Source organism: Podarcis erhardii, assembly GCF_964252035.2.
Source record: "Podarcis erhardii genome assembly, chromosome: 14".
Classification (NCBI taxonomy): domain Eukaryota; kingdom Metazoa; phylum Chordata; class Lepidosauria; order Squamata; family Lacertidae; genus Podarcis; species Podarcis erhardii.
This window is the reverse complement of record NC_138503.1, coordinates 28091477-28234990: the sequence shown is the minus strand read 5'-3', so window position 1 is coordinate 28234990 and position 143514 is coordinate 28091477. Positions and strand designations below refer to the sequence as shown.

Genomic DNA, 143514 nt, shown 5'->3' with positions numbered 1-143514 from the left:
AAGCTAAACAAGCTATAGCTTAGGACCCCACTCTCTTGGGGCCCCCAAAAAAACTTAAAGGAAAAAAACCTGGATGTACATTTCCAAAATATAAGATAAAAAACAAATAAAAATAAAACCTACATACAGAAACAGTGTTTTGTGTTGTGTAGGCTCCTATGATGTAATTAATGGGCCCTGCCTGCTAGCCTGCTCCCTAAAATATCACTGGTTTGCTCATTTCTATATATAGGGTGCCTACATTCCACATGGACTTTGCATTCTGCATGAACTTTTCAACAATTACTTTGATAAAATACATATTTTGTTATGTGCAAATGGCTTTAGATAAGTATTAGGTCCATAAATTACCATATAGCATATATTCAACACAAAAAACAGCAACCATTTGTTGTTGACAAACGACAGCTGGACATATAAAGGGCCCCATTACCTTCAGTAGCTTAGGGCCTCATCAAACCTAAATCCGGCCCTTACCAGGCTGACTGCTTAATCCCAATTTCCCTTGCCACATAGGAGCCTAAGGCAAGCCTGCTGGATCAAGCCAATGGCTCATCTGGTCCAGCATCCCATTCTCACAATGGCCAGCCAGATGTCTATTATGGGAAACCCACAAGCAGAACAGCACTCTTCCCACTTGTGAATCCCAGCAACTGGTATTCAGAGGCCTTTGCTGCCTCTGACAATGGAGGTTGAATATTCTCATCATGGCTAGTTGTCATTGATAGCCCTCTCCTCCGTGAATATGCCTGGTCCTCTTCTTTAGCCATCTAGGTTGGTGGTCGGGACATGGGTGGCGCTGTGGGTTAAACCACAGAGCCTAGGACTTGCCGATCAGAAGGTCAGCGGTTCGAATCCCCGCAACGGGGTGAGCTCCCGTTGCTTGGTCCCTGCTCCTGCCCACCTAGCAGTTCGAAAGCACATCAAGTGCAAGTAGATAAATAGGTACCACTCTGGCGGGGAAGGTAAACGGCGTTTCCATGTGCTGCTCTGGTTCGCCAGAAGCGGCTTAGTCATGCTGGCCACATGACCCGGAAGCTGTACGCCGGCTCCCTCGGCCAATAAAACGAGATGAGCGCCGCAACCCCAGAGTCGGCCACGACTGGACCTAATGGTCAGGGGTCCCTTTACCCTTAGGTTGGTGGTCATCCATGTGGGAGTGAGTTCCATGGTTTAACTATGCACCTCTTCTGCATCTCCCCATTGTTTCAATAAGGATTTGATGCAGTACAAGTTTGCACTAAGTTTGCTTAGTGTTCCATCTTCAGGAAATTTCCATGTTGCCTGCCAGGCAGTTCTTAAACTTAGCAATTTCAGAACGATGTTATTTTTGCCCATTTTCCCCCTCCTAAACAAATGCACTGAAATCTGCCAAACAAAATTGCTTTTTTTCTAATCTCTGTGCTGAGCACTGAATATAGCACTCCATCATGTCCTTGTTGCTAAAATATGATTCTTGGAGCGGCGCGGAGTCCATCGTACATCGGCAGCTGATACGAACAACACTTTGGAAGGAACTGTGTGTTGGGAGCTATTTGTGCCTTGCTAGAGAAGAGACACACCGGTTGGTGATGTGCAGATTTTGAACAGGAAGCAACTGCCTGGTGAAAATTTTTGCAAAATGGTGCTAAATATTTCGGGGGATGACGATGTGTTTGAGAACATCACACTCTTGAGCTGCTAAAACTTGTTTGGGAAACCAAGACCAAATGTTCTCAAAATCAAGTGTCAAAAAGACTGAATTTGGCTTGGAAAATCGCTAACTTTTCTGCGTTTTTAAATTTTTATTTTAATGTACTGCTGTCATACATTCAAGCAACATTTTATTTCTGACTGCAATCAAAAAGTCTAGAATATGCCTATAAATGGAGGCAGATCAAGCCAGGATTTGCTATGTGAGGAATAATATGAAAGTAAAGTCTGAAGAAGTTGGGGTTCTATTTCACTTGAGGAATATTGGTCTGGGACTTGATATCATTTTCATTAGTAAAGCCACTAATCAGTATTCAGTCTTATTTTTTGCATTCACAAATGATACATAACTGATGGCATCTCCTCCATCCCAATTTGCACCGTATTTCCTTTACATTGAAACAAAATGTGTAGAGTAACATAGTAATAACATAAAGAATTATGCAAAATTCAACCGCAGCAGACAATGAGATGAATAACATAGTTTACGTTGGAAAATGAATCGCAGCAGAACAGCAACAGCTCTGCATGTGACAGATACAGGTCAGGATGAGAACTGATGCCTCTCCACATCCCAAGGGGTGCTTCAATTAATTTCATTTTTTATGTGCACTTTCCCCATTTCCATGCACATTTTGGGGCTGGATAGCTGCCTTGTAAAATTCAGAGAAGTGTAGATTTCAAAGAAGAGCTGTGTTTTATTTTGTGTATTGTTTTGGGGCCTGTGAATCAGGGAGATTTTCGTTAAACTGCAAAGCAGACCCAATTTCTCCCCCCTCATGTTCATATAAGAAAAGCCCTCTCCACGATGTGAAGGCTGCTTCTGCACAGATGTGGGGGAAAGGGGTTGTGGGCTGGGGTGCTTTGGGGAACATTTCCTCCTCTCTGGTTATATTAATGTTGCCACCTCCCACACTCCCCGCAAAATCCTCCATCCTCCTGTGCAAATAGTTAGTTGTCGTTTTGGAGCATTGCGAAAATTGCAGCCTTATTCTAATGGAAAAGCTCCCCTCCTTGACAGACACCTTCAATTTAGGAGGAGGCCAGCTGCAGGGTGTAATTTATACCTGAGGCTCAAGTGCAAAAGTCAAAGAACGGATCACCAACTCCAAACCTTGAAATAAAGTGGTGAGCTTAGAAGGAAGGGCTGCAAGACACTCCGGATTATACTTCTGAAATAATCCAGGATCTTGGGTGCATTTTTGGACTTCAGGCCTGGCTATTTCCCCCTACGTTGTTTTGCCAAAAAACAAACATACAAACACCCACCCCAGAATGGGGTTTTGCATGGTGATTTGATCAAAAGGTGAACGTGCAAAAACCCTCGCATAAAAATAGACTGTCGAGGCCCCTGGTCGCTGGTGACGAATGTGCTGTGGTGCGAGATCTCGCCACAGAGGAAAATCTCGATGCCTTGCTTGAAAGCCATTCTCAGCACGGAAACAAGGCAGCTGTCATGTGAAGCTCTAACCTTTCTAGGAGGATGAGCACAGGAGGCCCAGCTAAGCGAAACCACACCCCGCTCCCCCCCCCCCGCCCCAGTTCACCACCTTATGACTCAGTCACGTCAAACTGAGCACATTTTGGGGTTTTCTCGCACTCTCCTTCCTTCCCGCAAGAACCACACCGACTTTCAGACGGAGGCAAAAGGGAAGAGGGGGATGGTCAGAGCTCCATCTGTCGCTTTGCGGAGTCTCACCACAAAAGAACCTAAGTGGAGCCTTCTGGATCAGGCCAGTGACCCATCTAAGCCCAGCATCCTGTTCTCACAGTGGCCAACCAAAATGCCTGTGGGAAACCCATAAGCAGGATCCGAGCACAAGAGACCTCTCCTCTTCTGTGGCTTTCAGCAACTGGTATTCAGAAGCTTTGCTACCTCCAACTGTGGAGGCAGAGAACACAGCAGCCATCCTGGCTAGCAGCCTTCGATAGCCCTCTCCTCCATGAACTTGTACACTCCTTTTTAGAAGACATATAGATTGGTGGCAATCACTGGCTCCGGCAGGAGCTAGTTCCACAGGTTAAGTATGTGCTGATTATGTGGGGATCAAATGAGGAGGGCGAGAATCACACATGCCACCCTGGGCACCTTGGAGGAAAAGGTGGGATATCGATACAATAAATAAATTCAAAAATGGTTGTCCGTGGTGTGGCAGGTCACCTGGGAGAGCCTAATAATAATAATAATAATAATAAATTTTATTTATATCCCACCCTCCCTAGCCGAAGCCGGGCTCAGGGCGGCTAACAACAATAAAATAATACAACATTCTAAAATCATTTCATTATAAAATTAATTCAACTCAAATTGATGGCAACCATTAGGCTAAAGTTCTGTGAAGATTGCCAAAGGAGGGAGTCAGGCTGTGCCCTGACCAAAGGCCTGGTGGAACAGCTCTGTCTTGCAGGCCCTGCGGAAAGATGTCAAGTCCCGCAGGGCCCTAGTCTCTTGTGACAGAGCGTTCCACCAGATTGGAGCCACAGCCGAAAAAGCCCTGGCTCTGGTTGAGGCCAGCCTAACCTCTCTGTGGCCTGGGACCTTCAGGATGTTTTCGTTTGAAGACCATAAGTTCCTCTGTGGGACATACCAGGAGAGGCGGTCCCGTAGGTACGAGGGTCCTAGGCCGTATAGGGCTTTAAAGGTTAAAACCAGCACCTTAAACCTGATCCTGTACCCCACCAGGAGCTAGTGCAGCTGGTATAGCACCGGGTAATAAGGAGCTAAGAGCTCCTAGGACCAAGTATTTCTTGCAGGGGTGACCCCGTTTCCAAAGGCGGGTTGCAAAAGGATGTCACAGCTGTGAGAGAGCAGGAAACGAAACCCCAGAGGGTCTTCTGTGTGCTGCCTGCGTGATCAGCACTAACACACAGGAAGCAGAAGGCCGGCTGTGGTGAGTTTCCACTCCGCTGTTTGTCTGTGGGTGTTTCTCAGGCTGGCGCACTGGGGGGTGGGGGTGGTTTGCTTTTGCTTTGTGTTTTGTTTCCCCCTCTTCGCGTTCTTTATCTCTGGCTAACCTCACTCAGCTTCCCATGGTTATCTCTGTGCTTCACAGTACCTGATGAAAGCAATAAGAGCTCTGCTGAGCATCCCTCCCCACTGATATCTCTCTCCTCTCCTGGTATTAGGAAGCTGCCTCAGAAGAGGAGATGGACAGGCTTTTCTTTTGTAGAAGAGGAGACTGACAGGTGATAGGATGGCTGTTTTCAAATATCTGCAGAGTCCCGCGGAAGATGGACCAAGCTTGTTCTTCTGCTCTGGAGGGTAGGACCCAAACCAATGGATTCAAATTGTGAGAAAGGAGATTCCGACTAAACATCAGGAAGAACTTTCTGACAGTAAGAGCTGTTTGACAGTGGAATGGACTACTCAGAAAGTGGCGGCCTCTCCTTCACTGGAGGGTTTTAAACAGAGGTTGTGTAGCCACCAGTCAGGGATTCTTTAGTTGTGATTCCTGCATTGCAGGGAGTTGGACTAGGTGACCCTTGGGGATATTCTGCAAGTCTACGATTCTCTGATCAGAGAGAAGCACTGGAATGAGAAAGTGCCTGTAGCAGCTGTCTTGCTCAATGGCTCTTGTTTAAGATCCCAGAAGCCCAAGGGCAGTCATGACTCACAGGGTCCTCCCACTCAGCGGTACGGTGTGAGCGGGTGCACTAGGCACAGTTGTGTAGTGGGACATCCTGCCCATCCTTTTCCCCAATGACTTGGACACTTGCCATTTTTTGCTGCTCAAGTGTGATGACTACCCGTGACTGGGTTTTCTGCCTGGGCCACACAGCCCTTTCCTGCAGGCCCTGATGTTGCCTCAACTGCCCCAGAGTTCTTCCACCCCTAACCCTCCTTTGCACTTCCAGTGACCTGCTCTCATCCTGCAGAATAAGGAAGTCCGTGTTGAAAGAGGCTTCCTCTTCCTTTTTCACAATTGCCATAACTGCTTGTCCAGCACATTTCCTGTGTGCTCAGTTGCAAAGTTGCTGAGAAATCCCCACCGGCTTTCTTTGCCTCTCACTTTCAAACTGCCTCATCATCTAGTGGTGGCGGTGGGGCCCTCTGGTCATACAATAATAGAATTGTAGAGTTGGCAGGGACCCCATGGGTCATCTAGTCTAACACTCTGCAATGAAGGAACCTCATCCAAAAGTATCCATGACAGATGGCCATTCAACAACTACTTAAAACCTCCAAGGAAGGATGGCTCTAATACCAAGCCAGCTTTGCTTTCTTAACCACCTGCCCACCTCCAGCTTTGCTGAAAACCCACCCTGATGTAGTGCTTTGCTGGAGTCGGAAGATTGCTGAGTCTTTTGTGACATTTAAGTCAGTCATCATAAAAGGACTTGGGGAAGAAGAAGAAGAAGAGTTTGGATTTGATATCCCACTTTTTCACTACCCAAAGGAGTCTCAAAGCAGCTAACAATCTCCTTTCCCTTCCTCCCCCACAACAAACACTCTGTGAGGTGAGTGGGGCTGAGAGACTTCAGAGAAGTGTGACTGGCCCAAGGTCACCCAGCAGCTGCATGTGGAGGAGTGGAGATGCGAACCCGGTTCACCAGATTACGAGTCTATCGCTCTTAACCACTACACCACAAAAGCAGCAGATTGAGCGTTTGGTCACAAATGCTTGTGTATGCTAGTTCTTCTTCTGCTTGGCCTACTTGGTGTTTTTCTCTCAGAGAAAGAGCATATTTATTTAGTGTGTGGAGGATTGGCAAATAGCACCTCTGGGGACTGTATTCTTGCCCTTGCTGTGAAATCAAGTGTCTAGGCTTGCCCCTGCTGCACTGCTGTGATAGATGCAGCTCCTTGTAGTCTGCACTGCAGGCTTAAGCTGGTTTAGCTCTTATCCATCGCCCTTGGTTAGGGAACAGGGTGTCCTAACAGAGAATTCTGAGTGTCCTCACCAAACTACAACAATAAAGGTTATTTGAGGTGTGTGTGAAAGTGGTATGAAAGTAGTATACATTTCTAGTGTAGACACAAGGGTTGGACGAATTGTAATTTTAAAAACCTTAAATTCAGATCACCCCATTGTGTCATCAGATTGCAAACTTTTTTTTTTAAGAGATCCACGAGGACATTCATCGGCATTTTCATTTCTCCAAATATATATGCATTTTTGTACCTTATATATAGTTCTTTGCAAGCAATTTTCATGACTATAAAGCATTTTTGTACCGATATATGTGTTTTTGTCTACATTTCTTCTTAAAATAGACCTTTTTTTGGCAGTTGTTTAATTAGAGAACCGCATTCAGAGAGGTGTAAATTTCAAAGGAGAGTGGAGATTTGGTGCATATCCCGGTTCAGAAACTGTGACTTGGGTGGGTTTGCAGGAAAATATAAGCCAAATGGTTTTCTTCCCCATTTCTAGTAGAAACTAGGCAGACCACCTAGAAGTGACTGCCAGAGATTCAATAACTTTTTGTTATTTGTTTGTTTCCTGAGGTGCTTTTGAACAAGAAGAACTCCCTGCACCTGTCACTTGTAACCAGACAGTTACACTGGTGCAGGATTTTAATCATTTAGGGCAAAGCTACAAGGAAGTCTCCCTCCCAGTCCATTGGAGCCATTTTGCTTGAGTGTCCCTCCCTGTAGCGGTGCTGAGCTCCAGCAGGTGGCTCCTGGAGCCATTACGAATCAGCCCACCCCCTGTTGCCTGCGGGAGGGAAAAACAAGCCATGTTCCCTCCCTATTAATTATCTCTCTTTGAAAGAAACAGCCGTAATCTCCCTGGAACCTGTCCTCTGCACATAAGGTCTTCTTGGGACTTTGGGTCCCTTGTTATTGTTACGTCAGCTGGAGAGTCAGCCGACAGGAGGCTTAATATAGCTGTTCAGGCTCCTTTGCAAATAGCAATTTACATAATAGGTTTCAGGACTGAATCCTGGGTGGGTTTCAGGCCATTTCTCACACATCCCTCTTCCTGAACAATTCATGATGCGTCCGAGGGCAGCCTCAAGTTGGGTGACTTTGTACCTTGTTTAATCCCTGACTTCCACTCAGCAGACTCCTTTTTAAAATAAAAATAAATCAATGATTCTCTCTCACACACATACACTCATGCATATACATTAACAAACTGGAAAACAAATTGCACAGATTTATGTTGTCACCATATATATATCATCCCGAAATGCATCAGCTAGGCTTCTGCCCTAATAAATCTGTTACCAGTTCTTTCCAGTGTTGCAAAAATCCCTTGGTTGGCTTTGTGACAAACGTCTAATGTGGCCACCTCTCTGGAATGCACATTTTTTGAACTTTTTGCGAAGTGCTTGGACTAGGACTTCTTCACAGAGGGCACAGTTAACCTGTGGAACTCACTCCTTCAGGAGGCAGTGATGGCCACCAATTTGGATGGCATCAAAAGAGGATTAGACAAATTTGTGGAGGAGGAGAGGGCTACTGATTGCTCCTAGCCAGGATGGCTATGCTCTGCTTCCATAGTCAGAGGCAGCAATGCTTCTGAATATCAGTTGCTGGAAACCACAGGAGGGGAAAGGGCTCTGGTGCTCAAATCCTTCTTTCTGGTTTCCCAAAGGCTGCCCACAATGAGAACAGGATGCTGGACAAGGTGGACCATTAGCCTGGTGCAGCAGCCTCTTCTTATGTTCTTATAAAATAGGTCTTTTGTGGCCTTGCCATTCTTTGCGACCAGGATAACTCCTCTAACACTGCCTTCCCCAACCGGGTGCCCTCCAGATGATTTCTACAACACCTTCCATCAGTCATGCTGGCTGGAGACCATGTAGGGATGTCAGAGAATTTGCTTGGGAACAGAAAGGGGAGTGGAAATTGCCACATTCTTCATGTTTGCCCGAGGTCAGGAACAGAAATCACGCCAGCAAATATGAGTGGCAGACTTTATAATTGGTTTTTTGTTTTTGTTTTTTGGCTACAAATGTTACATCAATAATTATGTTATTTTTCTGCCTCATTATTTTTTTTACCTCTCTCTTCTGCTGAAATGCACCTGCTGAAAGTTATTTACTTAATTAATTGCACAATTAATTTCAAGAGTTTCAGCCGGAGCAGAGAGTGAGAGGAATAATCTGAGTTTTAGCAGAAGCTGAACTGCAGCAGATAAGAAACAGTGCTGATTGCAGTAAACACAGGACAGATTAGAAATGGCTGCCTCCTTGCACCCCTAGGCTCGTGCAACTGCAATACAAAGCTTCTGTGTTCTGGTCATTTTTCATGTGGCTGATCTGAAAGCTCTTTTTCCTGTGATGTCTCGTGGTATTCATGCAGGTGGCCAGCCTGCATCCCCAAAACCATCCTGTGATGTTTTCAGCCCCAATCCTTGGCTCCTACGACCCCTCTCCCCACAGCTGGTACCCTTGAAACAGCTGGCTCAAGACAGCGTATTTCAGGGTCCAGAGGTTGGCAGAGACATGGGTCTGCCCTGACAACCATCGCTGTTGCGGGTGCTGAGAAATCTGCCACCCTTGCTGCTCCACCAATCATTCTCCAGTGGCTGGAATGGCAAAGAAGAAGGGGCATGTTAGGGGTGGACCGGGAGATCCGCTGGGTCCAAAGGCCTCCCATTCCTACAACACACCTCCACAGCTGGCCTGGAGCTGCTGTACTAATTTCGCCTCCCATTGGAATCAGCTCCCTCCCATAGATCTCAGTGCTTTTTTTCAGCTCTGGATGATTCGCCAACTATGAGGACAGAGATGACTTGGCCACTGCAAGTCATGCTCTGGTAACTTCCAGATTGGATTGTTGCAATGTGCTTATGCGGGGCTGCCAAGACAACTCAGAAACTTCAGTTTCTGCAGCAGCCAGATTACTGGCCGGGGTTTCATTTTGATCTCGTGTCACCTCTATTTTAAAACAGCAGTGCCTGTTGCCAGTTTGTTCTGGGCTTAATTCAAGGTGTTTCCATTGGTGTTTAAAGCCCTAAACAAGTCTGGCCCCAAATATCTGAAAGAGGACCCCTCTTTCTCTTGGGAGCGGAAATCTCCAGAGGGGCCCTTCTTTAGTAGTTCCTCCACCTTCCAAGGCTCGGAGGGTGATGACGACCTGGGACTGGGCCATCTCTGTGGTGGCCCCTAAGTTTTGGAACTCCCTCCCCACAGAGGTGTGCCTGGCACCTTCATTATACATCTTTCGGAGAACACTGGCATTCTTTACCCTGACTTTTGACACTTGAGGTAGAGGTTTCTCAGACCCACGTTATTTTTACGGTTGCAAGTTCTTTTGAATTGTTTTTATATTGTGTTTCATTGCTGTTTCTTATCCTGGGTCCTTAGGGTGAAGGGCTGCTAAGAAATAAATGAATAAATCATTTCCCCTCCCAGCAAGGCAAAAAACCACTGTCCCCTCCACCTCAAGGATTTAAAAGCCTGTGGCTCACCCACCCATCTTCCTCATTGCCTGCCTGAACTGGCAAGAGCTTGGAATTTAATGATTCTGCCACTGTAGATTCTCTCACCCCCCCATACAAAAAAGATAATCTTTTCTGGCATGCTATGTCAAATAATAAAGATTGGTTGAAGGAGTGGGGAATCATGACTATTTTTAATGGTTCCATTGGCCTCAGAGCATGTATGCAAACCCTTCAGGGACCCCCTGTCCCGAAACTCTCCACATTTCTGTTGCGGCTCTGCCTCTCCATTGTTTGGTGTGGTCTTCACGAGGGGTCCCTCAAGATGACTGCTCAGACCACCCGCTGAGAAGACGCCTAAACAAAACCCCAGTGCTTAATTCCCCTTTGTGGCATTTTCCGTCTGTCCTGTTAATAACCACGAGGGAGGATGTTTACAGCAAGCGTGTGAGACATGGCGGGGACAGTCTCTGTGAGCCGGCACATCAGTTTTAAATCCTGCCCTCTCCTGAAATGTTTACCCTCCTGTGACCACCCCCTCACACTCCAGTGAATTATTATTATTATTTTTAATTGAAAAACCTCTTCATAACACAGCAGAAAGATAGATGAGTTTCCTTCCGGAGAAAGAGAGTGTACCTTTGGAGCTTCTCTGCTGGGTGGATGGGTGAACAAGGCCAGGAGTAATAGAATCATAGAATTTTAGGGTTGGAAGGGAACCCCAAAGGTCATCTGGTTGAACCCCTTCAGTGCAGGAAACACAACTAAAGAATTCCTGGCAAGTGGCCATACAACCCCTGTTGAAAAACCTCCAGTGAAGCAATGTCCACTGCCTTCCAAGGGAGCCTGTTGCACCGTCAAATGGCTCTTACTATCCAAAAGTGTTTATTCCTGTTGTTCAGTCAGAATCTCCTTTCTTGTCATTTGAATCTACTGATTTGGGTCCTACCCTCTGGAGCAGCAGGAAACAAGCTTGCTCCATCTTCCATATGACAGCGCTTCTGATATTTGAAGATGGCTATCGTGTCACCTCTCAGCCTTCTCTTCTCCAGGCTAAACATACCCAACTCCTTCAACCGTTCCTCATCAGGCTTGGTTTCCAGACCCTCCGTCATCTTGGCCACCCTCTCCTGCACACATTCCAGTTTGTCAATATCCTTCTTCAAGTGGATTGGGAGGGTGGGCTGAATCCATACCTTCCCCCGCTCCCCATTAGACCAATTTGACATGTTGATGGGGATGCCCATCTGTCAATCACCCAGCATCCCAATGACATCAGGTAACTCGTTGGAGTCCATGAAGTTTGAAATCAAAGTGTCAGCCCACACTTTCTAGTGAGTTCTCTCATACACTCCAACACGCTGATGCCAGAAACCGGGACTCATGTCTTCCCAACCCCGCTCCTACACAAGTTATGTGAACCACACAATATCACGCAGCCGGGAAATGCATGTTTGGGGGCAAAATGTGCCAGATCGTGAGCTTGTGCAAGATCACAGAGCTTGAAAATTCATGGGATGTTCCGCTTAAAGTGGAACAGTTGACCGATATATTCTCTGATCGCTTCCCTTATTATAAAAAGCCTAACATTTTGGGGAAAGGGTTAGTGTGCTGATATGTGATTGACTCCTGTTCCAAAAAAGCAATGGCCTGGAAGCCTGCTGCATTGTTTTAATTAACATTCTATTATCCACTGTGCCTTACGGTAAATCACTTCCGGCTTGCCATTGGGGGTGTGAAGCAATCTGCAAATTTAATAAACTAAACTAAACCAGAGGGCTTTTATTATCTACCGGGAATTTCCCTGCATTTGGAGACTCTGTTGAAATGAACAGGAGCTGTGCAACCGTGACCACAACAGGCCGCAGGAACCAAAGAGCAGAAGCCAGCGCTACCCCTTGGTCACTTCAGTGGATGCCTTCACTTGGAGGCTAGGATGACAATTCCGTGTCACGAGCAAGGGCTCAAGCCACATCCCATTCATGGCATTTATTTCCTTTGGAAATGTTCTGTAAACAAATGGCTTTGGCTCTTAGATGCAAAATTTATTTCCTTCTCTCCTAATGCCAGAACCCAGGGACCTCCAACGAAGCTGAATGCTGGAAGATTCAGGACAGTTAAAAGCAAGTGTTTATTCATGCAGCCCTTAGTTAACCTGTGGAACTCCCTCCCACAAGAGGCAGCGATGGCCACCAACTTGGATATCTTTAAAAGAGGGTTGGACAAATTCATGGAGGGGAGGGCTATCCATGGCTACTGTGTTCTGCCTCCATGGTCAGAGCCTGAGGTAGTAATGCTTCTGAATGTCAATTGCTGGAAACCACAGGAGGGGAGAGGGCTCTTGTGCTTCTTGAAGGTTTCCAAGAGGCATCTGGTCAGCCCCTGGATGCTAGGCAGGATGGGCTGCTGGCCTGTTCTAGCAGACTCTTCTAATTGTCTTGGGAGCTGAGTTTCACTTTCCTTTATAGCTGGGAGTTTGGCCCAGGCAGCTACTAGGAGAGGCTGAGTCTGTTTGGCTGTCTGGCTGGGGAATGATTCCACCCGGCTTAAGCTTAGGAAGCCTTCAGAGAAAAACAGAAAGGGAGGAAGAAGCGATCATCACTTCCCCTCAACTTCATCATCTCACGCATCCACGCCAGCCGTTGCCTGCTCAACACACCTCTCCCCAGTGGCTTTTAAAGACCCCTGGAAGACTGGCCTCAAGCAGAACCTGCAGATGTGCTCCAGACAGCCACATCAAAACTCAGGCTCTGCAATCTGCCCCTTCCTACTGTGGGGCATGTGTGAAAACAGCAATTAATGGCAGGTGGGAGGAGCCATATTCCTGGTCTGGCCGACTCTCCGGGGCTTTTCCGTAGGCTGCAATCATCACAAAGGTAGCAGCAGCAGTGCAGATGTCAGCAACGGCCAGCTGAGACCATGCACCTGAGCTCACACTGTTGCCCAGTGGAGCCCAGGCACATTGTTTACCTGGAACATCTCTGCCACTGGTTCAGCACAAGCTCAACTGAATGGCAAAAGGATGCTTTTGGGTGCTGTTTTGCATCTACGGCTCAAATGCACCAAGGAGCCTCCCTTGCCTTCTTGCTGCTGTGTGTGGATGTGATCAGAGCTGGTTAAAAGAAGGGAAGAGAAGGAAATTCTCAGTGCCTGGTGCGTAGTAGAGAGAGCCTGTGTTGTGTAGTGGTTAGTGTGTCAGAACCCTGGGAGACCATCGTTCTGCCCAGACACTGAGGTCCAGTGCTGAGGGCCTTCTGGTGGTTCCCTCGCTGCGAGAAGCCAAGTTACAGGGAACCAGGCAGAGGGCCTTCTCGGTAGTGGCACCCGCCCTGTGGAACGCCCTCCCACCAGACGTCAAAGAGAAAAATAACTACCAAACTTTTAGAAGACATCTAAAGGCAGTCCTGTTTAGGGAAGCTTTAATGTTTAATAGATTATTGTATTTTAGTGTTTTGTTGGAAGCCGCCCAGAGTGGCTGGGGAAACCCAGCCAGATGGGCGGGGTATAAATAATAAATTATTATTATTATTATTCAAATCTCTACTCAGCCCTGAAGAAGCTCACTGCATGACCTTGTGCCAGTTACCAGTGAGCTTCATGGCTAAGCAGGGATTTGAACCCTGGTCTCTCAGGTCCAACACGCTAACAATTACACCACATGGGCCACCCCAAGCAGTCGTGGTTCCTCTTTCAACCACCTTGAACTCTCCAAAAAAGTTATTGCCTGCAGCAAAGCTGTCTGATCTCTCTTCCGACCGCCCTCCCCACCCCTCGCCAGCCATCCTAGATCAACCCCAAAAGCAGGGCCATTTGCGCTCCATCGATTTGGGGGCCATCAAGTTCAGGTGGCCTGTGTCTGTCCCTTTTTTATAATGCCTCCTGTCTCTGGCTTGGCCTTCCATCATCCTATTATATGGATGACAACAAGGACAGCCCCATAGAGAGGAAAGAAATTACCTAATAAATCAGGCACCTGAGAGATGAAGTGGACGAGTGTTATTAGATTCCTGGAGAGATGAAGATGGTAATATGGAGGCTCTGGATCCGAGCTAAATCGGAGAGCGGGAGGGAATCATCACCAAGCGATTTCTTCCACAATAATCTGAGCTGAACTGATTTTCTCCTCTTATATTTGGCAAGCTGCTGTAAACCCAGCAGTGATAATGAAGTAGGTGGGTGTTTTTATTTGGGGTAAATGGCCGAGTGAAGGAATAGGCAACATATGGGAAGAGCATCATGCTGAACAACCTAAGGTCTACTTGGAGCACATCAAAGATTGCCAAATATATCTAGGAAAAATGCAAGCCAGCCAGGCAACAAACCTCTGGCTTTTTCTTTACCTTTGTATCCCTATCAAATTTGCATTCAGTGATTGACTGTCTTTAAACATGGAAGCTCCATATCACAGTGCTCTGTGATATTGTCCCTTTTATAAAGTACTATTTGTACTTCTTGGAAAAAACTGAAGTTTTTGTTTCAATAAGCTTTTCTAGGCGGACAAAAAACATCTTGCTTTCTTTTTTTTAGGCCTCTGCTTTGGGTGTTCATTTCTCTTGTGTTTGAACTCGTCTTTAGTTGTTTTCTGCATTGTTCTAAAACCTATTCCAGTTGCTTTTATTCTATGGTTGTAAATCACATTGAGACTTATCTGAAAGGTGTTTCACAAATAAAAAAGAAAGAAAGAAATGTCAAATCAACTCCCTGAGCCAGTAGAGATCACCACTTCATGGATGCCTTCTGGAGATCTGGAGCTGGAGATCTTTTCTCCCAAATGTCCAGTGCCAGCCCAAGGTATTTTGCTGCCCAGCACAGAGTGGAAATGGCAAGCAAAGGTGCCAAGCGATCCTCCCTGTGAGGCATCTAATCATAAGCCTGCATTTTTATCAAAGCTTCTATATATTTCAGTCAAGGCTTGTATTTAAAAATGAGCTTAAAAAAAGGATTTTCAAATGTTTCATGCCAGGCAAAAGACCAGCTGCCTAAAAGAACCTTGGCAAGATGTTTTTCCTCCTAAGACAAGAAGGGCCCCATTGATTTATAGTAGAAAAACAATTCTCAAAGTCATAAAAAGGGAGAATTACATATGCTGCCCCAAGGCTGAGAAAACACCATTAGGAATGGGGAAGATAATACCAATGTGCCTCCCAGTAAAATGAGCCAGATCTTCTTTCTAAGGTTAAAAGGCCAGGAGCAAATGGAAGGAAAAACATTTAGCTAGAAAGAAAGAGAGCATTTTTGGGGAAGTCTCTTCTAAAGCTGTTTCTTAAACTAAGAGAGTTAAAAAAGGTTAAAATGTGTTAAATGTTGGAAAGGCAACTGGCTTGGCAGAAGAAGCAGCTTCTTCCTATTTTATTTTGAGGCTGGAGAGGAGGGGGAAAGGGGGAGGTGCAAACTGAAGAGGCTTCTTTTAAAAGCTGTGTTTTATTGAGTTCCTTCCTTTTCACTTTGAGAAGCTTTATTCTTTTAAGAGGCTACCTATGATAAATGTATGAAATATATTAGCTTAAATATATTGGCTTAAATGTAATTATGCAAAGGATTTAAGGAATGCTAGATTCTTATTTCATATGGTTGTAAGAGTTGTATTTATCCTGAAATTAAGTCAGCCACCAGCCTAGCCCCCCTGCCGGACAGAGGACGCCATCCGGGCAGTCTTGATATATAGTTGTCAGGCATTTTGTTTAGAAACATTAAATGAAGGAAATCTTTCAATGTTGATGTGAAACTCAAGATCCTTGACATCTGTTGAACATAAAATGTAAGATTAAACATCTGTTTTAGAAGGCAATAGGGCAAGAAGGGCAAGAGGTGAGCTGGTAATTAAGATTCCATGTAAGATATATTATTACTTATTTGTCATTTATATATAGCTCTTTGTCTCCCATATAAGGGCAAGGAAATGGGTGTATCTTTTGTGGGTGTATCTTTTGTGATTGGCTCTAGCAAACAGCCAATAGGAATTTCAACCAGGCTGATTGGACAGAGGCAGCCACAGGAGGAGCAAAGGGGGCTGGATTAAGGGAATATAAGTGCTGGCCAGAATGGCAGGAGGCCAGGCCAGAGCTTGGTAACCACGTACCACTGAGCCTCTTATTTATTTGTCTGACAAATAAATTACTATTTTAATTTCTCTATTGCTGCGTTGAATATTTCATTCCAGCTAAGCGTTAACCACAAGCAGGGTGCTACATTTTATGGTGCCCTGTGACTCGGATAAGTGGTCTGCTGGAACGCAGCCCCTTCGCCCTACTGGGCAGGGTACAAGAGAGAGGACAACTGCTTACCCAAAGCGCGCACTGGTAATTTTTTCCAGGGGGAACGCAGAAGACTCGTCTGTCTGATACCCTGCTCACTGGCGGCGACGGACCGGGGGAAACAGGGAACCAACCAAGGGTAAGTGCACAAAGGGATTTTTGGCCCTCCAATTAATTAGGAGGAAGAGAAGTCTTGATCAAACTTCTGCGTCTCAGTAAGGGGAAACTGAGTACGCTAGGTGGTTGGGTACATCAGATGGTGATCTGGTGTAGGGAAAGGGAAGGATTGGGAGGTAGAGTGTGGTGAAGTATCCAGCGCATTGTATGTGTGAGAAAGTACAGAGCAATCTGTAGCTGACCTGAGTGTGGAGTGGGCAGTACTTCGGTTCCTAGTAAGGCTGACTTCACTAGGCAAGGAAACCCACGAAGCGCGTCTGTGAGTGACTGAGTGGATACTTCACAGGGCCATACAATGGGAGTTGGGAGTTCAAAGGGGGAAAATACACCTCTTGAGTGTATGTTAAATAATTTTAAGAAAGCCTTCTCAGGGGCATATGGAGTCAAAATGACGCCAGAGCGCTTGAGAACGTTATGTGAACTAGAATGGCCAAAACAAATTACTGGATGGCCATCCCAGGGAACCTTTGATATAAATTTAGTAAGCAAACTTTGGACTGATATCGCCAAAGAAACTGGAGGGTGCCCAGAACAATTTCCATATATAGATTCCTGGCTGAGCACATTAAATAAAAATCCTCCATGGATAAGGGAATGCAAAGTCAAACGATGCAAATTATTGGCTGTAAAAGCCGAAGCTAGGAAAGGAATCTTGCCAAATAAACTCAAACCCATTTTTGAGGGGCCAGAGGAAGAGGTGCTTCCACCTCCACCCTATGCTCCACATCGAAGGGAGCTTAATCCAAACACTCCACCAGTTGTAACCCCAAGGCAAGAAACTGGAATGAATAATGGGAGTGGAGTCACAGAGCTTGATTCCTTGATAGATTATGATAAATATCTTCAGGAGGCATTGGAGTCCTATAATAAAGCCCAAGCAGAAGTGGTTATTCCACCTGTGACTCCTAATAGACCTCCATCTACAGTCTCCTTTAGTGGAACAACTGATTGCCCACCCCAAACCCCTGTACATCCAAGTCCCAGAGAAATGTTACAGAAGTTACAGGGAGACCTTGCTCGGTCAGCAAGCAATACAGCCAGGTGTATAAAGCTGCTAAAAGAACGCCTTGCGACAGATACCATCCCCTATGATTTGAGGCCCCTAGAGCAAAGTGAAGAGAAAGATCACGTAGTAGCCCCTCTTAGAAGAGTATTTGATGCACTTGAGGAGCCTGCGCTGGTTAATGGGCAACCCGGACCACGGCCACCTCGAACTTCGACCCTGCAATATATTCCATTCACAACTACAGATCTGATGAATTGGAAAACACACACCCCATCTTTTGCAGAAAAACCTCAGGCTATGATGGACTTGGTGACTTCAATAGTAAATACTCATAGCCCTACTTGGACAGATTGTCGCCAGCTCCTAAATACTCTGTTCACCACTGAGGAAAGGAGAGACATAATTGAAAAGGCACAGATATATTTGCGTGAGCAGGCCAGAGCGGGAAATATTTATAATATTGACCGTCATCTCCAAGATAACTTTCCCTTGGAAGATCCTAATTGGGATCCAAATAATGCAATTCACCTGGCCAGACTTACCACCTACCGCCAGACACTTGTGCAAGGTATTCGCAGGGCATGCCAGAAGCCCACTAATATGTCTAAAGTCTCAGAAGGGTAGATGTGTTACCCATAACACTGTTTCGTGTTCGGTGTGCACCCACAAAAAGACTTAAGTTGTCACCTTTTGAGCTCCTGTATGGGAGACCGCCCTCCTTTGTTCAGGATATTCCAGCTGACCTTAAACAAATAGGAGACCATGTGACACAGGAACAAGTGCAATCTCTCTCCCGTGTTTTTGTTTCTCTTAACAGGTGGGCCCTCGAGCGCACGCCGTGCAGCATTGCCGAGCCGATTCATCAGTTCCAGGCTGGCGATAGCGTATGGGTGAAAGAGTGGAAACGCGATCCACTTGCACCTAAGTGGCGTGGACCTTACACCGTCTTGCTCTCTACTCCAACAGCGGTGAAGGTAGCTGAGGTGACCCCCTGGATTCATCACTCTCGTTTGAAGAAGTCTGAAGGCAGTTGGACGTGCAAAGGTGACCCCTCTAATCCTTTAAAACTAACTCTCTCCAAAAACCCCTGTATCTAGCCCTACCGGGAACGGGCTAGGTCACGGGCAACATTTGACGACCGGCCTGCTGCAGCCACAACCTGGAAGCTGGCTGACCTGCGCACGCCTGAAGCTTGAGGAGCGTCTGAACCAGCGACTGTGAACGGAAAGATTCTCTAATACAATTGATTGACTGCCCCCCCCTTGTGGAACAATTATCAGAGATATTACTCATTGGGGATCCTCGGGATATATGTTTTGGTCTTGGTGGTTCCCCATTTCTGTCACTGGGGGAATTATATTGGGGCTAATAATTATTTGCTATCACAATAAGGTAATCTTTTGTGGAAGGAATGCATATACTAGACATCAACATGATTTTATTAATCCTGATCCCTTGGGAAGGGGAAGGGTCCTTGAATCTGACCAAATTGGCTAAATATGGATTCAACCATGACCACAATATGTGGGTAGGTTTAGCTGAAATGGTAGCTAATGTTGCAAATAGGACCAATTGCCTTGTTTGCTCTCTTGGGCCAGATGATTCAGAGGGAGGTATGCCGTTATTACCGATACCATTAGATGCTATTGGTATGGTAAGCGAAATGCCACACCAAACTGAAATACAGAATTTCCCCGGATGGAACTCAACTAAACCATTACGAGTTATACCTGTACAAGGGGAATTCTGTGTACATAAATCATCAGATGCAGCTGATTCTCCCATGATAGGCTCTTCTCATTGTCACTATACTTGGGATTATAAGAAGAATAGTCATACCTGGGCACACGGTACTACCTATCGAACTCGGAATGCCTTGCCCTGTGCACCTCCTTTTATTCATGCATGGAAAGTGGTGTGGAACATAACTGTGACAGAAGAAGGCAATCTAACATACTGCACTGTGAACTCTCTACCCCTTTTGGTATTTCGCCTTCTGTATTCCCCGTACCAAAAACCTCAGACCCGATGGTTGTGGTGGATATGTGGAGAATGGGCATACAAGAAACTCCCTTCCAAATGGAGTGGGACTTGTTTCTTGGGTTGGGTATTACCACCAATGTGGATTATGCCCACTAGTTCGGCCAGGCGAACACGAAGGAATGCTGATATTTCTCATATAGCAGGAGGAAGTACCCAAAGTTGGAGCGGTACTGATGATTGGCCGCCAGAGCGCATTATAGCCTATTATGATCCTGCCTCCTGGAATCCTGGTGAGCTCATACAAGGGGCACGGGATCCTATTTATAATCTAAACAGAATAATTCGATTGCAAGCAGTAGTGGAACTTGTAACCAATGCAACGGCCCAGAGTTTGAGACTTATTGCACAACAGTTGGATGAAAGTAGAGCCGCCATTTTGCAGCTGAAAATGGGAATGGATTATGTACTTGCCAGGCAGGGAGGCCTATGTGGAGTCTTGAACTTGACAGGGAATGCCTGTTGCTTTAACATTTCTGATAATGGTGAGGCAATCCGTGTGTTGGCCACAAAGATGGAGAATATAGCACATGTCCCAGTACAAACATGGGAAGGATGGGATATGGGATGGCTCACCAATTGGTTACCTAATGTCACAGGACTCAAAGGGATACTATTGTCTTGCTTGTTTTTCTTGACAGTAGTAGTATTGCCCGGCTTCCGGGTTAGCGCGAACGGCTAATGGCGGATTCCCTCCGAGCTCCGGAGGGAATCGGCTCTGCTGAGGACGGGTCTTGCCGTGCCGGCGACACGGGGACCCTCAGAAACCGCAGGCGCGGAAGCCTGCGGACTTGGTGACTCGGTGGGCACCTTAAGCGCCCTCCCCGACCCACGAAGAGCCTTTTTAAAGGCTGCGGAGAGGGTACGGAGAGTGGCGTGGTGCTGAGAGTAGACCGCTACCTCAGTAGAGTGAAGCCGCAAGCCATGGCCGGAGAGCGCTGACTTTCTTCCCAAATTTGGACTGGATAACAAAGGACCCGTGAGTAGTGGAATTTGGACTTTAAAAATTTTATCCTGTGAATTCGGCACGATCGGGGGATGTGTTAAAGGGAAGTCCGCACCCCCTCTACTTATAGACGTTTCAAAGCAAGGAACGGAGAATTAAGGCGGAATGAATACTGTTTTGAGGATTTAAAAGTTTCTCACAAATTTGATAGAACAAGATTTTTGTGCTGGAGAGAAAGGGAATTTGGAACTTTGTGTGTATCCCCCCCAAAAAACCCGGGAGTGTCCTATTTGGGTCCCGGAGGAAGAAGTGAAAGGAGTTTGACAGCTGTCAAAGAAGCTGTCAAACGGGCGGACAAAGTAAAGAATTTTGCTATTTAATAACTCTTGGAATTAAAGTTGATACATTTGGACTGAGGCGATTGGAAACAAAGTATTGATAATAACAAAGTAACAGATTATTGGAAAAGGACTACTAAATAACTGAAAGCCCCCTAGGGGGAATTAGTGACATTACAATGGCTGCAGAGGGAAAATTACTGGCGGAGATAGAAAAAATGTTTTTTCTCGTGGGAATCCTGCAGGAGCAGAGTATGGCTCTGAGTAAAGTTTTTATGACCTTGAATCCTGAAACAAACAACTCTGCTGAATGCACAAAGGAGATGTACGATAAAAATTCTGCAGCTGAGCAGGAAGAGATGCCTTTGGAATTGACAGAGAAAAAAGAAGGAGTTCAGACACTACAAGTGGAAAATATCAACCAGAAATCTGCAGCGTCAGAGTATGAGCAAGAAGACCTCTGGATTACAGACCTGCGAAAGATGAGAAAGAAGAAGAGAGAAGCCCCTGGAGTACTTGGAATATTAAAACTAGAAAGAACAAAGCAATATGATTGGGACTTTTCTCTTGAGTATGGAAAACTAGATGGTCTTTCGCAGCAAACACTCTTCAACATTCTGAATGAAAGAAAATATGATCTGACTCTGACTGAACTCCTTCGGGGTCTTAGGACCATCAAAGAGGACTACCAATATAGCTGGCAGAGAGGGACTGACAGAGAATCAGACGCCTCGGACGTGAGGAATCCGGGCTAGAAATATTTTTTGTTTGTTTTCTGGACATTTGTCTAGGAAGGGACAGAAACCGGGGCAGGGGGGGGAGAGAATAGAATTATAAAATGTTATGTTTTGTTTTACTTGGACAATGTGACCTATAATTAATATAATAAAGGGAAAATTTGTGAAGGGGAAGTTAGATCGACCTTAAAAAAAAAAGAAATTAATGATTATAAGAGAATTGGATAGTTGAATACAGATAAACAAAAGATTTTAATTTTCAAAAGCAATGTGAATATCTTTAAGAGGTTAGGTAAGAACTTGCTGAATTAACTTTGGAATTGGGATGTAAGAGGAGGGGGTGGGGGGAAGTCAATGAAAGTGGGTAAAGAAACTTAGGGTATGTAATTGTATTTGTGTGTTTGTTTGTCTTTGTCTTTGTGTGTGTGTCTGTTGTTATAAAATGTAAAAACCCAATAAAAATTATTTTAAAAAAAAAGACAGTAGTAGTATTGGTTTTATGTATGATGCCATGTATCATTTCATGTTTTAGAAGTACAATTAGCAAGATGGTTTCAAATGAAACTCTACCTCATATCATGGCCCTATACAGAGCTTTACCTCAGGAATATGATGAAGGTCAAGCTATCAAGGACACTTGGGATGAAGGTCCTTGAGCTTGAAAGGGGGGAATGAGGCATCTAATCATAAGCCTGCATTTTTATCAAAGCTTCTATATATTTCAATCAAGGCTTGTATTTAAAAATGAGCTTAAAAAAAGGATTTTCAAATGTTTCATGCCAGGCAAAAGACCAGCTGCCTAAAAGAACCTTGGCAAGATGTTTTTCCTCCTAAGACAAGAAGGGCCCCATTGATTTATAGTAGAAAAACAATTCTCAAAGTCATAAAAAGGGAGAATTACATATGCTGCCCCAAGGCTGAGAAAACACCATTAGGAATGGGGAAGATAATACCAATGTGCCTCCCAGTAAAATGAGCCAGATCTTCTTTCTAAGGTTAAAAGGCCAGGAGCAAATGGAAGGAAAAACATTTAGCTAGAAAGAAAGAGAGCATTTTTGGGGAAGTCTCTTCTAAAGCTGTTTCTTAAACTAAGAGAGTTAAAAAAGGTTAAAATGTGTTAAATGTTGGAAAGGCAACTGGCTTGGCAGAAGAAGCAGCTTCTTCCTATTTTATTTTGAGGCTGGAGAGGAGGGGGAAAGGGGGAGGTGCAAACTGAAGAGGCTTCTTTTAAAAGCTGTGTTTTATTGAGTTCCTTCCTTTTCACTTTGAGAAGCTTTATTCTTTTAAGAGGCTACCTATGATAAATGTATGAAATATATTAGCTTAAATATATTGGCTTAAATGTAATTATGCAAAGGATTTAAGGAATGCTAGATTCTTATTTCATATGGTTGTAAGAGTTGTATTTATCCTGAAATTAAGTCAGCCACCAGCCTAGCCCCCCTGCCGGACAGAGGACGCCATCCGGGCAGTCTTGATATATAGTTGTCAGGCATTTTGTTTAGAAACATTAAATGAAGGAAATCTTTCAATGTTGATGTGAAACTCAAGATCCTTGACATCTGTTGAACATAAAATGTAAGATTAAACATCTGTTTTAGAAGGCAATAGGGCAAGAAGGGCAAGAGGTGAGCTGGTAATTAAGATTCCATGTAAGATATATTATTACTTATTTGTCATTTATATATAGCTCTTTGTCTCCCATATAAGGGCAAGGAAATGGGTGTATCTTTTGTGGGTGTATCTTTTGTGATTGGCTCTAGCAAACAGCCAATAGGAATTTCAACCAGGCTGATTGGACAGAGGCAGCCACAGGAGGAGCAAAGGGGGCTGGATTAAGGGAATATAAGTGCTGGCCAGAATGGCAGGAGGCCAGGCCAGAGCTTGGTAACCACGTACCACTGAGCCTCTTATTTATTTGTCTGACAAATAAATTACTATTTTAATTTCTCTATTGCTGCGTTGAATATTTCATTCCAGCTAAGCGTTAACCACAAGCAGGGTGCTACACCTGGAGAGGGCATTCCACAAACAAAGAGCCACTACAGAGAAGGCCTGTTCTCATGTTGTCACCCTCTGGACCTCATGTGGAGGAGGCACATGAAGAAGGACCTCAGAAGATTATCTCAGGGTCTGGGGTGGTTTATATGGGGAGAGGCTGTCCTTCTGATAGTGTGGTCCTGAGCTGTTTAAGGCTTTATAGGTCAAAACCAGCATTTTGAATTGGGCCCAGAAGCTAATTGGTAGCCAGTGCAGTCAGGCCAGGATCAGTGTGATATGCTCAAACCATCTTGTCCCAGTGAGCAACCTGGCTGCCGAATTCTGTACCAGCTGAAGCTTCTGAACTGTCTTCAGAGGCAGCCCTGTGTATAAACTTACCGGTATTTACTGAATGCCAATAACTGGAGTTGACCAGATGCATCCTTTGTAAAATGGGAGGGTGCCTCCTAGACTTGTCTGCTGCCTAGGAAGACTTCCCCTGCTTATTGCGAAAGTGTGGCAGTTGGTCTGGGTGTTAACAACAACAATTTTTTTATTTATATGCCATCCATCTGACTGGGTTGCCCCAGCCACTCTGGGCGGCTCCCAACAAAATATTAAAACACCAGTAAAACATCAAACAGGGCTGCCTTCAGATGTCTTCTAAATATTAATAATTTTATTGCTGAGCGAAAGGCCCTCTGCATGTTCTCAGAGTCACTCTCCTCTTTTTTACTTTCCCTGCTCCATGTCTGACCTCTGGAGCAAGGAACCCCAGCTCAGAGGAGAAATCCTTGTGGATTTTGGCTGGAGCTAAGCTTTTTGAGTGGCTAGGAGAGGGAGAGCTCCCTCCCTTTCATTGGCCTCCTTAAATTGGACAGCAGATGTTTTAAAAACAACCACCACCACTCGCCGGGAATTTTGTGGTGTGAAGCAAGAGGCAGCTCCAACCCTTTGGGAGCCTGTGGCTTTTGTCGCAAAGCACCCATTTGGTTGTGGGATGATAATTAGTGACTCCGGTCCCGTAATTATACACCACTTAGAACTTTCCCCCTTTCATTTCCAGGAGCCGAGCAAGAGTGCTGGGTTTGTGCTCGTGATCACGTGGGGAGCAAGTGCTGGGAGTGCTTTCCCAAAAAGCCGTCATTAGAGGACTGTTTTCAGCAAGTTCCTTCCTCCCTCAGAGAGGAAAGCGCTCTTGTTGACAAGAGAGATTCAAGTCCGCTTGAGAGATGGAGCGCCAGGGCCTCTTCCATCAGGAAAGTGATAAGGAAAGGGAGCAAAAGACGGAACTGGGAAGGTAGGCTGGCAGGACCCTGTAGCCTCCTGCTTTAACATAAAAACAAAGGAAGAGCCGTTTGGATCAGGCCAATAGGGGCTCAACTACTCCAGCATCCTCTTCTCGCAGTGGCCAATCAGATGCCTGTGGGAAACCCGCAAGCAGGATTCTAACCCAAGAGCCCTCTCCCCTCCTGCGCCTTCCAGCAACTGCTATTCAGAAGCACTACTCCCTCAAACTGTGGAGGCAGAGCAAGGCCGCTGTGGCTAGTATCCATCGATAACCCCCCCCCCCAAGGTTATCTGCAGTCAGGTGATCTATACATTTTGTGAAATATTGTACTGTAAATAAACTATAATGGTGGGGGAGGTAGGATGAAGGTATTAGCAATTATTGTCCTTCATCAAATTGGGTGCCTCCATGTCTTAACTTCTTATTTCCTCTTATTTATTTATTAAATTTGCACACTGCCCTTCATCCGCAGATCTCAGGGCGGTTCACAGCATAAAAATACAAAATAAAAACAATAAAAACAATAATAAAAACAATAATAAAACAAACGAGTTTTCCTAGAGCCAGCCTTTCCCAATCTGTGGCCCTCCAGTTGTCTCATCAGTACCCCCTGCTAACATAGCCATACGACGCTGGGGCTCAGGGGTGGCCCACCTGTGAGGCAAGGTGAGGAGACCGCCTCAGGTGGCAGGATCCATAGGGGCAGCAGTTCCCAATGTCGATTTTTATTACCCACCACCCTTGTTCCTGATGCAGATCTTGCCTGGCGGCGAGGGTGCACCATTTTGCGGTTCGCCTCAGGTGCCAAAACGCCAACTTGGACTGGCCCTGCTGGGGCTAATGGGAGTTGTGATTTGAAATATCCAGCAGGCACTAGGTTGGCACAGCCTGCCTCCGAGTCAGTGGCACTGACTTGGGCCCCAGATTGTGGGTGCCCAGTGGTGTGACGTGACACATATCACTGCACCATCTTGTGCATGTGAGTACCGTTTAGTCTCTGCCTGGCACTGCCGCCTTGCCTCCACTGGCTCTCTGGTGCCGTGGCGGCAGCTACTAGACCAGTACCTCCTCCTCCTCCTCCTCCTCAGGGCATCTGCTGAAACCCATTGCCCATGGATGAGCTGGGGCACCCACAGTGGAAATTTTGTGGGTGCCAAGGCACCCAGGGCCTCCCAGAGTTGCCGCCTATGGTCAGAGTCTTCCCTCCAGGGGCCTGGCCCGAGGCATGGGCCTGGGAAGCAAAGATTTGCCAAAGAGCACAGGACTCCCCTCCCCCCTTCTCTCTTTCCCATTGCCCTGGTCCAAGTTGCCCTTGATGCCCCTCCTTTCCTCCTCCTCCTCCTCCTCCTCCTCCTCCTCTTCTTCCTCTTCTTCTTCTTCTTCTTCTTTGTTTCCTGGTCTGAACTCTCCTAAAGACCGTATTGATCACACTGTCTGTCGTCCGATCCATGAAAATGACTAGGCACCCCGGTGCAGCTCAGTCAAGGTGGGCCGCTCAATAAATATGATTAGAGAACTGACGGATAATTATGACCTCAATTACAGGAGGCCCCTCTCCTCATCGGAGGAGCCTTTCACCTGGAGATGGAAGCACTTAGTCTTAATGGTTAGGGATGAGGCTGATTCTGGGGCAGCCCATCCATTGTATAACCAGGCACACATTTCTTAATGGGCTCTTGATGGCCTTTCCTTTGACAGGTGGGGTGAAGCCCTTGCATTGTTTGGAGGGGGTGATTAATGTACAAGTGAACAAAGAGCAAGGGGGCGGGAGATTGAGTTAGTCAATTCGGGGGTGGGGAGGGAGAAAGCAGAGATCGCTTGCTGATCATCTCAGCATCATTCCAGCCATGGCTGGAGGTTGTTTTATTTTTTTGCACACAGACACCATGATATCATTTCCAATCCGGGGAAGGAGGAAGGAAGGGAGATTTGCCTCCTTCTAAATGACATCACCTTGCCAACAAAGGTCCGTATAGTTAAAGCTATGGTTTTCCCAGTAGTGATGTATGGAAGTGAGAACTGGACCATAAAGAAGGCTGATCACCAAAGAATTGATGCTTTTGAATTCTGGTGCTGGAGGAGACTCTTGAGAGTCCCATGGACTGCAAGAAGATCAAACCTATCCATTCTGAAAGAAATCAGCCCTGAGTGCTCCCTGGAAGGACAGATCCTGAAGCTGAGGCTCCAATACTTTGGCCAACTCATGAGAAGAAAAGACCCCCTGGAAAAGACCCTGATGTTGGGAAAGATGGAGGGCACAAGGAGAAGGGGACGACAGAGGACCAGATGGTTGGATAGTGTTCTCAAAGCTACCAGCATGAGTTTGACCAAACTGCGGGAGGCAGTGGAAAACAGGAGTGCCTGGCGTGCTCTGATCCATGGGGTCATGAAGAGTCGGACACGACTAAACGACTACACAACAACAACAAATGCCTCTCCAGCTCTTTAAGTTTTGTGGCAGAATATGACCGGCACTTGCCCATCTCTTTAGTTATGCCAAGCCCATTCTTGCAACTAAAAGGCTTGCCTGCTCACCCAACTTGACCAGTCTTTTCCTTATCCCCCAAACCAATTCAGTCCAACTCCAAACAATATCCTGCTCGATTTCACAGGCTAAGGTGAAGAAGAAAAACCATTGTTGGTGTCTCACCGATTGCACTTAGTGATGTAAACAGACCTTCAAAACAACCAGTAGAGCACCTGAGGTTCGGTACAGGATTTGCTCAAGTCAGATGGTGGCCACTGCTTTTCCTCTTTCATTAGCCAGCATTTGCTTGCCCCTTCGTTGTCACTGAGATGTCAAGAGCCCCCCTTGCTGTACTCTTGCTAGTGCCTTGTGATGGTCAGGTGACCATCTGTCAGGGATGCTTTAGCTGTGATCCCTGCGTTGCAGGGGGTTGGACTAGATGACCCTTGAGATCCCTTCCACTTCTACAATCCTACGATTCTACTATTCCTCCCACCCCCTATAAATAGGCACTGCAGAAGAACATTGCTCCTGACAGCCGCCCATCTGCACATCAACACTCATACTTCCCCCACTGTGAGCTGTCGTGACACACATTTGGGGCTGGCAAAGGGAAGCTGGGCTTCTTTGGCGCTGCGTCTTTTCTCTCCCCCCTAAAGCAAGCAGCATCACCCGTGGAATTTGCGAACTTTGAAGGTGCTTCTTGCAGACTCTGTGTTCTTGAGATTCTCCCCTGACACCTGTGAAAGGAATACAGCAACAGTGCCTGACACGCATCTCTGAAGTTGGCATATACCACCGATGTAAGTGATGGCTGTCGGGCTGTCTGCGAACAAACCCTTCTGTTTTCCTGTTTGCAAATGTCTCTGAAGAGTTGAACTGTAACGGCCGGGAAATGGGAGCAGGGGGGGCGGGCGGGGTGGATGTCAGAAGCAAAACTGTCAGCAGGCTTCTCTGATTTCTCCAAGTTCATCTGACAATCTTGTTTGACAGGTGTGTCTTGGTGTGTGCAGGCAGGATATCAGCAACTCTTGCAATGTGGGGTATGAGACCCAGAGGCTGGTGCTGTCCCCCCTTTTAATTTCATTTTTTAAAAATAACTTTATCCAGGCTTGGCAGTTACCAGAGAAGCATTGGAGAAGTAGCTGCCACTGCCATCTTTATTACCCCAGAATGTCCCTGCCCCCTGCCTCATGGTAAAGGTAAAGGTAAAGGTAAAGGTAAAGGTAAAGGTAAAGGTAAAGGTAAAGGTAAAGGGACCCCTGACCATTAGGTCCAGTCGTGACCGACTCTGGGTTTGCAGCGCTCATTTCGCTTTATTGGCCGACGGAGCCGGCGTACAGCTTCCGGGTCATGTGGCCAGCATGACTAAGCCGCTTCTGGTGAACCAGAGCAGCACACGGAAACACCGTTTACCTTCCCGCCAGGCACCTATTTATCTACTTGCACTTTGACGTGCTTTTGAACTGCTATGTTGGCAGAAGCAGGGACCGAGCAATGGGAGCTCACCCCGTCGCGGGGCTTCGAACCGCTGACCTTCTGACCGGCAAGTCCTAGGCTCTGTGGTTTAACCCACAGCGCCACCCGCGTCCCATGGACTACTCTGCCCCATGGACTACTCTGCAATTTTTTGCTCCCACTTTACCCCGGAAGGGTCCCTCTTTCATTGCCTCGTGAGACAGACAGAGGTCAGCAACAACGTAGAAGCTGCATCCAGTTGACACAGTGCTTCTAAAATGAATGTTCAGCTGAGCACCACCACATGTTCCCATCACTGCCCTGGTATCCTTGGCATGTGGGCAGGGCCGGATTTAGGTTTGATGAGGCCCTAAGCTCACATTATTGAGATTTTAGAACTTTTGCAAACAGACATAAATACAAAAGCAGTGTTAATTTTAATTTTTATAGATGTGGAGAAGGCCTTTGATAATATTTCGTGGAAATTTATGAAGGGAAATTTAAAAGAAATGGGAGTGGGATGGGGTTTTGAGAACGGAATTGATGCAATATATTCAGAACAAAAGGCAAAATTGATAGTTAATAATGTAGTTACAGAAGAGTTTAAAATTGAAAAAGGAACAAGACAAGGCTGCCCGATTTCCCCTCTGTTATTTATTTCGGTTCTGGAGGTGCTCCTGAATTTGATAAGAGGGGACCGGTTGGTGCAAGGGATTCAGGTCGGAGCAAAACAATACAAACTTAAAGCTTTTGCAGATGACCTAGTTTTGACCCTGCAGGAGCCAGAACCTAGTACGAAAAGAGTATTGCAATTGATTCAAGACTTTGGTCGGGTGGCGGGATTTAAACTAAATAAACAGAAAACTAAGGTGCTGGGAAAAAATCTGACAGACACAGAGTCAGAACGGTTTCAGAGAGAAACAGAATTAGCTATGGTAAAAAAAGTAAAGTACCTAGGGCTAAACATGACAGCAAAAAATCTGAGTCTATTTAAGGATAATTATGAAAAATGTTGGTCTGAAATTAAGAGAGACTTGGACAGTTGGACCAGATTGAAGCTTTCTTTGTTAGGCCGAATTGCGGCTATTAAGATGAATGTATTGCCAAAGATGTTGTTTTTGTTTCAAACATTGCAAATTGTGGACAAGACGGAGTGCTTCCGGAAGTGGCAGAGAGATATTTCTAAATTTGTCTGGCAGGGCAAAAAGCCCAGAATTAAGTTTAAGATATTAACTGATGCGAAAGAAAGAGGGGGCTTTGCCCTGCCAGACTTAAAGTTGTACTATGAAGCCGCAGCTTTCTGCTGGCTAAAAGACTGGCTACTTCTCGAAGACACTGATGTATTGGATCTGGAAGGTTTTAACAATGCTTTCGGTTGGCACGCATACCTATGGTATGACAAAGTCAAGATCAACAAGGCCTTTAAAAACCATATTGTCAGGAAAGCAGTATTTAATGTCTGGACAAAATACAAAGACTTATTGGAAAACAAAACTCCGAGGTGGCTTTCCCCTCTGGAAGCTAAGGCCCGAAAAAGACCCAATATGGAGGCCAAATGGCCAAAATATTGGGAAATATTAGATAAAGATGGAGACAATTGGAAATTGCAGAGTTTGGAGAAAATGAAGGATAAAGTGCGAGACTGGTTACATTACGCTCAGATTAAAGAAGTTTTTAAAAATGATAAAAAGTTAGGGTTCCAGGTGGAGAAATCGAAGTTGGAAACAGAATTGTTAGAACCAAAGACTAAGGTATTATCTAGAATGTATAACTTGCTGTTAAAATGGAACACACAAGACGAAATGATTAAATCGGCTATGATAAAGTGGGCACAGGACATTGGGCATAACATTATGTTTGAGGACTGGGAAAGGTTGTGGACCAATGGGCTGAACTTCACTGCATGTAATGCTTTGAAGGAAAATGTAATGAAAATGATATACAGATGGTACATGACCCCAGTTAAACTTGCTAAAATATACCATTTGCCTGATAATAAATGTTGGAAATGTAAAGAAAATGAAGGAACATTCTTTCACCTCTGGTGGACCTGCCCTAAAGTGAAGGCCTTCTGGGAAATGATATATAATGAGCTGAAAAAGGTATTTAAGTATACCTTCACTAAGAAACCAGAAGCCTTCCTCCTGGGTATTGTCGACCAGAAGGTGTTAAAGAAGGACCGAACATTTTTTATGTATGCAACAACGGCAGCAAGGATACTCATCGCTAAGAACTGGAAAACTCAAGATCTACCCACACTGGAAGAGTGGCAGATGCAGCTGATGGACTATATGCAACTGGCGGAGATGACTGGCAGAATCCGAGACCTGGGAGAAGAAAGGATTGAAGAGGATTGGAAGAAATTTAAGATTTATCTACAAAAATATTGTAATTTGGTTGAATGTTAAGAAGGATGCTTGATCATAAAATAATTGGCCACCACTAAATTAGACCGGAATTTGACGATAATTGAGATTAAGGAAAATATAAACCTTCTGGAGAATTGTTAGACTATTTTTAAATGAGTGGAAATAAGATGGTAAATAAGATGATAATTTGCTTGAAAAAATTATTCAACGATGTAAGTGGGAGCAGGAGACGTGAGGAAGTCCAAAGAAGTTATGAGATTTTGTTATGACATAACTAATGTTGTCTATTATCTGTGCATTTCTTTTATAAAAAAAACCTTAATAAAGGGACCGAGCAACGGGAGCTCACCCCATCGCGGGGCTTCGAACCGCTGACCTTCTGACCGGCAAGTCCTAGGCTCTGTGGTTTAACCCACAGCGCCACCCGCGTCCCATGGACTACTCTGCCCCATGGACTACTCTGCAATTTTTTGCTCCCACTTTACCCCGGAAGGGTCCCTCTTTCATTGCCTCGTGAGACAGACAGAGGTCAGCAACAACGTAGAAGCTGCATCCAGTTGACACAGTGCTTCTAAAATGAATGTTCAGCTGAGCACCACCACATGTTCCCATCACTGCCCTGGTATCCTTGGCATGTGGGCAGGGCCGGATTTAGGTTTGATGAGGCCCTAAGCTACTGAAGGTAATGGGGTCCTTTATATGTCCAGCTGTCCTTTGTCAACAACAAATTGTCGCTGTTTTTTGTGTTGAATATATGCTATATGGTAATTCAAGGACCTAATAGGTATGTAAAGCCATTTGCACATAACAAAATATGTATTTTATCAAAGTAATTGTTGAACTGAAATACAATTAAGAAGAAGTATGTTAATGGTGAAATAATTATTAAGTTCTAACTTAAAATGATTTTTTTATTCAAAACAAACTTAAAAATGTAAACACAGGTTTTATTTTATTTGTTTTTTATCTCATATTTAGGAAATGTACATGCAGGTTTTCTTCCCCTTTAAATTTTTTGGGGGCCCTTAAGAGAGTGGGGCCCTAAGCTATAGCTTGTTTAGCTTATATGTAAATCCGGCACTGCGTGTGGGGGGCAAATGGCAGGCGACAACAGTGGGGATGGGTGTCAGTGTTCCCAAGAGAAATTATTCTCAGAACAGAAGGTTCTAGGGGAGCCACAGAAACAGAAAGCTTGGACCCGGAGGGGTGGTGGTGGGTCACAGATCAGAGGAGGGAGGAATCCAGGAGGTGGAAGACAGAGGAGGCTTGAGAGAAGAAGAGCCAGAGGCAGGGATTGGGTGCAGAGGGACACACTCTGAGCTCAGGATCTGAAGGAGAGGACAGGGAGGAGCCAGACACTGCAACAGCTTCGCACTTGCTGCCTGGTTCCTCTGCATTGAGCTTTACTCACCTTTTGACTCCAAGGTCATGCAGAGCTTTACATGGAGCTGAACAGAAAGCAAGAAAAGCCCAAGGTGGGCATCCTCCCCACTGGAGTTTGCATCTGCTTAGAAAGGAAGAGGAGGGTTACAAGGAGGAGGAGGTGACCAGAGCCAGTCTTGGCATCGACTTCACTGAGGTGCTGGTGCCTGTGTGTTCTCTGTTGTACACGACTTTCCTGAACAAAGCAGCTGACCTTACTTTGAGTCTCCCTTCTGACCTGTTGTGAACCTGCTCCCCTGACAGCCCCCTGACACTGGTGCACTAAGCCAGGCTTCCTCAAACTTGGCCCTCCAGATGTTTTTGGCCTACAACTCCCATGATCCCTAGCTAGCAGGACCAGTGGTCAGGGATGATGGGAATTGTAGTATCAAAACATCTGGAGTTTGAGGTAGCCTGCACTAAGCAAAGAAGTCCTTTCCTTTCTCCATCATGGAGCTTTCAGAATTCAACTTCTTCAGATGACTAGTTCTAGTGATTTGAGAGAGGGAGAACACCTTGGTTCTCTATCCACTTTCTCCCTGCCATGCATAATTTTATATCCTGTCACCTCTTACTTACCTTTCCACTAAGGTTTATAAACATGGTGAGACCACACTGTACTATTGAGAGAGAATTGCTTTCCAGCTGAGCAACAATTAAATGAAAAAAAAAAATGGAGGAAAAACTAGGAAGCTTTCTCCGCTCTTTGGCTCCTCGACTGTACGACATCTTGCCTTTCCTCCGCCTCGCTTGTTCGCTGCACGACTTGCTTTGTGTTCTTATTTTATGCTCCACAAATGAGCACAATAATTAACATCTGGTTTGCAGCGTATGAAATAAAAACACGGTATAATGAGGAGGATAATGAGCTAGTCTAGAGCCCACTTGAGTTAGGATTATGGAGCTGTTGAGCAGGGAGGTCAACGCCGCCTCCAGCGTGGATGTTTTCCCCATCGCTGTACCTTCCAAACAGCCAGCAGATCTGTATGCAACCGTATTCCCACTGGAACCGCAGCCCTGCCAAGGGGAAAAGGCAGCAACCCTAGAAAACAAGATGCAGCTTGGGACCGTGAGAGGAAACAGAGCCCCACATCCTTCCAGCTGACTTGCACGGGATGGCGGAATGGAAAAAAGGAGGAAGACCAGGGGACTTCATTAAAGGGAAGAGGCAGATCTTCCACCAATATTTCCCTAGAGAGTCTTCCCCCTGGGACACTCCATCTCAAGGCAGTTTCCACCTCTGCAATGCCACAGAATCATTATAACTTGCCCCCAAAGTCCAAGGCAGCTTCGTCAGGCTGGAGTGATGCTGTGCTTCTCCCCTGAATGTTTTGCTGGAAGCAACCCAACTCCCTTCGGGCTGCCTGTCTCCCCCAGTGACATCTTTGCAAACACACCCCTGGCATCCTTTGAACTTGGCTGATTGGAGATTTCCCCTCTAATTACAGCTAGGGGGCTGGTGCATTGGGAGGGCACCCCCATCACCCCACCCAGGAGCAGGGACCCTCCCTGGCAACTGCTGGTGGGCAGCCAGGCTGGGCATTTTTGGTGGCGTGTGTGTGTGAGCTGTGCTGCGAGATTTCTTTGGTTTTCATTTCATCTTGTTTTTGCTCCTGTGGATGTTCAGTGCAGTGCCTGGTGTGCCTTATGCAAAACAGCCCAGAAAAGACTTCCCTTGATGTTATGCAGATCTTGGATGGTTTCGAGGCCTCCCTGGAACAGTGCTGCCTTGGGAAATGATCTGTCAAACATACACATTAACATACTACTTCCACTCTTCTTTATTTTGGGGAGAAGGCAGGTCTGCTTAGCTGTGAAAGTAGCAGTCAATAATTGGGTGGGTGGTGCTGGAGTCAGGTCTGCATCTGTGCCAACCTCAACCCACCTACTCTCAGCAGCCAGAAGCATCATAGCCAGACACTGGAGAGACCTCACGGGAGTAAGCATGGACCAATGGTATCAAACAGTAGGGGAAACAGCCTTATTAGAAAACTAGCCAATAAAGGGATGCAGGTGGCGCTGTGGTCTAAACCACTGAGCCTCTTGGGCTTGCCCATCAGAAGGTCTGCGGTTCAAATCCCCGTGACGGGGTGAGCTCCCGTTGCTCAGTCCTAGCTCCTGCCAACCTAGCAGTTTGAAAGCACGTCAAAGCATGTACGCTGCAAGTAGATAAATAGGTACCACTCCGGCGGGAAGGTAAACGCTGCTCTGGTTCGCCAGAAGCAGCTTAGTCATGCTGGCCACATGACCCAGAAAAACTGTCTGTGGACAAACGCCGGCTCCCTCGGCCTGTAAAGCGAGATGAGCACTGCAACCCCAGAGTCGTCTGCGACTGGACTGAACTGTCAGGGGTCCTTTACCTTTTTTAACCAATAAACTGAAACTGACACAGGGATAAATAGAAGGAGATGCCTTCATTCTGGTATGGTTCCCCTTTATCACATACACAGCCCAACAAGACAACAAGAATCTGCCAACAACATATGAATCAATCTGGGTAACTTGATCCAAAAGCACACACCCAGCCCACTCTCACACAAAAACAAATTTCACTGCAGCCGATCAAAGACAACCAACTACACCCTAGGCCACCCCCCAACCTCTCTCACCACCAAAGAAATACAACAAGTGAATAGTAAGAGAACCCACACAAGTGATGCTGACACAAACCCCACAGATAAACTAATCAGAAGAATAGTAGCATTGCTGCCTGACCCCCCCCACCATTCCCCCGCTTTCCTCCTTTTCTTCCCAACCTAACACTGTGTGTAACGCTAATATCTCACAACAAATGAAACTGACCTGTAGAAAACGCAACTCGAATAAAGAGACAATGCACGTATTTTTGCAAACTAAGAAATCTTTAATAATTTATTTATTTTTTAAGAGACAGTTTGGGAATATGCTCAGGGTCTTTCTTGTGCTGTTTTAATATAAAAATATTAGAAGCGTCTGCTGGTTCAGGCCAGTAGCCAGTATCTTGTTCTCACAATGGCTGGTCAGCAAGCAGGATCAAGAATTTGCAATAATAGGACAACGGAACGTGAGGATTCCCTGCCCAGCTAGAGTTGAGTTTATTTATTGGTCATTTACATATGACATTTGTATCCCAACTTTTCCTCCAAGGTGCTCAAAGCAGTGTGCATGGTCCTTCTCCTCCTTTAATCCTCACAACAACCCTGTGAGGTAGGTTGGGCTGAGAGGCAGGGAATGCCCCAAGGTCACCCAGTGAGCTTCAGGGCCAAGTGTGGATTTGAACCCTTTAACGTATAGTTAAAGCTATGGTTTTCCCAGTAGTGATGTATGGAAGTGAGAGCTGGACCATAAAGAAGGCTGATTGCCAAAGAATTGATGCTTTTGAATTATGGTGCTGGAGGAGACTCTTGAGAGTCCCATGGACTGCAAGAAGATCAAACCTATCCATTCTGAAGGAAATCAGCCCTGAGTGCTCACTGGAAGGACAGATCCTGAAGCTGAAGCTCCAATACTTTGGCCACCTCATGAGAAGAGAAGACTCTCTGGAAAAGACCCTGATGTTGGGAAAGATGGAGGGCACAAGGAGAAGGGGACGACAGAGGACGAGATGGTTGGACAGTGTTCTCGAAGCTACCAGCACGAGTTTGACCAAACTGCAGGAGGCAGTGGAAGACAGGAGTGCCTGGCGTGCTCTGGTCCATGGGGTCACGAAGAGTCGGACACGACTAAACGACTAAACAACAACAACTCCCAGGTCTCCTAGTCTGACGCTCTAACCATTACGCCACTTGTCCTCTTAACAGAGGCGCAGGGAATAACCGCCCTAGCTTCTTCGCCACCTTCTTGCACGCTGACATGCACCTGAGCACTTTGGAGCCAACTGAGCGTGATACGATGCAGTTTAAAGTCATTCCAATTACTGCCTAATATTCGCAAAAGATATTTTTCACACCTTCTGAGGATAATGTAAGAGAACTAGTCTTCCTTGATGCAATACCTGCCTTTCTCATGGCAAATGGGGGGGCAGGGGATTGATCAACTGCATGGCAGCATTGCAGAGGTAAGGATGCCTGAGGGACAGAGGGCAACATGCAGCATTTAAAGAGGAGAGGAACCCACCATACAGTGGCTGTGTGGGGAGTGCTTGGGGTGGGCCTGTTGTTAGCCTATCAGGTTTGTACACAGCATCAGTAGAAGTTCTTCATGCAGCACATTCCATCACAAGGGGGAATGATGGCTGCCAACCTAGATGGCTTTAGAAGAAGCTATCCATGGCTACTAGCTATGATGGCTCTGCTCTGCCTCCGTAGTCAGATGCTTCTGAATGCCAATTGCTGGAAACCACAGAAGGGGAGAGTGCTCTCATGCTCTGGTCCCACTTGTGGGTTTCCCACAGGCTTCTGGCAGACCCTCAAAGCATCCCTATTTTCCAGGGACAGTCCCAGATTTACAGAAGCCATCCCAGTTTCTGATTTGATCTCGGAATGTCCCACTTTTCTTTTGGACGTCCCGATTTTCATTGGGCAGATATTGGAGGGTTTAGGGTAGGCAAACTAAGGCCCGAGGGCTGTATCCGGCCCAATCACCTTTTAAATCCAGCCCGTGGACGGTCCGGGAATCAGCGTGTTTTTACATGAGTAGAATGTGTGCTTTTATTTAAAATGCATCTCTGGGTTATTTGTGGGGCATAGGAATTCGTTCATTTTCCCCCCTTCAAAATATAGTCCGGCCCCCCACAAGGTCTGAGAGACAGTGGACCGGCCCCCTGCTGAAAAAGTTTGCTGACCCCTGGTTTAGAGCTAAGCAACCCCCGAGCCAAGAAGATAAGGAACTATACAACCTTTAGAAGACATCTGAAGGCAGCCCCATAGAGGGAAGTTTCATTTCATGTTTCATGTTTCATAATGATTTTATAAATGTCCGAAGCCGTCCAGAGTGTCTGGGGCAACCCAGTCAGATGGGCAGGGTATCAATAATATATTATTATTATTATTATTATTATTATTATTATTATTATTATTATTGACACCCCAATTTTTCTTGGAGAAATGTTGGAGGGTGTGATCTGGTTGACCACAGGACTAGATGGGCCATTGGACTGATCCAGCAGGTTCTTACTTTCTAACTCAACAACTTCCAAGGTTATAGTTTGGGAGATCTACAATTAGTTGTGAGACAGGACTCTCTTTCTCTCACCCTACAACACACCCGCCCATGGGAACATTCCCTCCAGGCACTGAGGGACACCCCACTCTCTTGCTTCCAAACTCCCCTCCCCCGTGATCCACCACTAGCCTTCGCCTTCCTGCCTTTGAATGGACCTGAAGCAATAATTTAGAGACCTCCTATGCAAAGCAGTCTCCATGGTTCCCAGCCTTGCCTTGAATTCCACCTAATAAACAACAACAACAACGGCGCAGAAATAAATTAAGCACAAGTTAAGACAGCTGCATTACCCAACACTGGCAGAGCTGAGCCATATAATTTCAAAACAATACTTGGCACTGAGCTGGCACTTTGCAAACATCAATTAATTAATCCTTTAATCTACACCCTTCTGAAGCAGGTGTGCAAATAGACTGTGTGCGTGTTTCGTGGGTGCCGCAAATTGAAAATGAGGGTTAAGTGCCTTGCTTAAGTGATTCCGTGGAAGATGCATAATCAAGATTTCTTATCAAGATGGATCGTCCTTTCCTGGCTGTACCTGTTGCCCTCCTGGTGCTGTTGGACTCCAACACCCATCAGCCCCAGCCAGCATGGCCAGTGGACAGAGATTATGGGAGTTGTAGGCCAGGGACAGGCTCCTCATCGCTGGGCGATACAATCAACACCACACTGGCCACGCAACAGTTAAAAGGGGGAGGCTTCTTGTACGCACAGCATACTTAATAATTATAATTTTATTATTTATACCCTACCCATCTATTTGTGTCTGGCCCATGAGCTGGTTAGCACAATCTCCTGCCCTCAATCCCCTGCTATCAATACAAGGGGCCTTTTTCCAGGGGATTTTGGGTGCTCGACTGGTTCTGTGGCTTTCTCAGTGCATAAGCAGATTTCGGCTCAGCAGGACGGCATTGTATTTAGTTTTCTTTATGTCCAAGTATTTATACAATGATCTCCACTGGAATACTCTCAATCCCAGAGTGGGGAGCAACAGACTAAAGTAATTAATAAAAAGATACAGAAACGAGACAACGATAAACAAAACTTGCGGAATCCTTTAAAACATGCTGAACAGATAACAAATTAGCAGCGCTGCCATGAAACAAGCACAGCGAAACTGCAGTGAGGCCAACAGACGTTCAAATTCTGCCAGATTCTTGGGTAAAGAAAACAGGACATCCAAGATGAATTCGGGATGTGTGTCAAATAACCCCCAAGGTTACAATCACATGCCAGGATGACAGTAAGCGTCAGCGTGAGTTGACTTTTAAATGGACGGTTGGTGGCCATCTGTCAGGGATTCTTTAGCTCCGATTCCAGCATTGTCGGGGGTTGGACTAGATGACCCTTTGGATCCCTTCCAACCCAAAATTCTATCATTCTATGACTTTGACATGTTGCATGAATCATCCTAATCCAGAATCTTCTGCAAGCAGCAGAGACTCTGAGATGCTCCAAGTGTTGTTATTTTTCAAACAGAATAAAATGTCATGCAATGTGTGGGTTGTTGTTGTTGTGTGTTTTTTAAAGATCAATCATGGTATGAGGAAGCCTTTGCCAACCATGTGCCACCCCCCCATGTGAACTATAATTCCCATCAGCCCCAGCCAGCACAGCCCTGGAGGAAATCCCAGGAGGGTGAGGGAGGCTGAAGCTGCAATTCTGTGAGTTCCTCCACTGGCAGTGGCCCCATTGACACTTGAGCAAATGGTGACTCTTAAAGCAATTTGCAAGTGTGAGTGCACAAGGAAGTGTGTTTTACCTGTTTAAAATATTAATGCAAGCACACACACACCCCCATTTATGTGAGGGTTATGTTCCAAGTCACTGCATGTTTAAGTGAAATTGCGTGTATTTGAAACACCATTGAAACATCCTGCAAACACCCCCGTTCCGACCCTGCCCCTTCTGCTCCTTTTTGTGATGTTTTTGGGTCACTTCTGGGTTTGGTGTGTTGCGTGCGCATGAGTGCGGTTGCACACATATTGAATGCATGTAAATGAGGGGTTTGCCTGTATCCCGCTTTTCTGGCTTGCTTTCAAAGTGGCTCACAATAACAGAGACAAATTAATATATCTGCAGATGGAACACACCAAAACTACCCAGGACTACGTGAAGGCAACAATCCTCTGTATACTTAGAAACATGATAACATGAGACCATGTTAGTCCATGTTAAGAAACATGATAACATGAGACATGTTAGTCTCTGTATACTTAGAAACATGATAACATGAGACCATGTTAACATTAGTCCAGCATCCTGTTCTCACAGACTGTATATACGCTGCAGCTTTAAAGCATATCTGGAGCACATGCCTTCCTTCAAAGAGTTCTGGCCACTGTAGTTTACCCCTCGCAGAGTTCCAATTCTGATCAGCACTTAACATAAGAAGGAGGCCACTGGATCAGGCCAGTGGCCCATCTAAACCAGTATCCTGTTCTCACAATGCCTTAATGGGAAACCCTCTGGCAGGATTTGAGCTCAAGAGGCCTCTCCCCTCCTGTGGTTTCCACAAACTGGTTTTCAGAAGCATTGTTGCCGCCAGCTGTGAAGGCAGAGCAGAGCCCTCATGGCTAGTAGCCATCTAGGTTGGTGGCCATCACTGCCAGTGGCAGGGGCTGGAGAGCACAAAGAGTAAAGATCACTTTCTGTGCCCCAAACCCACCAGGTAGCAGTGGGAATGGAGAGCCATCGCTGGGATGTGAGTGCTCTCCCATCTGCGGCAGGGGATGGGGAATGTAGAGGGCATGTTTGCAGGTCAGAGGCCAATCTGTTATACACCTCTCAGTATTGGGGAGGCTCAGCCCCCTGCCCACAAATATTGAGGAGGCCAAAGCCCCTTCTACTCCCTAAAATTAGCACCCCTGCCTCCTAATGTGGGGCTACCCAGAACCTGGCTGGAGGCAGCTGAGATCCAGATGTCCAATTGGGCCAATTCCACTTTGCACAACACCTTTGATTGAATGACTTCCTGCATCTGTATTGAAGCACCAGGTCCTCTGTGAGTGTCGTTCCAAAAGCCATCAGTGTCTTTGTTCTAGAGAAGCCTTCTCTACCCTGATGCCTTCTCCAAATGTTTTAGACTACAGCTCCCATCAGCCCTCCCATCATATGGCCATGTTAGCTGGGGGTAATAGGTGTGGTTGTTCATACAACCTCTGGAGGGCATAAGACTGGGGAAAGCTGTTCAAGATGTGGTGCTCGCCAAAGGTGACCAAATTCCTTGAAACTCTTAAATCCACTCCAAGGGTCTGGCATTGCTGATCTGGAGCAAATCTGCTTTCAATCACCACAAAGTGCTTTTCATGGGTTTCAGCTCCTAACATTTGAGGTGTTGGATTGATGCACCCAGCTTGGGTAAAACCTAGCAGGTTGTAATCTATTAGTTATTAAGCAAAGTAGCCTTTGAGTTTTATTAACTACTGAAATGTCCTGAAAACTATTTTAAAAGCACCATGCAAATTGCAAGGATTAACTTCACTGCTGTGTAATGCCTAGCAAGATGGGAGGAGCAGCCTGGCAGATGATTTACAGAGTAGGCAGCTTGAAACGTACTAGAAAATTCCCTCGTTCTAATTTCAGGAAGTCTTGGATTAACTAAAAACAGTCCGTCCCCCCCGTCCCCATCCCCCCCCCCCCGTCCAGGTTTTGGATCTGCACTTGGAAGCAGAGGCCAGCAAATTTCTGAGCAATGCTCTGCAGCAGATTTCTAATGATCTTTTAAGAACATGAGAGGACCCTGCTGGATCAGGCCAGAAGCCCAAGGTTCTTACAGTGGCCAACCAGATGCCTGTCTTTGATTCTTGGATAGTAACTAGATTTGTTCAAGAGGTTGGATTTGGCTAAAAGGCCTTCACAGTTTTTGGCTTTGATCTCAGAGTATGCAGTTAGTAGGCTGGCAACAGTATGTGTCAGCCTTCCCAACCTGGTGCCCTCCAGATGTTTTGGTCTACAACTCCCATCAGTGATGTGTGATCCTGGGGCTGATGGAAGTTGCGGTCCAAATGTCTGCAGGGCCCTGGAATGAACAGGTACTAAGAACCAAGTTAAGTCCCACATATATTATTGTTAAGGCTTGCAGAATTGTGCAAGGGAGATAGAACTGGCAAGTGCGGGGCTGGGGAGCCAAGGACATTTTTGGGGAGGCTGGGAAGGTCAAAGGCAAAAGACAAGATTCAGAAAAGTCCTTTGCTTCTTGGGGGGGAAATAACTGGCCTTCTGCTTTTAGGAATCCAGAGGATTTGTTTGTTTTCATTTTTGCTAGCAGGGCCAAGATTTCAGCCTCTCTCTTTTCATCTTGGCAACTGGATGTTTTCTCTGAACCTCTGGATTTGGGAGTTTGTAAGTCCCCAATGCGCTCTGGGCTCCTCCAAAGGAACTATTTATTGAGCATTCATCCTGACAGGCTTGCTGGAACCTTAAGCAATGGCGAGATTAGATCATGTATTTACTGAGTATTAACTCTTCTTTGTTGATGTACTGGTTCAAGGTAATGAGCAGCCATCCTATAGTCACCCTGATTTGCTTGTGGGTGTTTATACACCTTCCTGTTAGTCATCCATTAATCCCGCACCTTTCAATGCATTTCCCCATCACTTTCTAAACCACAAAATGCCAGGTGGTTTTTAAAAATCCACTTTAATTGCATGAACCTAAAGTTCCGGTATATGTGTTCACACACACACAAGAAAAAATGACATTCTGGGGGTGCTCTTTATCTAGGTGAATCGGAATACAGTTAATTTTCCTGTCATACGTTTGGGAAGTCCCTCATTCACCCACTGCCACATAGAAAATGTTTCTTAAAGGCTCTGCTATGCACTGTTTGCTTATACTAATTTAAGACCTGCAATATAAAATCATTCCATTGGCTTTTACTGAATATATATTTTTGGTTAAAACAAACAAACCCAAAGAAACCACAACTGGTCAGGCTGGTTTAAAGGTTTAGGATCTTCCCTCACAGGCCTGCCCCTCTTTGCTTTGAAAATTAAACACCACTTGACTTGTCATTCCTCAAGAATGGGGAGGTCCGATGATGTTTCTTAATGCTACAAAGCCTGGCTTCCTGATTGACAGCATCTTCAAGCAAGCCCTGTATTTCTCTACGTGGCAGCAGCAAAGGAACTCACCATATTATTCTGTGGCCAAGGAAGCAGCAGCCCAGACCCAATGAGTCCAGGGAGGTTGTGCAGCCCTCAGCACGGAGAGAGTGTTCTCCTTCCCTTTGTAGCTTTAATCATAAGCAAACATGTTGTGTGACCTTAAACTATTTTAACAAACTCCAGGTACATTTGTATTTACATATTTCCTCTTTGTGGAAAGGGGAGAGACTTGTTTGTCGAGAGACGTGAGAGGTCCCTCTGGACTGGAGCGACAGTTTTCAGGCCTTGTCTTTGCTCTCCGGCTTGGCACACTTTGTGGGAGTGTGAGAGCTGCGGCAGAGCATGTTTGCTCTCCTTTGAACACACACAGGTACTCAGGCAGGCAATTATCTCTGCCATCTGGGCCCTGCCTTGCCTGTTTTGAACCTGGAGGAGAATTTGCACAACCTGAAGGTGGAGACGGCGCAACCGAGTCCTTTTAATGGGCTCATCCACCGAAACTATTAAAGAGGAGAAGCTGTTTAATGATTTAATGGAGTGCCGTGGAGACAAGCTCTCTCTCAGATGTCAAAAAAGCCAATCCAATGAATTATTGGTTTGAACGACTAATTTCTTCCAAAGAAATTGAGCTTTTTTCTTGCTTCTTTTTTTTTTGCAGAGAGTAATGATACGACCAAAAGTGGGCTCACTTATGTCAGGTCATTAATCCTGCCATAATCAGAGTAGTTGAGAATAGCTCTTTGCCAGAGAATCCTTGCAAGACTGCAAGGGGGCTTTTGATCACCGTCCTGTTCCTGTTTCAGAATTCCACTTGAACTTGAGGCTAGGGGCACCTCCTCGTGAGAAGCACTCTGACAGGGAGAGGCAGGCTTTGCAACGACATCATCAATGTTCTTTTCTGTTGCTAAATCACTCCAGGAAGAGCCATCCCTCAGAATATCTCAGTGTCATTAGCTGGATGTGAAATAAGAGCCTACACAATTTGCACCTTACCAAGTCAAATCCTATGCACCCAGGGATTCATAAACTTCCTGGTTCTGCTGCCCACCTGGGACTGCAGAGTCCCCCAGGGGTTGTTGAACACCTGTCAGGTCACAAGGCATCGTTGGTTTCTGGTGTTTGGCTTGGCCGGTCAAGAGTTGTACGTGTCTGTTTGGAAGAGAAGGGAACCTCCCCAGCTGCTGAGCCAAACAGAAAATGACAGGCCGACACATGAATGGCAAAGTAGGATAAACGACTGGTGGGATGATGAATGTTTCTATTTCTTGGTTTAAGAGAGAATAATGCTGCCTGTGTTTCAGGATTATGTGTCTTAAAAATTGCCATCGCTGCTCTCAAAATAAGTAAGGATATTACACCCTGGGGGAGATGATTGCACAATCTGCAGGGGCTGTTGGCAATATCTGGAAAACAGAAGGCGAGGGAATGAGCCCCAGAAGGTAAGAGTTGCAGCTGGTACAGTCCTGCAACCCCCTTCTTTATGTTTTACTCGCCAGCAAAGTTTCCGGCACCTGCAAGATTCCACAGTAGACTTCACCTGAAAGCAACACCTGAATGACCACATTGGGTGACACATGACCCTGGGTCCTTTCTGGCCTTACCTGGAGATCCCACTGGGGATCGGACCTGGGATCTGCTACGTGCAACAGAGGTACTCTACTACCGAGTTACTATTGACCCTTCCCCCAATCGGATGATTGGCTCTTTTGACCTAAGGGGCTCATCTCACTCCCCGTTCCCTTCTGTAGACTTCCTACTCTTAAACATCCCTTGGTATAATGTTTAGCCTTCCAGGCTGTAAAGAAGTGAGCAGATTTGTACAGCATTCTTGGGAATCCTCCGTCTTGTGTAAGAGTCTGGATACTCATCTCTTTTTGACAGACCCTCCCTATTTTGTCCTTGCACGGGAGAAACAACTCCATGACCTCACCTCTCATGACGTAAGGCTAGAGGAACGGAAGGGCTAGGCACCTCCAGCAGGGCAGATGCTATGCCTGCAAAAGATCCTGGCGTCAGTAGGGCTGGTAGTGTGGTGTAGTGGTTAAATTGTCGGACTAAGACCTGCAAGAGGTTGGTGGCCATCAACCTTGCACTTAGCTATGCACTGAGGGAAGAAGGAGTTTCTTTTATCCGTCCTGAATCTTCCAACATTCAGCTTCCTTGGATGTCTATGAGTTCTAGTGTTAAGAGAGAGAGAGAGTTTTTCAGAGGGAGTGGGGTTAAGAGGAGATCCAACCAGCCTCCAGAAGGCCTCAGGGTACCTCTGCACTGCTGCTGAGACAACAGCTCTTCTTGGATGAGTCCCATGATACTGTGATCTGTCCAGGGTCCTCTTGTGATCTCGCATATAGACACTTTTGACACTGCTCTGTTGGATGTGCCCAGTGGCATAGTGTGGGGGGTGCAGGGGGGCTGGCCGCACCGGGCGCAACATTGGGGGGGCGCGCTTGCCGCCTCCGGAGTCGCTGAAGAGCCTCGGGCGCAGGCTGTAGCAGAGCCCCATGTCTCGCGGAACCGGTGAGCTGTGCGCGCGTCCGGGCTGAAGGCGTCCGGCAGGCAGCGGCTCTCAGCGCTCGCCACGGTCCCCGCGCATCAGGGCCGCGGAGGGCGCGCCAGGCAGCCCCTCCTCACGCCGCCGCCGCCGCCGCCGCTGCAGCTGCTGGGCCATGTTGCATTTTCCTCGCCTCTCTGCCCTCCTCCTCCTCCGGGCAAGCGGCGTCGTTTGGGCGGCAGCGCCAGCGGCAACTCGCCTCAGATCACCTGACACGGACCCCCCCACCGCTGCTGTGGCTACCTTACCGTAAATACCCCAGCCCAGGCAGCAAGAAGCTGGCAGCGGCGGCAGGTTAGGGGCGCAAATTACTTGCCTTGCCCCGGGTGCTGACAACCCACGCTACGCCGCTGGATGTGCCCATCCAGTAAGGGCCACTGCTTCAACACCCAGCCTCCTCTGGGAGCCTTGAGCCAAATGAGATTAATTTTTTAGGGAAAAGCTGGAAATCCTCTGAAAAATAACTGAGCGTGTGCGCACACACACAGTGCTGGGGGGGGGGGCGGCATTTACTGTGGAAGCTGATCATAGAAGTTGCTTTCCACTTTGGTCATGGCTTCAGACCCTGCTTGGCCAGCCTTTGGAGAGAAGTGGGAAGCAGCTGACCCCATAGCCAGACCCAGATGGGAAGAAAGAGGCAGTGCGGCCCATCTTGAGGAGGTGGAAGGGGGAAGGCCTTGGGAGGAGGCAGACACTGATATAGTAGTTTAGATGTTGTGGTCAGGTTTCGGGGGGGCTGTGCAGTTTCCCAAATTCAGGCGCCACTTGTAGGAACATCAGGCGCTGCCTTGTACCATTGGATTATCCATCCCAGTACTGCCTACACGGACTTGCAGCCGATCTCCAGGGTTTCAGGCAGGAAGTGTCTCCCAGCCCTATGCTGGGAACCAAATCTGGGACTTTTTAATTGCAAAGCATGGGTTCTGCTTCTGGGCTACAAGTCCTTCTGCTAAAAATGAATCAAGGTTCAAATCTTTATGGTTCTGAACAGAGGGCTGATTTCAGCAGGAAGCTGTCTTTTACCAAATCGCACCATTGCTCCATCTAGCTCAGTATCGTCCACTCAGACTGAGAGTGGCAGGCACCTTCTCACACCCCTACCTGGAGATGCCAGGGACTGAACCTGGAGCCTTCTGAGTGCATCACAGGTGTTCTGCCACTGAGCTACAGCCCTGCCCTCCACTCACTGGAAATATAAGCAATGCCCCCTGGCAGGCAAGAAGGATCTTGGCAGTGCCTTGGCTTGCCTCAGCAGCTGTCTGGGATCTGCTCAGGCCCATCCATCGCCATGCCATCGACATGTTCCTGCAGCTTTTCCCATGCAGAGATGCCCGGGAGCCGCAATGCCGTGCCCCTTTCCAGAGGGACGACGTCAACACACAGCACCACCGACGGCATTCGGAAGGAAATGCTGGCAAAGTGGCCCTCATGCTTAGTACATTTGGTCAGCAAATTAGCCCCGGGCAGGAAGGCAGGAGGACCTCCAGGAAGGTTTTGCAAGGCAGAGGCCAGCCCAAGTGACCAGTTTGCTTTGCAATAGCAGGAAGTGGTTCCCGCCGGCGAAGTCAGTAAACATGGGCGGCTGCCACTTGCAAGAACCTCTTGGATTTTAAAAACAAACCAATGAAAGAAACCCCAGAGGGAAGACCTGGAGCTTGAACTGAGAATGTCCTTGTGTGTCTGTGTTACCACGCTGCATACATTATTAGCTTGCCAATCTTGGTGCCAGTAGCACCGACTGCCACGGCACTGCCTCAAATGGTCGCTGTCACTATTTTGCTTTCAAGATAATTGTCACCGGTGTGTTCTTTTTCTTTCTTTCTTTTTTGCATTTTGGTTCTCTCTGAAATCAACCCTCTGCGATTTACATTTTGCACGCATGCACATAGAATTGTAGGACTGGAAGGGACTCTGAGGTTCATCTGGTCCACCTCCTGCAATGCAGGAATCCCAGCCAACCTTTGTGTAGAAACCTCCAAGGAAGTAGAGTGCACCAACTTGCGAGGAAATCTGTTCCACATGTTGTGCTTGCCAGTTTAGGGTTACACATCATGCACCTGATGAAAGTGGGCATATAATAAAACTGCTGAGGCCTTTGTAAGATGCCACAATATAGGAAGCTGCATTTTACCCTTTCAGACCAAGAATCCATTGAGCTCAGTGATGTTGACAGTGACCAACAGCCACCCTCCAAGGGGCATTCCTAGCCTTGTCTGGAGATTCTGGCAGTTGCACTCAGGATGCATGCATGCAAAGCTCAGAATTGTCCTCTGCAGCAGGTCCTCTGCGCTGCAGGAGGGGCCCCTCCCAACCCTTCCTGAACTTGAGACCTTCTGCATGCAAAGCAGATGCTCTACCGCTGAGCTACATTCATCCCCCACAACAATTACTTTTAAAATAATTTTATTATTTGCACCCCACCCATTTGACTGGGTTGCCCCAGCCACTCTGCTGACTCTGGAATTCCTTTGACTGCTTTTCCAGTCCGTGACCAAAAAGTTTAGGAATCCAGGAATATTGGGCAATGGTGGATGGATGACCTTCTGAATGCTACAGAAAATAGCAATTAACTCATGTTGGGCTGAATAATTCCTCTCTCTCTCATCGTAAAAACTTCCAGGGTGTGTGTGGTGCATTACATGGACTTACTTCTGAGTAATAGGGATGCAGGTGGCGCTGTGGGTTAAACCACAGAGCCTAGGACTTGCTGATCAGAAGGTCGGCGGTTCGAATCCCGGTGATGGGGTGAGCTCCTGTTGCCCTGCTCCTGCCAACCTAGCAGTTCGAAAGAATGTCAAAGTGCAAGTAGATAAATAGGTACCACTCTGGCAGGAAGGTAAATGGCGTTTCTGTGCACTGCTCTGGTTCGCCAGAAGCGGCTTAGTCATGCTGGCCACATGACCCGGAAGCTGTACGCCGGCTCTCTCGGCCAATAAAGCGAGATGAGTGCCGCAACCCCAGAGTCGGTCACGACTTGACGTAATGGTCAGGGGTCCCTTTACCTTTACCTTACTTCTGAGTAACAATGCAGGGGATTGTGCTGTACAGCTGTGAAGAAAGTACTTTTCCACGCACCCCATATTTAAAGTGTGGAACTTGCTCCCACGGGAGGCAGAGAGGGCCACTAACATCAGACAAATTAATGGAGGAGAGGGCTACCGATGACTACCAGCCATCATGGCTCTCCTCTGCCTCCATAGTCTGAAGAAGTAAATGGTTCTGGAAACCACAGGAGGGCAGAGTGCTCTTGTGCTCAGATCTTGCTTGCTGGTTTCCCACCATTGGCTTGTCCAGCAGGCTTTTCTTATGTTCTGTTCTCAGGAACCATATTTCTTCCTTTCCCCATATTTCTGCAGTTCAGACATGGAGAACCTGGAGCTAAACCCCCAACTCCCATAGTCCCCCAACACTGGAGTGCTGAAGAGCATTGCAGTCCAGCAACATTTTGTCTTTAGGAGATGGGGGTGAAAGGAGTTGAAGTGGGTGGGGCCCTGGGCAGTAGCCCTGCTGGCCCTTTGCAGAGAAACCAACAAGGAGTCTTGTGGAACCTTGAGGACTAACACCTTTATTCGACCACAGTTGTTAACTCTCAGAGCTGCTCCTGATACTGTAACTCTTTGGTGTTTCCCATTTTAGGATGTGGTTTCTCTCTCTCTCTCTCTCTCTCTCTCTCTCTCTGGCCATCACTAGATACAAATGGCATTTTTATTTATTTTTAACATTGAATACATTTTTGTTCTGGCAGGCTTTCCCACCTGGAGAAATGAGTCTTTACCACCATTATCTTCTTGTTAAAGGTAAAGGGACCCCTGACCATTAGGTCCAGTCGTGGCCGACTCTGGGATTGCGGTGCTCATCTCGCTTTATTGGCTGAGGGAGCCGGCATACAGCTTCCGGGTCATGTGGCCAGCATGACTAAGCCGCTTCTGGCGAACCAGAGCAGCGCACGGAAACACCCTTTACCTTCCCGCCGGAGTGGTACCTATTTATGTACCGTATTTTTCGCTCTATAAGACTCACCAGACCACAAGATGCACCTAGTTTTTGGAGGAGGAAAACAAGAAAAAAAATATTCTGAATCTCAGAAGCCAGAACAGCAAGAGGGATCGCTGTGCAGTGAAAGCAGCAATCCCTTTTGCTGTTCTGGCTTCTGGGATAGCTGCGCAGCCTGCATTCACTCTATAAGACGCACACACATTTCCCCTTACTTTTTAGGAGGGAAAAAGTGAGTATTATAGAGCAAAAAATACAGTACTTGCACTTTGACATGCTTTCGAACTGCTAGGTTGGCAGGAGCAGGGACCTAGCGACAGGAGCTCACCCCATCGCAGGGATTCGAACCGCCGACCTTCTGATCAGCAAGTCCTAGGCTCTGTGGTTTAACCCACAGCACCACCCGTGTCCCTGTCTTCTTGTTAGGGTTTATTTTATTTATTTGCTACACTTCACATCCCGTCTTTCCTCCAAGGAGCTCGTGACATACATCATCCTCTGTATTATATTCACAGCAACGTGTGAGGTAGGACAGGCGGAGAAAGGCAGTGACTGGTCCCCAAGGTCACCCATGAGCTTGATGGCCCTGAGTCTCTACCCACTCCACCACACTGTCCTCTTTTAAATGTATTTTATGCTTTAAAACTTTTAAAATTATCTCCTGGGAAAATCGCCCTAATCAATAAATTAATCGCAACGATAACCATGCAGAAAACGAGGCCAGCTTCAGGGACTTGACCCCACTTGATCCAGCTCCTCGTCTCCCTCCTGGATTCCATTCCGGAGTTCCCTGGCCGCCACCGCGCTCAGGGTGGAGGGCGGTTGTTGCGCGGTGCGGTGCCAGCCTCGCCTGCCTTGTGTCCCACGTGGGACCGGCTCCCCGGCGCTCCAGCAGGCCTCCAATCGCGAGGCGGCTGGCCGGCTGCTTAGGCGGGGTGGGGGAGGGGAGGCGGCCTGCGACCCTGGAGCGCCCACTCGGCTGCAACAGGAACGGATCCAATTAGAGGCGCGGAGGAGAAGGCAACGTCCCCGGGTCGGATGGAGGGGCGGGGGCCTGAAGACGCGGGCGATTAATGAGCTGCGGGGGGGAGGGGGGCTTCGGAGGCTTTTGTTTTTTTGTTTTGCCCGGGGAGGGAGAGAAAGCTTGCGGGGGCGGGGGAGTCCCTCCATACTCTCATCTCCCTTCCCCGCGATGTCCAACTTCAAAGCAAGCAGAGACCCCCCTTCCTGCAATTCTGATTTGAGTCCCCGTTTTAAAACGGGGGGTCAATTTAGCAAAGGGGGAGAGTGGACGTGGCCTATTAACTCCCCCTTTCCTCAAATTCCTTTAAATGCACACACACATTTCACTTCCTCGCGGCAAACGAGAGAAACGGCCCCTTCATTATTATTATTATTTAAATAGAAGCTTCTCCCTTTGATGCATAAAATCAAATTGATATTTAGCCCCTCCTCCTCCCCTTTTTCGTTTCTCATTCTCTCTCTCTCTCTCTTTTTTTTTAAATGCACGGCTCCCTTTTTACCACATGGTAGTGACAGATTGTTTGAGCTGGAAGGAGAAGCCATTCAGAGCTAATTAAGCGGCCCTTTCCAAGCAGGATCCGCGAGCGCCAGTCTCGGGAAGGCAACCTATTTGTCAGCGCTCGGGCTCCGGCCGCCCCACGTGCCTTTGACGGACAGGTCTCCCGGCTTGGAGTGGCAGCGGCGAGGCGCCCAGGCCAATGAGGAGCCGGCGGAGGGCTCTCTCTCCTCCCATTGGCCGGGCGCCGCTTCCCCGTCTCCCTCCCGCGCGTGTGGTTTGCTTTCCCCGCCCCCTTTCTTTACACGACCGCGCCCCACGTGGGACAAGGAAGACGAGGAGGGGCGGGGCTCGCGCCACTCACTCTCTCTCCCTCTCTCTCCTTCCTCGTGACGTCAGGCGAGGGGAGCCATTTTGTGCTTAATGGGCGCTGCCCGGGAGGGGCGGGCGGGAGCTTGGCCTGGGTTTCTCCTTCAATTAATTACTGCCTCTGTTCCTCCGCAGCTGGGAGCCGTCTGGGCCGGGCCTGGGCTTGAGGAGGGGACGGCAAAGGCAAGGCGGGCCCCCTTCAGCACCAGCAGCAATTGCCATTTGCAAATGCTCGACAAAAGCAGCAGCAATTTGCAAATGCTCCGGCAAGAGCCAGGGCCAACGGAGGCCCCGCAACCGCTTCGTTAGCATGCAAATACTCCCCTTTGTCTCGCTGTCGGAGCTCCAGCTGAACTCCGCGGCGTGGGAACGGCCCCCGGCCCCGCTTCCCGGAGGCCCGCTGGACTGTGCTCTGTGCCCTGCGTCGGCAACCCTCGGGGTCCAGGAAGAGCTGGGCTCAGCCCCCCAGAGAGCCTGGCATCCTGGCTTTGGGAAAGGCACTCTGCGCACCGCCAGAGGCACTCTTGTGTTAGGCGCTGTGCAAAGCAGGTTCGAGGTTTGGGAGGCTTAAATCAGTGCTGCCTTTGAATCGCCGTCATTGTATCAAGACACATCTAGGCGCGCAACTTTAGGATTGCAACCTGTCATTTGGCCCATACTTGCTACTGCGGAGGAAAAGTGGCTTAGAATCCCCTGAAAGGTCCACGTTTCAAGTCCTCCGCCTCATTGGTATCCCGGGGCACGTAAAGAGCATTGTGAGCCCCGGCTAGGGATGACGCGGGACGATCGTGCCAAGAGGGGTTCATCTGAAACAACTCTGTTTCTGCGCAGCTACCACCACTATCGTCTCCCCCGCTTTCTGGGGATCACGCGCAGCTGCTGCGCCGGATCCGGAAAGGGGGCGGCCCGGCGCAAGCAACAGGCCGACGCTTCTTTCTGGCCCTTCCGGGGCCTGCCTTTGCGGTGCTTTGTTGCAAATCGGTGCAGCCGAGTGTGTGACTTTAATGAAATTACTTTCCTCCCCCCCCCATTGGGGGGGGCCTCCATCAAAGCCTCTCAGACTTTCAGAAGAAAAGGGAGCGAATAACAGGTAGCGCAGTGGGGGGGGGTCGTGTTCGCATAAAGCACAAGACACCCCTCCCCCCCCCTGTCCTACTGGTGGGCACATCAAAGGCAGGGGAGGGGCGGGCCCAGCGCCCCCCAGGAATTCTCCCACCGCCTGACTGCTCCCCCTCTCCCTTTGCAGCCCTGCCAACCGTTTTATCGGCCCTAAATCTTCCGAAGTGAAAACATTAAAATGACAAAAGCGATTTTGTTTGTTTTATAGCTTCTAATTGGGGCTGCTTTGCAGATCTAATGAGATTAGGAGGGAAAAGCGCTCTCGCGTTCACACGGGCTGCGGAAACAAGCACCGCGATTGTTGTCCGGACCGCGCTTGCCTCGTGGGGGGGGGGCGCTTACCCCTCGCCTCGACGGAAGGGTCGCCTCGGGCCTGGGAGACAGCGATTGGGTGCAAGACCTTGCTCGCCCCTCTGCCTCGTGGAGGGCCGGGCCACCCAGCCTCAGTTTCCGTTCTGTCCAAACGCTTTGAATTACAGTCTACAAAAATTGTATCTGTATATTGCAGGGAGTTGGTCTGGATTACCCTTGGGAATCCCCTTCCAACTCTACAATGTTATGATTCTGTAAAATTGTATCATGAGGTCATCTTCCAGTCTTTTTTCTTCAATTTTTATTTTATTTGAAATGCCTTCAATTTCCCTAGAAAAGTGGTCACTTGACTGCACACAACCAAACAATATCGCTTAGGGGTGGAGTTATTCTGCTGAAAATGTTGAGTTGAAATATTTCTAGGCCGCCTGCCCGTCCAAGACAGTTAACAATAATAAAACAGGATAGAAAAATCAAGAAGAGGAAAGCGAAAACCTTCAAATCCTTCCCAAGTTAAAGGTGATAAAACATCCTTGGCCAGCTGCATCAAAACCCTTTCCCATCCCAACCAGGAGGGATTCCAGGCAAAGCCCGTTTGAAAAAGCTTCTGAAGCGCAGTCGGTGTTTAGATACACCCGCAGGGAGTTCCAAAGGCATTTTAGATTCTGGAGGGAAATGGGCCTACAGGCCCTCCGCCATTCAGAAGGTTAGGTTTGCTGATTCAGAGATCAAAGGGTGTTTACCAGACAGGTGGCTATTGTGGGATGAGCTGGTATCTATTCCCCTCCTCCCCCGCTATAATCCGGATTGTCCCCTTCCTAGGAAAATCTGATAAATTAAAAACAACACCCAGGTTGCCAAGGGCCTTCGGTGAGAACTGACCATCCCGCTGCAATACTTATCTGCACCCAAAACGTGGGAAGACAATTCTGCTCTCTGTACTGCTGGGGCGGGAGGAAGAACTGGACTCCTGTCCTAAAAGCATTGTTACTAAAACAGCAACAAGATCTGGCAGCACTACAAAGTCTTAACGAACGGATGAGGACGGCAGCGGCAGCGGCAGCAGCAGTTCTTGTGTTATTACTTTGTATACCCTTCCAAGGTGGCGTATGACTTTCTTTCCCCCATCCTCGTTCAATTCTCACAACAACCCTGTGAGGTAGGTTAGGCTGGAGAGCCTATGACTGGCCCAAGGGTCGCCCAGTGAGCTGCATGGCCCAGTGGAGGGGATACGAATCCTGGTCTCTCCCGGTTCGTAGTCCGATACCCTTATATCGCTATGCCATCTGACATCTGAAGGCAGCCCTGTTTAGGGAAGCTTTTAATGTTTAATAGGTTATTGAGTTTTAGTGTTTTGTTGGAAGCCGCCCAGAGTGGCTGGGGAAACCCAGCCAGATGGGCGGGGTATAAATAATAAATAAATTATTATTATTATTATTATTATTATTATTATTATTATTATTATTATTATTATTATTATTATTATTCCACCTTGGCTCTCGCATTAGATGGTCTCTCCTCCGCCTAACACGTTGTGCCCCCCACTCCAAAACCTGGATGGGCGGGCGGGGCGCTTCTCTTGTTGCTATTCCCTCCTCACCTTCCCCGCCCGCCCCCGGAAGTGTACAGACAAACATACACAACTTCCTAACTCATCAGAAGCGGCCTCCCCCCCCCCCACCGGGCGCGGTGGCATTTCACGTCGGATTATATCATCAGCCCAAACCGCAACCAAATGATCCCCGGGCAGAGAAGGAGAAGCCCCCCCCCCCCCACGCCTGGGCAGGAGCCGTGGGAAAAAAAGGAAAAGGGAGGGGGGCAGACTTGCTGGGGAGGGGGGCTGCAGCGAGGAAGGAAGGAAGGAAGCGGCCCGGCGTTGGGGGTGGGGGTAGATCGGGGGAGGGTCCGCTGCTCCGCTTCGCCTCCCTTTCCCCGGTTCGGACGCCAGGTGGCACCGAGAGGTTCCCTCCCTCCAACCCCCTCCTCCTCTCCCCGGCCCCTCCCGCACTCGACCCGGGCGCCGACCAATCACGCGGCGAGTGGCTGCGGCCCCCACGTGGGATCCCCGCGCTGTGATTGGCGCAGAGCTCGCTCAGCCCTTCAATTCATTTCTTCCTTTCTTCTCTGCTCGGCGTTTGCTGCTGCTGCTTCGCCTTTCTCGGTCCTCCCCCTATTTGGAGCGCGACGCGGAGTTCTCGTGTTGCAGCGGCGGCGGCGGCAGCAGCAGGAGCCTCGCCTTCTGTGGGTGGCATTGCAAGGCCGGATTGGAGAAGTGGGGAGGGAGGGGGGGGGTTGTGCCGAACGACGTTTGCTCGCGGCTTGTTCGGGGTGGGGGCCGTCGCTACAAGCCTTTGAGGATTTGCCTCCTTTGAAGAAGCGACCTCCCCTCCCCCCTCTCCCCCCCTCCCCGCTCTCTTCGCCTCCATGACCGCGGCGACCCCGTCTGGATCCGGCTGCGCTTTCTTGCGACGGGGAGGACCGTGGGAAGGAGAACAAGGGACGGAGCCCGCCTGACTCGGCTCCGCGTGCGCGGGGATAGGATCTCGGTGGAGTTACTGCGAAGGAGAGAGAGTCCCCCCCCCACCACCACCGAAAAACAACAACAATCCGGGCTTTGTTTTTCTTCCTCGTGTGGTTTTCTTGTCTCCCTGCGAGCGACCGAGGAGGAAATCGTTGCAGCCCCGGCGGCCAGGGAAAGAGCAGCCGGGCGGATTTGCAAGGAAGTATCGCCCCCCCCCTTCCAACACTCCGCGGCGTTTGTCTCGTCTCCTGCTCTGCCCGAGGGAGCTTTTTCTGGTGGATCTGCTAACAAAAAGGAAAGCCCAGCCGTCCGCCGGCTTCGGAGTAGCTGCGGATTGTGCATGTGAACGCGCGCGCTTGGGTGTAATACCAACGGAGGGGTGCCGTGGTTCGAGGGAGGCGATCGTCTCTTGCCTTCTTCCTCGAGCGGCGGCGGGGGAGCCTTTCCGAGCCCGGGGAGGGGGGTAGGATGCCCGGAAGGGGCGGCGGCTCCCCCTCGCCCGCCATCGCCGCTGCCCACCCGGGGGAAGCCCGGCCGTCGTCGTCGCTGCTGCTGCTGCTGCGCTCGGAGGACGAGGAGGAGGCGCGTCAGGCTCCCGGTCGTGGCGGCGGCGGCTGCTGAAGCGCCCGCGCTCGCCTCCTTTGTCCAGGCTCCGGAGGGACCGTCGCTCCGATCGCGGGGCCGGCCATGTATCCCCAAGGGAGGCACCCGGTGAGTAGGTGGCGGAGTCGAGGGGGGGAGGGAGGCGCCCTGCTCGGCCTTCCCGTGGCCTTTGATCCGGATCGCGGCCCTGGGGGCTTGAGCCGCGTGTAAACGGAGCAGCGCCCCTTGGGGCCCGCTTGGGAACTCGCCCGTTTGGGGGGGGGGGTTTGTCGTGGTGCTCTTTTCCCCCATCCCCCCATACATTTCCAGGCACTCCCCCCTCCCTCTTCACTTTTCCCTCCAGCAAGCCCGCGTGCATGTGTGGGGCTGGGGGTGGGGAAGGAACGGGGGCACCGAGCCCCCTGCTAGTGGCGTCACAGAGAACTTGCTGCTTTTAAAAAATTGTGGGGGGCCCTTGTTTATATTTTTGCTTAATTGTTCAGCACCCCCTTTTAACTGGGGGAGCTGTAGGCGGAGCCAGGTGTCATAAGACTAGATTTTTATCAACTTCTTTTTATGTAGGCTTTTTGGGGGGCAAGGATTTGGGGGAGATTAGCGTGTAACTTGCACTTCTCCCCCAGTCCTGTGGCAGGCATTTTGGGTGTCTACAGCTGGGGTGTGTGTGTTGATGATGGGCTTACTGCCCCAGAGGACTTACTGATAAACCTGGTGGGGGGCTGTCTTCTCCCCATTCCAGGCACCCCACCAGCCTGGCCAGCCAGGCTTCAAATTCACCGTTGCCGAATCCTGCGACAGGATTAAGGACGAGTTCCAGTTCCTGCAGGCTCAGTACCACAGGTAACCTTTCTCCGGCTCCTTCCTCCCACCTTGCAAAGGTGAAAGGCTTATTAATCCTGACAGACGCTGAAGGGTTAAAAGAGCAGGCGTTCCGGAGTGTCTTAGAAACCACAAAGCTGGCTGACATCCAGGCTGCTTATTGTTCTCCACTCTCTGTCAACTTGGGGCTCACTCCCCCCCTTTCACTTTCTTTAAGAACATTTGGGGGAGTTTCCAGAAAGGAGTTTTGCAGCCCTGTCTGCTAAGAACATTCATTTATTTCCTGCACGTTGTCTTTGCTAGTTAGTAGTTGTTTAGCTGAAGAAAACAACCCCCTTGCCTTCAGATGTGTTCCTCTTCCCCATTGCTTGCTAAGCTGTTTTGATTGCAAGGAACACCCCAAGTGGTTCCATCAAGCACTCTTAAGGTTCCTTACTTGCAGCCCAATCCCATCTAGGTTTTCTTAGGAGTCAGTCCCATTTATTTTAGGGGGATTTACTCTCAGATAAGAGGCAGTCCCAAGCAGGCTTCCATAGAAAGCCTGCTGGCACACAGTCAGAGGCTGTGTGTTTAACACCAAAAGTAAATTGGGCATGTTATTTCAGAGCTGAGAGTTTTAATCTGCACAGCTTCTAGGCATTTTTGGGAGGATTTGCTAAGAAGATCCCAAATTTTCGTGCTAATTCTCCCCTACATTTCCACCTCAATATCAACTCTCAGGCTTTTAATTTGCTGACATCATTAAGAGGTTCAAGACAGGTCCCTTTTCAGGTTTTGTAATTGAAGCTCTGAGGGTTAGGCATAAAAAATCAAGCCTATTTTTTCAGATGTTTTTTGCAACTCTTCTGTCAGAAAAAGGCTGCCTTTTCACTGAGGGTACCTCCAATTTAAAATACTTTATCACAATCTCCAGTAAATAAACGAACAAATGCCACTCATTGGCAGTGTATATAATTCAGGCTCTGGTGAATTTCCAGTGACACTTTGTTCATTAAAAAAAAAAAAAAAATCTAGTAAGTCTCTTGTCTCACAAGAGCTGTACTTCACTCACTTGTAGTCTTGTGACTCTGTTTTGAATCTGCTCTGTGAAGGATCAAGTGCCTTGGAGCATATACAGAGTGCATCCTTTTTCATAGTTTGCATGTCTGCAGAGTTAATGGGGAAGGAAGGGTTTCTGGGTGAAAAGGTGTGACTTTCAGGTACTCTTTCCTTGACTCTCCCCTCACCCCACCCTGCCCGTCTTGTTAACAACTTGAGTATTTCTGGGACTTCTGAGTTGTGAAGGGTACCCTCTCTCTTTTTCTTTTCTAGTCTTAAAGTAGAGTACGACAAGCTTGCGAATGAAAAGACAGAGATGCAGCGCCACTACGTGATGGTAAGAGAGACTGTTTGCCTGGGGAAAACCGGACTTCTCCCACCCAGGCTGGGTCACTTGGAGTTGTAACCCAAAACATTGGGTGGAAGGCTTCTTTCGGAACTCATGGGGTCTCATATGAGGTTCCCATCCCATTCCGCTCCACAAACCCTTTTCTACCTGTCCACCTTTGTGTGCCCTTCTGCTTTCAGGGAAGCACTTTAACACACCTGGCTAAATGGCCCATGTCCTTAGGATTTTCTTAGGCAGTCCTGAGCGCTTTTTGCTCTTCTATGGAATATGCTGCTAATATGACAGTTTTTTCCATATCTGAAAAATAATAGCTGTTGGCTCCCTGTGGACGTATGTGAACAACCGCAGTGTTTATAAGCCCTTGGTGGTGTGGTGGGTGCCCGACCTGGGCTTTTGCTTCTTTGCCGCAGAAAACTCCCTGAAAAAAACCCGCAACCCCAGGAAGTGCCTTGATTCAGCTCCACATGAGTCCCTCCGTTAACTCAGCCCAGCTGTAGCCAGTGCAGCCTCCCCAGTGGGATTTGAGTCCCCGTAGCTGTGTAAATGCCTAATCGCTGCGGTGTGTGGTCAGTTGTTGCTTTTGCTACAGGAAAGCCTTTCCCAGGAAGTGGTCCTCGCAGTTGCTAATAATCCCTGTGGTTGTGGCAGCTCTGGGAATGCCAGAGGTTAATAGCCCTGGCAGAACCAGGTATTGGGGAATGGCTGTCAGAAACTGATCGGCCGTATGCAGCTCAAAGGCATTTAAAGGGTCCTTTTTTGCGGTAAATGTGATGGATTGGCTCTTGCTGGCTATATGGCAGAATAGTTGAGTTGAGTCTGACTATTCGCCATGTTACTCCTTCCAGGCATGCTTGGGTCTGACCTCATTGGGAGCCTCATGAGCACACCAGACGCCCAAATGAGGTCTTGCCCCCCTTCTGCCCAAAAAAACCCTGGGTTTGTAATGCAAGGCTGCAGGGGACTTGGATCAAGGGCATCTCATTTTCTCAGTTGGGTTCACTGAGGTGGTGTAGCCTGCACATTTTAAAAGAGCAGCAGACATTCTTGTATGTCGGACACCCGGGCAAAGGGGTCTAGATTCAGTTTCTCTTTCACTTGCTGGTTTCATATTTGGAGGATGTTGAAGCCTGTGAGACAACCCCACCCCACCCCCCGAGGAAAGTGGTACAGTCCTGAAACAGGTTGACCACTTCTGGTGTGTCTGCGGCCTCCAAAATGCCCCCCTTTCCTCCTGTGGCCGGCGCACATCAAATGATAGATTGTGGCCACCCTGCAACAAATGCAGCTTGTAGGTGGTTATACTCAGAAATAAGACCCACAATGTTCACTGGATTTTGCTCCTGGGGAGGTGTGCCAGGTGGGCAGCAGCTCCCATCACCCTTCTCCACTGGCTGTGCGGAGGACTAACACATCTGGAGAAGTCCGAATTGGCTGTGCTCTTCTCAGTTGCACATAGCACAGAGTGCAATTGGTTCTCCCTCCTTTGTGCATATAACATGCAGATATACATGCCACCGGCTTAGCATGCATGCAGCCAGTCCCTGGAGTGTTGAAAGGGCTTGAGAGCTACTGTGGTGTAGTGGTTAGAGTGTTGGAATAGGACCTGGGAAACTGGGTTCAGCTCCTTGCTCAGCTCTGAAGTCAGTCATGGGCCTCTCAGGCTAACCTACCTTGCAGGGTTGTTTGTTGAGAGGGAGAACCTTGAGCTCTTTGGAGGAAAAGGTGTATAAATGCAAGAAACTCAATGAATTGTAAACCTCACAACAATCTGAGAAGGGAGTTGAGTGGTATTATGTCAAATTGTCTGTGTGTCAGGGTGTGGGTGAGAGGGCATGTCTAAAGCAATGCAGTGAATTCCTCGTGCGTTGCACCATCCCCAGCTGCTATGCAGCACAACCTTTAATTAACAATTAAAAACATCGTGTTCATCAATGTAGGACACTTGGATCCCGGCAGAGCCCTTTTGGATGTAGGCTTTCCTGGTCAAAGGTAGCGGGTTTTCTCAATCCCGCTTTTTGAAATCCCTTAATGACAGGTGCTGCTTATCAAATAAGCGCCTTTCTGCATGTGTGGTGTGCTACACCCTTGAGCTGTGATGTTGAGCGCAGCGCAGAAATAGCTCAAGTTGTCTCCCCAGAGCCTGTGTGGGTTGTCTTTCATCCAGGAGACAGAGAGCACGCAGTTCACGGCTAGAGCTCTCCTAAGCAGCTTTCGGAGAAGAGGCAGGCGTGTCAAAGCATTGTCATCTTGTTAAAGATATGTCAGGCAGGGCGGACACTCTGCGGCTGCAGCCGTTTCTTGGGCTCCTGCAAAGCGAGAGCAAACCTTTCTTTTCTCCTCCGCCTTCGCTTTGAGATACTGGGTACCATATTCCGGATGCTTCCAAACATTTATTGCATGATTAATGAAGATCTCTCCCCCCCTTCCCCATTTTTTTCTCTTTTTCAGTACTATGAAATGTCTTACGGCTTGAACATTGAAATGCACAAGCAGGTGAGTGTCTTTGCTTACTGTGTCCCTGTTCAGTGGTCGGTTGCCTCTTCCCTCCCTCTCTTCGGCTACTTCAGGAACAAGGCTTGGGGGAGAGAGAGCATTAAGCTGTTGCCAGGGAGATTTGTGCGAAAATCAGGGCAGTGCAAATGTTGCCCCCTTGGATTCAGAATGACTTGTGGGAGGTGAAGAGGTGTGCACGACGGTGGTGTTTATTTGGCGTTTCAAATTCCTTTGTTTTCCTTGGGCTTTGGAGTTGTGGAACTCTGACCCTTTCGCAACTGTGGTTTTGAGCAAATACTTGTGTTTTTGCGGTTGCTGTGTTGCACCAGAGCAGTCTTGCTCCCTCCACCCCCATCTCTCAGCACCTCCACATCCTGCCCCTTCTCCAGCCAAGTTGCACTTTCCTCTTTTGCAACGCCCGTTTCTGTCACATGACGTGTTGCAATGCATTGCTGACCTCACTGTTGTGGAGACCCCAGGATCGCAGAGGTAGTTTGTCTGCTGGCACCTTGGAATGCACCACGGCAGTGGGGTGCCGTTCACATGGGATCCTGGCATAAGGAGATCTGTGGGGTTGGAGAGCACATCAAGTCCATCAGCTGACTGACAGTGTCTGGGCTGTGGTCAAAAGTTGGAAGCATTGGTCTGTTTAACACAACTGGCTTTTATAGCTACTGTAGTTTTGATTTATTTCTTTTTTAAAAATTCATTTAAAATAAATAAAAACTGTAGCCTGGCTATAGGTGTACCCGGATGGGTAGAAACCAAAGAGTTCAATAACCTACTTACTCATCTCTTTTTTTGGAAACCTCACTGCGCGTTGCTCAAATTTTATTCCAGGATAGCAGAGTTTTTTTTAAAAAAAGCAGCAAAGTAATTAGCAGAAACCTGGAGCATTTTGTGTTTAAAGTCACTTTTGTTGTTTTAATGAAGTTGATGCTTAATGAAGTTGTCAAGCACCCAGGTCTTACTGAAAGTTGTAATTATCTCGTAGAACATTGTCCAGCGGGGTGTTTGGATGGTGCCCTCAGAAAGATTGGGTTATGGAAGTTGATTTTCTGTTGTTGTAAGTTTAATTTGGTAGAGTTAATAGGTTGGTCCTTGTTTCATATGTGTACACAGACCTATGATGATAATATGAAGGGCAGTGTATTAGTATTCCTCTAAATAAATGAGTGTTGATAGAAATGTGCTTTGTATGTGTTCAAGGGCGCACTTTTTTGTTACATAATCTCACCGAATGCCTGCTTCTTTAAAGAAGGGGCAGAGTCAAAAGGGAGTAGACTGTGGTGCATACATAGGGATGGATAGAAGGCAGATGAGACTGTGAAAGTGGTCATGGAATCCTAGAATTGGAAGGGACCCTGCAGGTCATCTAGTCTCATCCCCTGCAATACAAGATTCTCTAACAGATGATCACCCAACCCCTGTGGAAAACCTCACATGACTGAGAGTCCACCTCCTTCTGAGGGAGTCTGTTCCGCTGTTGAACAGCTTTTGCTTTCAGAAAGTTGTTCCTAATGTTGACTTGAAATCTTTCTTGTCATTTGAATCCATTGGTTCAGATCCTACCCTCTGGAGCAGCAGGAAACAAGTAATTTGGTCAGTGCTTGTAAGACAACCTTCTCCAATTTGGTGCTGTCCAGATGTTTTAGGACAACCATTCTTATCATCCCCAGCCAGCATGGAGTTGTTGGCCAAAACAACTGGAGGGTACGGGGTTGGCAAAGGGTGCTGTAGAAGAGCCCCCCTCCCAACCCCCAAAAAACTTGGACCACTGGGAATTTGGAATCCTTTCCCAACCCCCTACAGCTCTGCCAGATCGCCTACCCCTTTTCTCGGTAGCCACATGACCCGGAAAAGCTGTCTGTGACAAAAGTTCAGACCCCATAGTCAAATTCGGCTGAACTGCCACCATTTCCCGAGAGTGACTGGCTTGCAAAGAGTTAAACTCCTCTTCCAGGCGATAGCATCTAATGACTATTGCAGCCCCACCTGTTTGTCTGGCAAAGAGGCAACTTCTGTCTTACTCTAATGGCTCCCCGCCCCCCCCTTCTCCCCCCCCCAAGGGCAGAACAAGCTGAGCTGTTTGGGAATGCGATTTGCTTCCTTGATAAGCTTAAAACCTTAAGGAGCCTAGGGCCTGGGCGCATGATAGCAAAACTTCAAGGAATGAAGTTATTGAGATCAGGCCTGATTAGTTGTGATGCCTTGGAGGGGAAGAGCTGGAGCTTAACAGCGGACCATAGAACCATAGGATTGTAGCCTTGGAAGGGACCCCCGAGTCATTTAGTCCAGCTCCCTGATTCCTCATGCACTGCGTGGTTAAACAGTCTCAGGAGGCAACTTGGATGGTTTTAAAACAGAATTGGACCAATTTTTGGAGGGGAAAGCCATTGATGTCTACCAGCCATGATGAGTACGCTCTGTCATCAAAGTTTGAGGCAGACAATGCTTCTGAACACCAGTTTCTAGAAACCATAGGAGGGGAGATTGTGCATGAAACCTGCTTGCTGATTTAACCTCAGCCATCTTGTTGGCCGCTGTAGGGAGAGGATGCTGGCCTTACCCAGTGGCTCTTCTTAGGCTGTGATGGAATCACAGCTAAGGAATCCCTGCCAGATGGCCATCCAAGCTCTGTTTAAAAACCTCCCAACAACAGGAGTCCACACTCTTCCAGTGGAGTCAATTCCTCTGCTCTTGCCCTCAGAAAATTCTTCCTAACGATTAGCCAGAATCTCCTTTCTTGTCATTTGAATCCATTGGTTCTGGTCTTACCCTCCGGAACAAGCTTGTGCCATCTTCCCTCCAGATATTTGAGAATGGCTATCATATCTCTGCTAAACAAACCCGCCTCTGCACATGTCCTAACTTACCAAGATCTTTCGTAAAGCTGTGTTGCCCAGAACTGGACACAGGACTCCAGGTGGGCTTTTTGACCAAGACGTAAGAGATCTTGCGCTTTTTAGGTTTTTGTATTCTTCTTTTTAAACTGGGCTTCAACGTGTGCCTCACTCTCTACAGGTCACTTATGGCCAAAAGAGCAACTAACGAATGCAATAAAGAAATAAGGAGAGTTTAGAAGCTGTTGGGGAAAATACCCAAAAGTCTCTTGATACCTCGGTTGGCTGTCCCAGGCAACTGAACCAGGGTACTGAGAGACACTTTGGTATTTTTGCTATCAAAGCTTTCTGGCCCAGTGGAGAGAGTCTCCCCTCCCCTTATTGTGTGGCTGCTGCCCTCCAGAACTCTGCTCTCAAACCTGATTTAAAGGCCTATTTCCATTTGTTGCTTTATATCTTCGCCCCTCTAAGAGAGTCGTAAATTAGCGGCTGAAGATTTCGAGCTTTGAAAGGCCTGTGGAGGCGAAGAAAGTGCCAGAGAGGGACTCTTCAGACTTGGCAATTTGGCTGGGTGGTTGTTGTTTTTCTTCTTTTTTGCGGGGGGGGGGGGATAATTCACTCTCTGCAAGCAAACCCCTCCCAGCCTACGTCTTGCTTTGGGGGACGGCTCCTTTTGATGCCGGGTTCCCTGGCTGGTAATTATGTCAGATTTATATCTGCGCGAGGGGGTGGGCGGGCAGCTTTGTAGTCGATGTGTCTGTGTGATGTTTTTGGTTGGAGATGGCATTTTAAGGATTATTGAACGAAATGAAATGAGCTGCCTTGATTGCAAGGGGAGGGAAAACCGATCCTTTAATCTGCCTTCTCGCCTTGCCTCTTCCAGCAGGTTGGGAAGAGGATTTGCTGGGCTCAGCTGGTAGCAGGGAGTTGGCTCTCCTCTCACCTTGCCTTCGCGCCCATCCACTCACATTGATGCTGCTTTTGCCAACCTGGGGTCCTCCAGCTGTTTTGAATGGCGACTCCCAGTTTTCATACAGAACATCTGGAGGGCAAAGTGGCCAGGATGAAGAAAGCTGGTCTAATGGGACTTGTTTGGGGCGACTGTGGCTTTTGTGGGATTTGATTTGAAGGCAAATGTCTGCCTGGTGACGGCAGAGAGAAGTGCGGGACTGTCCATTATGTGCTCACCTGGCCTGATCTGGGACCCCATGGAACAACGTTCATAGTTGGGTGAGGTCCCTGCAATGGGTGTGGTGGGGCAGGGGAAAGACAGAATGAAAGCAAAGATGGTTTGGGGTGTCTTGAGAAGCCTAGAGATGGCTGGGAACAAAGCCTCACCCAGTCTTCGTTAAGAATGTATTTTTCTCTCGAATGTAAGACATTCTGTATAGTTGCTGAGCATGTCAGAACCCTTTAATTCTAAGTTGTGTTGGAATTCATGTGCCCCTGCTTCTCCACGGGAGGTTCATGAGCATGGGCCTTTTTGGTGGTGGCCCTCCCTGTTTGGGGATGACTGTCCCCAGGGAAATGCGCTTGCTGCCAATCTTATTTGTCTTTAGACAACAGGGAAATACTTTTCTCTTTTCACCCTTAAGCTTGAGAGATTGACCTCTTTTAGCTGGAGCAGGATTTATTTGTTTATTTCATGAAATTTATACACTGTTTGTAAAAAAAATACTCCTTGAAGTCTGTAGGATGACTCTTTCAAAAGCAGTTACTTGTTTCAAGTGGCCCCTGGGGAATAATTTTAATTCTGCTTCCTCTGTGTTTCCATGGCTTTGAAAGGGTTTAGGGTGGTTTGGAAACCACCTGTGGACTCCTCTTTGCCTGGGGAAAGCCCCTCACCAATCCCCAATTCATATAAGAAATGGAAAGCTTTCAGACATCCCATTCAAGTCCTAGTGGGAGTGAGCCCCAACACTGCTATCTCCTTTGTTTCAGCTGCTCCTAGTGTCATGGTGATTCAGGGTATGTGTTTTAGTCTGTTGCTAATACAAGTACTTGCTCATCCCCAAAGGATTCCATCTGGCAAGTCATGAATTTGGGGATGATATCCTGGGGGAACAGTCAAGGAATTCTAGGGTAATCTTCCTATATACATAAAAATGTAAGGCTATCATCACACAGCCGGCATTGGAGGATTTGTGGTGTTTCATCACAATCCATCCAGTGTGGAACTGTTCAGACAGCAGGAAGAAGAAGAACTTGATATTTTAGTGTGGCAGCACCTACACTTTGAAACTCCATGCCTATTGACATCAGGCAGGTGCATTACTGTCCTCTTTGAGCACCTGCTATAAACAGTTTTGTTCAGCTGAGCCTACCCAGATGTTTAGAAATTGGATGCAAGTCTTACCTGTTTTTAGTCTATTGCTATGCTAACTTTTCAAATGCCTTAAATTGTTGTTAATTTCTCTTACTTTGAGCTTTTTAAAAAACAACAACAGCCAAGCAGTGTATACATTTTATCAAATGAGAAAACATTGGCGGGTTTTGTGCAGGCTGCCTTTGAATGGCCTCTGTTTAAGGATTAGTCATTGATTGGCTTTTACTGCTTGTGAATCCTGAGTGGGAAGAGAGAAGGGTTCAATCTTTTTTAAAAATTATTTAGCCGCTGGATGAGAACAGCTGTTAACACAAGCTGCCATATGTGTTTGTGTGCATGTGTGTGTGTGCGCACGTGCACACACACTGAAGAAACCCAGCCAGGAGGTGTTAAATAGAAGGCCTGAATGAAAAGACCCCAGTTGCTGCTCCTCTGGCCAAGATATTCCCGCAAGTAAATCCCAGCCACTAATAGTGGTGTGGATGCTGAGCAAGGAGGTTCTGAGCTAACAGACTTATCAGGTGACCTGCATTAGCTTTATCTGCACACCATCGGGTAGACGCTTGAATGATTCATGCTGTTTTGTGCCCTCCAGACTAGCATGGCAGAGCAAAGCGCAGGGTTCCTTGGTGGATGTTTGTCTTTGAGTATATAAAAAACGGAGGAGATTTCTTTTGGGGAAATTGCAGCGGGAGCGGCTGTCTGGAGGCTTTGATGAGCAGTGGATAACTAGGAGAAGTTAGGAGCACGGGAAGCTGACACTGAGTCAGAACACTGGTCCATCTAGCTCAGCATTGTCTACACTGACTGGTAGCAGTGGAAACTCTCGGGGGCTTTTGGCAGAGACTCTCTCCCAACCCTACCTGGAGATGCTGCTGGGGTTTGAACCTGGGACCTTCTGCCCGCAGAGCAGGTGCTGCCACTGAGCCTTTCTCCAAAAGGCCTAAAAATGCATCAAGTACAACTTGTCGCCACTTAGGATACATCCAGACAAATTGAAGGATGCTCGTGAAGCAAAATTTCACAGCAGGTTTAAGCTGCCTGTGAGTGGTCCTTTGTGTGGTGCAAGAACTCCTGCCTCTGGCAAACTAATGAGCATGAGAGTCCTCTCCTCTCTTGCAGTTTCCAGCAACTGCACTCAGCAGCATAGCTGCGGGCAACATAGCCGTAATAGCTAGCAGCCATCGATACAATTTGGTAACCCTTTAAAACTGTCTAGATGGGTGGCCATCCCTGCTTCCTTGTGGGAGTGAGTGCCATAGTTTTGACTTTGTGCTGCATTGTAGCAGTTAAAATGGCTGTTTAAGCTTCTTGCTTTAAAATAGGTAAAATAATGTCAAAATATGGTATCTGCCTAATTGGGTGAGCAGAGGAAAGCCAGGTAGGTAGCTGTGTTGGCCTGATGCAGTAGAAATATATATATATATATATATATATATATATATATATATATATATATATATATTTGCTTTCGTAGATTTTCACGGGTACAGGAATGCAGGTTTTGGTGTCCTCGGGTGTCTTCCCGTGTAAAAGTTGGGGTGTCTAGGCGACGTTTCGACGAGGTCTGAAGATGACGAGTGAGACCTCGTCGAAACGTCGCCTAGACACCCCAACTTTTACACGGGAAGACACCCGAGGACACCAAAACCTGCATATATATATATATATATATATATAATTTAAATTGTCCAGTAGCACCTTAGAGACCAACTAAGTTTATTCTTGGTATGAGCTTTCGTGTGCATGCAGACTTCTTCAGATACAGTGGTACCTCAGGTTACAGAAGCTTCAGGTTACAGAAGCTTCAGGTTACAGACTCGGCTAACCCAGAAATAGTACCTCAGGTTAAGAACTTTGCTTCAGGATGAGAACAGAAATTGTGCTCCAGTGGCCCGGCAGTAGCGGGAGGCCCCATTAGCTAAAGTGGTGCTTCAGGTTAAGAACAGTTTCAGGTTAAGAACGGGCCTCCAGAACAAATTAAGTACTTAACCCAAGGTACCACTGTACTCTGAAACAGAAGTCACCAGACCTTTATATATAGTGAGAGGGTGGGGAGGGGTACTACTCAGAAGGGTGTTGGGAATGGGTGATTGGTTGGTAGGTGTGGTAAACCTGTAGCTTTCTCATGTATAATGAGATAAGAATCCAATGTCTCTATTCAGACCAGGGGTCTCCATGGTTTTAAGTTTGGTAATAAGTTGTAATTCAACAACTTCTCTTTCCAGTCTATTTCTGAAATTCTTTTGTAACATGACAGCTGCTTTGAGATCTTGTATAGAATGTCCTGGGAGACTGAAGTGTTCTCCTCCTGGTTTCTCTGTCTTGTGATTCCTGATTTATGTCCATTTATCCTTTGGCGTAGGGTTTGGCCTGTTTGTCCAAACCAGAGTGCCTTTTCAGCCTGGTGGGACCTGCTGATCAGACACCCCCACCCCCCACCCGGCCCTCTCTGCTTTGAGGTTCCAAGAACATTGCATCAGCTCCAGCTAGTGATCTCCTTAAGAGATAATACTAGGAATCTGCCAAGTGCTTGAGACCCCCCCCCCCGAGTTGCGGGAGCCCCCTCCCATTTAGCTCAGCTCCTTTAGTTAATGGCAGGGACGCCTGGATTCACATTACAAACCCCCACCCACCCACCTCGCTGCCGCCCCAAATATCTGTTGAATCTCCTGGCTGGGCGTCCTTATTTTTATCTCCTGAATCGGCCTCGTTTGCCTCGTGCGATTGGCAAATCCGTAATAACCGTTTGCGCCCACGCGCGCCCACACTCCTCCCTGAATTTAATTCTCATCAGCGGCGCTCTCCATCCTGGCTAATAACGCTTTGCTGCCGCAAATAGCTTTCAACACGCCATTGAGAGCCTGGTTGAAGAGCGCACTTGAGCGAGTGCTAGACAGCTGGAAGTGCCCCTAATTGTCTCCCCGAGTGAGAACCGCTTGGAGGCTCAAGGACCTTATTTTCATCTGCTTAGAGTGACAATATTCTGCTTTCAACAAATGCTGGAGGCACTTGGGCGGATGGCCTCATCCCCATCCCTTTCCCCTGCCCGCCTCTGCCCTTAAAGACTTCTTGGGAAACTGGAGGGTGGTATGCAGAAGCAGATAGGTGGCTGTGTGTGTTGTTGTTTTTTCCAAAGGGAAAGGGAGGAACTCAACTCATTTATCCTCTTGGCTGGCTGGCCTGCTCTGCCAAGCCAAATGTCAGCAGGGGTGCTTGGTGACCCCCCTGCTCACCCCCTGGGGGGCTCGATTCTCCTGTGTGCCCCCTAAATCTGTTTCAGGAGCCCCCCACAACCCTCTGGAGCAGATTTGGGAAGGGTGGGGGAGAATGTTGGTGAGTGAGAGGGGAGGGGAAAGTCCTGCTTCTGAAACAGAAACCCTTGCACTAAATGGATGAACACTGTTCAGCACCCAAATGCCAATCATCATCATCATCATCATCATCATCATCATCATCATCATCATCCCTTCACCTTAAGGTCCCCAGGGGAAGTTACAACAACAACAGCCACTCAGAGTGTGGCTGGGGCAACCCAGATGGGTGGGGTACAAATAAAACAACAACCACAACAACAACCACAACAACAGAAAATGCAGTATCAAAAAACAACAACCCACAGCTGGAAAAAAATCTAATAAAATAACAATAACGTCTAAGGTTTTGATTAATGTGGAAATTGTTTCCCATTTGGTTGTGTATTTTTTTGATGTGGTTTATTGCTTAAGACTTTTGTAATTATGTAAATCTTGGTAAGCTGTAAGCCGCCTTGAGCGTTGTTTTTTTTAACTGTGGAAAAGCGGCATACAAATAAAAAATGATGGTAAGGCAGTGGGGTTGTCTAAAGAGCTGACTGGGCAGAAATAGGAAGATAAGGAGAGCCTGCTGGATCAGGCCAATGGCCCATCTAGTCCAGCATCCTGTTCTCATTGTGGCCAACCAGATGCCTCTTCTGGGAGACCCGCAAGCAGGATTCGAGCACAAGATCACCCTCCCCTCCTCTGGCTTCCAGCAACTGCTATTCAGAAGCATTGCTTTCTCTAACTCTGAAGGCAGAGCACAGCCATTGTACCTAGTAGCCAATGATAGCCCTTCTCCATGGACTTGTCTAACCCTCTTTTAAAGCCCCCCCCCCCAAGTTCCATAGTTTAGCTATGCGCTGGGTGAAGAAGGACTTCCATTTATCTGTCCTGAATATTCCAGCATGTCTCTTCTTGCTCTTCTTTTCTCTAAAAAACCCCAAACAGTGCAGCCTCTTCTGCATAGTCGCTCCCTCCCCTCGACTGTTTGGGTTTCCCTTTGCACAGCTTGCTGGACTGTGGGCCAACCAAGTGGGTGCCCTCTGCCTGTCTTGCCCTCCTGCTCCCATCGCCCCTCGCGGCCACCACATTTGTCTGCCCTCTGATATGGAGGGTGGCGAGTCTGTGTAGATGACAGGTAGCAGAAGGGGCAATAGGCTTGGGTGACAGGGATGTAGAGTTGAAGATTTGGACATGGGGTGGAGTTGGTGGGCATCTGGTCAGTTGGCAACAACTCGGGGAGAATCCATTTCTTTGGGAGATTTTCAGGGTCGTGTTCCTTCAAGATGGACTTAAGTCAGCAGGCAGTTAGTCTTGCTTTTGAGTGCTGTGATTGTCCCCCCAAATGTTCTTCCCTAGTGAGTTTGGCCTCATGTTTGGCAGAAGAGAAAGTGAGTTTGTTCTTCAGTCTTGAGGTGAGAAAACTGCTAAAGCTTTGAGAGGTTCCTTCTTTAAAAAATTTACTTTTCCTGTGAGTGTCATCTCCCAGCACAAAGAGGACGAGCTTCATGGCCAAGTGGGGATTCGAACCCTGGTCTCCTCAGGTCCTAGTCCCCGCAACAACCCTGTGAGGTAGGTTAGGCGGAGTGACTGGCCCAAGGTTACCCACTGAACTACATAATGGCCAAGTGGGGATTTGAACCCTGGTCTCTCGGGTCCTAGTCTGACACTATAACCACCAACACCACACAGGCTTTCAATTGCTTTTCATTGGGTCATGACCCCACCTGTTTGGCATTGACTTTATCTAAATCACGCCCAGTGATTGCTGCCACCTCCTTGCCATCTCTTGGGATGTGTCACAGACCTGTCCAAAAATTGCATTCGTAAGCATTTTGTGCATATGGTAAGAATTCTGGTCCTGGCTCCTGGACTCACTGCACTTGATGGAATCTGTTTTTCCTAAGTGGGCTGAAGTTGCCTTTGTTCACCATCACTCACTTGACAGTGTCTCTGCCGGCACCCCCAGCTGCCCGTTCCTCTCCCAAGTGTGGCTTTTATCCAGTGTTAATTTGTGGAGCCAACGTGGCGGCTCCTGCACTCAGCAGAATGCGACCTGCCTTGGCACAGGCATTGTGATTTTTGCAGAGAGCTGTGGCCAGGCAAAGGAGCTATTTGCATAATGTCCTAGTGGGGAATGAGGGGTTAGGGTTGCTGTGGAAACGGGAGGGTGATGAATTAAGGTTGGTTGGTGGGGAGGGGCGAGGGGGCTGAGATGCTGTGATGAATGGGGTGAATTTATGAGGAAGGTGCATTTTCCAAGACCCCCTCCTCTCTCCTGGCATGCCTTCATTCAGCCTTAACCAGGGACAAGCGAGTTTTAAATTTTTCATTTGTCAAACTTAACTAAAGCGAACAAATATTTTTAAACCGACTATTGAATTGGATGTTAAGTGGGAAGGTGTAGCTTTGATGTGAGGCCATGTTTCGGAATGCAAAACTTGGAGGTTTCCACACACACACACACACACACACCTAACAAAAGTTTGCTTCTGAAATCCTTGCCAACGGCAGAAATATTTACAACTCAGGCTTTGTGACAAAAGGGCCATCTGCGTCCTGTCTGGGACCCCAGAGTACCTCAGTGTTTAGTTTTTAGGCTGCCTCTAATGATAACTTTTAATTTTGTGAGTTTTCGTGGCCTGCTTGTTGATTTTAAACGGCTTCCGTATCCTTGTGGGCTGCCTTGAGGGACTTGAAGGGAGGAGCAGAGTGAAGAGAATACATTTGGTAGCAAGATTTAGCATGAGGAATTTCCAGCCAGAGTAGCGGTCAAGGTGTGGTTGCTGTGTTCAGGGTCCCTTCCAATTCTACAATTCTGTGACTCTAAGGCTGCTGAGAGGATGTAGCAAGTCTTGTCTTAATCATCCTACAATTTTCTCCAGCCCTGATTGGTTGGATGTCCTCTAACCTGTGGAATCCCCCACCACAATAAAACCATTGTGTATTTAAGGCTGCGTTTGCCAACCTGGTGCCCTCCAGACATTTTGGACTTCAGCTCTCATCAGTCCTAGTGCTGTTGTCCATAGGAATATAAGAACCTGCTGGATCAGACCAAGGGTGGAGGGAGAACATAGCCATTGTGGCTAAGAGGCATTGATAGCGCAGGTGGTGCTGTGGTCTAAACCACTGAGCCTCTTGGGCTTGCCTATCAGAAGGTCAGCAGTCCGAATCCCCGTGACGGGGTGAGCTCCCGTTGCTCGGTCCCTGCTCCTGCCAACCTAGCAGTTTGAAAGCATGCCAGTGCAAGTAGATAAATAGGTACCACTTCGGTGGGAAGATAAACAGCATTTCCATGTGCTCTGGCACTCATCATGGTCCTCCATGTGCCAGAAGTGGTTTAGTCATGCTGGCCACATGACCCGGAAAGCTGTCTGTGGACAAACGCTGGCTCCCTCAGCGTGAAAGCGAGATGAGCACCACAACCCCATAGTCACCTTTGACTGGACTTAACTGTCCAGGGGTCCTTTAACTTTTGCCTTTTAGTTGAAAACATCTAGAAGGCACCAGGTTGGCAGAGGCTGTCTTCAGAGGCCACAGGACTCTGTGGTGTCTTGTTGGCAGTGGTTTCTGGAGTGAGCAGCCCCTGTTTCTTTTGCCCGTGAGCCTCCCTGTAGGGTGAGGGGTGTGTGTGCATGGGGTTTGTGCCACTGGGGCAAAAGCTTCTCTTTCTGGGCAAACCAGGATGCTGTTCCTTTTGATAGCCTGTTCTTGGGGTGGGGAGTGGGGAAAGGTTGGTTGGTTACTATTTGGTTCTGAGATCTGTTCCAGGATGCTCTTAAAAGCAGTATGGTCTTAGCTCTTTAAATTTCAGCTCCCCCTCCAAGACAAAGAAATAAAGAATAGAAAAGCTTTTGAAAAGGGGTTTCCGGAGATTGCAGATGCAGAGCTGCTTCCTAGCTGAACTTTTTAATTGGGGGCAGGAGGAGATGGCAGATCAAATTTCGGTGGAATGCTCCTGTTTATCTGCTGTTCACTCCATTGTTAGTTAACCCTTTGCTGCCATGACACTGGAAGAGAGAGGATTATTCTCCTGCCAACAGGCCGCCTAATCTCCCTTACTCCATATATGCTCTCTCGACTGCCTTAGTCTTCAGAACTGGCACTGTTACAGGTGTTGTATAACACCCATTCCACATTTGGAAGTGTAGTGGCAGCACCGTACACTTTGGAACTCACTGCCTCTTGACATCAAGCAGGGGGATCTTTCCTGTACTCTTTTTCAGCACCTGCTAAAAATATTCTTTATGCAGAATGCTGATGTGTTTTCAGTTAATTGCTGGTTTGTAAATTTGGGTGTGTGTGTTTTGTTCTTATTAACAAGATTGTTGTTTTATTCTTTTTGTAAACCACTTGGAGGTTTTCTACAATCAAATGGTATATAAATATTATATATAAATATTATGGGGGATTCTGGGAGCAGCAATTACAGTGGTACCTCTGGTTACGTACTTAATTCGTTCCGGAGGTCCATTCCTAACCTGAAACTGTTCTTAACCTGAAGCACCACTTTAGCTAATGGGGCCTCCCACAGCCGCTGCACGATTTCTGTTCTCATCCTGAAGCAAAGTTCTTAACCCGAGGTACTATTTCTGGGTTAGCAGAGTCTGTAACCTGAAGTGTATGTAACCCGAGGTACCACTGTATTAACTAACTAGCCTTAAAACATTGCACATAAATGTTTCCTGCAGCTGATGTTCTTTGAAAGTGGAAGAATAGTAGAATGCAGGAATCAGAGGCTTCCTCTACAGTTTTCAAAGCCCATTAGAAGAGAAATAGTTTCTGCTACATGCATCATGCTCGCTGTAGCTTTTCCTGTCCAAAGGAGAAGAGATATTGTTTGGATAGCCTTCACTGGAAAATCAGCAGCTTGTAAGAACAGAGGACCTTTTGGCTTTCAGGAGATGTGTCTTGAGTTGTTAAATCATTTTTAAAAATTAAATGCTTTATTGATAACAAGCTGCTCTGACTTATGAAAAGGAATTTTGGATCATTTGATCCCATTCCAATGTGTGCTTTTGACCAGCCTCCATTGTTAGTCTTGTTTGTGGATTCCTTGGCCAGTGATCAGATTTTGTTTGCCTTGGAACCCAGAACTGTTTTAACAGCTGCCCTGGTCCAGGAGTGCTTGTCTTTTATTAACCCTTCCTTTTACGGAGGCTTCCTCTGTGCTAGGAAAACCTGGGTTCTACATCCTGGATGAAATGGACACGCTTGTACAATGCTTCCTGCTCCCCCCGCCCCTAGAAAAATAGGTGCCAGTACTCACCATGAAGTGGTTATAGGAAGTGCCACACTTTTTAACAACAAAAAAAGAGGTGCCGGTACTACGTATCCTTGAATACCTCCTGAAATAAAGAAGTGCTCTTGTGTATTTTGCATGTATTTGCAGTGAAGGATGTCTGAGTCCTGAAGTTTCACCAGATGCTCTCTGTGTACTTCCAAGCTCACCTATGGGTTCATGAGGATTAGAAACTTGATGTGTGCTTGTGCCCTGTTCCCCCTGCCCCACCCAACTACAGTATTGCAGGATACTGCAATAGGCCTGGAACATAAAGCACTGTGATACCAATTTTGGCTCCCCCCAAAGAATCATGTAGTTAAGGCTGCTGATAGGTGTTAGGAGATTCCTGTTCCTCTCCCAGGACTACAGTTTCCAGAGTCGTTTAACAATCAGTCCCTCTTCACAGGCAACTCTGGGAGGGGAATAGGGGGACACCCTTAAAAAACTACAGCTCCCAGCATTCTCTAGGGGAAGCCGTGACTGTTTAAAATAGTATCATAGTGCTTTAAATGTATGGTTTAAATTGGTCATACTGCTGCTGTTACAAACATGCATATGGAATCTGTAGTTGCTGCATGGCAGCTGAGCCAAAGACTTCTCTTTTTCATTTGGCCTTGGGTTACTGGAAACTTGACTAATTATAGGATCATTTAAATGTCGAGTTGGAAGAGACTCCAAGGCTCATCTAGTCCAACCCCCTGCAATGCAGGAATCTCAGCTAAGGATGGGCATGCTGTTCCAGGGGTTGCAAAGCTTTTGTTGCAGCTGCTTCTTCTAAACCCTGGATCGTGCCTCCTCCCCTTACCCCCCCAACCCCCCCACATCTGTAATATGGTATCTGAATGACAGTAAATTGACTCTCTCTCTCTCTCTCTCTCTTTCCTATCTTCTTTCTAGACTGAGATCGCTAAAAGGCTGAACACCATTCTAGCCCAGATCATGCCTTTTCTGTCGCAAGAGGTAAGGATGCCAAGGGGTTTTGCTGTGGGAGAAGTAAGCCAAATCTGCGGAGGAGCCCTTTAGGGTTGAGACCAAATGCTCCTCTCATTTTAAAGACCTGGTTGCAGACAGGAGGGCTGGACTGATGCAGTAATGGGTCGATGGATAGACAGAAGAATCACCACTTAATTTGGTCAAGTGTGGGATAATTGTTGACCCACCATTTTGCTTCAGTACCATCCTGAGCTACTTCTTTCTTAGCCAATAAATGCTTCCTGCAAGTTCCCCAGAGGATGGACTTGCGTCTCTGGGACTTGTCCACAAAGCAGTGTTAGCAGCCAGTTTTGAGAGCCAGTGTGGTGTAACTGTTAGAGTGTCGGTGTAAGATCTGGGAGAGAGCAGGGTTCAAATCCTTCAATTGACCAAAAAAACCTCACTGGGTGACTTTGGACCAATCACTGCCTCTTTCAGCCTAACCTACCTCTTGGGGTTGTTGTAGGGATTACATGAGAACCAGAACCTGGGGGAGACGAGGGTTCAAACTTCCCACTCAGCCATGACGCTCACTGAGTGTGACCTTTGGAGGGCAGTCACAGCCTCTTGCCCTAACCCTAATTAGGTTTGAAACGATGAAATGATTTTTTCTAAACCCCCCAAAATTACCGTATTTTTCGCTCTATAAGACACACCAGACCATAAGACGCACCTAGTTTTTGGAGGAGGAAAACAAGAAAAAATAATATTCTGAATCTCAGAAGCCAGAACAGCAAGAGGGATCGCTGCACAGCGATCCCTCTTGCTGTTCTGGTTTCTGGGATAGCTGCGCACCCTGTATTCGCTCCATAAGACGCACACACATTTCCCGTTACTTTTTGGGAGGGAAAAAGTGAGTCTTAAAGAGCAAAAAATACGGTAAATGGCTGTGAGGGTGTTTGACTGCTTGGCCACACCCAGTGTTGACATATGACCCTCAGAGAGTTTTCTAAGAGGGATTGTGGCCTTTAGCCTTAAAAGACTTCCCAGTCCCCTTTCCTTAGAGAAATGTACCAGAAGACAGGAAATACTGATGTACGACCAAGTTCTTAAGAAGCAGCTTCTGATCTCTTGAGTACATCTCTTCCCCTCTGTTTTTGTGAGTCCTTCGGGACACATCCACTCTGCAAATCTGGCTTTAATCACCAGGCCTTCCTTGCACAGGGGGTTCTTGGCAGCGTGGCATTGGGGTGAGGCTGATAATTGGCTATCAGAATTCTCTGGGGTGCCCCACAGACTTGGTAGTTCCCAGAATTCCCTTGGTGGGGAGTGTCAAAGTAGGAGCTGGGAGGGTCCAGGGTAAATCTTCACCCCTTGCACTCTGCCATGAAGCTCATTGGATGTGACCGGGGAGGGCAGTCCCAGCCTCTCTGAGCCTAATCTACTTCGCAGGGTTGTTGTGGGGATTAAATAAGACAAGGGAGACCTGTGTACACCACCTTGAGCTCCTTGGAGGAAAAGTTGAGCTATAAATTAAATACAGTCATACCTCATGTTACGTTTGCTTCACGTTGCGGCTGTTCAGGTTACGAATGTGGCAAACCTGGAAGTGTTTACTTCCGGGTTCGTTGCCAGCGCACGCGATCTGCGCGCTTCGTGCATGCACACTAGTGGCACTCTACTTACAGACTTTTCGGGTGCAAATGGCACCCTGAAACGGATCGTGTTCATAAATAGAGGTACCACTGTAAAGCCGAACCGGTGTACCTTTCGATTGTTGGCATTTTCCTTGGATGCAGGGTGCCTCAAGACTTTCTCTCTCTCTGTCTCCCCGCAGCACCAACAGCAAGTGGCTCAGGCTGTTGAGCGTGCCAAGCAGGTCACGATGACGGAGCTGAACGCCATCATCGGGGTACGTGGAGTTCCCAATCTGCCTCTCACCGTGTGTATTACCCCTTTATTCCTATCATTTACCGTAAACAGAGACAGCCCTGCCCTCCCTGCCGTGGCTTCAGAGAAGGGCTGCGTTTGCAAACAACACTGCCGCTGCCCTGAGCTAAAAGCAGCCTCTCTGCTAGGCCCATGTTGCTGCTGTGTCTCCAGAGGGCTGGAGACCAAATGCCTGGTTTAAATTTCTCCCAGCAGCCGGGGCAGAAAGAGCTTCTGTCTTGTTTCTTGCCCACACACATGGTTTTAATTATAATGTGTCCCCCTCCCCCCCCAGTTTGTTGGCTGCTGGGGTCTTGAGCAGCCAGAAGAGTGATCCTGTTCTTTATTTATTTCCCAAAACGTTTTTTGGGCCACCATCGGTTCCATAAACTCATCCCCTGCCCTATAAAAAGCATTATTCAGAATAGCAGTTTGCACAGCCCACTAAGGAAGACAATAACACAATCGGGTTAAAACAGTGACAATTGTGCATTGATTCAAAAGCCAGTTAAAACTATTTAGTTGAATTAATTCAATGAAATTGATGAACATGATCCTGTGATGCCAGCTTTTCAAAGTCCAATAGTTGTTTATGCCTCTAGTGACCTTCTGCCACCCCCTTGCCTCCTAGTGCCCCCCAATTAATCCCACTGCCCCTGGGAGGGCAATACTGCCCCCTTTGAGAACCACTGCTTTCAGAGCATTTGTACCCTTCTCTTCAGCCAAAAAGGCTCCCGGAGGGGCATACATACAGTTGACCCAAACAAGGCAGCCCCTGCCTGCACAACTTAGAATCCAAAAAAGACATGGCACTCAAGGGAAGGGGACAGGGAGGGAAGAGGAAAATAAAATCTCCAATTTCTGAACACTTGTTCCTAGAATGACCTACTGGTGCAGTTCAAGGGCAGAAGATGCCCAATAGAGCTGGGCCTCCAGCAAATCTCTCCCATGGCATCAGTCTGAGGCAATGACTGCCCCCAGATGACAGTTGAAGGGGCCTGATGGAGCAAGCTCAGCTTCCCCTCCAGTCCTGGAGCTGTTTCACTTCCAATGTGCAGATAAGCTGTAAGAGGCAGGTGCCTTATACAGTGTATAAGGCCAATGTAGCTCAACACCATCTACACCAGGGCGGTCTAACTTTTCATACCACTTGGGTCTCTAGAGTGCTTTGACAACGAATCTGTTGGCTGCACACTGCCTTGTCCCACAAGGGGTGGGGGAAGCGAGGCCAAAATTTGACACCCCCCCCCACAACCCATTGCAGTGCAGGAATTACAGCCAAATTTAACATGGCCCAGTTGGGGAAACCTGCTGAGATGTAGATGGGCTGGCTGGCTTAATGCAAAATGGTGCCAACAGGGACTTGCCCCTCAGGGAGTAACTGTGGGCATTAATGGAATGTGCAAAGCATTCACTAATATATATATATACATATATACATATATACATATATATATATATATATATATATATATATATATATATATATATATATATATATAATGCATTATTTCCTTACATAAATCCCTCTGTGAATTTTGTTTTTTTAAAAAATATACATTCTTTGCAAGATGACCTTCCTTGCATGCCTGACAAATCTAGAACTAGACTATGAAATTAAGCCCAGAGTATTTGCTCCCTCGGCCAATAAAGCGAGATGAATGCCGCAACCCTAGAGTCGGTCACGACTGGACCTAATGGTCAGGGGTCCCTTTACCTTTTTATTTGCTCCTCAGCAGATCCTGCAGGATGCAATATGGGAAGCTTTGCTTCAAAACATTCCTGAAGAATCTTGGAGTTGGTCCTCCTTTGTGTGTGAGAGACACACACACACACTTAAAAAAAAATGGTTGTCAATTGCTAGCCCTTCTCCTGGCTTCGCTGAGGTCTGTTCTGTCTCTGTTTCGCTGTTGTAGTGCAATGTGTGATGTTGAACTGGGGCGGTTTGGTGTTTCTGTTGCCTTGCCTTGCTCCAGGAGGTGCTGCAGATCTTACAGGCTCTATCTAACTGGGTTTTATTTGCTGACTCAAAACACCTGCCGCTTCTGAGCTGATTCCCGGTTCTTTGGTAAACAGCCTCCCAAATGCATTGAGACAGCACAGGTGTGGCTAACACTTTGTCCCTCCAGGTGTTGCTGGACTGCAGCTCCCATCATCCCCATCTGCTGAAAGTTGTGGTTCAAAATAGAGTCCCATGTTGGCTGTCAATGATGCAGAGTCAGGGCAAGAAGAATCCCCTTGAGTTTAGGTCACAGGGACGCCAGGGCTTTGCCTTTGTTCATCTGAGTCCCTCCCTCAATAATGGATGTTTTAGTTACTTACCTTCTTGTTCCTGTTGATGTTGCTAACATGACATGACCTGGAACTCTTTCCTGTTTGTTTTTCTGCTGTAGTTCTTCTGACTGAATGGTAGTATTTGGAATTTTACGTGTTTGTTTTCTCTCATGTTTGCTTGTAAAAATGAAGGTAGATGAACCCTTGGGTCAAAAAGCAGCCTTGCTATGACACCAGATTCAACCCCCCCCCCCCCAATCCCTCTGCCCCTTAACAAATTCCTTGTTTCCATGCATATTTTCTCTCTGTGTGTCTCTCTTCTTCCTGCATGGTTATAATGGCCCATGGAAATAGACTTCTTGCAACAGCGACAGTGTTTTGCTCTGCAAAGGACTCCTTTGGCGGGGGGACTGTATTTTGGAGCGGAGGAACTTTAATGTACAGATCAAAGCTTTCCCCATTCATTGCAGACAAAGGAATGTGATGACATATGGAAACACTTTGAATGGGCCTTGTTCGTTCGTGGTGGGTGGGGCCCACTTTGCTACCCCTCTGGGTGCCTTGCAATTGGCGCAACTGCCCTAGTCTCCAAATACCTTGAGACCTCTTCATACAGAGAGGCCTGTCAGGTCTACGTTAGATTACTGCAAAGTGTTAAACACTGGGCTGCCCTTGAAGACTGTTTGGAAACAGCTGCTTGTGCTTGTTGGCAGCCAGATTCTCGACGGTGGCCAGAAAGTCCAAACATATGTTGCCAGTTATGTCCTGACTATACTGGCTGCCAGATTGTTCTTACACCTATGAAGTCTTAAGAGGGTCCAGGACCCTCATACCTTAGCCACATTGTTGTTTTTTCAGTCGGAGCTTGCTGGAACAGGCACCTCTCAGGTGGGCACCATTACCATTATAAACGAACAAGGGAGGCATTTATAGTGAGTTCCAGCACCTCTTTTTCTAGAAAAATAGCTCTGTTTTTATAGATCTTGGACTGCATGAGCTTTCCCAGATCTCATCGTCTTAATCTGAGACCATTCTCTGGGTGCCACACTTGAGATACCCAAAGGGTAGTGATGAGAGAATGTAATGGCCCTTCTCAGTGATATCCCCATGTTTGTGGAACATTTCCTCCCCCCAAAATCCTGGGAGTTGTAGTTAAGGGTGCTGAGTATTGTTAGGAGACACACATGCTCCTCACAGGGCTACTGTGTGCTTTGAGAATTAATCCTTCCTTCCCAGGGAACTCTGGGAATTGTAGCTCTGTGGCGGGAATAGGGGTCTCCTAACAACTCTCAGCACCATTAATGAACCACATCTCCCATAATTATTTGGGGGGAAGCCCATGAGTGTTTGAAGGGACATTATAGTCCTTTAAATGGATCTTGTGAATGCTGTTTGGGGGGCTTTGCTGCTTGGTGTGGGGGAAGAGTGTGAAATGGGGTGGGGGGGAGAGACACTGCTCTGTGCCTGAATGGGCTCCTCTTTTCAAAGGCTGCAAGGCAGGTCACAGCAGCCAGAGGCAGATATTGGAATTCAATTTAGGTAAACAATGGAGGCCTCTGAACCCCCCACCCCACCCCCACCCTCCTCCAGCAGGTAATTGCTTCCTGGATGAGATGGAGTGGAAGCCTCTCTCAGCTCTGAGAGCGGATAATGGCCCACCTGACAGATTTCTCCAAAGCAGGAATTATTGTGCTCCTGTGGATCTCTCTCTCTGACTCAGAAGGCTGACAAGGTTGCGCTTGGCTTAGGCGGAAATGTAGCTTGCTTTCACATATACTGAGGACCAACCAAGAAATGACTCTTACCCAGGAGACTGAGGTAGTGGTGAGAATAAGAGAGAGAAGAGGAGGCAAAATTTCAAATATATGTATGGCTGACAGGAGTGGGGGCCTTGTCAGCATATTATACTTCTGCTTAGAGATCTGTCTTGGTTGCCAATTTGCTACCGTCCAAGTTCAGGGTGTTATTATTATATTATAAAGCCCTTAACTGTTGGGAATCTTACGTAGTGGCAGTTGTCCACAGAGGCAGCTTAAAGTCCAAAATAGTTTATTGCTGCAGAAGATAAGGCTTCAGTAACACAGTTCTGGATGTTGATACATATAGCTTGTAGGCTTTGCAGATACAGAACATTAAGTATTTCTGTTGCTGCAACAATTCAAGACATTGTACAGACTCGAACTCACTTCTCAAGACTGACCTTGACACACAGCACAAGACACATGGGCTGACATGCCTTTATCACCTATAGTTAGGCTTGGGCCGTTAACATAGCAATTGCCTTGGCTGACCTTGCACTTGTTGGCTTATCTCATACATGGAGTGATTTATGCTTATTCCCTGTTTATTGATATCCGGCAGGTGCCTTCACTGTACACTCTTTGATGCCTGCTAAAGACATTTTTGTTCAGACAGACCTACTAGCCATGATGGCTCTGCTCTGCTGCCATAGTTGGAGGAAGCAATGCTTCTGAACACCAGTTTCTGGAAACTACAGGAGGGGAGAGGGCTCTTGTGCTCGAATCCTGCTTGCTGGTTTCCTCCAGGCATCTGGTTGGCCACTGTGAGAAGATGATGCTGGACCAGATGGGCCATATGCCTGATCCTGTAGGCTCTTTTTAGGTTCTTAACTATAACACTTGAAATGCCTTGAGCCTTTTTGGAGTCTCAAGAGAGACTTCCTGGATTATCTTCTATCCCTTGTTGCAGACTGAAGCAGCGCTCTCTTGATAACACTGGGAGCTGCCACGTAACAAGTCAGGTCCTTGGTCCATCTGGCTTAGTGTTGTCTGTGCTGACTGGCCGTGACTCTCAGGGAGACTCTCCCAGTCCTTCTTGGCGATGCCATCGGGAATTGAATCTGGGCCTTTCTGCATGCCAGGCACATGTTCTGCCACTTAGCTTGCGGTACATCTCCTATGGAGGCCTGTCTGGTGCATCAGTCTGGGAATGTGTCTCTTGCAGCACCCAAGAAAAGATGTATCCCCCCAACGTCCGTGTTTCTGGAAGGAACAAGCCGAGGGAGAACAATAGAGGCGGGTACTGTGTCTCCTTTGTCCATTGAGTTTTCTTGGCAAGGATACTGGAGTGGCTTGCCGGTTCCTGCTCCAGGTGGATCACGTTTGGTCAAAACTCTCCACTATGACCTGTCCATCTTGGGTGGCCCTGCACGGCATAGCTCATAGCTTCTCTGAGTTATTCAAGCCCCTTCACCACGGCAAGGCAGTGATCCATGAAGGGGCCACTGGGCCCATCACCTCCTGGCAAATCGAAGGGGAAGAAATGGAAGCAGTGAGAGACTGCTTGGACTTTCTTGGACTCCATGATCACTGCAGATGGTGACAGCAGTCACGAAATTAAAAGACGTCTGCTTCTTGGGAGAAAAGCAATGACAAACCTAGACAGCATCTTAAAAAGCAGAGACATCACCTTGCCAACAAAAGCCCATATAGTTAAAGCTATGGTTTCCCAGTAGTGATGTATGGAAGTGAGAGCTGGACCATCAAGAAGGCTGATCGCTGAAAAATTGATGCTTTTGAACTATGGTGCTGGAGGAGACTCTTGAGAGTCCCATGGACTGCAAGAAGATCAAATGTATCCATTCTGAAGGAAATCAGCCCTAAGTGCTCACTGCAAGGACAGATCGTGAAGCTGAGGCTCCAATACTTTGGCCACCTCATGAGAAGAGAAGACTCCCTGCAAAAGACCCTGATGTTGGGAAAGATTGAGGGCACAAGGAGAAGGGGACGACAGAGGACAAGATGGTTGGACAGTGTTCTTGAAGCTACCAGCATGAGTTTGACCAAACTGCGGGAGGCAGTGGAAGACAGGACTGCCTGGCGTGCTCTGGTCCATGGGGTCACGAAGAGTCGGACACAACTAAACAACTAACAACTAAACAACCAGTCCCTGCGTCTAGCGTTGCACCTTTTTGGAAGAAAGAACACATAAGGCAGAAGCATTAGAGTAATGCGCAACCAGACCACATGTTTGGCTCTCCCCCTCCCCCTCCTCGCCCAGTCGCCTTGTGCACCCAGGGCACAATCATTTATTTGTTTGTTTGCTGTGTGTTTCATAAAATTTATACGCCACTTGATTATAGAGAAACCTCAAAGTGGTTGACTTTCTGTCCCTCCCCACCCCTGCCTTGCTTCAAGCCTCTGAAACCGAGCTCTGGATTCACTTTGTAGCTCTGGAAATGATTAGAAGACTTGACTAAATTTAATGCAAGTGGTGAACCATTAAATCGGTTAACAAAGCCATGAAGCAGGATGTACATAATCCAATTAAAACCACTCTACATACCAAGATATTCAGCTGCCCAGACGTCCTTATATGGTGGCCGTAACCTCTCATATCCTAAGAGTAATTCTTCCCTGCACACTGAACTTATGGCATCCGTTTGTATCCCCGTGATATTGAGATAAGTGCTCCCTACCCACCACCCAAGTTGGCTTTACGAACTTGCAAGCCATGGGTGTGAAGCCAGCCTTCCACCCAGATCAGGGCAAAACTGAGAGGGAGGGAGAATTTCCAGCTTTCAACTTGCCCTGCATCATTTAACCTCCTTGCTCCCCAGGAACCCCACCTTGACCCATAGCAAATGAAAAGGATCTGGCACATTCTCTTTAACACACACCCCTCTCCCTCTCCCCTTTGCCCTGCCAGTGAGCCTGTGTTGTGCTATAGAGGTAACTGATCCCTGTTAAGTGATCTTGTGTAATCCGCTGAGATGAACTTGGGAGGCTGAAGGGACAGGACACCAAGAGGTTCCTAGCTTCAGGCAGCCGTCATGAGATCACTTGCACACTTATTCCTTGGTTTGTTTCTATTTTTGAAAAATGGTAAGAGTTGGAAGGGACCCCTGAAGGTCATCTAGTCCAACCCCCCTGCAGTGCAGGAATCGCACCTAAAGAATCTCTGGCAGATGGCCAGCCAACCTCTGATTAAAAACCTCTGGTGAAAATACATGTGTGCATATCACACTTTTGCTCGTGTTGTTTGTTTCAACTTGTGCAGGTTTGCCAAACACACAAGATACTGATATCAGGCAAACACCTTCACTGTACTGTTTTGGGCACCTCCTAAAAACATTTTTTTAAAGGCAAACCTACCCAGATGTTGAGAAAGTTGATGCGAGTTTTAATCTGTTTTTAGTTTCTTGTTATTTTAACCTTTTGGATATCTTAAATTATGGTTGGTGATTCTTTTTATTGATAACACTGTTTATCTTTTTTTGCAAACCACTTTGAGGGTTTTTTTATTTTTTGCTGTATAAATTTTGTGAAATAAGTAAGATTGGATTCCTAAAAAAGAGAGAAAGTTTAATATTACCGCAGTTAATACCCCCCCCCAAAAAATTAATCTGTCCATAAGTAAATTAATATAAAATGCATACTGGCAAATAATGCCATACAAGACCACACAGTTATGTGCAACTAATGGTGGGGGAGCTATCATCCCTTCATTTTTTACAATGGAAGTAGCTTCCCCCCTACTCCTGCTAACACACACTGAAGCACTGCAAAGTGCTCCCTTTTCTTGCCACCCTGATTGTGAGCCCCAAGTGAGTGTGCCTAACTACCTGGCATTGAGCATGGCCTGTTCCCCCAGTGCCTGGCTGGGTTTGATGGGAGTGGCAGTGGAAAAACACCTGGAGGTAGGCAGCAAGTTGACAAAGACTCTCCTAGAGGAAAGGAGGGGATCATTAACTAAGGACAGGCGCAAGCTTCAGGTTTTCCAATGCTCTGGCAGGAAGGCAAATGCTATTGGTGCTGTTTTGGCCTTGGCTAGGATTGGGAAAGTTTGCATACCTTGATATTACCACCACCACCATCACCATCATCCTGCCTTTCAGGATGCTAAATGCTTTCAAGGTCACTGGCAAATTCTGTGCTATTCTGTGCTTCTGAATACCAGTTGCTAGAAGCCACAGGAGGGGAGAGGGGTCTGCTTGCGGGTTTCCCACAGGCATTTGGTCGGCCACTATGAGAAGAGAAAACTGAACTGGATGAGCCACTTGAGTGACCCAGCAGTCTCCTCTTATGTTCCTAATCTTGCCTGCATTTTTCTTCTCCTTTTGATTGGTTTGCAGTTCTTGTTGAAAGTCTCTCTCTCTGTCTTTCTCTCTCCTCCCCCTCCTTTCACTGCAGCCTACACTTTCACTTGCTTAATGATTCATTTTAGGTTTGATTCCCCAGGCCTAAAGCAAAAAATAAACCTGGCCCAGGTTTGCCATTCAAATCTCAGAATTCCAGACTGCAGAGCTTTTAAGTACTGTCAGTAAAACTCAAGGCAATAAATGCTTATCCTTAGCACGTATCAAAGTGCATAACCTTTATACTGTTTCGCCTTTAAAAAACACACAATGTAAACTCAGTTGTATCTAGAATTATGGGTGTGATGCCCAAAAGTACATAAGCAACTTTTTACAACTTTGTATTTATTTTTTTCCTGCATGAAGGCTTGAAGTACTAACCTTTTCCCAGCCTTGCAGCCACCGTCCTTTCAAGCTCCAATTTTCCTTCCTTCCTTTTTTGTCAATGTAATTTGACCATCTGGATTTGATTTGGTTTTTGTGAGAGTGATGCACCAGGTCTCGTCGCAGCGCTTCTTACCATTGGCTTTATTGCAGCAGCAGCAGCTCCAGGCCCAGCACCTCTCCCATGCGGCCCATGGCCCCCCTGTTCAGCTCCCGCCCCACCCCTCGGGCCTGCCGCCACCTGGGATCCCACCGGTCACGGGGAGCAGCTCGGGGCTCCTGGCTCTCGGGGCACTGGGGAGCCAAGCCCACCTGACGGTGAAAGATGAGAAGAACCACCACGACCTGGACCACCGAGGTGAGGAAAGGGCAGGCGGGCCTCTGAACCCCTGCTTCTAAAGTGGGTTGTGGATGTAATTTCCATTTAGGAAGGATGCACCATCCATTCAAAGCACATGGCTTCCCCTCCCCAAAAGAATCCTGGGAACTGTAGTTTAACCTTGACAGAGCTACGGTCCCCAGCACCCTTGGAGAACTACAGTTCCCAGAATTCTTTAGGGGGAGCCCTGTGCTTTAAATGTATTGTGTGGGCATATGCAGTCTGGGAAACGCAGGGGGGTGGCATTAATGTAGGTTTCCCCAAAATGTTTTTGCCTTAATCCAGGGGGAGGGACTGACTCTTTATCAGTTCAGGGGCAGCATCTTCTCACAGGCAGCCAGAGGCAAGAGAGGGCAGAGTAATTGGGTGTGGCTTTTTTTGTGCCCGTGGCCCAACCAAACAAAAGGCAGATGTTTCTACATGCCCACAGCTCCATCCTCTTGAGGCGAGAAAATGCACTTGAGGCAGGGGACAGGAGAGGGCCTGGGGAAAGCATGACCGGGGGCCAGATAGAAATGCATTGAGGGCCACTCTGGGACTGAAGTTCTCCACCAATGTATCAATCCATTCCCAGACTAGTGAAATTCCTACACCCCCCCCCCAAAGGATCTGTGGATCTCTTCCAACAGCAAAAGGGCTTTCCCAGCCTTCTTCCCTTGACAGAAAACAGCCGTCTAGTTAGTTGTCGGAGAAATCTCTCTGTCTAAGGACCAACATGGGAAGGAAATGGGTTTCTTCCTCCAGATTTGGAAAGAAACGTGTCAACAAACCATTTTGCAGTTATTTATTTTTTAGTTGCCCTTTTTCCTCTTTGTGTGTCTGTTCCATTCCCCACCCCCCCTTGTGTGGTGCTGCTTGTTTGGCCCAGTAATTGTTTGCCAAAAAATAAAATAAAAGGAGCCGAGGTGGTTGCTGCCGTCTGGGCCAAGATTCCTTCCAGAGAACAAAGATGAAAAGGCCAGCGGGGCTTTTTATCAAGCCAGACCAGAGATCGCTACGTGCAAAGGAACAGTTGGATTGATGTTCTATTTTAAGACTTTTTCTCTTTTCCCCTGCCTTCCCCACCCACTTTTTTCGTGCTCCCTTTCAACTCGGCTGCCTCCGACCTCTGTGCCAACTCGGCCTTCATTCCTGGAAGATCGGGACGCCAGCGCAGTAAGTCCCCTTTCCTTCCCCTCTGGACATCACACCATCTTTGTATTGAACGCTTGATGAGTTTTCCCGTTCCTTGGGCTCGGGCTCTCCTGCCATCAAATGTCACTGTTTTAGAAACTTCAACTCCCCAGAAAAAAGGTTTCTCCATTCCAGAGTCAGGAATATCTGGGCTGGGCTGTCGTGGGATTCAGGCAGGGGACATTCTCAGCCTTATCCGGAGACACCGTTGAACATTGAACTTCACGCCTTCTGCAGGCGAGGCAGCTGCTGTACCCCTGAGCTTTGGTTCTGCCACTGTTTTCCTTGGATTCCACTCTGCTTAGACTTTCCTTGCCACTTGGATGGTCTTGAGATCCTTGGATTCAACTAGGTTGGCAGCCACTTTTGCCAACTTGGTTTCCTCTAGGTGTTATGGACCCCAGCTCCTATCACCCCCAACATCCGAGATCCCTACTGGAGGGAGCTGTGGTCCAGAACACTTGGAGGGCACCAGTTTGGCAAAGGTTGCCCATAGACGGCAATATTGCCCCCTGGGTAGTGGTGGGATTCCCTGGAGGTGAAACCACTGATTTAGGATGACTTCTCTACAGCTTTTTCTAACCATTTGGCTGTTGTTGAGATTGTCTCAACCGTTGCCAACAAGAGCTGTTCAGTCTGAGCTGATGACCTGGGGGATTGGGGGGGGAGTGAAGCGAGAAGCCCCCTCAGCAATTAGGAAGCAATTTCATTGCTGGTAGCTGTTCCATTATCTTGGGTCATCTAATCTTTTGGGAAGGACTTGGGTGATTACGTTGTGTGAGGCAGGGACGTGGAAGGTCAGGCAGTTAACTAAGCTTCTCGAGGACGGCGGCCCCCCGCCCTGCTCCCTCGTCACCATCCATCTGGACATTAATGGTCCTTGATGGGGCTCAGCTTCCAGCTACAGTTATGAGGGCTCTGCTTACTCTTTCTGTGTTGAAAGAGAGGCTGTGAGGAGAGCAGGAACTAAGTGGCCCAAACCCTCATTATCATCATCCTTTGAAAATGAGGAAGGGTGAGGGAGGGGTCTTTGTAGCTATTCTCCACCTCTCAGCTCTAACTGGAGGAGGGGATGCCCCTGAGGCGCAAAGTTCCCCCCTTTTTATGGATTTCCTGCCATCCGAGGGCTGTCCAGAGGGATGCCAACGGCCCCTCAGACGCCATGACAGGGCAGAGCCATCTTGGTGGTCATGGGGAGATGGTCCTCAGCAGCCCCTCCCCCGAAAGCTCTCATGAAGGGGCTGGTGGGGGAGTTTCTGGGGGATGTAGCATTTTTGCCAAATTAGGGTGAGGGGGGCAGGGCCTTGACACTCATAGATCCATCTCCAGGTTTCTTTGTTCACATTTCCTAATTGGGTTGCTGCTGTAGCAGCAAAAATATCGAGATAGATGTATTCTGAGGAGGGGAGTTTATTGGCGGCCTGCCTGCCTCAGTGCCTCCAGAGGCCCTAATGCGATTCTTCCTCGGGAACCGTGAGCCTTTTCAGCATGACTGGCTGAGAAGAAAAGGCGGCTGGTTGATCCCCAAAGCAGCTTATTGGGGATGCGAGGAGGGAAACATGAACTGCTGGGCTTCTCCCATTCAGAGGAGAAAGAAAGGGAGGATGGGGGCTGGCTTAGAGTCACTTTATCTTTAGCAAAAGGCTTTTGCGGGGTGGGGGTGGGGGATGAGGGTTGAGTTCTGTGGAGAAACAAAATGCCTATAATTTTGGCTACAGAGGCAGGAGATGCCAAGAGGCCAGCAGCTGTTTTCAGAATTGCGTTCTGTGTGCGACATGCAGCGGCAGTAAAATTTAAGCCTGAGCTTCCCCCCACCCCCAATTATTAATTAATAAAAATATTTGCATAAAAATATACATCAAAGCAGTTCAAAGCAATAAAAACATATAAAGCCATCACATACTTGCAGAACTTTAAAAAGGCACATTTATTTGGCTGCGAGACAGGATGTCCTTTGCCAAACCGGCATCCTCCAGGTGTTTGGAACTACAACTCCCATCAGCCCTTGGCATCAATGCTGTGGCTGGGGATGATGGGTTTCGTAGTCCAGAACACCTGGAGGTAACACTGAGCTGGGGAAAACTGCACCAGGAAGTCCTAGATCTAGAAAGGGGACGAGGGACCACAAATCGAAACAAACTCGCTTCTCACTTTTAAGACTGGTACACAGTTTCTAAGTAATGTGTCTGAAACGTGCACACAAGTTGGCTGTGTGCTGTTGTGGTCTTCTGCATTGGGATGGTTTGGGGCAGTGGTTCCCAAAATGGGTGGTACCACCTCAAGGCAGGGCGGGGGGAGATAATAACAAGGGGGTGCACTAAGAGGCAAGTGGGCAGCATAACCCTCTCTTCTTTTTCTCCTTCTGTTCTAGAATAACTCCATCTCCCCATCAGAGAGTTTGAGAGCCAGCGAGAAGCACAGGAATCCCACCGACTACAGCATCGATTCCAAGAAGCGGAAAGCAGAGGAGAAGGACAGCATGAGCCGATATGTAAGTCTTGAAGGCCCCTGTGGTGCTCTCCATCTGACCTGGTGTTGGCCATGGACCATGGATCTCAGGGCGGTTCACGACAGCAGAACACATATGATAACGGGACAAACCTCAAACTGTGACAATCACATCATATTTCTCCCCCAAGCGCAAACCTGTCATCTTGCCAAGGGGCAGTGTAGCCGCAGGACTAATAATGACTCATCCACTACTTCGCAGTAGGCAGAGGGGGTGTCGCCCTAGGCAGTCCCTTGCAGACTTTAAGGAGGAGGCGTTTTCTGTCTTTCAACTGAGTCACTGCTTCTTGTTTCAGGACAGCGATGGTGACAAGAGTGATGACTTGGTGGTGGACGTCTCCAATGAGGTACGACAGAGGGTCCCTCTCCCTCTCAGGCTGAAACAAGAAGTCCACATTAACCTTATATGGAGATGGAGCAGATTGGCCAGGCTTCTTTTAAGTGCATAATCTGTAGAAAAAGAATAAAGAGATTTTTCTCTTGATGCAGAAGCTGTGGGCGTCCAGTGGCTTTACTGTGGGGGTGCTGCATCCAAAATGCTCTGGAAAGAGTGAATGCAGTATAGAACCCTAGGATGTCACCACAGTAGGCAATCCGCCCCCCCCCCCCCCGGTTAGGTCTGTTATCAACTGTAGAGAGCGATTTTTTATGTGAGAGCAGCAGCAATTTGTTTTATGCTGCTATGTGCCTCAGAATAAGTCTGTAAAGTCTCATAAGTTTGCAAGTCTCTCTCACACACATGTAAATATGTTTTAGTATACCAAGTAAATGTGTTATGTTAGGGTGTTTTGCAGTCCCCTTCTTCCTACTTTGGCAAAGGGACTCCACGGTGCCCCTGTTGCTAACAGCCTCCTTGTGTTCCCCGCTCCCCAGGATCCTGCTACACCTCGGGTGAGCCCTGCCCACTCGCCTCCAGAGAATGGGATCGACAAAGCCCGTGGCTTGAAGAAGGATGCCCCCAACAGCCCTGCCTCGGTGGCCTCATCCAGCAGCACCCCTTCCTCCAAGACTAAAGACCTGGGCCATGTAAGTAAAGGCCTTGCAGAAGATGCCTCTGCCCTCTTGGGAATGCTTACTGAAGGTGGACCTGTGGGGCTGGTTCTCCCTGGAGGAGCCGAAGTCCGGCTTATGAGTGAATGTAGAGAAAGGCAGTGTTGGCGTAGTGATTAGAGTCTTTAACCTAGTGGCGCAGCAATAAAACTGCTAGCACATTTGCAAAGCCAAGCAGGGTCTGGCATGGTTTCAAATTGGATGGGGGATCGCATGTTGAGATTCCTGTTTTGCAGGAGTAAATGAGCCTTAGGATCCCTTTCATTTCTACAATTCTATGAAACTAGGAACTGGGACAGACCAGGGTTCAAAACCCCACTCAGCCATTCAGCTCACTGGGTGACCTTGGGCCATTCCCTGCTTCTCAGCCTAGCCCACCTCACAGGGTTGTTCTGGAGATTAAATGAGGGGGGCAGGGGAGAAACACGTTTGCCACCTTGAGCTCCTTGGAGGAAAAGATGACCTATAAATGCATGAATCGGACTGTGGAGATCAGGAGCGATCCAATAGACTTGATCACATAGAAGAGGGCCTGGTAATAATTGCTGTGGATGGGACCATTTTTGCTGTGCAGATCATTGGTCCAGAAAGCAGCTTTCGTTTCGAGCCAGTTTAAAGTCAACAGTCTAGGCCTTTGTTCCCCATCTGTGTGCTGGAGAACCAAAGAACATTCCTGCCTTGGGGCAATAGTTGGGGGCGCTGGGCACAGAACCCCCACCCAAAGGATCTAGGGAGATGCTTTACTGATCGGAACATGCTTTGATGTGTAATGTTTGGTAACTCTTTGGCATTTGAGAAGAGCTGCATTGAAGCAAGAGCCAGAACGAATGTTCAACATTTTCCATGCTTGCTAAGAAGAAAAATAGGAGAGTCCACATTTGACTAGAAGAATTCAAAACTCCATCTTGGAGTAAGCTGAGGAGGGGGTTGATCATAGATTTGAGTTATTTGAGGTTTCAGATTTGGTGGCTCTGCTCAGAGAGTCTTCTTCATTTCGGGAATCTCAGCAAATGCAGAAGACTGGCTTTTTTTTCAGGATCCTTCTTAGGAAGAAAGCAGAAAGCCAAACTTGCCAAAATGTCAAATGAAGGCAGATCTCAGAATTGGGTTCCTGAGGTAGACCATTGAGTCAAACAATTGGTCCAGCTCATTCAGTACTGTCTGCAATGATGGGCAACAGCCCTCCAGCTTTTCAGGGAGAGGTCTCACCCAGCCCCTACCCAGAGATGCTGCTGGGGGTTGAATCTGGGACCTTCTGCATGCAAAGCAGATGCACTCCCACTGAGCCAAAACCACCTCCCAAATTGTTTGTTTGCTAAGAGACCCCACAAGCACTTGTGGAATCGATCTTGCTGATGCCAACCCATCTTCCCCAATCTTGTTTTGCACCAGAACGACAAATCTTCCACCCCAGGGCTGAAGTCCAACACTCCTACTCCAAGGAACGATGCCCCAACGCCTGGGACGAGCACCACCCCGGGCCTTCGGCCGATGCCAGGCAAGCCATCTGGAATGGATCCCTTAGGTATGTGGCTCCCCTCACAGGGTTGTTGTGCGTGTGGTTCGGGTGTTTGCCACTTCTGCCAAGGCAAAGCAATGTTTGGTGCTAAAAGACTGGCCTAGAGAGGGCTTAGGTTTTAGTGTTTGCGTGGAATGGACAGGGAACTCCCAGCTTCCTGCTTGTCTGACCCGCCGTTCCACCCCTCCTTCTACGAATCTGAGCAGCCTGTCACAGAAGAGAATGCACAGGCCAGTGGTTAGAATGTAGGACTAGGACAGAGCTTTCTAAACTGTGTGTCACAGCACAAACACTCCCAACGCTCCTCCAGGGGCTGGAAAGGGGTTAGTTTAACCTCTGGTTTGTTAGTAAAACTGAAAAGACGCATGTCTAAAAAGTGTGTCACCAACATGAAAACTTTGGAAAGCTCTGATCTAGGAGACCAAGGTTCAAATCACCAGCCAGTGTGGGGTAGTGGTGAGACTGTTGAGCAAGGACCTAAGGCACTGAGGTTCAAATTACCACCCGGCCATGAATGTAATTGGGTGACCAAGGGCCATTCGCTGCCTCTCAGCCTCTCCTCCCTCACAGGGCTGTTGTGAGGATAAAAGGGGGGGAAAGAAGTATGTACATAACCTTGGAAAGGTGAGAGATATAAATGAGCCAGTGGCCCATCTAGTTCAGCATCCTCTTCTCAAAGTGGCCAGAGACCCCCAGAGAGAAGCCCCCAAGCAGGACCAGAGCACAAGAGGACTCCCCCCTCCTTTGGTTTCCAGCAACTGGTACTCAGAAGCATTACTGTGTTCAGCTGTGGAAGCAGAGCATAGCCTTTAAAGCCCTAAATGGCTTGAAGGAGCATCTCCACTTCCATTGCCCAGCCCAGATACTAAGGTCCAGCTCCAAGGGCCTTTGGGCAGTTCCCTCACAGCAAGCTGTGAACCTACAGGGAACCAAGCAGAGGGCCTTCTCGGTAGTGGCACCCTCTCTGTGGAACGCCCTCCCATCAGATGTCAAACAGATGAATAATTATTTGACTTTTAGAAGATCATCTGAAGGCAGCCCAGTTCAGGGAAGTTTTTAATGTTTGATTTTTTGTGTGTGTTTTTAATATTTTGGGAGCCGCCCAGGGTGGCTGGAGTAACCCAGTCAGATGAGTGGCATATAAATAAAAGAACAACAACAACAATAACTGTTTTTGGCTACTGGCCACTGACAACTCTCCCCAATGAATCTGTCCAATCCTCTTTCAAAGCCAACCAAGTTGGTGACCACAGTCAGCGTTTCTTCCCCCGAGTAATTGATCCACGCACCCCCCCCCTTTCCCTTTTTCTCCTTCTCCAGCATCTGCCCTGAGGACACCCATTTCCATCGCTGGTTCCTATGCCACCCCCTTTGCCATGATGGGGCACCATGAAATGAACGGCTCCCTCACCAGCCCTGGGGCCTACGCCAGCCTTCATAACATCCCGCCTCAGATGACGGCTGCCGCCGCCGCTGCTGCCGCCGCCTATGGCCGGTCACCAATGGTGAGCTTTGGAGCTGTACGTAAAACCTTTTTAGCTCCTTTTTCAATGGGGGTGGGGTGGGTGAGGGGTGGGTTAACTACCAATCCTGGGAACTCTGGGAGCTGTAGCTTTGTGAGGGAGATCGCTCTCAGCACCCTTAACAAACTACAGCTCCCAGAATTCTTTGGGGGAAAGGCATGACTGTATATAAAGTGGTATTTGAATGCTTTAAATTTAGAGTGTGAAAGTGGCCCCATATGGGCCAATGGTCTGAGGCAGTTTCTGATGCCCCTCTGGGCCTGATGCCTAGCAGGACCTTCCTGGTTTATCTTTTGCTAGTTCTTCTATTTCTGGCCCCTGTAGCTCAGTGGTCAGAGCATCTGCCTTGCATGCAGAAGGTTCCAGGTTCGATTCCTAGCATCTCCAGGTAGGGACCCTGGGGAGCAGCTACCAGTCAGTGCAGACAGTACTGAATGAGATGGACCCAGTGGTCCAATTCAGTACAAGGCAGGTTTCTCTGTCCCATTCAGTCCATGTTATGTTGGTCTGAAGTGCCTGTGGAACAAGGGGAAAGCCCCCACCCCGACTTAAGAAATGGATGCTCATTTTCCTGGCCTTGGAGGGAGGGGTCTTTCCCTAACTATCTCCCCTCCTCCCATGAAAAAAACCAACTGACCGCAATTCCGTGAGAACTGACTTTCCGCTCCAGTCAGCAGCACTTTGCTGGGTGGTTTCTGTGGGAGCCTGTGAGAGTACATTTTTGTTTCTCCCAGGCTCCTGATGCCTTCACTTTTGTTTGGTTCCCAGGTTGGCTTTGACCCGCATCCGCCGATGAGGACCCCCGTCCTGTCCACCAGCCTGGCGTCCATCCCCGGCGGGAAGCCGTAAGTCAGACCCTTGACCTTCTCCCCCAAAGCGTTCAGTCCACAAGTCTGAAAACTAATTGCCGCCCATCTCAAGACAGGGGGCCTACTCTGAGGAAGACCCTAGCTCTTTCCTTGCCCATGTAAATTTGGCAGCAGGAAAGAGCTCATCTGGGTGGCTTAATATGTCTGCCTGAGTCGTAATCAGAATTAATAAAAAGAAAAGAAAAAGTCTGAAAACCAAACCAGAAAACCTCCCCCCTCCAAGTCTAAAATAAACGTGCAGGGGACAGGGAGCCAGCTAGAGGCACCAGTGGAAGTTTTGGGTGCTGTCTTGGTATAAAAGAAATGCTGCAATCACAGCGACGAGATTTCTTTTTGCAGAAATCCCATTCTCCTCAAATGAAGAGGCAAGCAGGGTTTGAAAAGGGAACAGGAGCGTTGATGCTCCCGTGGGATGTTCCTCGTGCTTGTTTTGGCACCATCCACACTTGCATAGCATTGTGACACTTAGGCGATGTGATGTCTTAATTAATCCTTGGGACTGCTGCTAATTTTTGTTTATTGCCTGCCCTTCACCCTAAGGTCCTGATGGTGAGTTACAGCATTAAAACACAATATTGAAAACAATTTAAAACAACTTCCAAGCATAAAAATAAGGCGGGGTGCTAAAAATGTGCACCTCAAAGGCCGGGGTGAAGAGATACACTGAAAGCTGTAGAATGAAGGTGCCAGAGGCCACCTGTGTGGGGAGCGAGTTTCACAGCTTAGGGGCCACCACAAAGAAGGTCATCTCCTTGAGACAACGAAGAGGGCCCCTTCTGCCAATCTCAGCTCCCAATAGGGCCTGTAGGGAAGGAGGGTTTTTTTCATATATTTGGGAGCATATATTTTTAGAGCTTTAAACACCAATGCCAGCACCTTGAGTTGTGCCCGGAAATCAATTGGCAACTGCTAGGAAGGGTGGACTACACCAGCCCTAGGAGACTGTTGGGGGTGTAGCAGACAAGAGCGTAAGAAGAACCTGGCTGCTGGAGGAGGAGGATGATATTTTATTATTTATATCCCGCCCATCTGGCTGGGCAGCTTACAGCATATGTGAAAACATAATAAAACATCAAACATTAAAAAACAGTATGTTACACAATATATTTCAAATATGCAGACTAAGGACTACGAGTAGAAAAGCCAGCATGATATAACAGATAAGTGTTGCATTTAGACTTATCATCACCTCTCAAGACTAGACTGCCATGGTGCAAGACGCTTTAGTGAAGGGCTGCAAAGAAACATGAGGATTAAAATCATTCTCTTACACTTCCCCCTGCCTTGGATGCCTCTGAACTCTGTACTTATATACCATGGGTAGGCAAACTAAGGCCCGGGGGCTGGATCCAGCCCAATCGCCTTCTGAATCCGGCCCGCGGATAGTCCGGGAATCAGCGTGTTTTTACATGGGTAGAATGTGTCCTTGTATTTAAAATGCATCTCTGGGTTGTTTGTGGGGCATAGGAATTGGTTCATATATTTTTTCTTCAAAATATAGTCTGGTCCCCCACAAGGTCTGAGGGACAGTAGACCGGCCCCCTGCTGAAAAAGTTTGCTGACCCCTGTTATATATTCCCTCTAAAATAGAGGCATAACTTTTCATGGAAGCCACTGTCACTATCAGCTTTTTTAGGCTGGAAAAGAAGAAATCTAAACTAGGTTCTGAGACCAGGCCAAGGGGAGCCCATCTGGTCCAGCATCCTGTTAAAACAGTGGCCAATCAGATGCCCCAATGGGAAACCTGCAATCAGGCCATGAATACAACCTCGATGCCCAGCAACTGGTCTTCAGAGCCCTCATTCTCCTCCTCCTCCTCCACCACCAGTCTCAGCACCCCTTCTCTTGTCTCCTCCCTAGAGCCTACTCCTTTCACGTGAGTGCCGATGGGCAGATGCAACCCGTCCCATTTCCTCACGACGCCCTGGCTGGCCCCGGCATTCCCCGGCACGCCCGTCAGATCAACACGCTGAGCCATGGCGAGGTGGTGTGTGCTGTGACCATCAGCAACCCTACCCGGCACGTGTACACTGGTGGGAAAGGATGTGTGAAGATTTGGGATATCAGCCAGCCTGGCACCAAGAGCCCCATCTCCCAGCTGGATTGCTTGGTAAGCGGCGGAAATGGATGGCCCTCCACTAAAGTCCAAGGAGCCTTTGGTCTTTGGGTCCATGACTCATGAGTTATAAGCCACTGACTGAGGATTTTCCATGTCAGCAGCTGGCTTTAGGGAACTCAGCCTGGGTTCTTTGCACCTTTATTTGTTTCTCCATGTATTTTAATGGATTTATATGTAAATAAACATTATAAGGGACGCGGGTGGCGCTGTGGGTAAAAGCCTCAGCGCCTAGGGCTTGCCGATCGAAAGGTCGGTGGTTCGAATCCCCGCGGCGGGGCGCGCTCCCGTTGCTCGGTCCCAGCGCCTGCCAACCTAGCAGTTCGAAAGCACCCCTGGGTGCAAGTAGATAAATAGGGACCGCTTACTGGCGGGAAGGTAAACGGCGTTTCCGTGTGCTGTGCTGGCTCGCCAGATGCAGCTTTGTCACACTGGCCACGTGACCCGGAAGTGTCTGCAGACAGCGCTGGCCCCCGGCCTCTTAAGTGAGATGGGCGTACAACCCTAGAGTCTGTCAAGACTGGCCCGTACGGGCAGGGGTACCTTTACCTTTACTTAAACATTATAAATGCACATGAACAATAGCAATATTTGCATGGTTCACATATAAGTTCGCTATATTTGGAAATGGCATGTATTTCAGAGGATATTTACCATGCTCAATGCAACCTCTTCCTTATTTATCTCAATAATGTAATAATTTTCTAAGACGAAGAGCCGGAAGTCGACTTTTTGGGAAAATTGTATTAAACTTGATGTAGTTTGGCACTGATTTGTTAGAAATTTGGAAAACTAATCAATATTATTTGGCAAAAACTGCAAATGTAGTAATATTCTTGCATCTGACTAATCATGTCTCAATTAAAAAATCAGATTATGGTAATAGAATTACCGTATTTTTCGCCCTATAGGATGCACTTTTTCCCCTTCAAAAATGAAGGGGAAATGTGTGTGCGTCCTATGGGGCGAATGCAGGCTTTCGCTGAAGCCTGGAGAGCGAGAGGCGTCGGTGCGCACCAACCCCTCTCGCTCTCCAGGCTTCAGGAAGCTATCTGCAAGCCTTGTGAGCCCGGCGGGAGTTCCCGCAGGCTCACAAGGCTTGCGGGCAGCAGCTTGCAGCCCGAAGCACGGGGCGCCCTCCAGAGGACGCCCCGTGCTTCGCACAGGTGTCTGCAAGCCTTGCGCGCCCGGGGGGAACTCAAGGCTCTCAAAGCTTGTGGGCAACAGCCTGTTCTGGGGTCAGGGGAAGCTCGGGCTTCCCCCGCCCCCAGCTCCCAGCCCCGCAAGCCAGCTTCGGGAGCGATGGCAAGGTTACACAACCTTGCCATCGCTCCCGGACCCATTCTAGGGGCTGGGGTTGGGGGAAGCTCGGGCTTCCCCCACCCCCAGCCCCACAAGCTCCGGGAGCGATGGCGAGGTTGCGCAACCTTGGCTTCGCTCCCGGACCCCCAGCCCCGAGGCTAAAAACGAAGCCAGGACAGCGAGCGGGATCCATCCTGCTCGCTGTCATGGCTTCTTTGCTCTTTGGGGCTCGGGGGGGAGGGAATAATTTTTTTTCTTTATTCCCCCCCCCCAAAAAAAAATAAGTGTGTCCTATAGGGCGAAAAATACGGTAATATTTTGCTCAAGCTGCCTAACTCAGCACCCAGAGTCCATTTTGCTCTGGGGAATATATATATATTTAATTCTTAAGAGAACATCCCCCTATATGTATCTGGAATGGTCAAATGTTTCAAAGATAGCTAGTTGAACTGTTTGGATTCTGTCTGCATGGAGTTAGGAGCTGGGCTGTGTCATTGATGTTACGTTTTCCTGCCCCCAGAACAGGGACAACTATATCCGCTCCTGCAAGCTCCTCCCAGACGGGCGCACACTGATTGTGGGGGGCGAGGCCAGCACTCTCACCATCTGGGACCTGGCCTCCCCCACCCCCAGGATCAAGGCAGAGCTGACCTCCTCCGCCCCCGCCTGCTATGCCTTGGCCATCAGCCCGGACGCCAAAGTCTGCTTCTCCTGTTGCAGCGACGGCAACATTGCTGTCTGGGATCTCCATAACCAAACACTGGTCAGGTGAGTAAGGTCCTGGTGGTAAGGAAGGGCTTTCAAAGAAGTCTTGGGTATATGGGGAAGGAGATTCTGCAGGAAGCATCTGTCCAAATGAAACCAAGGGATTCAAAGAGCTGCATTCTTGTGCCATGTTCTGTTCACCCTTTGCTCTGGAAGAGCGGGAAGGGTCACAGCTCAGGGGTAGAGTACCTGCTTCGCATGCAGAAGGGCCCTGGCATCTCCACGTCAGGCCATGATGGCTGTGCTCTGCCTCCACAGCTGAAGGCAGCAATGCTTCTGAATATCAGTTGTGGAAACCACAGGAGGAGAGAGGGCTCTTGTGCTTGGGTCTATTGAGGCAACTGGTTGGCCACTGTGGGAACAGGATGCTGGACTTGATGGGCCCCCTTTGGCCTGATCCTGCAGGCCCTTCTCACAGGAAATGTCTGAGACCCTGGGGAGATGCTGCCAGGTCATGTAGACTGCACTAAGCTAGCTGGGCCCAGTGCTCTGACTGACCTTCCTGTGTTCTGAGACCAGGTGCCCCAATGGGAAACTTGCAAGCAGGACCCGAGTGTAACAGCATCTCTCTCTGCTTGGGATGCTCAGAAACTGGAAGCTTTGAGCAGAGAAAAAGCCTGGACAAGGGGACAGAAAGCTCAAGAGCCTCTGGTGTGTTCCTCAGCAGCTGTGTCTATCAAGCCTTCCCTTCCCAAATAAGTGGAAGCTGGAGATAAGGACCTTTGGGACCCTGATAGTAGAGGCTTAAATCCTCCCTCACAATAACATGGGAAGCTGCCTTACACTGAGTCCGACCATTGGTCCGTCTAGCTCAGTACTGTCTGCACCAGGGGTCAGCAAGGCTTACTGGGCATGAGCGGAGATCCTACGTGGGCTGGGCCGGCACAGTACGATGCCGGAAATCACTTCTGCGCATGCCCAGACGCTAAAAATTGCGCCTGTGCAGAAGTGATTTTTGGCATCTGGGTATGTGCAGAAGTGATTTCTAGCACTGCAGACATGCGCAGACACGATTTCCGGTGTCTGGGCATGCACAGAAGCAATTTCTGGGGCCATGGAAGAGAGTCCCCACACTTTACTGCGCCGGTTCAGCGCAGCACATGGGGACTTGCTGAGCGAGCAGCTTGGTTCAGGGGCCCGTTAAATGGCCTCCGTGGGCCACTTCCGGCCCACGGGCCTTAGGTTGCCTACTCCTGGTCTACACTGACTGCCAGTGGGTCTCCAGGGTTTTCGGTCAAGATTCTCTCCCTGCCGTACCTAAAGAATCTGGGGATTGAATCTAGGACTTGCTGCTTGCAAGGCAGACCCTGCACCGGTGAGCTTACAGCCCTTCTCCTAAATGTCTCTGAATGTTGGTTTTCTCTCTCAGGCAATTCCAGGGCCACACAGACGGTGCCAGCTGTATTGACATCTCCCACGATGGCACCAAGCTCTGGACAGGAGGCCTGGACAACACGGTGCGGTCCTGGGACCTCCGGGAAGGCAGGCAGCTGCAGCAGCACGACTTCACCTCCCAGGTAAGCCGGTGTGGGACTCCCTCAGCGTTTTCTCCTAGAGGCAGCAGCCCTGCTCAGGATGGAGGGCTTCCTTAAGAAGCAACTCTGAAGACCATACCAAGATCCCTGCTGGACCAGGCCAAAGAGGGCCCATCTAGTCCACCATCCTGCCCTCTCAGTGGCCCACCAGATGCAGGACCCGAGTGTAACAGCATCTCTCTCTGCTTGGGATGCTCAGAAAATGGAAGCTTTGAGCAGAGAAAAAGCCTGGACAAGGGGACAGAAAGCTCAAGAGCATCTGGTGTGCTCACTATAGCAAAGCTTGGCAGTGTTATTCCTTACCAACTTCCATAGTGGTATCTCTTGGACCTGCAAGCCTCAGGCTGAACAGTCCAGGACACCTGAGTGAGTTCCTGTCCCTATCTCTCAGCTGGACTTCACACATGAGCCTTCATGGGGCACTTTGGGAACTTGCTGCTGAGGTGGAAATGATGGCATCTTTCTGGTGTCGAAAGGAGGCCCCGGTGGATGGGCCAGGGGAGTTTTTCTGTGCAACCCCGACAAGGAGAGCCTCTGCTGCTGGGAGCCTCTCCATGCTAGGCTGTGCTCAAATTCTGCAGGCCAGGAAAGGGGAGCCTTTGCACCCCTATATTTGCTTATCCTACAATTGCAGACATCACCCCACACACCCAGCTCCAGGTACTGGTGAGAATTGACTTGGAGCGCATTTGTAGGACACCTGAGGTTTTGAGCAGCTTGATCCACAGCAGGGATCTCACCCCAGTAAAGTGCTGGAGGTGAAGGAGGAATAGGGCACTCCGTGCTTGAGAAGGAGCCCTTAAATAGTTGGGAAACTCTTCTGGAAATCTATCTAGGACAACGGTTCTAAAGTGGGACTGTACCACCCCCTGGAGGGGGCTAAGAGTCAAGGGGGTGGCAAGATGACACTGGAGGTGTAGCTGGTGTCCCTGAATCAAGTCCATCAATTTTGTTGACTGAATTAAACTCAGTAGTTGGAACTGGGTTTTGAATAAATGTGCAATTATTGTTTTGGATTTTATTTTATTTTTTTTTTAATAAATATTTTATTAAGTTTTAGGAGAGACAACAAACATAAGAAAAAACAAGAACAAATACACAAAAATACAAAATTATAAAATACATAAGAAAAAAGGGAAAATAGTTTCCCCCCAAAAAAAGAAAAAACACATTTTTAAAAAAGGAAGAAAAAACACAAAAATCCCTCTTTTTACTTCTCATCTTTGATTCACTTATTTTCTTGACTTCCTCACATCTCCCTTTTTTGTATCCCTATTGAAAATTAGTTTATTGTTTTGGATTTTATTGTGCTATTACCTTCCTTAGTGGGTCGGGCAAAGCGCTATTCTGAATAATGCTTTTGGTAGAGTAGGGGGCACTGGGGATGAGTTTATAGAACCAAGGGGGTGGGGACCCCAAAAAGTTTGGGACCCACTGGGTTAGGAGATGGTTTGATCTGCAAGCCAGAGGAGCTGGCTGCTTACCAATGGGGTGTGTTGAAGGAGGTAGGTCTTGAATGTACAGCAGCCTCAGGGCCCTGAGTGTAGAACTCCTCGTTGGCATCCGGGGGTCGAAAGGCCAGCTGGCTAGCCCCCAGCTGGATTGTTTCCCTCTCAGCCATCACGCTGCGGAGAGCCAGTGTGGTGTAGTGGTTAAGAGCGGCAGTCACATAATCTGGGGAACCGGGTTCGTGTCTCCGCTCCTCCACATGCAGCTGCTGGGTGACCTTGGGCCAGTCACACTTCTGTGAAGTCTCTCAGCCCCACTCACCTCACAGAGTGTTTGTTGTGGGGGAGGAAGGGAAAGGAGGTTGTTAGCCGCTTTGAGACTCCTGAAGGGGAGTGAAAGGCGGGATATCAAATCCAAACTCTTCTTCTTCTTCTTCTTCTTCTTCTCCATCAACTTCTGGCTCCGACGTAAATCAGCGACTCAAGCTAGCTGACTTGAGCACACTATACGTAGCAGTGTAAACCACACAAACAGAAGAGGCTGAGGCTGTGGATACATACTAATACCTACGGATTTATTAATCATAAATCAAGACAAAGAAACAGACATGTGACACGTAACAATCCCATGTCTGCTACTAAGGGGGAATGGAAACTCCCAGCACCCTCGTCCTCCAGTTCCCCATCTCTTACTAGTGTGCAACTTCTCTTCCTTCTACTTGCCATATACAATGGGATTGAATTTTAAAGTTTGCGTGCATGTGTGTGTCCTCCCAAGCAGACTTCAAAGTGAGGTTGCTTCCTGGAGGAGACACCCCTTTCAGGCCTGCTCTCCTTTCTTCCCCACAGATCTTCTCGCTGGGCTACTGCCCCACAGGTGAATGGCTGGCTGTGGGCATGGAGAGCAGCAACGTGGAAGTTCTCCACCACACCAAGCCGGACAAATACCAGCTCCACCTTCACGAGAGCTGTGTCCTGTCGCTGAAGTTTGCCTACTGCGGTAAGGGGCCCAGAATATCAATGGAGTTAGTTGCCTCTTTCTTGGGGAAGGGTCTACAGAGTCCGAAATGTCCCAGATTCAATCCTCAGTGTAGCTGCACCAAGAAAGCTCCCCCTTCTCTCTCTATGAGACTCTGGAGAGCCCTCTGCCCTGTCCAAATAGAGAGGACAGGGCTCGATAAACCACAGACTCAGTGCAAAGCAGCTGCCAAAATGGCGCTTAGATTATATTGCTTGCTAAGAGACGATTTTATCATCGTGGGAGGTGCATTGTAGGGAGCCCCGTAGGGAGGGGTGAATGCTGGTCTGCTCCTTACCTTAATTTCTGTGGAGATTCCTAGTTCGGTGGCAGGAACGAGGTATGGGAGAGCAACATCAGAACAGGCCTTGACCTGATGGAGTGGCTTGCTTTTATTTACCTCCTTTCCTTCCATGGTGGAACCTGAGTTGTGGCTGCTGTTGTGACTTAGAGCAGCCTCTTCCCACCTGGGGCCCTCCAGATGTTTGGGACGTCAACTCCCACCAGATCCAGCCAGCCCTAGGATGCTGAGGCTTATGCAAGTTGTGGTCCAAACTGTTTGGAGGGCACCAGGTTGGGGAAGGATGTAATAGAATATGTTGCAGGAGAGTATGAACCCATTACTGTCATTTACAAAAGTTAGATCGGAGTGGTGGACAAGGTGGTAAATCAGAGTCAACCAGTCCATCTCTGGGTGATTTGTGGTAGATCTGCAAGGATTTCCCATGGTTTTACAATGGCAACAAGTAAATGACTCCCCATTCCCTGGGGATAAATTCTATTTATGAAGTGAAGGAAGCTTTGGGGTAACCAGGAGTGAAGGTTTTTGTGGGTCCAGTTCAGTTCTAGTCCCCAAAAGCAAAATCTTGGGCTCAAAATTATTTAATTCCAAGTGTTATGCCTTTTGTACCATGCCCTGGTTGGTAGACCTTTTTTATTTCTTTATATCCTTATTATCCCACCTTTCCTCCAAGGAGCTCAAGGTGACATACATAATTCTCCTCACTGTTTTACAACAACCCTGTGAGGGAGGTTAAGTAACTGGCTCAAAAGTCATTAAGTGAGCTTCATGGCTTAAGTGGGGATTTGAACTCAGGTCCTAGTCTGACACACTTAACCACTATGCCACATTGACTCTTGGTGGTTCTAGTTAAAAGAAGAGATCCCACAAGTCTTCCCTCTCCTAGGTTAGATCCTACTGAGAGCTGAATTTCCCGGTTGAGATTTTTGTAGGGTTTCTGGGGATCATGTCACACTGGATTCTGTCACTATTCTGGCCTCCTTTCTGACCGGGGAGAATTGAAACTCTGCTTTGTGTGCCTTTAGGGAAGTGGTTTGTGAGCACCGGGAAAGATAACCTCCTCAACGCTTGGAGGACTCCCTATGGAGCAAGCATATTCCAGGTAAGGGTCATTCCTGCTACCAGGATCCAAATCCTGCCTTGGGTGCCATCTGGATTGAAAGGGGTGTGTGGGTGTGGGTGTGTCTGTCTGCACAGATCAGATTCTACCATTCCATCTTGGTGCCAAGACACAAGCTGGAAAGTGTGACTTGATGGGACAGGAAACAGCACCTCTGAGCACGAGCAGAGTGCTTTCCCCCTGTTAACTTGAGTAACCAGATCGGGTCTAACCCAGGGAACCCAAACCTTATTGGGAACCCAGTTTTAGCTCTTGTGTCCCATTGAGCCCCGCCCTCACCATTCCCGCCATGTTTCTGATACGTCACTTATACCCTTAATGTCTCTTAGTATTGATAGATCTTGACATGCGTTTGCTGAAGCTGATTATAGCCCTGCTGAGTTTCCCTTTCCCTTTTTCCTCCCGCCTCCAGTCGAAAGAATCTTCTTCCGTCTTGAGCTGTGACATTTCGGCGGACAACCAGTACATCGTCACGGGCTCGGGGGACAAGAAGGCCACAGTCTACGAGGTGATCTACTGAGCCCAGGGGATTCTGCAGGGCCACCACACTCCAGGCAGACTGCGATCCGACCAGGCGGCAGTTGGGACTCCAGCAGGCAGATGGAGAGAGTGCCTGAGCACGTTCCCATGATGCTCTCTGTTGTGGAAGCTGCACCACCTGGCTGTGGGGCTGGGGGAGATCTTCCATCGCCCTCTTAGGGTTGCTGCTCGGGTGGCGATTGAGACCTTGGCGCTTGGTCCAGCTGTGCGGGATTTTGCAGACGTCTTCTCCGGAGACCTCAGCCGGCTTGTGGTTTTTCCTGGTTTTTAACTTCTTGGTTCTCATGCCTGTGATCTCGGGGAAGCAAACTCCGGACCAGATTTGCTTCCCGGCAGAGACTCGTCCTTCTTTGTCTCTCTGTAAGACTTGTGGGAAATGTAAATAGTGGACGAGTTTTAATACGGTGGGGGACTCCTTGTGGCCTCGGGGGCCAGCTGTGTATTTTTTTTTCTCCTCTTATTTTGGTCTGCTGTAACTGTATTCCACTGGGGTTTTGGTTTTTTTGGTTTTGGTGGTGGCCATCCTTGTCCTGCCCCCCCCAAAACACTCATTTGGTAGAGAGACTATGCTGACCCACCACTTGCCCCTAGCGGGAGCGAAATTCCCCTCCGGCCTCCCATCTTCTACTGCCGTACCTGTGAAGCATCCCCTGTCTCTTTTTTCAAGACCCAAGCCCTTGTCCGGATTGCAACCTTTAGCCGCTGACGGGTGGCAGCAACGGAACAATCACCACCGTCTTCTATAGGAATTCTTCTTTTTATTTTTTAAAAGCACTTCCGTCTTTGGAGCGAAGCGATGAGAGGCCCGTGTCCGGATAGGTTTTGGACCCCACCATGCCTGTCACGTGCGACCTTCAGGCCTAGATGCTGAGGAAGGGGTTTCAAGAAAGCAACGTTCAACAATATGCTCAGGGAGCCAGAGAGAGAGAAAAAAGATAATAGCAACTTGTGTGGGCTTTTCTTATTTTATTTTAAACACTCCGATGAAAGTAAAAGTGATAGAGATGGTAACGTTTAAATGCAGGTTGTTGTTGTTTTTAAAAAGTTTACTAACACGAAGCGATTTCTGTGCGACGGGGACTGGGGGTGGCGTTGGCATCTAGTGGGGGTTTCATGTGGCTGTGGCAAATCTTCCCTCTCCCAGCCTCTTGGATCAAGTGAAAGTTGGGAGGAGGAAGAGGAGGAGGGAGACTCGCCCTCCTGACGTTTTTTGTACTAAAGGAGAAAATAAGATTTAAACACGGGAAAAAATCTACGTATTTGTGTAGCAGAAGATCTTGCCCTGTAATGTAGCATATGGAAGAGAATTTTTATACCACATTTTTATGGATTATTTTTTAATTTTTGATTTTGATCTGGTTTAAAAAAAATACAAAACACTATGGCTTAAAAGGTGAAAAAAAAACTACCTGTTTTTATTAAAGGCCATGCCGGTGCATAAAGGATGATGGAGTGGAGAGAGATTCTTTTCCTGATTGTACTTTTCTTTGGTGGCCTGTGCCTTTCGGGGGGGTGTGTGTGTTTCTTAGCTCTAGTTAGGAACCGGGATGGAGTGGAAGGGAAGTCTCTGAACTGGCGGTGGTACAGAAATTGATCGGGTGTGCTTTGATTGTGGTGGTGGTTTTAAAATGCAACTGGCATCCAAGCAGAATTGTAGAGGAGGAAGGGACCCCAAGGGTCATCTATTCCAACCCCCTGCAATGCAGGTCAGTTCAACAGCAACAGCAGCAGCAGCAGCAGCAAATAACTTTGGGGGCCCTTTACCATTGTGTTCCTTCTGTTCTGTACTCGAGTCTTTGTCAACCTGGGTTTTTTTGGAAGGAAGCTCCCACTGCTGCACCCCCTCCATCTGTCTCCCATTGCCTCACTCTGCCTACTAATAGGGCCGGCTCTGCTTTAGAGATGACACAGGAAGGTGCCTTATGCAGTCTATTGATCCATTTAGCTCAATAGTCTACAGCAGTGGTTCCCGAACTTTCCCCGGCTGGAAGAGGAAAGAGCAGAACAACCACCCACATTTCCAATAAAATATACTGCAGTGAAAGGTGAAGCCTGAGTTGTAGGTGGGAAAGGAGCAAGGTAGCTGGGACTGTGGCCAGGGAGATCCCCCCCCCCCCCGAAATCACCCAATAGCCTTAGTAAGGAATGAAGATGGATTCGTGGGCTGGGAGGGGCGTCCCCCTCCTGGCACAGTCTCTGCAGAGGGTGTTGCATCCGCCAGTTCCCTCCAGTCTTCTGCCCTTTATGAGTGGATTCATCTCTGCTATAACCTTTGCCTAGTCAGCACTTTTGGAAAGGTTAAATTTATGGATAACCTAAATCCATTTTCCATTTGCCACTATTTCTAAGGCCCTTCCTGCCTATGTCTCTTCTGGGTCTTACTGCAGCTTTTGAGAACTCAGAGCACTAATTCCTCTTTATCATGTTTTGTTTTTTTAAGGATGCTTTTAGCTCTTCACGATGCTCTGTGTTGGGTGATACAACTCTAAAATAACATGGGATGGAGCAAAACATATTTATGCTTGCTTGCTTAAACCAGCCTTGGTTTTATGAGGCTTAGCATATGATGAGTAAGTCTTGTGAGTTTCAGCACTTGACTTGGAAGGCGAGTTGCAGGATAATCTCTTTCTTTTTAATGAACTGAATCTGGAAGGATAGAGTCCTGGTTTTTAATTTTGTTAATATAAGCTGCCTTGGACATTTGTTACGAGTGGAAAGGTGTAATCAGAATTCACAATGAGAATTCAAATAACAACTGTATTCCAAAACATCCAAAACTGAGCTACAATTCCCAGAGTGGTTTAACAGTCAAGGCCTCTTCCCAGGGAATTTTGGGAATTGCAGCGCTGTAAAGGGCATGGAGGTCTCCCAACGACACTTGGCACTGTTGCCCGAACTACAGTTCCCATAATTCTTTGGGGGAGTTCTACTGCTAAAAATGTATGGTGGAAATGTGGCCAGAGGGACAGAAGGAGGAGAAGAGCTGAAATCAGCGCCTGGTCCAAATTTCAGGATCCCTACCATTCCTGGCAGTCGTTGACACTCTCTGAGCATCATGGTCAGCCTCTTCCCCCCCAATAGACACTAAGCTGTAAAATAACAGGTCATTAATATCACAGTCAATTCTGTGTCTTGTTAAGGCTTATTTCCAGAAAAGGTCTGACAGTGGCTCCATTTGATACAAGCTGTTATGTCAGGCAACAGTGGGGGAATAGATCTGTGACGCTCAAGCGATTCCAGGAAACGGTTGTGAGGGCAGGTCAACAGATGGCGTTTACGTGTAGGCTGAAGCCTTCACCAAACCAGGCATGGAGCCCCGAAAGAAGGTGGGTGGCTAAGCACCGGACAAGCCACATTCCATGGCTAATGAGCCATGTTGGTGAGGATGGATTTAAAGATCTCCAGGCCTCGTGGGAGGCAAAAGGAATATGGACATTCATCCCCCTCTTGTTCAGAATGTGCTTGTAGAGATGGACTTGGAGAGACTTCAGTAGAGCCAGTGTGCGGTAGTGGACCTGGGAGCAAACAAGGTTCAAATCCCCTTACTCACTGGGTGACCTTAGGCCAGTCACTGCCTCTGCGTAATCTACTTCACAGGGCTGCTGTTGCGGAGATCAAATGTGGAGGGGGAGAATGCCGTACACCACCTTGAGCTCCGTGAAGAAAAAGGTGCCATAAATAAATAGCAATAAAGTGCAGGGCCGGCACTAGATGATTTGCCTCATGAGGTAAAGTGGGCCACTTCCTGTCACCTCCTGCTTGCCTTTGGAAGTACATTGCCCTTGCCTTCTTTGTGGAATGGGGTTCTTCCTCCGGCTTTTGGAGCAAGCTGGCCTTGCAGGCACATTTGAAGGGGCAAATAAATAACGTTCCCTAGTACTGCAGTGTGAACCAAGCGCTCGCCAAAGCCACCTCGTCCACAATGAAAGTCTTCCTTAGACGAAGGCCTAGGCCTCTAGGAGCATTTTATTGTGGCTGTTTTGCTGCAACTAGAAATGGTGAAAGGGATGGGGAAGAGTCTTGTTAATGCCAGAACTGAGAGCACCCAGTGGAGCTGAATGCTGGAGGGTTCACACAGCGCATAGTTGAGCAATGGTTGCTCCCACAAGGAGGAGTAGGATGGGGCGAATTAAAAGAGGACCGGGCAAATTCGTGGAGAGGAAGGCTATCAATGGCTCCTAGCCACAGTGGCTGAGTTCTGCCTCCACTATCGGGATGTTCCTGAATACCACTTGCTGGGAATCGCAGGTGAGCAAGGTACTGTTGCTCTAAGGTCCTGCTTGCAGGTTTCCCATGGGGGCCACTGCGAGAACAGGATGTTGGACTCGGCAGGCCTTTTCTTTGGTTCTTGGGGTCCCAGGGAGGAGCTTCTGCATTTGGCTAGTGCTGCTGGCAGTCAGCAAACTGGGTGGAAGGCAGCTCTGTAGGCAGGTGGTCTGAGAGCACACAACGATTTGACACCCGCCTTTGTGGTACTGCTTGCCTAACAGATGGGCCGGCCCACATTTCGTTTTGGATGAAATGTCTGCTCCATCCGCAGCCTGCATGGATATTTGCAGCCTCTCCCAATGGCATCTCTATGCAGAGTAGTCCTCTGTGCCTTTTAATGTCACCTGTCCCCGTCCCCCTCAAGTTAACCCTGTGGAGTGCACAATGGCAGCATCATCGCCCTGCCGCTCTTGCATCCTGGAGCAGATGGCAGGAGGCAGCTTGCTGCATGCCGTCAGCTGCTGCTCTCTTGAGTTGACGACATGGCAGCGTGCAAAATTTTGTTGGTCTCCCCCCCCCCCCCCGCCCCATCACTTCATCTGTTCCACTGCTGCATCCCACCCGTTTTAATTACTGTAATTGAGTTATAATGAACGATTGCGCAGTACCATTGTCTGCAGTGGCAGGGGGAATTTCTATGCATTCCACACTCCATCTAACAAACACATCCAGTTCTATTTGCTGGGTTGAAGGTTGCTGACATGCCGTAATGGCAGAACTAAAAGGAATCACTGGCTGAGATTCCTGCATTGCCAGGGCTGGACTAGATGACTGTTAGATGAAGTGGTTCAGGTTAGGGGTAAAGGGTTAGGGATTCAGGTTGCAAGCAATTTTTAGTTTCGTGAAACTTTGTTCTGGCCCATCCATCGTGGGCTATTTATTGCAAAGCAGGCATCTGAGCTGTGTTCTCCCCCATTGTTAGATTATCTGTTAGGCTGTGCTTGGATTATTTATATGGGGACAAGGCACCAACTGACTTTCAAATTGGTCCCTGGTAGGATGAGGAATTTAGGAAGTCAATAAGTTTCTAAAAACACCAGATATCAAAGGGAAAGAAAGATCAAAGCAGAGAAGGTCGAAGCCAAAAATAGAGCACCTTGAGCAAGATGAAAGCAGGGGACAGGGCAGATCTCCTCCTCCAAAGGTCTTCAGAAGACAAAGGAACAGGCAAATGGCCAGGCCCTGACGTTGCAGGAGGATGAGGTGGGAGTCAGGGCTGCAAAGGATGAAGAGCCAGAAGGAGAACCTAGCTAGCAGGACCTAGTAGTCTGGGATTATGGGGACTGTAGTCCAGAAACACTGGAGACCCAAGTTTGGGAAACCCTGTAACAGATTCAAACTCACATCAATTTTCATGGGAAAATGGGAGCAAGCTGGGCATTGCTGGAAATGAAATTGTCTGTGCAGGATTTTATATACAGGCTTCTCAAAAACAGAACATCGTTCCATACAAATTCCTGCATGTAGAAAACTAGAGCCCTCCAGTCTCCCGGCTATGTTCTGTGTGCAGGTCAGCATATATGAATCATGAAATTGTGGAGGGGATTCCAAGGGTCATCTAGTCCAACCTTCCTGCAATGCAGGAATCGCAGCTAAAGATTCCCCAGCAGATGGCCACCCACCCAACCTGCTTAAAAACCTCCCATGACGGAGAGTCCGTTACTTTCCTAGGTGGTTCGTTGCACTGTCCAACAGCTGTGTGCAAAGAGTCCAGTTGCTCACCTCCTCCTCTGCTGTTTGCGACAACCTGGCCCAGGTCCTGCAGAAAGTGGTTCTTATCACCACTACAGTCCCATTTCTGCTCAGTCCCAGCGCACACGAGCCCATCAATTTGGCCACTTGGGGCACACTGCTTGGGGACGCTCCTTCCCAGGTTTCCGAGCCATGGTGACACCATAAATCATCTCACCCATCCAGGGGAAAACAATAAGCGACTGACACTTAACGTCACCAGCTTCCCCCCCAGGGAGCTTGGCCGTTTTCCAGAGCAGGAATGTGAGCATGTTACAAAGGCAGGCACACCTTGTATATGACGCAGCAGCCCATGAACCCTTCTGCTGAGGTGTGGAAAGGCCTTGTGGGAAGGGGGCAGGCACTCTTTGGAAATCTACAGACAGATACCCCACCGACTCCCTTTTCTCTGAATCTGCTATGGTGATAGTTTATGGAAAAACCCTAAATAGAGGTTGAGTTGTCTTTGGAGGAAAAAGAGTGGAGATTTTCCTGGTGTGTTGTAATGTGTATTTACAAATGCTACATTTTCAGCCAGAACAGAGCAGGTTGGACTATTTATTTAATTCATACAATTTGTACACTTGGTTGTAAAGACAACAATACAGTGGTACCTCGGGTTAAGAACTTAATTCGTTCCAGAGGTCCGTTCTTAACCTGAAACTGTTCTTAACCTGAAGCACCACTTTAGCTAGTGGGGCCTCCCACTGCTGCTGCCGCCACGCGATTTCTGTTCTCATCCTGAAGCAAAGTTATTAACCCGAGGTAATATTTCTGGGTTAGCAGAGTCTGTAACCTGAAGCGTATGTAACCTGAGGTACCACTGTAATTCAGAGTGGTTTGCAAAAAGGATAAAGTGGTAATGTTATCAAGAAGAAGAATTTGCAGAGAAAATTTAAAACGTTTGAAAAGTTAAAATGAGCACACTAATAATGGATTAAAACTCACAACAATTTTCTAAATATCTGAGTAAGCATGTCTGAACAAGAATGTTTTTTAGCAGGTGCCGAAAAAAATGAAAGCACCTGCCTGGTGTCAATTGTCAGGGAGTTCCAAAGTGTAGATCCTACCACTCTAAAAAAGGCTGAGTTTTTACAAAAGTGGAACAGATATTATGTGGCACCTGTAACAGGGCCAGTTCCTCCCGTCAAATCTGTCGAGTGAGCGTTATATATGTGGTCAGGCATCTCATAGGTAAACTGGTTCCAAGTTGTTACAACCCCCCAAATGTGGTGTCTCCCCACATTTGACAGCTTTCCCACATAGCTCCCAAACTCATGCTGCAAAGTAGAATTTATTTTTATTTTTTAAAATCTTGCTACATGGAAGACAGACACAGCTATAAACTGTAAACTTAATCCTTTACTTAACAACCTCAACCATACTCACCCCCCCCCCCCACCAACCTCAGCCATTACTGGCTGCAGCAGAAGCAAGGAGGAAAGAGGAGGTGAAACAGAAACCATAAACTTACAACTCAGGAGGGCTGCTTAGCTCTCTGGGCCAAGATGCACAAACGCTTTCTTGGCTTTTTTCCTTTCAGTGCAGCGGGTATGAATTAAAGGCAGTTGCTTCTTCCAAAAACTCAGACCCTTCTTTTCTGTCTCCAGCTACAACCGAGCTGCAAAATCTCTGCCTTACAGTTATTTATTTCAGGTAGGTAGCCGTGTTGGTCTGACACAGTCAAAATATAAAAAATAAAATAAAAAATTGTCCAGTAGCACCTTAGAGACCAACTAAGTTTGTTCTTGGTATAAGCTTTCATGTGTATACACACGAAAACTTACACAGTGATACCTGGGGTTACAGACGCTTCAGGTTACAGACACAGAAATAGTACCTTGGGTTAAGAACTTTGCTTCAGGATGAGAACAGAAATCGTGCAGCAGTGGCGGGAGGCCCCATTAGCTAAAGTGGTACCTCAGATTAAGAACAGTTTCAGGTTAATTCGTTCCGGAGGTCCGTTCTTAAGTACTTAACCCGAGGTACCACTGTACCATGAACAAACTTAATTGGTCTCTAAGGTGCTACTGGACAAAAAAATAAATATTTAGTTATTTATTTGTTTATGTGCCACTCAGTGCCAAAAGAGGCCTCTGGCAGATTACTAGTTTAGCAACTCCCCCTGTAAGGATGGGGCCTATGAAACATTGCTAGTGATTATTTATCTGTGATTCCTGCATTGCAGGAGGGGTGGACTAGATGACCCTTAGGCTCCCTTCCAGCTCTACGATTCTTTGATTCCAATAGTCTGGAGTTGCCAACCGTCCCTTTAACAAGCCATTTTGAGCCGCATAAAGCTAATTCCTCTGTTGGGGACAGGAATGGGCAAATCAGTCAGTTTCAATTTCCTTCCGATTCTCATTCCGTTCTCCATATTTCCACACCAGTTTGCAATTTATTTATTTAAGAAAGTCCTCACTGGATATTTGTCAGCATTTTAGTGATATTTTTTTCTTAACAGACACATTTATCTGCATGATCCAATGCAGCAATGTACCATATTTTTCCATGTATAAGACGATATTTTTTCCTTGGAAATAATAGGCAAAAATTGTGGGTCGTCTTATACACGGAAATCAGAGGGGGGGCAGGTGATTGGTGGCAGCAGCCAGCAGGATATTGGCAGCAGCATTTGGGCATGTGAAACAGGGGTCGTCTTATACATGGGGGCGTGTTATACACGGGAAAATACGGTATGTGATTTTCACAAATGGATGCATCTTTATTTACTTAACATACACATTTGGGGACACCTTACCTGGTTGGAGAACTCCATTGCAAAATTTGAACAAGTGCAAAATTTGAAAGGAGAATTGTTTCAGGAAATGTCCCTTCCTAAATGCAAATTTGGTAGTCATTTTTAATGATTTCTATACAATTTATGGACCATGCAAAACAACATTGAATCAATTGAACCCAGAATAGCTTTCAAAATTCCCAAGTCATGTTACAACTTTTCAGCACCCCTCATTTTTGGAATGTGAAAGTTGAGAAATTCAACGCGCCCAACTCCCAGGGGCATTTTTTCTTGGGGACTCCCGGCTCCTCTGTGCAGCTGCCCAGAAAGTTGGCCAAGTGTAGGGCGTTTGTGTCTGCTATTGCCTCCTGGACTGAAGCTCTTAGCCGGGCCCCTCATTGCCAGGCCCGAAATGTTTAGGAATCAGCCAGTTTAATGAGAACAAAAGAAATTAATTGGCGGTTTAGGCCTAATGAGACGGCTGTGCAAATTGACGGTCCTCATCAGCAGAAACAAACAGGCTCCCTTCCATGGGCTGCTCCGCCGCATTGAGCGGAGGAAAGCTTTTGCCAGGATGATAAATAGCAGGTCAGGAGAGACCATCTGTGCTTCTCTTCTCCCCTCCACTCCCAAGGGAGGAGGGAGGAGGCTTAGCATAGAGAGGGGAGGGAAATAGACGGCCATGAAAGCCGCCATTCTCTGGTTCATTCATGGCGGCTCTGCTTGACACCGCCACCTCGCCACGGAGATAAAGGAGGCAGCCAGCCACGCTCTGCACACTTGAGAAGCCCCAAAGAGTTCCGATTTCAGGGCCTGTTTAGTACCTATTGAGGTGCTCACAAAAGACCCAGGCCCCAGTGAGGCAGCGCTTGGGCGGACAGCTCATGGAGCAGACAGGAGCTGCCCAGGGCCTCTGGCAGCCTCCATTTGTTCTCTCTGTTTACTTAAGACGTTCTCCAATTCCCACTGCGGAGCCCTTTTTTAAAAAGCTGGCTTGGCTGATGCTCCCGGCCTGTGCGGTGGGTGGGTGCAGGGAGCGGGGAGGAGAAGCAGGATTGCAGAAAGGGACCCGTCTGATCTTTTAATAATCAAAGTAATTAGAATAATCCTTTCAGGGCTGAATAGGGGATTATTCCTCCATGTCATTGGAGTTTCATCCTCCGTTTGGTCTCCTAAAACATGGAAAGGGGAGAAGAGAGGACTTCAAAAGCAGCCGCAGCGCTCGTCCCTGCCTTTTAATACCCTCCAGAAATTTTCCACCGCATGACTTGAGTGGGGTATGAGTGCAGATGCATGTTTTGGATTCCCAGGGAACGTTTTTTTGGGGGGGTCTCCCTGCCTTTCCTTGGAGGTTGGTCGCTGGAGGTGCTGGCTGTACCAGCTGATAAAAAACTTTTAGAGAAGTCAAGGGCATCTCTGGGGTTAATTGGAAGCAGCCAGTGCCACCAGGGGGGTGATTATGAAATGATGGGGAATTAAAGAGGGCCTAAATCCTGCCTGTATTTTGCTGTTTCTTGTCAGCTCTCCAGGGACAAAGGCTTCTTCAAGAGGAGATGGAGGACTAACCCGTCCTTCACAGGCAGAGGCCAATTTTCATGTAACTCATCAATGCTCACTGAGGCCTGAGGTCTCCTAGGGCTGACCTTCCTGTGCTAGCTGGGGCTGAGGGTTGTCGCAGCTCACATTTCCAAAAACCTCTGGAGGGCACCAGGTTGGCAAAGGCTGATTTAGGGTTATGATGCCTGTGGGAAGTGGAGCCAGAGCATGGACATGATGGCTAGCAGCCATCAACAGCCATCACAGTTGGCAGCCATCACTGCCTCCTGCGGAAGTGAGTTCCATACTGCTGAATGAAGGACTTTGTTTTTCTCTGCCCTGAATCTCCCAACTTTCAGCTTCATTGGATGCCCACAACTTCTAGTGTTAGGAGAGATGCAGAAAAACATTCCTCTATCCGGGAGAAAATTTCTCTGTGCCATACATAATTTAACCATGTGACTCTTTTCTCTAAAGAAAATGTCCCAAATGCAGCAACCTTTCCTAACAGGGGAGTCACTCCACCATCCCCATTTGGCCATTTTTGTTCTGAGCCAGATGGACCAATGGCCTGACTCTAAGGCCACTTCCTCATCTTTCAGCCTACCTCACAAGATTGTTGTAAGATGCTGTTCTAAGCTTCATGAAGAACACACAGGAAGACATTCAGTCAATACACCCAAGTGTAGCAGTTATTCCAGATGTATATTCAGTATATCTGAAGGAGCGTCTCCACCCCCATCGTTCTACCGATGGGGGTCCAGCGCCGAGGGCCTTCTGGCGGTTCCCTCACTGCGAGAAGCCAAGTTACAGGGAACCAGGCAGAGGGCCTTCTTGGTAGTGGCACCCACCCTGTGGAACGCCCTCCCACCAGATGTCAAAGAGAACAACTACCAAACTTTTAGAAGACATCTGAAGGCAGCCCTGTTCAGGGAAGCTTTTAATGTTTGATGTATTACTGTATTTTAATATTTGGTTGGAAGCTGCCCAGAGTGGCTGGGGAAGCCCAGCCAGATGGGCAGGAAAGAAAGAAAGAGAGAGAGAGAGAGAGAGAGAGAGAGAGAGAGAGAGAGAGAGAGAGAGATGCTATCTTGTGAACAGAGAGGGAAAGAGGGAATAAAAGCAGTACAGTATTTTAGTTCCTTGGTCTTAGCTGAGGTGAGTAGTTTTTGTGGTCTGTTGTGGGAGGAGAAAGCAGCCTTTGTATCTCTGCTGAGCAGCTCTCAATGCAAAAAATGATAAGTCAGGAAACGAACAAAGAGTGTAATATGTTATGCCAAACGACTAACGGGAACTCCATCCCTGCTAAATGCCGTCTGGTGGTTTGTTGACGGGGCCTCTGTTCCTCATTAGCCAAAGCCTTGACCTTGACCCTGGTCGGCCTTTTTGCTGGGAGACGGAATCCCAGAACAACTCATTTGGCCAACACATTGGCCCAGCAATCCATAAATATTGATTTGTTGTTCTGCGGAGTAATTTAAATGTCAATTATAAGCTCCGGGCAGATCTGGATCAACAATGAAACTGCAGAGAAGTAGGAGCTTCCAAAAGCTGCTGTTGGTGGTGGGATTTGTTAGAGGGAAGGATGGGGCGTGGGGCAGAGACCTTACATTTAAGACCATTGCTTTCTGCTTTGGTAAAGGGAAGGCAGAGAGGTGGGATGAAAAATGGCTGGCAACATGGAGCAACTCAGTTTGGGGAATCTGATGTGCATGCCCAGCGTTTGTTTATGTTTTGATGTGGCCCAAGGCAGCTTCCTAACAGGCTAAGCTGACAGAACGGAAATGATGGGTTTGGATTTTCCAAAGGTTTGGGGCACTTTATCAAAGAATGGAGGCAATGAAAGGGATGAGGAGGAGGAGGCCTGAGGTTTTTTTTTTTGGGGGGGGGGTGGAGGCAACAAGGTACCTTTGTGAAGGAAGCATTGAGTAACCTCCAGGGGCGGCTAACTTTTGCCCCTCCAAACGCTGTAGTACTCCAGCCCCAAGCAGCATGGCCAATGGTCAGAGGTGATGGGAGCTGCACCTTCGTTTCTGCAAAATACAGGACAGGGCAGGATGGTTGGGGTGTATGTGTGAAGTGGCTTCAAAGCAATCCATTACAATATATTGCAGCCTAATAGGATGGCCCCTCTGGAATTTGTCATGTGCATGAATGCACATGCATGTACACACACATACACATGGATTTGTAAATCTATCTGTGCTTGGCTAAAGGTAAAGGGACCCCTGACCATTAGGTCCAGTCGTGGCCAACTCTGGGGTTGTGGCGCTCATCTTGCTTTATTGGCCGAGGGAGCCGGCGTACAGCTTCCGGGTCATGGGGCCAGCATGACTAAGCCACTTCTGGCAAACCAGAGCAGCGCACGGAAATGCCATTTACCTTCCCGCCGGAGCGGTACCTATCTATCTACTTGCACTTTGACGTGCTTTCGAACTGCTAGGTTGGCAGGAGCAGGGACCGAGCAGTGGGAGCTCAGCCCGTCGTGGGATTCGAACTGCCGGTCTTCTGATCGGCAGGTCCTAGGCTCTGTGGTTTAACCCACGGTGCCACCCGCATCCCAAGTAAAGGTAAAGGGACTTGGCTGTGCTTGACTACCCAGAGCTTAAATACAGGACCTTTCACACACCCTTTCAAATTTATGCACTTGGAGAGGATCCCTAACTTGACAATGAGAGAGAGAGACAGAGAGAGAGAAGACCTGAAATACAGGACAAAACTGTATCAATACAGGGCCTAGCATTTTACCTTGAAATATGGAACAATCCTGTATTATACAGGACAGGTGGCAACCAACACCTGGAGGGCTGCTGCGGGTTCTCTGCTCCCGGTTTGCTCTAAAACAGCCTTCCCCCAAGCTGGGGATTTTTGACTCCAACTCCCATCAGCCCCAGCCAGCATGGTTGGGCTGCCATTAGCATAACACAGCTGTTGTGGTCCAAAACATCTGGAAGGCACCACCCTGGGAAAGGCCGCTGGAAAAGATGCGCTGTCTGCACATCTTCCAGTCTTCTCCATGCTCATCACGGAGGCTGGATATTAACATCCCAAGGGGGACGTATCTGTACAGCAACAGACAAAACAAGATTTCTCGCTGTATATTCCTGCTGTATAATGATCTTTTCACCAAGAGTGTGTGCTAGGAACAATATGAAATTTTTCTCTCTTTTCTCTCTCTCTCTCTCTCTCTCTCTCTCTCTCTCTCTCTCACACACACACACACACACACACACACACACACACACACACAAACTGGGTTTATCATTCCACCCAAGTTTTTTGTTTTTTTTTAAAGAATGAGCTTTCCAGCCAAGGACTTGCTAAAGCCCTCTGTTGTATTTATGGGGTAGCTCTAGTGACACAATTGTGCTCATTAATTGATTGCAGTCTGAGGACCTGTTATATGTGAATGAAACACCATATACTGCCTTCTGCAGATTTTTGATATATACACATATAGATTTATAGGAGGGTGAAGCGGCCTCACCCCACCACCAAATCCCTTGAAATTAAACCTCATAAAATCTTTGGCTGCTTTGCAGGGGTATCCACCTGAGTTGTGGGGGGGGGGGCGGGCGGGGGGAGGTTTGAAGCAAGACCAAATGACATTGAGGACTGGCTACACACACACACACACACACACAGTGTGACTGTTCTTATTAAAAGCCTCTTTGTAAATTTCACCGCAGAGCGTTTGGGAGACAGCTTAAATTTAAGCAGGGGGCTTAAATTGTAGCAATCCTGATTTACAGCACAAAAGGAGCCGAGTTTTTTTCAAGCAGGATGGAGCAAGGAGGATGTTTGGCAAAAGGGCCTAAAATATAAGGCGAGCTAATGCCAAAATGTGGAGATCAGGGTTTTCCCCACATTACCGAAGTGTGGCGACACTGGGCGCACAGTTTGAGGGCTCCATGCTGGGAGCTAGTGGCAGAGAAAATGTTCTGGTTCAGGACCAAAGACCCCACAGAGACAGAATTGTGAAGGCCTCCCTTTGGTCCCAACCTGCTGAGAATATGAATGGAATTGTTACTCAGGTTGGTTTTGCTGGGTTGGTGAATTGCCCCCCCCCCCCGCAAAAAGTTCTGAAGCAATTTACAACCAGAATGAAACTGAGCAGTAAAAACACCTAAGCATATTAAAAACATATTCCCGACTGTGCTGCCCAAATGCCTATGAAAACAGAAAATGTCTGTGTTTTAAGCACTTTGCATCAGGGAAAGGCATCATGAGTCCAGAGAGATCTGCACTGGCTCCCAATACGTTTCCGAGCACAATTCAAAGTGTTGGTACTGACCTTTAAAGCCCTAAATGGCCTCGGTCCTGTATACGTGAAGGAGCGGCTCCACCCCCATTGTCCAGCCCAGACACTGGGGTCATCCTCTGAGGGCCTTCTGGCGGTTGCCTCATTGCGAGAAGTGAGGTTACAGGGAACTAGACAGAGGGCCTTCTCGGTAGTGGCACCCGCCCTGTGGAACACCCTCCCATCACATGTCAAGGAAATAGGCAGCTATCCTATTTTTAAAAGACATCTGAAGGCAGCCCTGTTTAGGGAAGTTTTTCTCATCAGGCAGCAAATCGTCTTGAGGTGGCTACAAGAGTGAATGTCCTGCCTACGAAGAAATGCAGTGTTAGGTTAGGCTTTTTTATTTTTGTGATGGTGATGAACAAGTTATTTCAGAGTTCAGAGGGAGAACTAGATCCCTAGTTAATTGTCGCAGGAAGAGTGCAGCACACCTGAAAATGAGATCACTTTGTGGTGGATTAGGAAAGTGGGAGAGCTGGGAGCTGCTAATGTCTTTTTGTTTTCTAATCCATCATTCAGTGGTCCAAAATGGAGGACACACAAGGGATGATGATGATGATGATGATGATGATGATGATGATTAAAAGAAAGACACAAAGGAAGTGGAGGCTAAGCACCCCCCCCCAGATTCTTAGAGGCAAGGTTCATGACACATAGCAGCTTTCTCCCCCCCCCCCCCAACAATTCTCTCTGTTCTCAGACGCCCTGTGTGAGAAGCAGACAGTTGTCAAAGGCCCTAATCTGTTAAAAGCATGAAGGATGCTTGTGTTGATCTGGAGCCCAGATGTAATTAAAGGGCTTTCCCCCCCTGTGTTGAGCTTGCATAATGCCGAGTGTGAACAGGCAGCGCTCCACTTCTCCCTGCTGGTGAGGATTCTCCAGCTCCCCCAAGCTTGGTAGGAAAACGGAAAAGCACACAAATAAAATGTGGGGGAAGTTTTTTTGGGTTGTGGTTTTTTGTTTTTTGTTTTTAGAACATATAATCCTGTAGCTGAAGCTTTTTTCTCTGCGGCTGCCTATGCCCCATAAATTTAAAGCACATGATTTCCTCCCAAGAACCTTGGGAGCTGTAGTTTGTTATGGGTACTGGGAATTGTAGTTCTCTGGGGGGAGACTACCATTCCCAGGATGCTTTGGGAGAAGTCATGTGTTTCAAATGTATGGTGTGTACACAGCCTCAGTCTCTCTCTTTTTCTCTCCACCCCGCCTGGGCCCCACACCTCTAATCTCTGCTAGAAAATCTGATTTGGGATGTAATTTGTATGGCATGTCTCATGATTTCATTTAATCTGCACAATCCTCTTATACAGCAGAACAGCATAAGTTAACACAGGGAATGTGGCTCTTTAAGGGATATGAATCTCCCCCCCCCATGCCCCCCCAGCCAGTCCTTCTAGACCAAAAATTCATTAAATATTTGTTCAGCTCCTCATGGGCACTTGTCAAGAGGGCTTTCCACCTTCATCTCACGGTCAGGGACAGCAAAGAAATCTGATCCAGTTTGCACTAAAAGACCAATTTGCTAATTCGTGGTTTCTGAAATAATACACGAAATGCAGCTGCCCTTTCAAATCTCCACTTCTCCAAATTTTGCAACTCAGTTCTCCAGACAAGGAATGTGCACCAACATCTATATGCTAGGGTAAAGTGCTCAGCTAAATTAGTGGGAAATGTGCAAAAAAATAATAATGCACCTTACTAGGGGGAATGTGTATATTGGGCAACATTGCCTTGAAAAATCCCCACTAAACCTCTGATGAAACTTTCTGAGGACTACTAAGAAATGTGGTGTGGAAACACAGAACTTAAAACGAGGAAAATGAGCCACTGAAATGAAAGGAAATTGATAGATTTGCTCGTTCCTGCCTCGCCTCCCAGCATTTGAAGCGTTATTCAGTCAGGGTCCCACCTGAACAGATGAAACAGGGTTTAATTTAGTAAAGAAAAACACTTCTGTAAGTTGTTTTGAAAACAAAAAGTTGTTTCGAAAACAAAAGAAAGTTCTTCCCACAGCTCATAGTTGGAACTCCCTCCCACAGGAGAAGAAGATGGATTAAATAAATTCCTGGAAGAGAGGGCTATCGATGGCTACTGGCTACGATGGCTCTGCTCTGTCTCCACATCTGAAGGCAGCCATGCTTCTGAATACCAGTTGCTAGAAACGACAGGAGGGGAGAGGGGTCTTGTGGCTGAATCCTGCTTGTGGGCTTCTCATTGGACCATCTGGTTGGCCAGTATGAGAACAGGATGCTGGACTAGATGGGCATTGGCCTGAGCCTGCAGGTTCTTCCTATGCCCTGGTGCTGACAGAGTGAGGGGACAGCTATTCTCTTTGAGGAGCCACTCTCCAGACTGTTACACTGCCCAGTGCCACATGGACAGTGGATTCTCTCCTCCCTGCCCCCGCTGCTGCCGCATCCTCTTCCACCCCTGTTAATTCTTAATGGTCAATTTGGCTTCCCTGCTTTTATTTAAAAGGAAGTAAAGGAAAAGGAAGCAAAATACTTTCTAAATGATTGTTGTGATCAAATAACTCCCCCAAATGCTACAAAATATTAAAATCCCTACTTCAATATCCTTTATCCTTTAAGGTTCTTTATAATTCAATAAACAGGATTTCCAAATCCTCGTCGCCAGAGCGGAGAGTGGGCTGTTCTGCTGTTCTGGGCCTTCTCCTCTAATGCACACTCTTATTAAGCTGTGCAAGCTTACAGCTCTTTAATCTTTTTGAACACATGTTGAGGAGAATAAAAGCAATTTTGTTTAGGAAGCTGAAGGCCGTGCTCAGCTAGAAATAAGCTTTTTCTGTAATCTCCCCTCCTCCCAAGCTTTATAGCCCAGTTGTTTTTTGGAACCAGGTCTGCACAGGCCACACAGTAAACTGTGGAAGATCGAGGCATCCCTGAGGCTGTTTTCCCCCTCTCTCCCTCCAACCAGCCTCCTCTTTACTAAGGGACAAATGAGAAGAGCAACCTAATTTTTTTTTCCAGCACCCCCGCCCACCCCTTGCCCAAATCAGCACACTACTCGTACTTTCCATCTTCTTTCTTGGAAAATAATCTCAGATCTCGGCTTCTTTGGGATCAAAGCTAATCTGGATGTAATTCCCCTACCTCACCTTCTGCCCTTGGCAACCTATAAATGCAGATTAAAGGGTTATATAAATGTAATTTTCTAATTAATCATTTTTAGATCCTTCCAGCTACTGCATATTTTTTGAGAGAGGGGGGTGAGGGGGGTTGTAACATGGCAAATGTACTTAAAGATAAGGCATTAACTCATAGTGGACAGAGATCCAACAGAAGAGCCTTGCTTGCATTTCAATATTCGTCTGACCTCAGCTAAACTCCAGAATGTGCTTGGTTCCCCCAGTCGTCTTGTCATTGTCGCAGGCAGGCAGCTCAGGGAGGGCAAGTGTGGGTGCAAAGAGGGGAAGGGAATGGTTGCAAGCAGATGGAGAGCAAATCCTCACAGCGAACCATCCATCCTACAGGGTAGACTGAGATATAGCAGCTGCTGCTGCCCAACCAGAGGCAAGGTTGGTGGCAACAGTGTTTTGTGTTGTGTAGGATCCTATGATGTAAGTAATACAGCCTGCTAGCCTGCTCCCTAAATTATCACTGGTTTCCTCATTTCTATATATATAGGGTGCCTACAATATGCATGTGCAAATGGCTTTAGATACCTATTAGGTCCATAAATTACCATATAGCATATATTCAACACAAAAAACAGCAACAATTTGTTGTTGACAAAGGACAACTGGACATATAAAGGGCCCCATTACCTTCAGTAGCTTAGGGCCTCATCAAACCTAAATCTGGCCCTGCTTCTCACCAGCGCATGGGCATTTTGCACACAAAAATGGAGGTATGAGGCGAAATTTATACCGAGGTGTTGATGAATTTTCAGCAATATCCTGAAGACAGGAAAAATGTGAACCAAAGAGAAACCGAAATTGATGCGTTTTGCCACTCCAGTTGCCCATATGTGTTTTATGTTGTTACTTGTGAAATGTTTTTTTGTATACCATCCAACATTTCTCTGATGGAAATAGGGATGTCCTATTCCATCATAATAATAATTAGGGCAGAAGTGACATCCGGGTTGAATTTCCGGAAGGTGGCGGTTTGCTCTGAATCCTTGGCAAGTAAAACAACATTCAGGGTGTCCTGGTTCTTACTTTTTGAAATACAGTAACCTAATAATAATAATGTTATTATTTATACCCTGCCTGGCTGGGTTGCCCAAGATACTCTGGGCAGCTTCCAACATATATGAAAACCTAACAAAACATTAAACATTTTAAAAAGTTCCCTATTCAGGGCTGCCTTCAGATGTCTTCTAAAGATTGAATAGTACTTATCTTCTTGGCTTGAGGGGCACATAACTCCATACCCTCCAACATTTCTCAGATGAAAACAGGGACATTCTACTATACCCTCCAATATCTCTCCAATGAAAATAGGCATGTCCTAAGGAAAAGCGGGACATTCCAGGATCAAATCAGAAACTGGGATGGTGTCTGTAAATCCAGGACTGTCCACGGAAATTAGGAACACTTGGAGGAGCTGGGTGGTTATTAGAAATGTGATTAATAAATATAAGATTTTCTCCCAGCCAAGAGATCCAGTGTTCTGCAAAGTCTCTTTCATTCCATTACAGGTATGTGTTTTTAGGGCCCACCTTGTTCTTATGGTCGTAAGTTGTTTTAATTTTTGTTAACTATTGTTTTGAATACCACCCTGGGACATTAGGGTGAAAGGTGGGAAATAAATAAATAAATGGCATAAGATCTCCGCACCCTGCTTTTGAGAAGCCAGAACTTTCTTTCCCTTCCAGATTGTGTGCAAATTTTTGTGCCGTCTCTTTAAAAGCAAATTAAATAAATAAATAACTGAAGACCTTACCAGCCACCTATTTTTCTTTCAGGTATCTTTAAATCGTGCTAATTAACTTCAAGGTAGATGTTCCTCACTCCAGCCTCCCTTTTCTGCCTTCAAATGCCAAAACAAATCTTGCCATAATTACCAGCAATCCTTTTCATTACTGGCTGCCTAATTATCCTATTAATAGCTCATCCTAAGAGACTGTATTGCTTGGCAGGCAAATATTTGTTTTTAAATTAGCAAACACAAAAGACAAACCGGCTCTGTTTGCCGAAGGATTTTTGAAATGCAAAATGGTTCATATTGATAGGAGGTGAAGGATATAATCCTAGAAAAACCAAATACTTTAAGCTGCTGGAAGCAGGTTTGTCTCAACAAGGTGGTGGGGGAGGGGAAGGAAACAGACAACCTGGGTTTTATTCCAGGGAAGGGGGGGGAGGGTAGAAGACTAGGATGACAAAAAGTGTGTGTGTCAAATTTTTCAGGCAATTAACAGTTTCTGAACAGCCACATGATGAAGATAATTAATAGAAGCTTTCAAATGTTCTTCCTAACTTGTTAAATGTGCTACTGAAACCTGAAACTCTGCTGAATGATCGCGCAGGGCCTGATATGAAGATTGGGGGTCTCAGGAACCACCTCCAAGGTCGGTCCACCTGTCTTGTTTTGTAATGCACTAGCTGTCTCCAGAGTCCAGCCACTCCCAGAGCTTCAGCAGATAGGCAGCTCTTATGGAACTCCCTCTCACAGGAGGCAGAGATGAGACAAATTCACGGAGGACAACACTTGTGATGGCTACTAGCCATGACGGCCATGCTCTGCCTCTACAATGGGGGAAGCAATGTCTCTAAATGCCCGTTGCTGGAAACCACAGGACGGGAGAGGGCTCTTGTTCTCAGGTCTTGTTTGCTGGCTTACCATTGAGGGATCTGGTCAGGGCTGGATTTAGGTTTGATGAGGCCCTAAGCTATTGAAGGTAATAGGGCCCTTTATATGTCCAGCTGTCGTTTGTCAACAACAAATTGTCATTGTTTTTCGTGTTGAATATATACTATATGGTAGCATATTTATGGTATACCTAGGTAAAGGGACCCCTGACCGTTAAGTCCAGTCGCAAACGACTCTGGGGTTGTGGCGCTCATCTCACTTTACTGGCCAAGAGCTTCCAGGTCGTGGTCAGCATGACAAAGCCACTTCTGGCAAACCAGAGCAGCGCACGGAAATGCCGTTCACCTTCCCGCCAGAGCGGTACCTATTTATCCACTTGCACTTTGACGTATATCCAAGAGAGAGTAGCGCACAGAAACGCCGTTTACTTTCCTTATCTACTTGCACTTTGATGTGCTTTCGAACTGCTTGGTTGGCAGGAGCTGGAACCGAGCAACGGGAGCTCACCCCATTGTGGGGATTCGAACCGCCGACCTTCTGATCAGCAAGCTGTAGGCGCCACCTGCGTCTCTCTATTTATGGACCTAACAGGTATCTAAAGCCGTTTGTACATGTTGCCATGCAACCAGTCCATGCAGAATGTAGGCACCCTATATATAGAAATGAGCAAACCAGTGATATTTTAGGAGCAGGCTAGCAGGCTGTATTTCTTACATCATAGGAGCCTACACAACACAAAACACTGTTGCTGTATCTAGGTTTTATTTTATTTGTTTTTTATCGTGTATTTTGGAAATGTACATCCAATTTTTCCCCCTTTACATTTTTTGGGGGGCCACCAAGAGAGTGGGCCCCTAAGCTATAGCATGTTTAGCTTATATGTAAATCTGCCACTGGATCCGGTTGGTTGTTGTGAGAACAGGATGCAAAACTAGATGGGTCATTGGCCTGTTCCAGCCAGACTCTTCTTCTGTTCTTCTGGAGCTGATGGAAGTTATGATCCGAAAAATCTGTATGGAATCAGGTTGGGGAAAGCTGCTCTGGACAAAATCCTCACGAGACTCAGGCCCTTTGGCCTGACCCAGCAGCCAGGCTCTTCTGATGTTTTTAAGGATGACTGCCCCCCCCCACTAAAAAGTTGAACACCACAAGCAGCCCCCCCCCCCATCATGAAAAGCAGGTGGATGGGGATCGAAGTTAAAGAGCCTGGGCAGTTGGGCATGTCTTAGTCTGGCACCAAAAAGCAGACCACATCAGTACCAAGTGTGTTTTATTGGGGATAAAAGGTAAAGGTAAAGGGACCCCTGACCGTTAGGTCACGGGGATTCAAACCGCCGACCTTCTGATCGGCAAGCCCTAGGCTCTGTGGTTTAACTCACAGTGCCACCCGCGTCCCTTTTATTGGGGATACCATTTTACAAATGGGGAGTTGCCACTGGAAAAAGCTCCTTCTCTGGTGGGCATCCTCTTCACTTCCAGTGGAGGAAGCACAGGGAAATGTGGGCAGGATACCTACCGCTGGATCATCTTGCCCTCTGCAACCAGATTCTTACTAAACTCAGGCAAAATAAGTTTCTAGAGCCAAGAGGTTAAGATGGTCAGGCAAATTCACTTTCTTTTTTTTTTTTCATGCATAATTTTTATTGGTTTACATTAGTCAAAATACAAAACAAACTATAATATTCCACTTAATATTTCACAATTTTTTTTTAAGAGTGACTTCCTTCAACCTTTCCACAAATCGTCCGTACTAATGAAAACAGATAATTCCGCATTTCTTGTTTTGTAGTGCCATTAATCATTCTAGTTCACCTGTTTTTCTTTAGACAGTACCCTTTGCTTCTTACAGAGCACCCTTAAAGCCCACTAACACAGGCAAATTCACTTTCACTGTCTTTTTTTTTTGTATGCTACCTTTGCAAGGTTAGGCCATGCTCCCAATGGCAGTCTTCCAGATGCAAACAGTATAGAACATGGGTAGGCAAACTAAGGCCCCAGGGCTGGATCTGGCCCAATCGCCTTCTAAATCCGGCCCGTGGATGGTCTGGGAATCAGCATGTTTTTACATGAGTAGAATGTGTCCTTTTATTTAAAATGCATCTCTGGGTTATTTGTGGGGCATAGGAATTCATTCATTTTTTTTTTCAAAATATAGTACGGCCCCCCACAAGGTCTGAGGGACAATGGACTGGCCCCCTGCTGAAAAGGTTTGCTCACCCCTGGTATAGAATCATAGAACTGTAGCATTGGAAGGGACCCCAAGGGCCATTTAGTCCAACCTGCTGCAGTGCAGAAATCATTAGGAAAACATAGGTATGAGTAGAAGACTACATCAGAAGTTCAGACAGAATCAGTTCATATTTTATTTTTATTGCTAGTGTGGGTGGGTAGGTGGGTTCGAATATAATTTAAGGAGGAGAGGGAGGAAATCTGATTCTTTGAGAGAGCGCACAAAGGTTACAGTGAACTTGTCAGCTCAAGGAACAATGAAACAGACCTCAAATGAGTGCCCATCATTGTGTGGTCCACTCTGGAACATGCTGGAACCCACAGTTTAGCACATTGTATTTAGGACCCTGATCTTTGGAGCCTGAGACAGGCATTCACTTCATCAAGGATGCTTTTGGTCCTATCCACATTTTCTTTTGCATCCTGCTCGTCAGTCTGGGGGTGTAGGATGGAGCCGTGAGTTTCCTAGGCTTTCAATATTTAAGTGGGAGGTGCTCCATTACAGGGTAGGCGATGTGCAAAGCCCAGGAGCAATTCGCCAGGAGAGTCAATTATTTATTGTGCAAGTTTAAACTGGGTCTCTTGCAGCGCCTGTATCAGCTGCATCTCAGCCCCAGGCCTGTGGCCAACAGCAGGAGAAGAGATAAAGATTGGCATCAGAGCACCTGCATAAGGTCCCAGGTTCAAAGAATGGAGGGAGGACTGAAAAGCCTGGAGAGCTATTGCTGTCAGTCAGTGTGCGCAATACTGTTGTGGGTTTGGGTGTTGGTCAGTGTCCCTTCCAGTTCTTGGGATCCTGTATCTGTGGGGTGAAATGTATGAGAGCAAGCTTGTCGAACCAGTCTCTGGTAATGTAGGCAATGGTTTTGGCTGCCAAATGAAGCACCACAATTAGCATAACCAAAGAAGTTGATCTGCGCCATAGAACAAATGAGTGGATGTTTCCTCCACCCTGCTCACCTAGCTGCTAGGTAGGAGAACGAGAGCCAGTGTGGTGTGTGAGACACCACAGTTTCTTCTAACCTTCGTTCCAAGGAAACAGGAAATGGGTAAGTGCCAGGAACTCCTCTCACCACACAGAGATTGGGGTAGTGCGTAGGAATGCTGACATACCTACCAAGTGCTCCAGAAAAAACGGGACATGCCAGAGAAATGGAGCAGTTGGCTTGAGGCCACTGAGCCAGTCTACTTTATGGTGGAGCCCACAATTCGAACCCAAGACTGCGTTTCAAGAGGAGTGCTTCAACCTCGACAGACTTCTGGCTTTCAGCTGAGTTTGTCCTCACAACAAACCAGCTTCCTTCCCATTGTGACGCTGCCAACACTTTCCAATAGCCCCATCTCCAGTTCCACAGTGGCAATTCCACGAAGAGAGAGGGTGTGTATTACAAGGAGCATCATCATCTAGGATAACAGGTAACCTTTCAGCTGAGTTTCAAAAGGGCAGTAACTGAAACTCATCATGAAATTTTGATAGAGCGTTCAGCATGCAGTTTGGAGAAAGGCTGAGCTTCCACACTGGCCCTCTTGACAGACACCAGCTATCCCCAACCTGGTGCCCACGAGAGTCAGTGTGGCATAGCCGTTAGAGTGTCAGACTAGGACCTAGGAGAGATCAGGGTTCAAATCCCCACTTGGCCATTAAGCTCACTGGGTGTGACCTTGGGCCAGTAACTGCCTCTCTCAGCCTCACCTACTTTGCAGGGTTGTTGTTGAGATAATAAAATGGGTGGAACTATGTACACCACCTTGTGCTTCTTGGAGGAAAGGTTGGATATAAATGGAATAAATCGGGGTTTCCCAAATGTGGGTCTCCAGTTATTTTTGGACTACAAGTCCCATCATCCTTGACCAATGGTCCTGCTAGCTAGGAATGATGGGAGTTGTAGTCCAAAACAGCTGGAGACCCACGTTTGGGAAACCCTGGAATAGATACATAACTTGTGGACTACAACTCTGACCGGCCCCAGCCAGCACAGCTATGCCCAGGAAAACATTCACTGTTGAGGGCAGAAAAGAGGGGTGTCTTAATCCATAACAATATTAACAATAATTTTATTATTTATACTCTGGCCAGCTTCCAACATATATAAAAACATAATGAAACACTGAACATCAAAAAAATCTTCTTTTACAGGGCTACCTTCAGATGTCTTCTAAAGGCTGTATAGTTACTTATCTCTACTTATCTCTTTGGCTCAGGGGTCACATAACTCCATACCCTCCAACGTTTCCCCGATGAAAATAGTGACATCTCCATACGCTCCAGCATTTCTCTGATGAAAATAGGGACGTTCTAAGGAAAAGCAGGACATTCTGGAATCAAATCAGAAACTGGCTCTGGAATCAAATCAAAAACCAGTCCCAAATCTGGGACAGTCTCTGGAAAATAGGGACACTTGGTGGGTCTGACATTAAAAAAAACCCATGAAACATTTAAAAAAACTTCCCTATACAGGACTGCCTTCAAATGACTTGGGAGGTCAGCTAACTCCATACCTTCCAACATTTCTCAGATGACAATAGGGGCATCCTAAAGAAAAGCAGGACATTCTGGGATCAAATCAGACACCGAGATGGCTTCTGTAAATCTGGGGCTGTCCCTGGAAAATAGGGACACTTGAAAAATCTGCACCCCTCTCAGAAGTGTGGGAAATGGCAGACCAGGAGACGGTATTCTCTGTGGGGAAGGAGTTCTACAGAGATGTCTGGCACCTTCAAAACATACAGAAGACATGCCTCTTTTTCTCTGGGCCTTTGGCATTTTAAACCTTGGTTCAGGACTCACCCGACTCCCTTGATTGCCTTCAACTGTTTTTCATATAATATTTTTACAGTGGCCGTAACTCAACCATGGCGAATGGCAGGTAAGAAATCAGCTTACAACAATGGTGGTCTTTATGGCGAAAGAACGAGGTTTTTCCAGGCTTGTGTGCCGTGAATATAAGCACATTTCCTGCAACGCTGAGAGGTTTGTGTTCACCTGCCAGATGGCCCACCTCGGGAAGGTCTGGGCTCTGGGTGCCAGTTGTTTTTGCATTTTGATGAGCTGAGCACATGGCGACCCCAAACATCTGGAGTTGCCATGTGGCGTCTCCAGCAGGCTGGTCCATCACTACCACCGCCCTGCCCATCCTCACTCCAGGCCTCCAAATAACAGAGGATTAATTATTCATCGCCAAGATATTGGTGGCGCAAAGGGGTCGGCTGCGACTTTGATTAAAAACCCGGCGAGTAATGAATATTCAAGGACCGGCGTCTCCCCAGAGCGACAGAAGTGTCTGGTTTCCAACACTTCCTCCAAATTAAGAAAAGGCAAATGAGACGGGGCCTTAATAAATAATATTCCCAAACTGAGAAGAACAGCCTTCGTTTTGCGATATTAGCTTCATTAACACCTACCCTTTCTCCAGGTAGAGCGTCTGTCCCCACAAACACACCCATGCACATTCACACTTGCCGTTCCCAATCAGGACTAGGGGAAATGTTTGCACTGGAATCTGAATCGAGGACAGGGTGCGTGGAAAAGGCGGAGGCAATTTCCATTCTGCATTGTGACTCGGCAGCCATTTAATTATTTTAATTAGCCTTAATTAGTGGCAAATTTACAATGATATGCTTGATACCTGGCATTAAATCTTTCATGCATAAATGTTTTGTTAAAATGAGGGTTGGGTGCGGGGAGAAGAGAGAGAGAGAGACAAGTGGCTCCTTGCCAGCAATTAGTGCTGAATGCTCTAACGAAGGATTACGGCTTGGCTATGATTCATTATGACAGGCTTTGCAAAAAAAAAAAAAGGGGGGGGAAACAAGTTGATAGATTTTTTAAAAAACAAGAAAGCATATCTGCATTTCTTTTTCTTTTTCTTTTTGCCTGCATTCTTGTGGATTTAGGACAGCTTAATTTCAAACAAGGAGGCGCTAACTGCTGTACTGTGTTTGGGATTAAGTTCTTGGTGGCACAAAATATTAGCATGAAAAGGTGATCAAGGAGGACACACCAGCCCTGGACTTTTCCTAACTCTCACCCAGTTTCTCTGCCTATAACTTTCAATGGCCTTACTCTCTGTAGGACTAATGTTGGCAAAAAACCCCGACAACCCTCCTTTGGTCGGGCTTCAAACGCAGGTTAACGGCATTCAATATCCAATCAAGTAAGTCTGTAGATCACCTGTTGTGAAAGGGCCAAAATGGGAATGTGGGCAAGAGGGAAATCTTGTATACTGTTATCGGGTGGGGGTGAGTGGGAGGAAATCCAGCGAGATTTTTAATTTTTAATTTATTTCCCACCATTTCTTTACTGCTTGACTGCAGACCCACCAAGTATCCCTATTTTCCAGGGACAGTCCCATCCTGGAATTACAGAATTACAGAAGCCGTCCCAGTTTCTGATTTGATCCTGGAATTTGATTTGATTCCTTAGGACATCCCTATTTTCATCGGAGAAATGTTGGAGGGTATGGAGTTATGCAACCCCCGAGCTAATGAGATAAGTATCTATACAACCTTAAGAAGACATCTGAAGGCAGTCTTGTATAAAGAAGTGGTTTTTTTTAATGTTTAATGTTTCATTATGTTCTTATATATGTTGGAAGCTACCTAGAATGGCTGGGGCAGGGTATAAAATAATAAAGTTGTTGTTGTTGTGGAATAGGATGTCTCGATTTTCATTGGAGAAATGTAGCAGGGTATGTGCCTGGACTTGCATTCAGATGGAAGGCCAGATCCTGCAACCTTGTGCGACCTCTTGCTCATGTCTTGCAGTAGAAATGATGGGGCAACTTATTTAAAGGGACACTTGGCTCTCGGCGTGAGGACAGAATGTGGATTTTTATTTTCTGTTGGTGCCTTCCAGAAACCAGCAATCAGTTTGTGGAGAAAGCTTACAGGAGCTCATTTCTCCCTGCCTGTGGTTGCCTAGCAGTTCAGTCGAAATATATTAAGAAGGAAGATCCTGTTTTGCACAACCCGGGCGCCCTCTGCTTCCTCATTAGCGGGTAAGAAATAGGAGATTGTGAACTGAAATGCACCTGGCCAGCTGCTTGCGGGGGGGGGGGGGAGTGCGAAACACAAGCCTCATTTGCATTTTTAGCCCCAGATGAAGAAGGCGGTTGGAAAATCCAAAACGTAAGCAACAGTGAAGCACGGCAGGGAGAAAATACGTTGAGCAAAACCTGGTGCATTGGCCAGTGTGAGGAAACCACAGCTCTAAATGAGAAGCAAAATCAACCCCAGCAGTGTCAGAGGTGCAGCGGTCTAATGTTTCAATTAGAAACTCTCCAAAGTTCACCCAGAGATGCATGTTTACGTCTCTCTGGCCGCAGTCGATGAGGCAATGAGGTGCTCCGCTCTGCACGGTCCATCGATCTTCCGTCTCCCACGATGGTGGGGAAACAACCGGAGGTCAATAAGCAACACGAGGCAAAAGGCACAGCTGTCAGATCAGGCTTCCTGAAGCATTTCCTTTTCACATCCGTGGCCCAGTCGATGCCCCAAATCGAACAATTTTGTGGGAAGGAAGTGTGTACTTAGAAAAGGCAACTGCTGGAGCATGTGGAGGTGAAAGCTACGAACACAGGGCAGACCTCCTCTGCAGAGTTTGTGACCTGATTTTGAAGTTCTTTGTTTCCCCAGTTATCTGTCCCTGTGCTGCAGGATCAGGCTCTTAGCTAGCTTCTGACTGGAGCCTTGTGGCATCTGCCAACCCCGCACTTAAATGTGAATTCCCAGCTCTGGACTGCAGAGCCATCAAAACAGGAGACTGCTTCAGAAAAAGGGCTGCAAAGCAGGACACCTGTCTCCTCGCCCCTAGTTTATCATCTACGAGAAACAGAAGGTTCATGTTATATTAGGGATCTGATCCAAAATAAGTCGAGGATTAAAAATAGCAGAAAGTTTGGATTTCCTTTTCCAGCTCAGACATCCCTTGGGTGTATCCAACAGGAGTCATGATCAGAGCAGGCCCTGATGAACCGAAACGGATGGATTTCCATAGGCCTGCTGTGATGAAGTTGGATGCAAGTAAATAATCAAACAGATTATCTGGCACTGAGCACCTTTCTGCACTCCAGCTTGCTCACCACCAGATCTCAAGGCTGCCCGTTTTCTGTCTTCTGATCGCCAAGGCTGGCTCAAGACATTTTGCTGCCTGAGGTGAAGGACAAGATGGTACCCTCTGCCAAGGCACATATGGAAGCCAAGTAAAGGAGCAGTTGAACCTTACTCCAGTACTGGTGAAATGAAAGTATCTTCCATGGCAGTTGAGAGTAGCAGGCTAGCATAAAGGGTACAGGGTAGGCCACATGGCACTCACAGCTCTATCCCCTCCCCTTCTGCCACCTGAGGCAGCTGCCTCATGCTGCCTCATTATAGGACCGGCCCTGCTGAGCACTAAACATGTATTTGAACCAGTGTACAGTGGTGCCTCGCAAGACGAAATTAATCCGTTCCGTGAGGCTCTTCGTATAGCGTTTTTTTCGTCTTGCGAAGCAAGCCCATTGACAGCTTAGCGGATTAGCGCTATTAGCGGTTTAGCGGCTTTTAGCGGAACAGCGGATAAGCGGCTTAGGGCTTAGGAAAAGGGGGGGAAAAGGGGAAAAACCCCGCAGGAACTCGCAAGACGTTTTCGTCTTGCGAAGCAAGCCCATAGGGAAATTCATTTTGCGAAGCGCCTCCAAAACGGAAAACCCTTTCGTCTAGCGGGTTTTCCGTCTTGCGAGGCGTTCGTCTTGCGGGGCACCACTGTATTTGAACACAAGGAGAGCCTGCTGGATCAGGCCAACGGCCCATCTAGTCCAGCACCCTGTTCTCACAGTGGCCAACAAGGAGACCATGGAAGACCAGGAAGCAGGATCCAAGCACAAGAGTCCTCTCCCTTCCTGTGGTTTCCAGCAACTGATATTCAGAAGCATTGCTGCCTTTAACTGTGGAGGCAGAGCAGAGCCATCATGGCTAGCAGCCATTGATAGTTTTCTCCTCCAGGAATTTGTCCGAATCTCTTTTAAAGCCATCCCTGCCTCGATTAACTCTGTGCTGCGTGAAGTAGTACTTTCTTTTAAGTGTCCGCAATCTTCCAGCATGGCTGGGAGTTCTGGAGTTATGAGAGAGGTAGAAAAACTGTTCTCTATTTTTTTATCTGCAGGCAGAACATCGAAATATAATATTCATTGAGAACAGTGTTTTTCCCCCCTGTGGGTACACAGGTACGCATACCCCTATACATTTTGTGAATCTAAGTTTGGCCTCATTGGGAGGCAGTATTTCAATCTGAGTAGGAACATGAGAGTACCCCTAAACATTATTTTTAAAAGCACTGCTTGAGAATGAGTACACTGCTGTAGAGAGGGAATGGAGGGTGGTCAGGCCAAAAGGGGAGGGGGTCCTGTTATGGTGTCCCCCACCCCACTCAGTCTTCCCACTCACCATCACTGCCCCACCATCACTCCAGTACTGCACACTTATGGGCACTTCCTCCTTGTATTAACTCAAGCCACTGCTCCCAAAGCAGATTCTCAACCGAAATCTTTAGTTGTGATCGCTAGAAGCATTAGTGCATGCTGACTGAGTTACACACCAACTGCTGTTATATTGTGAAAAGGGCTTCTGGTAGGCAGAATAAATGGAAGCCAAGAACATGAAAGCTTTTACCTGAAGGCTCTTTTTGATGTTGTTGCTAAGCAGAGCAAGATGAAAGTGCAGCCTCCCTCCCTCCCTCCCTCCCTCCCCCCCCCCTCTCTCTCTCTCTCTCTCTCTCTCACACACACACACACACACACACACACTTGCTGTTCTTATCAGATGGCTTTGCAGTACTTTGGTAGCATTTCAAACAACATCCTTTTGGGATTGGATTTTAAAACCATGTTGTGCATTAGGTAAATTTTTACGGAAGTCCAGCTGGATTCTCTCATTTAAGTTCTGTCTTTGCCCATGGGCTCCATTCAGTCACTGCCTCTGATAATAATCCCCTTAACTGTGAAATGGGAGCACAATGGGCCTATCTAACAGGGCCTACTTTTCACTAAAAAGGAACAACGGTGTTTTCCAGGTTGTCATATGCAAGCAGGATTTGCAAGGAAAGGTTGCAGTGGCACATTTTGCATTGTTGGTTTTAGAGATGTATTTTATGGATGTATTGAATTACTGTACAGACTAGCACCCTGAGAGGCAACTGCTGCACCCTGACTCATTGGTGGGCCAGCTCCAAGACAGAGGACTTTCCTGATGATGGAAGTCCTGTGGACCACAGCAACTCACCTCCCTCCCCATCCCGGCTGCCTCTGCTGATGCTGCACAGAATACCCAGGTGGGCACAGCTGGGTCAGTTCAACTCCTTGCAACTCACCCACCCAGGTCTTAGTAATAAATAATAACAGGAGCTGGCAACCTGCTAAACTGCCCAGGCATAATCTATGTGGAGTTTGGAAAGGCAGCGATGTGAACTGGGTGGCTTTAATTAGGATTCCATTTAGATATAAGGAGATAAACATTTGCCTGTATACTAAATGCTGATTAGTTCCTTAAAACGTATTTGTTGAGGTCGATGGAACAACAAATAGATACGGATCAGGCCATGGTTAACTCCCAACAAGCACATGTTTGACAAACAATTAGACTTTAATATAATGCAACCAACCTGCTCTGTTGAAATTAAGCGCTTAAGCTGGTCTGCAGGAATAAATGAGGAGTGTTTAGCAAATGTCTTGGGAGGATCAGGGGTCTTTCTTTCAGAAAACAACTTGTTTTATTATCAGATCCATCCTTCCTTATTGAAAAAGCATGGCTTCAAGAACTCGTCTGTGATGCCTAAAGCCCTCGTCTCCTTCATACATACAAACACAACAAATAATCTTATTTGTACGCTGCTTTTACACAGCCCAAACTGTGCTCAAGGTGGCTTACAAATAAAAAAATTCACATTTACTGTATAACATAACAAAAGTAGCCATAAGCAATAAATAAAACATAAAAAATATACAACCAGACCAAACAATTTCCACTCAAATCACAGGTTCTGAAATAAAGATACAAAAAAACCAACAGCAGCACCCCCTAATAAAACACCCCAACCCCCAAACAACACCTCCAGTTATGCCAGTCACAGAATCATAGAATTGTAGGGTTCGGAGGGACCCCAAGAGTCATCTAGTCTGACCCCCTGCAATGCAGGAATCAGAGCTGGTCACAGTCTTCCTACTTTGGTGGAGGAAAGGAGGGCTGCATCCAAGCAACATCCATCAGACTCCTGAACTGGTTTTTCTTCCCCCATCTCCTCTTGGAGGGATCTGATTTGTTGGCTGACTCTTCCTACCACTCCAGCAAAGGCAGGAAATGAGCTGTGGCTCGGATGTCAGAGTTGCTGTCAGGGGCAACCAGGAAGCTCCCAGTGACTGATGGTGTGTGCTGAGACCTCAGAGACCTCGGCTGTTTCGAGACGGGTGTTATTGTGGACCAGCTGCTCCTCATGCAGGCACGTTTTTCCACAGCGAGCCCCACTATATTGTCAGCATGCAAGTCCCAGCCTCTGCCCACAAACCCTACCGTCCAGTATTCCAAATGCAGCCACGGAATCCCAGAATTGTAGAATTGGAAGGGACCACAAGGATCATCTAGTGCAAGCCCCTGCAATACAGAAATCTTTCCCTACAACTTCGGACTAAAACCCACAACCCTGTGATTATGCGTCTCCTGCTTACCAATTGGATTTGTATACAGTGGTACCTTGGGTTAAGTACTTAATTCGTTCCGGAGGTCCGTTCTTAACCTGAAACTGTTCTTAACCTGAAGCACCACTTTAGCTAATGGGGCCTCCTGCTGCCGCCTTGCCGCCAGAGCCTGATTTCTGTTCTCATCCTAAAGCAAAGTTCTTAACATGAAGCACTATTTCTGGGTTAGCAGAGTCTGTAACCTGAAGTGTATGTGACCCAAGGTACCAATGTAAACAGGTTGCTGTTTCCCTTACCGGATCAGAACCCTCCTTTCCTTGGGTGGTCTGAGTTTCTCAGTGCCTGCCTTCTCCAACGAGTATTTTGTGTGTGCCGTTTAAGTCACGGGAACACCAGAAGTGCCTGCTGGATCAGGCCCATGGCCCATCTGGCCCAGCTTCCTGTCTTCACAGTGGCCACCCAGATGCCTCCATAGGAAACCCAGAGCCCTTTCCCTTCCTGCAGTTTCCAGCAACCGATATTCAGATGCGTTGCTGCCTCCGACCGTGGAGGCCGAGAGCGTAGCCATCATGGCTAGTAGCCACCCATAGGCCTCTCCTCTACGAATTCATCTAAATCTCTGCCTGCACTGGAGGAAAGACCATCCCTGCGCTGGCTCTTGAAATGGGATGCAGGCCTCTGTGAACAAAGGCCTCTCTTCATCCCTTTTCGGCCTCCCTCCCTCAGTATGAAGGTCAGGGGAAAGGCTGACTTATAAAGGCATAAACAAACCATGCAGAAATGCTTATGGTAATTCCACTTCTCTTCAGAAATATCAGCTTTTTTCCCTCTCTCTCCTTTTTTTTTGAAATCTGCTTTAAATGGTTTCCCTTCTAATGAAAACCCGCATGTAATCTGTTAGCAAGGGATGTCTGCCGGCCCATGAATTATTCAGCAGGCCCTCTGTTCCGTTATCTGGCGTCTCTTGAGATTCCCCCTCCATTGTCCGCCATGATGGGTCATTATGCACTCGGTGGATTTAATCTTTTAGGCTATCCAGCAGCACAGGGGGAGCAGGCGGAGGGGGTGGGGCGGGGGGGGGAATGTATGAATAACAATTTCCCTGTAATAACCTTCAACTAACCTTTCAACCAGAGTGAGTAATTCCAATCCTATTTTCACATCAATGGCAGAGTCAAAGCCAGGCAATTATCTCTTATCTGTTCCACCACTGTCTCTCCCCCCCCCCTTTAATTTTGAAGAAGAAGGAGGGGGGGGAAGGATGTTAAAGTACTTGCTGGAGTCAAGAAGAAGAAAAGGGAGCAGAGCAAAGTGGCAGGGAGAAGGCTTGATTAACAACTTCGATAGGCAGGGATTTTAGGCAATTATTTGCCCTCTCTCTCCCCCTCCCTCCCCTGCTGCAGCTTCATTCCTGGTCAGCTGTGTCCCACCTGTTTCCTGTCCTGCCCTTACAATTTATTCGGTATGGTGGACCTTTTGACTTGGCCAGAAGATGCTAGCAATGAGGGATGTGGGAGGAAGACTGTCCTGATCCTGTTATAGGGTAGCTCTATCATATTTGCAAAAGGGACGCGGGTGGTGCTGTGGGTTAAACCACAGAGCCTAGGACCTGCCGATCAGAAGGTTGGTGGTTCGAATCCCCGCGATGGGGTGAGCGCTTGTTGCTCGGTCCCTGCTCCTGCCAACCTAGCAGTTCGAAAGCACGTCAAAGTGCAAGTAGATAAATAGGTACCACTCCGGCGGGAAGGTAAACAGCGTTTCCATGCGCTGCTCTGGTTCGCCAGAAGCGGCTTAGTCATGCTGGCCACATGACCCGGAAGCTGTACGCCTGCTCCCTCAGCTAATAAAGCGAGATGAGTGCCGCAACCCCAGAATCGGCTATGACTGGACCTAATGGTCAGGGGTCCCTTTACCTTTAGCCAAGCACTTTATCATATTTGCACTTCTTGCTTTTCATAGAATTGTAGAGTTGGACCTTGAGGGTTAACTAGTCCACCCCACCCCCCCACCCCCCGCAATACAGGAATCTGAGCTAAAGCCTCCCTGACAGATGGCCATCCAACTTCTGCTTAAAAACCTCCAAGTAGGAAATTCCATCACCTTCTGAGGGAGTCAAACTGCTCTGACCCTCAGAAAGCTCATCACACACTTCAAAATGCACGAACAATTGGTGGGTCAGTTGTGTTTTGCCCCCCTCAAGCCTAGTTGCCTGCTTAAATGATTCTATTATTTGGAAGCTGAAGAAGCCACGGTGAAGAGAAGGTCCCAAAAGATGTCTCCTCCTTGTAGACCTGTGCCTGGAGTTGATCAAATCAAGGGTTGAGTTTAGATTCTAGATTGCTTCGTAAGATTGTCGTTGGAGGGCCTTGCCTGTGGAGGTAAAATCACTGGCTACCAGAGAAGATGGTCGACTTCTGTGCCCCGAATATAGAATTCCCTCCCAATGGAGATCTTCCTGACGTTTTGCAATTAACTTTTAGAGCCAAAGTTTGCCTTGTTTATTTAGCCTTTGAGTGGGTTGATTTAATGTGATTGGGGTTTGTTTGTTTGTTTGTTTGTTTGTTTGTTTGTTTGTTATTTAACCGTGTTTGTTTGTTTATTGTATTTATATTTCACTGTTTCCTCCAAGCAGCTGAAGGCGGCACACATGGTTCTCTGCCCTCCCCACTGATTCCCACAACAATTTTAGTATATGTGCTGCCGAAGCGAGCACGATTCCCACAACAACCCTGTGAGGTAGGTTTGGCTGAGAAGCAGTAACTGGCCCAAGATCACCCTGCAAGCTTCATGGCTGCATAGGTGTAGCTGGGGGGGGGCAGGAAGGGGCAGCTGTGCTCCCTAAATCAATAAAAATACATAAAAATACATAGCTAACTCAGATGCTGCCCCCCTCCTAAGAAAAGGCTTGCCAGCCCTAACAAAAGGCCTGCCCCCCCCAAAAAAATCCTGGCTATGCCCATGCATGCCTGAGTGGGGATTCAAACTCTGGTTTCCCAGGTCCTAGTCCGAAACTCTAACTTGAATGTTGCTACTTGAAGCAACACTTCAAGGCAACTACCTTTGAAATCAGCATGTCTCCTAATTTTGAGGTGCAGTTATCCAACTAAAACAGGTGTTCAAAAGTGCATGCATGCCTAAAATGCATCTATTGGTGAAATTAACATGCAAACGTGCATTCTATTAGAGAAAAATGCTTGGGGAAAGTATGTATATTATAGGGGAAATGCAGACTGAAACACTAACCTTTTAAATGTTAAGATGCATAACAGTTAAGTAAGTTGGAGGAATAAATTATGTTTACCACTATTACTCATTTATGCATGTTCTATTTTTATGCTATGCCTTCTTAGTACCTTATGTATTACTGCAACACAGTACACGTTGACGATGTGATATAATAGGAAAGCAAATACATAAATAAATAAACAAATAAATAAAATGATCAAATTGGTGTAAAAATGTGGCAAGCTGAACTTAAGATTCTAATGATGTGAAACTGAGCAAAACCAGCTGAGATTCCTGCATTGAAGAGGGTTGGACTAGATGACCCTTGGAGTTCCTTCCCAGCTCTATAGTTCTTATGATTCTACTATTCTAGGGTTAAATTCAGGAAATCCAGTCATGGTTCTCCCGTGTAACATGTAGCTTTGCCCTTGGATCAAACAGATGCTTTCTGCTTTGCCAGCTGGCAGTCTGTCACGGACCGGATAAATGTGAGTTATTGTCCAGGCACATTTTACAAGGCCATAAAGAAAAAGAAAAACAGAAGTGGAGCTCAGAAAGGAACCCAACACAAGACCCATTGAAATCCATGTGTGTGTGTCTGAGTCTCATTTGGCAGAGAAGGGAATGTCCGCTTCTTGAAAAACTCCCTCCAAGGTAGCCTTTCAGAGAGTCAGATTTCAGATAAAGTGACCCCTTGAAGACTTTCTGTGTTCTCAGACGTTTGGAGGAGGCCATTCTGGGTTGGTTCACACGCAATGTTTAATGGCTTTCTTAACTCCAGAGAGCGGATGTCTACTTGTGTGGGAGCTGGGCAGTCTGGGAAGAGGAGGCAGGCCTCAGATCTCAGCCACAGCAACTCCTGGAACCTCCAACACATGTACTATATTTTTTTCTGCACCAGAGATTGAGAAACTTGCTCTGCTTTCGGTGCTCTGAGATCCTATCTCATGCAACGCGCTCCCTGAGAGTTGGCCAACTCTCAGGTGTTGAGAAAGCAGCGGAGAGTAATGCGAAGAACTTGTGTGTGTGTGTGTGTGCCAACATTTTACACATGCCAGGCACCCTCAAAGGGGAAGTATTAAAAGTACACCGTGAGTGACTCCAGCACAGCCAAGTAGCACTCGGCATCTTTTGAAAACCACAGAAACACTGATTAAATAAAAAAAGGGGGGAGCAAGATATGAATAGTGTTTGTTGGCAAGGGAGGAGGAAGTCAACTCAAACCACAGAGAGAGAAGTTTTGATACAGTTCTAGTTTCCAGTTCAGTGCAATGTATTCATTTAAAACCAGAGGTCATTGCAAGGTTCAACTTTTTAAAGACCTCCCCCAGAGCGTAACAAAATACAGCTTTTCCAAGGAAAATACAGGTTTTTCATGAAGGATGGGGCAGGAATTGGATCTGTTAGGACCTTTTGTTCTCCTTTCCAAAAGAGATCAGTTTCTTAATTGTTAAATTAGTGGAAGGAAACAAAAAGCTTTGGGTTTTTCTTTTTTAATGGACTCTCCGTTGCCTGTTCTTCTGCAGTGCCTGACACATCTGAACTCATAACCAAACCATAAATCTGGATTAAGATTCAACCTTTGCATTCATGTCCAACAATGCACTGTGACCAGTAACCTCCTCCTTCTTCCCACCATGGGGAACAATATTATGCATTTGTAGATCCGTCTCTGAATTCCAAGGCAGAGCAAAAGAAGAGTCTGGCCAAGGCATTGTCCAGACACCCTTCACTTTCTACTTTTGTTACCAAGTGGAGTTACATGTCGTATTTCAAAGGTGGTCTTGACTGTTTCCTTCCAAGCCTCTTACTGGGAAACTGGGAAAGAGCCAAGACATAGCCGGGCTTGCCCTGCAGCTCTGAGTTCCTCTTCACAGGAAGTGACGTCAGTGCCCTTCTAGTCTTGTGTCTCTATGCCCTGGATGCAGCCCTGTGATACAGCAGCAAAAAAAGCTAATGCAATTCTAAGCTACATCAACAATAGTCAAGGGTCTCATTCAAGGGAAGTAATGGTACTACTCTTTTATGCTTTGTTAAGACCCCACTTGGACTCCTATGTCCAGTTCTGGGCACTACAGTTGAAGAAGGATGTTGACAAGTTGGAACGTGCACCAAGAAGGGACAACCAAGATAATAAAGGGTCTGAAAGCCAAACCAGTGAGGAATAGTTGAGTGAGTTGGGTATGACTAGCCTGCGGAAGAGAAGACCAACAGGTGAAACGATAGCTGACTTCAAATATCTGAAGGGCTGTCATATGGAAGATGGAACAAGCTTGCTTTCTGCTGCTCCAGAGGGGAAGACCTGAACCAATGGATTCAAACGACAAAGGAGAGTCCAACTAAACCTTTGGAATAACTGCTTGATGATAAGAGCTGTTTGATAGTGGAATGGACTCCATTGGGAGGTTGTGGACCCTCCATCAGCAGAGGTTTTTGCCCTCTGCCATGGATTCTTTAGCTAGGCCTCCTGCCTTGCAGAGGGTTAGACCTGATGACCCTTGGTGTCCCTTTCAGCTCTACAATTCTAGGATTCTATGTTCTTCATGGGACGCGAGTGGCACTGTGTTGGAAGGTCAATTGGAAGGTCAGCGGTTTGAGGCCCCATGATGGGGTGATCTCCTGTTGTTCGGTCCCAGCTCCTGCCAACCTAGCAGTTTGAAAGCACGCAGTGCAAGTAGATAAATAGGTACCACTCTGGCAGAAAAGTAAACAGCGTTTCCGTGTGCTGCTCTGGTTCGCCAGAAGCGGCTTAGTCATGCTGGCCACATGACCCGGAAAAACTGTCTGCGGAAGCGGACAAATGCCGGCTCCCTCGGCCTGTAAAGCGAGATGAGCGCCGCAACCCCAGAATCGTTCGCAATTGGACTTAACTGTCAGGGGTCTCTTTACCTTCCCTTTATGTTCTTCATCATGAACTAAATCATCTGCGAAATTCTCCCACTGAAATCCAACAGGTTCAGCTTCAGTTGTTGAACAACACAGAGCAGCCTTAGGAGTGCGGTATGGATTTCACCTCCTTTTCAGTGGGAGCCCCACGTGGGAGAATTGCCTGGGAGTTTTCACCCCCTGTTACCTTGCATCC

The 143514-nt window shown here is 47.5% G+C and overlaps 1 protein-coding gene across 8 annotated transcripts; it reads left to right on the top strand.

Annotated features, from left to right (window-relative positions):
- Window positions 1-54751: 54751 nt before the first annotated feature.
- On the top strand, window positions 54752-106402 carry TLE3 (TLE family member 3, transcriptional corepressor). Of its 8 annotated transcripts, none has more exons than XM_081838881.1 (20): window positions 54752-55855; window positions 56484-56584; window positions 57875-57938; window positions 60399-60443; window positions 75093-75155; window positions 76945-77049; window positions 85948-86149; window positions 87309-87325; window positions 89715-89834; window positions 90148-90198; window positions 90725-90877; window positions 92294-92426; window positions 93741-93925; window positions 94712-94788; window positions 96673-96922; window positions 98751-98998; window positions 100365-100512; window positions 102828-102978; window positions 104323-104399; window positions 104830-106402. In XM_081838881.1, the coding sequence occupies exons 1-20, from the start codon at window positions 55832-55834 to the stop codon at window positions 104935-104937; spliced, it is 2322 nt and encodes a 773-aa protein (XP_081695007.1). In that variant the 5' UTR covers window positions 54752-55831; the 3' UTR covers window positions 104938-106402. The 8 variants fall into 8 exon arrangements, with proteins under 8 accessions (XP_081695007.1, XP_081695009.1, XP_081695006.1 ...); XM_081838883.1 differs by having other exon boundaries at window positions 54753-55855; window positions 76945-77019; XM_081838880.1 differs by having other exon boundaries at window positions 54753-55855; window positions 76945-77019; window positions 93741-93940.
- The last annotated feature ends 37112 nt before the right edge of the window (window positions 106403-143514 follow it).

Coding starts and splice junctions, on each gene's coding strand:
- TLE3 (XM_081838876.1), top strand. CDS start 55,832: ATGTATCCCCAAGGGAGGCACCCG. Junction 56,585..57,874: donor CTGCAGGCTCAGTACCACAG/GTAACCTTTCTC, acceptor TTTCTTTTCTAG/TCTTAAAGTAGAGTACGACA. Junction 102,979..104,322: donor GCTGAAGTTTGCCTACTGCG/GTAAGGGGCCCA, acceptor GTGTGCCTTTAG/GGAAGTGGTTTGTGAGCACC.